We start from the raw sequence: 133,485 nt of genomic DNA on the forward strand, positions 1-133,485 counted from the left end.
AACCAACAATAATTAGTCATAATTATGAATAACAGGCAGTATACGAAAAGCTTCTATGACCACTCTGTCTTAGGTCATTACTTGAATGTTTTTGCTTTTAGCAGCGATTATTGTTAAACTTGTATGTTGTACGCACGTGTAGCAGCACGAAACGCCACCCTTACGCACTACGGCTCTTGTCAAATTGTGTACCAATCCGCTGTTTAAAGAAAATTTGCTAATATTTCGTAATTAGTTTAATATGATATCAATAATTGTATATTCTAAAAAAAAACATAATAAGTGTTTTGTCTGATTCAACGTATATCAAGAAAGTATATTTAAATAATCAGAACTATATTTTATTATTTCTTCACTATTATTCTTCCGCACATAGCGTACTCAGTTACCGCGTGGATTCAACAGAAATATAGTGGTATTAGTTCGAGAGTAAGTAGAAAAGAGATTCTTATAGACATTAAATGGAACACAATGTAGTGAGAAAGGAAATTCCTAAAAAAAAAGTTTATTTTTTATTTTTAAATATTTTATAACAAAGATTTGGTTCTGTATCATGTGTTTACAAAATGGTAGTCATTGATGGCCTTAGACACAGACCTCGTGACGAATCTCCAAGAAGTTTTCGATGTGTGTGACGAGGAAAACCTTGGATATCTCAGCCTGAGAAAACTGACAGAACTCGGATACAAATATTTTGGAGGTAGCGAGGAGGTACGTTAAACAAAAGCTAAATTAATTCAGATATTAAAACTGTATCATCAATTTAAATTTGTTTCCTAATATATTTTTCACCTACGGCAGAACAAATAAAACAGCGACACTAGGTTCTCGAGAGAGGCACGACAAGCGTTGGTAAAATTTGTTCATAAAATATAACTTGTAAAGGTCAGAAGTGTAAAACTGTATTGCTATTGAATGTGAACGTCTATGTTTTGAAACTACAGTTCACTCCACTAATATATTTAAATTGAGATTAATATGTTGTGGAACTTAATTAACTTGATAAATATTATTAATCGAATTATATGTATTATAATAATTACTATTGTTCACACTGAGAATGAAAAATAGTTTATTTGAGAGAGTGGGGGTGATGGTTCTCATTTTCTTTGGTATATGTTTCTATCTTTTTGTGTTTGATCTAATTTATATAAATATGCAGTTCTGCTGTCATGTGAAAATACAATATAAATATGACTTTATACATATTTTTGTAAGTACATGAATATACTTTATTATAATTATTACAAGTAAATTTTATTAAAAGAATAATATTCTATGTGAATATCATGAGTTAAAATATGTTTTGAAAATCGTCGGTGATTATAGTTTGTAAAATAACCGAATATTATTGTAGGTGATTTTTCAGTTCTTCGAAAGTTAAAGCTATTATTTTATCCTAGTTATTGTCACAAATATTCAAATGTGGATCTTCCAATATCGACCTCTCAATGAAATGGAATGTAACTTAGCAACGTGTATCAAAATGTGAGTCTTTCAACATCGACCTCACAGTAAATTAGGACGTATCTTGGCAACATATACACTTAAAATTAAAATGACACACATTTTCCTTTTCATGCCCATTAGGTGTTGAGGACGTTGCTCCTTCGTAGTTTGTAATTTCCTAACATAAAACAAATTATTTATACGGAAAGCTATCACTATATGAAGGTGACGTAAACTAAACACATTCGCAGTGTTGAAACTCCAGTTTCGGTTATTCTATAATTGACGTCGATCAAAATTTCTCATAACAATAAGAACAACTTACCATTTTTGTGTCTGAATATTTTAGTTTACCTGACATCTTTCGGTCATGCGTGTTTACGTCCATTAACATTGTTCTGTTTTTTATTACTATTAGTTATTTACAGAGAGATAAGCTTGGCTTCGGGAGAAACAGTCTCTTCCCACCACCTGTGGGAAAGGAAGTAGGTCTTCCGGTAATGAAAATACTAACCCCAGAAGAGAAAGCGAGTAAGGGGTGGGAACGGATGGGGTAAATTGCTGGGAGGAAAAAAGCTCTAACTTAGTTGTTCAGATTTTACACATGTTTAAAGTACCGAAGTGAAATATAACATTATCTGGTATACTTCGTTATCAAATGTCGTAAACACGTAGAATTTCCAGAAATTTATACGCTACAACAATAAAAATGAGCTTGAATTTTATAGATGTAAACAAACCGACAAAACCCCTTTATCTTATAAACAGGAAATAGAACATGAGCTGATATAATTAACATTTGAATTCCGAAGTTAAAACTTCATGAGCTAAGTTGTTGACTGGTGACTAACGTTGATCATTTTACTATTGGCTTGTTTATTAAGTTTAAAAAATGACATTTCAGAGGTGTTAATACACGTCTGTGGTTGCAATACCTTATTGCATCTCTATTCTCTAACATACAGACAAACACAAATTTAGGAAGACGGGGAAAAACATATGTATCAAGTGAAAACTGTGACATGCCGAAAACAATACGAAGTTGCGAATGCTACAGCGACATCTTGTTGTGAGTGGTTTAGTATTTCAGAGTTACAGTAACAGTACATTAACCACTTTGAGAAGCAGTAAAATATAATATACATATCAGTGATACTTACAGTAATCATTTGCCGTGAACACTGTGGTATATTACATTTAACAATGATGTTTATGGTAATCACTTTCAAGGAACAATATGATATAATTTTAGGTTTTAGTGGTTTTATGGAAAACCACTTGATGTAATGTTAGTATTTGACTTTAAGGTTATTTATTTACTGGTAAGAACAGTAGACACTAATACAACAGTTTCACTTACTTGCTAATTATCTTTCATCTCTGTTCTACATAGCAAACGCAACTCTTTGGTGACTTAAAATTTTGACCATTAGCTAATGTTCTCTCAGGAATCCACCGAATCGACGTAATTTACTGTATGTTTTCTTATAGCAAAGCCACATAAGGACTATGTGGACTCAGCTATCTGCTGAGCCCACCGAGGGGAAGCGAACCCCTGATTTTAGCGTTGCAAATCCGTAAACATACTCCTGTACTAGCGGGGTGCTGTAATTTACTAACAGACTCAAACATCAGTTGTAATATACTCTACGTAACTGTGTTTTACATTACCTAAACTGTTCTAAAACTTTGCAGACATTTAGCTGCATAATCTGAAATGAAATTTCCATCTAGCTGACCTTCATTAGTTAATATTGTATAACGCACTACGAAACGTAGATAACCTTTCACCATGGCGATATGGCATATTATAGTTTACAATGACTGTTCTGTGAAAAATATAATACACTAAATGTTCCGGCGACATTTACAGTAACCACTAGTCGAAAACAATATGACATACGCTAGAGTGTCGTTTGTTGTGATTAATATGGTGTGATATGTCATATAATTTTATGCTATGAACACAATGATGTAATAGAAGTCCATATATTACATCTTATTTGATACAAAGAACTGACCTAAAGTCTGAGTGAAAACACTTATTACCTACGTAAAATACATAGGGGAATCCTAACAGTAATTTTCAGAATTAAGTACAATGTTGATGGCCTTTTAGATTGTTTTTTTTACGTGACTTGTTTATTATTGGGTGAACTGTAATCAAGTATACGTCATGGAATCACAGTCATCTTGGTGTATAAACAAATTGATGGATATTGACCATATTGATAACTTGAGGGTTAAACAATATGAAGTGTTATATATTACGATAGCATTTATAGTCTGATCACTTGCGTGACGAGTATGGTATGATATGTGTAACAGTGAAACGTACAGTAACTGTTCGTTATTAGTATGGTCTAAATAATATGTTATTATATACTATAGTAAATCATACATTAACTTCTTGTTCTAGCTATATGGTATGATGTATGTTACAGTAAAACGTACAGTAACTATTCGTTATTAATATGGTGTGATAGAAATAACAAGCTATGACATGTTATACTAAAGCACAAAGTAACGTATTGTAACTATATGGTATGATGTATGTTACAGTAAAACGTACAGTAACTATTCGTTATTAATATGGTGTGATAGAAATAACAAGCTATGACATGTTATACTAAAGCACAAAGTAACGTATTGTAACTATATGGTATGATGTATGTTACAGTAAAACGTACAGTAACTATTCGTTATTAATATGGTGTGATAGAAATAACAAGCTATGACATGTTATACTAAAGCACAAAGTAACGTATTGTAACTATATGGTATGATGTATGTTACAGTAAAACGTACAGTAACTATTCGTTATTAATATGGTGTGATAGAAATAACAAGCTATGACATGTTATACTGAAGCACAAAGTAACGTATTGTAACTATATGGTATGATGTATGTTACAGTAAAACGTACAGTAACTATTCGTTATTAATATGGTGTGATAGAAATAACAAGCTATGACATGTTATACTGAAGCACAAAGTAACGTATTGTAACTATATGGTATGATGTATGTTGCAGTAAAACGTACAGTAACTATTCGTTATTAATATGGTGTGATAGAAATAACAAGCTATGACATGTTATACTGAAGCACAAAGTAACGTATTGTAACTATATGGTATGATGTATGCTGCAGCAAAGCGTACAGGTACTATATGGTATGATCTATGCTGCAGCAAAGCGTACAGCTACTATATGGTATGATCTATGCTGCAGCAAAGCGTACAGCTACTATATGCTGAAGGCGTTGTGGTATGTTAAATATGTTCAGTAATATGTATAACTATTACGATAATCAGGCATCTTAAAATCAGTCATGTGATCTGGATGACAAATGATTTTTCATTTACCCTATATTTCACAAACGTGTCTCAGAAAAAAACTTGTTCCAGTCGTTACTTTCAAGTGAACCACAGAGATCAAAGTGTTCCGTATTGTTCAGATACCATAGTTAGACCTCAAAGAATATATTCGGATATTTACTCAAGCGTGGAGTCATTAAACACATGGAAGCCAGCCAGTCAGAGTTGGGTGTTACGAATTAAGTCTAAATGGTTTAAACTATTTTTAGCAGAACACGGAACCATTCGAAACCAATTGTATGGTTGTTTGGTCACCCGGATATGGCAAATCATCAACCACGATTCAAGCATGTCAACCACCAATATTGATTATGGTTCGCCACGTCGTTGAATACAAACTCTGTAAGTGTGGCTGAAGTTCGCAGCCGCAACTGGACGAAGTATCAGTGTGCAGACGGTTAGAAACAGACTTTATAAGACTGACCTGTGTGCCACACATCCAATGAAGTACATTTTGCTCTTATCAAGACAAGAACCAGCTTCTCTGTGATGGTAAGAACACGTCCAGGACCAGTGGGCTAAATATATAGAGATGAAGTGTGATTCACCATACATAGATAAGGGCTTATTTTAATTTGGAATGTTCATCAAATTATATCCATTTCATTTTCATATACATATATCTATACACACACACACACACACACATGTACATATGTATCATTCCATGCCAGTACAGTAACCATTCGTTAAATTTAACTGTATATAAAGGAAAGTAAATAGTAGGGTTTTGGGAGTAAATTGTGGGAAGAAATAAGCACTGATGAACGAACTAACCTCTACATCCTGCGAAATAGTAATTAATTAATTAATGCCACACATAATAAGCATCACATTCTATAATCCTTTGAATAATTGGCCCTACATTCAACTAAGCATAATAATGAAATGCGAAACCTGTCAACACGCACATTTCTAGAAGAATAACAACGACTTTGACTTAATGAAGTGTCATTTTGCTTAGTGGACTTCTTTCTATCAAACACGTTTGATATTCTGTGTGGACATACATCATATTCCGTCACTTTACTCCAGACAGATCCCAAAGTTGTTCTGAAAATATACCTTCAAAGAAGTGGAAGTGGATAATTGAGGACCTACTTAAAACTCTGACTAAAACATGCAACATTAGTGTCAGATTGTCTTTGTTGATCGCAGTCCATAGCAAATTTAAGGGTCATAAACTGTAAAGATGTAAAAATCACATCTACTAGATGTTTATTTACGAGCGTAGGTTAAATAACCGATTATCTATTTCTTTATTCCAGTGCACATGAGTGGTAATAAGGTTCTTGAGGGAGTGACAATTATTATTTTATAACAGTAATTTTACCTTTATCTGATTATTATTATAATATCATAGATTTTCTATTATTCTTTGAGCATTTTGGGCAATGTATTTCACAATGATACTGTACATCATTGTGAATTCATAGTTTCGAAAATCGAATATCTGACTTTCTTTCCAGGGTTTCATATAGAGAATAGATTAAGCTTTTACGTTATTCACGGGTTCTTTATTTTCATTACTGATTGTTGTTTGCTTGAAATTAAATATAAAGCTACACAACGGGTTTTCTGTGCTCTGCCCACCATGGTTATCCAAACCCGGTTTGTAGCGTCGTAATTCTGCACATTACCATTGTACCACTGGGAAGCATTCTTCACTGAAATTACAAGTTTTAATGAGAAGAAGTTAATTTAATTGGCTTTATGTTCTTCTTGTTACGTGTTACCATAGAACTATTATTGCTCTATTAATTTGTTAGTCTCTCTCCATGCGAGATGTTGTCTGACCGATCGCTGCATGTTTGGTATATCAGCTTTCTTTGTATTTCTGTGTCTCTCTTCTCGTGTATGTGTGTATATATATATGTTTATATTTCCACCATAATTTTAACTACTCAGTAAACAAAATAGATACATTGTGGTTACAAAATAAAAGTGCAAATTTAAAAAGCAGTAATGTTCACAATTTCACTAAATAATCTTTATCGACATGATCTAAAAAGAAAAAAAAAGTAGTCCAGGTTTTGTTCGCAAAACTTGATCTCATTTTAATTTTTCCATTTAACGATTCAATTGAACTTGAAGTTTAGTTTATGGATAAAACAAGTAATATGTTTTTATAAACCTAATTTTGTTTTTTAAAAAAGGCAAACTACGTTTTGCCAGATATTCACCTGATGATGCAAGATAAATCTAGTGAAACTTAGTGTTGTTTGGAAAATAACAAAACAGGTTCTTCATAATAATTACTTATAATGTAATTCAAGTTATTTCTGTAATGTCATTCAAGTTATTCCTGTAATGTAATTCAAGTAAAGTTAATTTTGTCGAAACTTTGACCTTAATTTTTTCCTTGGCCTTTTTCATATAACTTGTTAAATATTTTCTTAATTTCAGATATGAGTACATATACAAGTTTCTTTACACAAGATGGGGATTCCAAGCTATAAGCTATCTCAACTAAACTTTCTAATAATCGTTTCCTTACAGTGTATACTTTAGAATTCACAAACACCTATTAAATAAATAAACTTGTGTATAATACGTTAATATTTCTCTAACAATAATATAATTATGCTAATATTTATGTAGTGCGTAAATAAAATATTTATTCAAAGAGTCAAAAACAATCTCATGAAGTAGAAGTAAAGTATGTACTGATATTTTAATCCTTTATAAAAAAAATAATATGAAAATAGCATGTTTTATTACAGCCAGTGGAACTAATTGTACACCTCAAACACAAGATTGTTTTCGGTCTGGTTCTCATGATTAATTGCATATCTACAGCATGAAAATATATGAATTATTTTCTATTTATAAACATATTTCACTTGATAACTTTTCCAAAGGGTAGATAGCAGTCAAAATTGTCAGTTTATTTGCTTTTACAGTGACTACACAATATCTCTTGCATTAAATCTGACGAAGGCTTAATATTAACATCATTCAGGAATGGTAGAAATATAAGTTCCAAGTTTCACTGTGTCGGTATTTGGGTATTGATGTTAAATACCCAGGAGGGTCAGGTACATTTGACCTCTTCCTCCTAGAAATATAAAAAAGAATGTGTTCGTTTCATTTGAATTTCGCGCCAAGCTATACGAGAGCTATCTACGCTAGCCGTCCCTAATTTAGCAGTATAAGGGAAGGCAGTTAGTCATCACCACCTACCGCTAACTTTTGAGTTAACCATTTTTTACCAACGAATAGTGGGATTAATCGTGATATTATAACATTCCCACAGCTGAAAGGGCGAGCTTGATGGGTGTGACGGGAAATCGAATCCGCGACCCTCAAATTACAAGTCGAGTGCCTAATCACCTGGCCATGCCGGGACCGAAAATATATGTATATAATAAGTTTCTTAAGGAATAATACAGAAACATGTGTATCTATACAGAGAGACAAAATAACTTTTCCATTTCTAGTTCTTTTGTTGTTTGTTTATTTTCAAACACTCTACTAAAGTAATCAGAAGAGTAAGAAAGCATAACTTAAAAGTACACTTTCAGAAATTCAGTTATTCAAAATATTGAAACAGCCTGTACTTTTAATCGCATAATGACTATGTTTGTATGCTTTTAAGCATGGTCCAGCATGGTCAGGTGGTTAGGACGCTAGACTCCTAGTCTGAGGGTCGCGGGGTCGAATCGCCGTCACAAAGAACATGCTCGCCCTTTCAGTCGTGGGGGTATTATAATGTGACGATTAATCCCAGTATTTGGTAAAAGATTCCCAGAGCGGTCATGACTAGCTGCCTTCTCTTCAGTCTTACACTGCTAAATTCAGGACAGCTAACGCAGATAGCCCTCGTGTAGCTTTGCGCGAAGTTCAAAACAAACAAACAAACAAGCTTGTTTTCAAACGCAAATACACACACTAGGCTATCTACGCTCTGTTCACCAAAGGGAATCGAACTACATATTTGTATGTTGTTCTTTGTTGTTTGTAATTAAGCACAAAGCTATTCAAAAGGTTATCTGTGTTCTGTCCACCACGGTTATCGAAACCTGGTTTTTAGCATTGTAAATCTGCAGACATACGAGGGCTGTTCAAAAAATACGCGGACTGACGTCATAAAACAAAATGTACTTTATTTAGAAGTTACAGGTCTGGGACCCCTTCAAAGTACTCTCCTCCCCAACGCACACACTTATCCCAACGGTGTTTCCACTTGTTGAAACAGTCCTAATACGCTTCTTTTGTAATGTCCTCCAGCTCCTTCGTCGCATTTGCCTTAATCTCGGGAATCGTCTCAAATCTTTTTTCCTTTCAAGGGTCTTTTGAGTTTGGGGAACAAGAAAAAATCGCAAGGAGCAAGGTCAGGTGAGTAGGGGTGGGTGGGGAAGAACAGTGATCGAGTGTTTGGCCAAAAACTCACGAGTTCTGAGGCACAAATTTCGCAGCAACGCGGTGCATCTTCAATTTTTCGGTCAAAATCTCGTAACAAGATCCAACTGATATCCCACACTCTTCAGCAAGCTCCCTGACAGTCAGACGTCGATTTGCCCGCACCAGGGTGTTGATTTTGTCGATGTGTGGGTCGTCAGTTGACGTGGAAGGACGTCCAGGACGCTCATCATCTTCAATGGACTGTCGATCATCCTTAAAACGTACATGCCACTTGAAATATGCCGTACGCTTCATAGCAACATCACCATAAGCCGTGTTAAGCATAGCAAAAGTTTCAGTCGTAGATTTTCCAAGATTAACACAAAATTTCACAGCAAGTCGTTGCTCCTTCAAGTCATTCATTCTGAAATCCGCCAAACGAAAAAAATCGCACTTCACTTTTAACCGCGTAGCTAATACACAAATGAAGATATCTGCAATCGGGAAATGGCTTCGTAATCAGCTGATCTGTGCAAACCTAGCAACACCAAGCGGATTCCCCTGGAACCAATGGGAGCCGCGCAATTCAAACAGTCCGCGTATTTTTTGAACAGACCTCGTACTGCTGTGTCACTGGGGGGTATGTTAATGTTGTAAGCCCATACACTTACTGTCAAAGATTTAAAAATTATATGTTTGAAAGTACCTTCGTGTAGATCAGCTACGTGGGGTTTTTATTCGTCTATCCATTCGTTACAATAGGTTGTTGTTTTGAATTAAGCACAAAGCTACTTAATGGGTTATCTGTGCTCTGCCCACCACGAGTATCGAAACTCGGTTTTTAGCGTTGTAAGTCCGCAGACATACCGCTGAGCCACTGGGGGGAGGGCGTTACAATACGTCTCAGAAGAAAAGATGGACTGGTAAACTAATCTCAATATGTGAAAGTGGCAATTTATTTGTCTATGCTTTATTAAACATTGAATGGTAATGGCTTACATTCGTTGTTACATTCATTAAAATATTGTTTCTTTCTTTTTGGTTGGTTTGTTCTAGAGCAAATCTACACTTGCGCTCTGGCCACTGCAGGAAATCCAGACCCTAGATTTCAGGATTGTAAGTCTATAAAATTGACCCACTGGAGAACCTCTATGTTACTGTTTATTTGTGAACATGAGAAAAAGAAGTAAATAAATACAAGTTCAAGTAACAAAGCGTACGAACAGTTATTAGCGTGAAAAATTGAAAACATGATCACAATCTACGTCTAAGGACAAATTCACGTGTTTTCTTACTTCATCGTTACCACTAAATCCTTAACTGCCTGTAAACAGATTGGCATGTTGATAAAAAAAAATGTATTTATATTAAACATTCCAAAATGGTATTTTAACTGATATAGTATGTTTGAATAAGTTCTAAACAATTTTCATTGTTTAACGAGCATACTGTACATCAACCGAAAGTTTATTTTCTTTATACCCATATAATTTGCTGGTTGGGATGATAAGTGATTCATATTGTAGTTATAAAACAATTATGGTGCCGCACATGCAAGAACTGTGAATCCAAGTGTTCGTGATTTACGATTCGTCGCAACAAATATTCGCCCCGTATATTGGGGCTACGATTTATTCCGGCTGAGCTTCCAGTTTATTATGTTACGTATGAGAGTTTGAAATAACCTGAAACTGGGTGAAATGATAATTTAAATTTTGAAGTTAATTAAATGTTGATATCAAATTTATGAAATTTCCAAACAAGATTGAAACACACGATTTTCTTTCTTTTTTAATGCAGATATATTTTAATAAACAAACAATAATATAATTTGTAATAATGATTATTACAAATAATGATTTATATACAAAAGGTTTACAAACTTACAAACAATATTGAATCTTATATCTGACCCTTATCTTCTTTGATATCTTATCGAGTTTTCACAATGAGCGAATCAATTTCGAGCCGCCACCAGTACAATTCACTTAAAGGGAAGTTAATTAGCTCTTTGCTTACCACGCGTGATTTTTTCACAGCTGAAGTTATACAGTGTCTTGGTAAAAATATTAACGTTCGGTAATCTGAGGGTCGAGGGTTCGAATCGCCGTCGCACCAAACATGTTCGTGCTTTCAGCCTTGAGGACGTTGTAATGTGACGGTTAAAATTATTCGGTAAAAGAGTAGGCTAAGAATTGGCAATGGGTGGTACTGACTAGCTAGCTGTCTTCTCTCTAGTTTTACACTACTAAATTAAGGACGGCTAGCGCAGATAGCACTCATGTAACTTTGCGTGAAATTCAAAAATAAACAAACAAGTTAATGTTCAACATCAATCCTCTGAAGCTAAAAAGTTTTTAATGCTCGAATTCTATAAATGTTTCTGGTCAAATATCTGAAGTCCCTGATTAATAAGCATTAATCACAATTATAGCTTCTATAACAAACTAGTAATAGATATCGTATGTTACTACTTTTTGGCGCGTCACGTTAGTTACGTTTTATAAGCCTGAGGAGAACTTTTAGAACTTTCAGTGTGCACAGCAATACTGACAATACGCTAGTGTTTACATACACACATCCAGGGTTGATTCTTACACTTGAGAATATTCTACAACTGTAGTGAATAAAAGAGAATTTAGTAAAACATATTTAACAGTATAAGTTACATAAACTTCTCAATATACATATTTAACTGAAACAAACATTGATATTAAAATAAATATATAACAATAAATCCGTCACAGCTATAAGAATGACAGCCAATTCAATTATTTCCAAACAAGAGCAGTCCAAGAGTTGGCGGTGGGTACTGTTATTAACTGCCTTCACTCTAGTCTATCAATTGAAAACTAGGAATGGCTAGCACAGATGACATTTGTGTATCTTTGCTTGAAATTCTGATGCAAACACATCAATAATAGTGTTAGAGTAAAATGTGTCTTCCTTTTTACTCAAACTTTATCACATAAATTTTTAGTCGTACCATAACGGCTACAGAACAGATCTGTGTATGTGTGGGATGATTACCAATACAAACTTTTACCTCATAACTCCGTTTTATATTGATGATTTGATCTCCAATTACAGTTGTGGACTTGGGACGTAAAATCCTTTAGATTGATGTATTTGACAAAGCCCAAGGTTTCATTGATTAATTTACTCTAATCCTGACTAAAATAATTTCAATTTAAGGATAGGCTAGTAAAGATCCAAGCTTGGAAAACAGCTCATAAAAAGGGTTTGGTTTGGTTTGAATTTTGCGCAAAGCTACACGAAAGTTATCTGCACTAGCCATTTCTAATTTAGCAGTGTAAGACTAGAGGGAAGGCAGCTATTAATCACCACCCACCGCTAACTCTTGGGCTACTATTTTATCAACGAATAGTAGGATTGACCGTAATATTATTACGCATCCACAGTTGAAAGGGCGAGCATGTTTGATGTGATAGGGATTCGAATCCGCGATCCTCGGATTTCGAGTCAAGTGCCTTAACCATCTGGTCATGCCGAGACTATAAAAAGGGGTAGAAGGTCTAATGTATTAATTTACTCTAATCCTCCCCAAAATAATTTTAAGTGCCGCAGATGTTAAGAATTCTTTCGATAACGATTTTTATATATAGCGTTAGCGAAAGAAAGTGAAGTGAACACCTGAAATAAAGCGAATTTCACAAATCTTTCTATCGAATATTATTTGATTGTGTGGCTACCATGGTGACTAGGCAGTACAGCACTTTGTAGACCGATGTTCACTTATCGACGTCACTGGCACGTTTACACCTGGTAAACCAAACATACAGTTTCCACGAGTGCCTGTAATCTCACCGTGAAAAGTGGGTATTTCGCTAGAATGATAACTTGGTTGACTGAACACATAGATACATGAGTAAGTTGTAGAACTGATAATCGAATAGGAAAAATATACTTTTATTTTTTACGGATATCAAACATAATATTAATGGTTTATATCTGTTGTTACCTTCGTTTTAAAAATCCCACTGGTAATAAGAGAAGGATGTTCAATGTTGTCTTGTTGGTTTGTTTGTAAGCATGGCGAAAACAAACAACAAGGTTAACCAACTGATCATGTTGACAGTTATTGGCGTGTTTTAAACATATGATAATTTTGGAGTTTAAACAATATTGCAGTCGGCAAACAATATACATCCACGTGTTTTACCATTTCTTCTTAACCACTAGCCCCCTTCATTATCTGTAAACAGATTAATTTTCTTTTGGATTAGAGTTCACTGTCACTTACTTTACTTAAGATCACATGTAAGACGTGAGGCAGTTTAGTTCATCTGGATGATTATGATGCTATGCCATATTAATATTCATACTTGTATGTGAACCATTTCTTCACAGTTGAAACTTTAAGTTACTGTTCCAAGTCAAATTAGAAGCCAAAATCCCAATGCATTACTTGAAGAAGATAGTGTGAAGAGTTTTTGGTTGTATTCTCTGAAACCCCATCTAATAAAACCCTCGTTAAAAAAACAACAACTTTCATATGGTTCTGCTGTGAACCCAAAGGGTATGCTATAGTTTTCTCCCACTGCTTTTATGCTTGCTTGTACCCTTTCAGGGAACAAGTTGACTAACTTACTGATTCGCCAATTCTGATGAAAGATAATAAAGTTAATTCAAATAAAAATTAAATCAATGGGTTTAAAAATAATAAATTAATAAATAGCATTGGGTAGTTAATTCCTACGACAAAATTTGGTGTATACATGACTTGAATAAAGAGAAGTATAATAATTACAGTTGACTGACTTAATAGGCCCAGCATAGCAAGAAGACTAGAGCGTTGGACTCGCAATCTGAGAGTCGCGAGTTCGAATCTCCATCCCAGTGATCATGCTCTTTCTTTCAACCGTAGAGGCGTTAGAGTGTTATGGTCAATCCCGCTGTTCATTGATAGAAGAGTAGCCCAAGAGTTGGCAGTGGGTGGTGATGACTCGCTGCTTTCCCTCTAATCTTCCACTGCTATATTAGGGACAGTTAGCACAGATAGCCCTCGTGTAGTTTGGGGCAAATTCAAAACGAACAATAAAACTGAATTTAATTTAGTTCACACCATAAAAAATAGTTGTTCAATATACTTGTTGATATAAAGCAGCACCTAGATCACTACTGTTTCTGCCCTATTTACTTCAGATTAATAAACCCTCGTTAGCGCTGCATATGGAATATACAGTGCGGTTGATATATTATAACCTAATATTATTTGTTTTAATTTGTCAGCTATTATAATTAATTCAGGTTATAGCATAAATTAGTTCACTTGTTTGAAAGTATTAGAATTGTGTTGTTTATTTTTGTTTTTATTTTGAACTTTAAGCAAAGTTACATAAGGGTAGTTAAGCTTTGGAGGTTAATCTGCATCCGAGTTAAAATATATAAAAAACGTATTTATCTTCACTGGAACTCTATTTTAACTATAAGTTCAGTCCTGTAGCCAAAAACGATATTCATTGAGAATCCACTTTGTAAAATAGCCCATAAACATATAGCGATATCTGTTGGGAAAAACATTATTTAAACGTCCAGAAGGTAAAAATGATTGGTTTTCTTATTCAAGAGAATTCACTACATACAACTATACAAAACTGAGAACGATATTTATTGAGAACTCGACATAAAAACAGTCTAGTAGCTGACAACAATATTTTTTGTGAATCCGATCCAAACAAACGTCTACTAGCTGATAACGATATTCATTAAGAATCCGGTCCACACATGTCTAGTAGTTGACAACGATATTCATTTAGAATCCAGTCCACAAAAAAAGGTCTAGTAGCTGACAATAATATTTTTTTGTGAATCCGATCCACACAAAATTCTAGTAGCTGAAAACAGTATTCACTGAGAATCCGGTACACACAAAAGTCTAGTAACTAAAAGCCATATTTATTGAGAATTCGGTCCACACAAAAGTCTAGTAGCTGACAACAATACTTATTGTGGTTCCGATTCACAAAAAAGTCCAGTAGCTGAAAAACGGCATTCATTCTACACAGAAGTCTAGTAGACAAATTTAGTATTCCTTTGAAATACGTATGTGCTCTACGCAAGAGTCCAGTATACTATAATGATATTTATTAAGAATTCAATCTTCACCTATATGTTAAGTATTGAAAAAAATAACATTTATGGGAAATCCAATCGATACTTTTTCAGTTTCAACTTTTTTTTTCCTTTTTTGGAGTGAAGAACCTAATGCTACTCGGAATCATCACCAGATGTAAAGTATACATAGATGAACCATCACAAGATGTAAGGTATACACAGATGAACCGTTACAAGATGTAAGGCATGCACAGATGAGCCATCATAAGACTGGTGCGAAAGTTTATAAAGACAAAATACGTAGCTGACTGTTGAACTACAAGGGAGCCACAAACATCAATGGCAATGCTACAGGGTTGCTGCTCCACAGAAGTCATTTCTTATAATAACCATCTATTAAATATCCTGGAACCTGGTATGTTGGAATGGTTTAATTTAGTGAACTGTAAGGAAAGGTTGCGCATTATTCTCCAAGTGTTCTTCTGAACCAACAGTTGTGTTTAAAAGTTAAATAGAACTCGATCATATTGTACGGAGTGCGGCATGTTGAGCACTCTTCATGGGCACGTGCATACTTGATGGACATTGTTGTAAAAATTGTGAATTATATTAGAAGTGGAAGCTCTCTCATCCATTAGCCCCCTGCTAGTACAGCGGTAAATCTAAGGATTTACAATGCTAAAATCAGGGGTTCGATTCCCCTCGGTGGGCACATCAGATAGCCTGATGTGGCTTTGCTATAAGAAAAAACACAAACACAAACTCTCATCCATCAACAGTTTGTTGAGTCTTTGAAGAAAAGTAGTGATTGCACTGTTGATGATCTTACATATTTTGCAGATGTAAGATGGTTAAATAGAAGAAAAGTCTTGGATCGATTTGCTTCCTTATTTCCTCAAATAAAAGAGTATCTTATTTAAAATGGTAAGATTGAAAATATCCCTGAAATTGAAACTTTGCCATGGCAGTGTGATTTGCACTTTCTGTGCAACATGATAGCTCACTTAAATACGATGCTTTAGGGAAGGGGTAAAATAATTAGCGAACAATCACAGTCTATTCATGAATTTCAATTTAAGCTAAACTTCCTTGCAGAACAATAACAAAAGAATGATTTCACACATTTTGTAAAGTTGTATAGTTTTCTAGAAAATAGTAAGGACTATGATTTCTCTGATGCTAAAGATTATCTCTGTGTAAACTGGATAAAAAGTATATCTCAAACTTTGAATCACGTTTCTCCGAATTTAAAAATTTGAAATTGATATTTGAATTTTTGCATGATCCATTTCAATTTGACTTAGGAAATTTCAGTAAGAAAATTACATCTTTTTTTTTTTTTTTTGAATAAGTGTGGATTTGAAGACGAGATGCTTTCCCTGTAAAATGTAGAACACATAAAAGGTAAACAAAAATGTTCTATCAGAGAGATGTGGCTCACTATTCTGGTAAATGAGAGTCTTCCAAATTTAAAGATAGCAATTTGAAAATTATTTTCCATGTTTGGATCCACCTGGGTGTGTGAGTCAACATTTACTAAGCTAGATTTTCTCAAGTCTAGATACAGATTTTGGCTTACCGGCATAAATTTAGAGGTAGAGCTAAGATGATCATTGAGCATAGATATTAAGCAAAATTTCACGAAACGTGTTGAATAAAACCCACATCAATTTTCACATTGAAAGTTAGTTGAAACGCAGTTATTTTGATTAAACTAACATATTTCTTTTTTTTTTAATAGTGTGGTCAACGTTGTTTTCGTTAGCCACAGCTGTGATCACTATGAAAAATAAGTTGCCCATTCCTGTTCTAGACCCTAAGCAATGTTTAAATGTTTAATGTATACAATGATAGGTAATTCTATATCTTGAGAAAGGTTTAACGTACACGGTGATAGGTTATTCTGGGTCCCAAGCAAGGTTTAATGCATATAATGACGGATTACTTTTGATCCTAAGAAAAGTTTAATATATGCAATGCCAGTTTATTCTAGACTCTAAACAATGTTTAGTGTATACAACAACAGGTTATTTTAGACCCTAAGAGAGGGTAATGCATACAACGACAGGTTATTTTAGGCTCTAAGCAAGGTTTAATGTATACAATGACAAATTATTTTAGAACCCCAGTTAAATGTATAATATCTACGTTATCATTTTGACTAACACCAACTAATTTTATCTGTTTGTTAAAAAAATATAGCATATAATGTTTCACACCTTTATCAAAGGCCTAATACTGCAAAGTAACAAGTAAACACTTGTTTTTACGGATAAACATTTATTTTCCATTGATCTCAAACGCTCGCCAATTTGAACCGAAATTCTGAACATTTCTATAGTTTAAGTTATCATGGCTAGTTACATTTTCTAATTTGATATATTTCAAATTAAATAATGTTATACTTTTAAAATATAAACCAGTTATGCAAATTTAGAGAAAAGTTGAAATTATTAGACACATACAAAACAGTAAGAAACAAGAGATAGACCATTTATAAATAAAAACAAACGATGAACAGCTTGCCCAGTTAAAATGACTTATTAATTTGCTATTGTTAGCACTAATGTACCACTGAAGTGTTTATCCTTGATAATAATACCTGCCATTTCAGATAGACGTATAAAAATGACAATTTATGGATTTTTCTACGGTGCAGTAGCAAAGGGGTGAAACTTATTTCTAATTCTGCGCACCTGGAAAATGTAAATGTTGTACATTAATGTCATGAAGGCTGTTAATTATAGCCATCGTATATAAGAACAAAAAGCTTTTCTCTCTTGTTTGCCTCAAATATTTGCTCTCATCGAACTAATTTGTTTGCTTCCATTTATAGATGTAATATGTTTTGTAGCTCAGTGATTTAAACATAAAAAGTGCAATATTTTTTTTCTGGTTGTCTAACAAATTAGAAATATCTGTTTGTTTAAAACTTTGTGTTAAATATTGAAAATCATATACGTTTTATAAAATATATCGTTACTGTGCTTTGTTTAAAATTCGGGTAACATCAAATTCGTTTTTAACCTAGAAATACAACAGATATTTTTCTCAAAGAACGTAATCCAGTAAAACATTACAAACACACTTCCACGAATTCAGCTGTAAGTGAAAGCTGTGTTTCCATGATTGATTTGGAACTGTTTGCTTTTGAATTTCGCGCAAAACTACTCGAGGGCTATCTGCGCTAGCTGCCCCTAATTTAGCAGTGTAAGACTAGAGGGAAAGCAGCTAGTCATCACCACCCACCGCCAACTGTTGGGCTACTCTTTTAACAACGAATAGTGAGATTTACCGTGACATTATAACGCCCCCACCGCTGAAAAGGCGATCATGTTTGGTGCGACGGGCATGCGAACCTGCGACCCTCAGATAACGAGTCGCACGCCTTAACTTACCTGGCCATGCCGGGCCTGATTGTTTTGGACAAAACCATAATAAACTATCTGCTGTGTCCACCGCAGAGAATCAAACTCAATATTTTTAACATAACAAACCATGCATATTTTTCCTTTATTAATCCACCCTCATAGTGGATGTATAAACAAAAACGCATTAAAGATCCAAGACACTTTATGAGAGTGACTTTAGCTTAACGCTGTCTCACCAGATGTGAGCTAAATCAAACAAAGAAGAGTTTCTTAACAACTATTTATTAATGTTTTAGTGTCTGTTAGGTAAGCAGTATAGAACATTGCTACTTGGTACAAACATATTAGGTTGTTTCTTAATCGTACGTTTTGATCTTATCAAACAGCCGTTTTACAAACACTTGTTTATTTCGCTCTTTTTTTACCTGATTGTTTCCATTAATTTACTTTCTGTGTGTAGGTTTATATTTATTTTGTTTCTCCTGAAGAACAAGAAATTCCATAAGATATCTTTTAAACTCGTAGGACGGCTAAAATATGGTATTTAGAATTAATCAGGGAATAAAAACACGTACGTGTCGTTCGTTTACATAGGTTATGGTTCAAATTTAGGTTGCAAACTGATGTACGAGATAATTATATCAAAAATTTGGTTAGTTGAAAACAAATATTTTTTTGCACATTATTTGAATTTCTATTTCTAATTTTGTTTGAAGGTTGGTAGTGGTAACTATGTGCGTGTTTGTGATTCTGTCTGTCTACTTGACCACTCTATGAGTTTACAGAACCAGATGCTTAGGGCTATGATAAGAGTCCCCAAGAGAGCGTTGTTTGTGTAATTTGGTGCCAAAGTACACTAGTAAATCTTCATTGATACAAGGCCGATTAGGGAGAAATTCACGTGACATTTTTTAATGAAAAACACTCCACGTACTACACGTGATCTTTGAGCTTTTGAGTACTGTCAGGGTAATTAATCCCTCCAAGTTGATATGTAGCTTTCTTCTCTAACGTCACTACATTTTACAGAGATTTCCACATTATTTAAGTAGTTTAGAACATGATTTATTAGTAACTGAACTTGTACGTGATCCTTGTTGCAAATTACCAGCCAGTAAAAAATATATATCTTAAAAACGAAAAATTTTCAACCATCTATCCCCATCTGTTTCCGCAAGGAGGAATCATACACAAGAATTAGTTCTCATTATCCTGTGCAGAAGTGACGTAATAGCTACTTCACGTTTACCATCCAAAGACAATGAGGTACATGTGGAAGTTTATGAGTAATTATGTACATGTGCATGTTAACTATATATGATTCTACACATAGTACGCAGACCCTTGGCGACAGGTCGATGGCTTCCAGGCGAAGATTGTCGAAGCGAGACATGCAAACGTATCACATTATAAAAAAAAAAAAAAAAAAATACATGTAAGAGCTTAAAAAACTAAAAGCGAAACTTGCACCGATATGTTCTGTTTGTCTCTCTACGTTTCTTTTTCTATCATGTTATTTTCTATAAATACGTTTTTGATCCTTTTCTCTCTATCTTTCTCTATAGTCCCCGATGGATTAGCAGTAAGTCTACGGATTTACGGCGCTAGAATCGAGGGTCCGTTTTCCAACAACGAAGAGTGTGCAGATGACCCATTATGTAGCTTTACACTACAATACAATAATTATCTCTATAATTTAGCTTCGTGTTACGTATTATAATTTATCTCGGATGAGTCTCCAATTCATTATATTACATTGGTTATGTACTACTACTTGAAATAACCTGAATTTTAGTTTGGACTTAGTAATTAATTAAATGTTAATATGTATTAAATTTATGCAATTTACCAACAAGATTACACACACAATTTACTTTTTTAACACAAATATATTTTAATATACAAAATAATAAAATAAAACAATACAATTTATAATAACTGCTGTTACTAATAGTTAATACAAATGATGGTTTGTATACAACAGTTTTACAAACTTAAAAATTTTACTGAGTCTTATATCCGATCTAGATCTGAATATTTTATCGATGGTCTAGGTCCACGACGAGCAGATTAATTCTGAGTTGATATTGTTACACCTTGCCTAAGCCAACGCTGTCTTTTCTTGGCTGATTTAGCACGGGGTACAAGCTGACTTTTCTCCAGCGAAGATGTTTAATGTCCTCGTAGAAATTATAGCATCCGAAGTAATTTACTGAAGTTGAACAGTTTCTAACATTCGATCTCTATAACGTTCCAGGTAAAATTCTGTAGTTTTCCGATTATTAAACGTTAATCATAATTATAGTTTCCTTAGCCTATTCCACACTGACAGTAGCTATTTATTAATATATTCTCTTCCGTCTCTTGGCTAGCCACTTTTTATAGGAATCACGCCATGTTCTCGACGCTTCAATAATATTCTAGCGCGTTTTCGTAAACAAATATTGTTGATTCTCACTTTCAAAAACGTTCTACAAATTTGGAAAACAGGCGGGACTTGCGCAATGCATAGCCAAGAATATACGTCACATGCAAAGAAACAAACGTAGGCACTAAAATAAAATGTACAACGGTAAATCTGTACACCCGGCATGGCCAAATGGTTAGGGCGTTCGACTCACAATCTAAGGGTCGGGGGATTGAATCCCCGTCCCACCAAAACATACTCGCCCTTTCAGCTGTGAGGGCGTTATAATGTTATGATCAATGCTACTATTTGGTGGTTAAAGTGTAGCCCAAACGTTGCTGGTGGGTGGTGATGACTAGCTGTCTTCCCTTTAATCTTACACAACTATATTAATGACATCTAGCTTTGCGCGGAATTCAAAACAAACCAAAACTTGAAAAGTCACTAGAAGGTACGTCATAGCACTGAAAATAAGTAAGCTGTTGGTTATCATCGAAAGAGTATTCTCACGTAACTTATGTTGTATTCCCGTTTCACGTATATTGGGGCACTGTAACAGGAATCTATTTCCACTCTATGTATGCTAGAACATAATATTAGGAATGTATTCCCGCTACACATACCTTAAAGCAGGATTGTATTCCACTACACGTATATTAGTTATACGTTTATCTAGACACTTAATCACGTTTTCTCGTCACCAAAGAAAACATGCGTTTTTTACACCTAAACCGAATTTGATATATATACATATAATTACCAAATCGCTCTACATTTCTGTGTAATCTCATAAGATAAAAACGTGTAAAAAATCTAAAAGAGATAAGTCCCGATGTAACAAACTTGAATGTAGTAAGCCTATTACTTTATTTAGGAACAAAACCTAAAAGGGTAAATTTTGACTCATCACTTTTGTCTGGATGTAAAATTGTAAATGTTGTTTCAATTGCTCATAAAACTCTCACTCAGCACATTTGTTTGAAAGTAATCTTATGAAATTATTGCATCTGCGCATACAAAGCTAAAGAAATAAATCCTGATGCAACTGATGGACCTGAGCGCAATTTTTGGATCCGATAGTTTTGGATCTGACATGTTGTGTTACCAAACATGTTTCACACTATTAACTGTTTGTGTGATATAACAGTGATAGTCAGTCCTGCTATTTGGTTCAAGTGTAACCGCGTCGAGTAGCAGGTGCTGCCGATTGGTTATTTTCACTCTGATCCGCACTTCAAAGCTATGGACAACTATAAGTGAACTATACAAGGATATCGTTCTCTGAACTAGGGACAACTATATGTCAACTATACAAAAATATCTCTCTCTGAACTAAGGACAACTATATGTGAACTATAAAAGGATCTCTTTCTGAACTAGGGACAACTATATGTGAACTATACAAGGATCTCTCTCTCTCTGACTTGGCTATTTGGCCCATCGTGAGTATTAAATGTGCCTTTCAGGCGAAGAAACAACGAGAAATCTGACACTAAACATTTTTCTGGAAGCAAACCGATAAAGTTATCATGTTATTTGTGGATGATAAAGTAAAAAGATCAACCCTTACCTAACACATTATTTGGTTTGAACCTATAAAACTGGTTACCTCGTTTGAGGCAAAGTAAAGAAACATATTCTTATTCAATACACTTCACTGTAAGCAAACCTTTAAATTATTATTTCATTTATTTGTACAATACTAGAGACAGATTATGAGCCAATACCTTGTTTAAAAGAGAGTCTATAAAACTGTTACTTAACTTAATCATAAAAAGCCACTAAGGACATAAGCCCGGTCTAAACAGGATTGTGTATGATTAATGCAAGTAGAAAGCTGTAACGACAGATATATAATTCTTACGTTTGTCTAAAGAGAAACAAAAATATATAATTTTTAGTAGAATTTATAGCTACATTTAAAACCAATAAAAATATATTTATATAATGATTGATAATAGCAAAATAAAACCTGTGAAGCTCGTGTATTAACATAATAAAACGTAACTCATCCATTAGTTAACTGTTTTGTCATCATATTCAACATATGTTGATGACTTCGCTTTTCGAAGGAGCTATTTGTTTAGTTGGTTTGTTATTTTGTGAAGCGCCAAGGGCATCGGAACCCGAATTTCAGTGTTATAAGTCTTCAGACTTGTCGTTGTGCCACAGGGAGCTTTATTTGTTAAAAAACAACAACGTTGAAATGATTAAATATCTGAGATTGTTTCTATCGCTTGAATAGTAGTCTTATCTCGTCTTCTGTAACACCAAACATGATCGCCTTTTCAGCTGTGCGGGCGTTATAAAGTGACCGTCAATCCCACTATTCGTCGTTGATAAAAGAGCAGTCCAAAAGTTGGTGGTAAATGGTGATGACTGGCTGCCTTCCATCTGGTCTTACACTGCTAAATTAGGGACGGCTAGCACAGATAGCCCTTGAGTAGCATTGCGCGTAATTCAAAACAAACCTTATCTCGTCTTTAAGTTTTGTTTCGTGAAATGGTGAGAATTTTTCAAATAAAATTTATAACAAGCCCTTTATTTAACATTTTAATGTAATTTTGGGTTCATTTATGAATTACGCCTTAGTATTTTCCTGTTTGCGTGATGTTGACACATCGTCCTATGAAGTCGGAACTTTTCTAAATACATGAAAATTGAGATCTTGTGAGGTCAGTTCTGGGACTTTTTAAACAAGTTAAATGTATAGCCAACTCTCAAACTGCCTCAAGTCTCAGATTTCATTGCATAGACTGATTCGAACTTATTACAGCACGTGCTGTTTCATGTCAAATTATGTGAATTATTTGAATATCTCCTGGTACTGTTTTCTTTGTGTTGTTTATTGGGGTTTGTGACCTTGTGCATTCTGTCATTCTCCCTTCCCCACTGATTTCAGTTGTAGCATTTCTACATACAGATGTTTAGATTATTTTTGTTTGCCTTAAAGGGGATGAAAAATTTTAAAAAGTTTGAAGATCAAATCCTACCAGCTTATTTTAAAATACATCATTCAGTTTTAAAAATCATTTGGTTTCAATAAACACGATCACAGATACTTACTACAAGATGGCATTAATGGAAGTAAACATGCCCAGCATAAAATATGTTAGTTAAAAACTGTAAAGAGCCAATTGAATCATGATTTTGTAAATAGAGATATTTAAACTTTTTTTGATGTAATTACAGAATGTTTCATGAAAATATTAACAGTTCCTAAACTTACTAAGAAAAAAGACGATAAACATAACCCTCGCGGGTACGTTTCAGGTTAATGTGGAGACATTTTCAGATAGTAAATACCGTCTGAGATTCTTATCTAAAGACACAGCGGTGACCCCAATCAAGTTATAAGGATAAAATGACTATATACAAGACCAGGCTTCTAGATAAATCTTGATACTGTTACAGCTGTTTCAAATGCTCAAATATCACTGTTCTTATTTGTCTGAATAGATCTGTATTTATAGTTTTTACTTATGGCAAAGCTATTATGGCTATCTGCTAAGTCCCTAATTTTGGACTAGGAAAGGCAACCAGTTAGCAGCAACCTATTATTCACAATGAGGGATGACTTTTATTCTCATAAATTTCACAAAACTTGAAATGCAAGGAGTATTTTATGGTATTGTACCCAGCTCGGCAACTTCGAAATCCAGAGCCCTACTACAGGTCCAATTCGCATCGCTTGAAAAGATCTGAACATTATTAAAACAAATCAGAAACAGCAGCGAAAATTGAAAGCCAAAAATGGTAAAATTATTTTTTCTCCTATAATAAACTCAGGAAGATCGGTACGATACATAATTATAGAGATTGGGAGGATCGGTACGATACATAATTATAGAGATATATGCTGTAGTAAACTGTGATTTGACAATTCTAGCAAATATATGTACATGATATTTTTAATTTTGATTTTTATCTCAACCGTTAGGTTAAAATGACTCCAAGCCCTAAGGGCAGTTAGGAAATCTGAATTAACGAAATATCGTATATTAAAGGGATCAGCCATGTAATGATGTGGCATTTAAGACAAATGTAAAACATTATGTAAAAAGACAGACCACTCGAATAAGTAATGTAAAAGTAGGTAAGTTAGTCAAGATAAAATTACCCTTATGTGGCTGCTTGTTCCAGTTCCAATAAGAAAATGGGAGAGAGCCCAGTTTTTTCAGTTTTATTTTCCATGTTTAATTTAATTACCCTCTTTATATTACATATTTTAAGGATTTATTCCTTTGTTTAATTTGACTTTTAAATATAATATCTATATGATCGACCCCTTTATTCTAACTTACTATATTGTGGTTCACGTAAACAACCTGTTTGTTTATAATTTGAAGTCACCATGGCAATGCAAAACATACAGGTACCATTAAGTATCACTGACACACATTCAAAAAACACATATAGGAATACTTAATCATATGTTTTTATGGAAAAAAATTAGAACTACATTTAATAATGTACACGAGATAGAATATCTATCAGTTTAGTTGGAACTTGGATATCAACTAATGGTCCAAAGTCATTGTTTCGTACCATGTTGTTTTTTTATTTATTTTTTATTTGTTGCTTTTTCCGTTAGAATTAATTAAATGAAAAATTATATCAATTAATTCTACTAAATTCGCGAATTTTTGCGATAAGCTGCCACAAGTATGAAACTTCAAGTACTAAAGTCTTCAGAAGAAATGACATGTTGATTGTCGTGAAATATGAGTGTTTTGTTACATAGCTACGTAAACTTCACAATGCTTACACACCTGCTTCCTTGACGTACATGTGCTGATTTCGTAGATTTACTTCTACTTCAAAGTATAGGTTTCTTTTTTAACAGTTGACGTCAGTACCTTTCCTGGAACAATGCATGTTATATGTGAAACATATAAAATCTGTAAATTCTTGAACTCTTTAATGTTTCGCGTAATTTAAAATTGTATCAATATTGTTAGTTGTGAGTCGTACATCTGTGTCACTGAAGTTCTTATGAAACCACGTTCGGCTTTCTGAATTACACCTTCAAGTATGAAGTTTTTATTAATTGTAACCATAAATTTTGTTAACGTTTTACTAAGGTGAATCTGTTCGTACGTTTTGTGATTTTTTTATTTAAACCGTATCAATGATTGCAATATGTTGACCTTTTAAAACGAAAGTCAGAAAAGATTTACTTAATTAGTTACTGTGCATGACTATGGCTGTACGATGAATTTGTAAATTAAACTATTAAATAAAGTTTTCTGCTCATTAAAAACAGTTATTACATCACTCAGCTCTCTGATGTCCTGAGAGAGTTTACTACACACAAAGCTGCATAATGGCTTCCCCGTGCTGTAACCATCACGAGTATCGAAACTCAAATTTTAATCTTATAAGCTCTTAAACTTACCGCTGAACCAGCGGGGGTAGGGGAGGAAAGAGTACAATAATAATTTCTGCCTCTGAAATTATTCACTTTGTTCTGAATTACGTTTTTTTTTTATCGGTTTGGAGGTGTTAAAACGTCACTAAAATATGTTCCATGTGGTTTCTTCTTTCTAACAACTATACTAGTTTATTTTGAATCGCAAGTAAGAGTTACAAAACCAAGCAGACTTTAGTTGATTTTAAGTAAAGAATTAAAGGCTTATTGCGTATGCTTGGTAGCCGGATTTGCGAAAAGATAATTATGTCACTTATGTTTCAAAATTGACAGATTTTCGAGATTTATGTCATCCAGTGGAAGGCACTTCAATTGGATCACGTGAGTCAGGTCATGATCAAATTTAAAAAAAATATATTTTGGGATGAATTGATATTTGAAAATATCTAACCAATTTTTTATTTTTATCATCCAAAAAGTATGAAGACAATATGGTTGTAAAGTGAATTGATTACTTATGAGGATAATATTAAGGAGTTCAAAGTATTTATCTATTTTATTTTTGTACCTATTCTATTCCACTTGCAATAGATGGCAGCACTAAGACTAAACCTTTTCAAAAAATTACATCAAGATAGAAAAATTAAAGTACATAACCGAAACTTTAGGCCGTCTTATCTACTAAACTAAATTAAAGACTCGGGTACGGCACAAAGGGGTATACTTAAATCATTTAGTAAATAAAGAAAATTTAGTCATTGCTTATAGTAAGTCAAACATAAGAAGTTAGATAGTCAATATATATATCGGTTACGATTAGCCGCAAATAAAGAACGAGTATAAGAAATTATATTAACATGACTTCGAAAACTCGATTATTTACTCACATCTGTTAACAATTTTCAGCAAAACTGAATTTATTCAGTGTTTCAGTGGTTTTTCACCTGAAGATAAGTTTTATTTTCTCCTTATTTTTTTAAAATTTTGGTTATTAGTTTTTCTTCATGAAACTTTTACAATCTATTTTAGGACATGGTACAGTTAATCCAGTGCCTTGATCCCAGAGGGCAGGGTTTTGTCAGTTTTCCAGACTTTTGCAAGGGAGTTACTTCAGTCCTGAGACACCAAAGTAATTTTATTTTTTACTGTCTAAGCATATTGTATATGAATAATCAGATTTTTGATCATATAAAGCTTTTGAGCGAAAAAAATTGGTTAAAGACTTAATTTTATGTATCAAAGAACGTCATTTTATATAACATTGTTTTTCGAACACTGAAAGTTTTTTACAATTTTAGCAAATAGTTTTGCCTTTGTAAAATTGCAGCTTCTGAATTTGAAGTTTTTCCTTTATAATTATGTAGATAAATTATAAATCGTTAATTTTCACTGAAGCAATCACAATGTTGTTATCAAGCCGTTTTAGCTGTTTTGTGTGTGTTCTTTTGTATGATGACATGTCCATTTTGAGATAATTATAATTCAAACGGAATAAAATTGTTGGTCTCGTAAAATGTTTCCTCTTAAAACTCCAACCTACAATAAAACAGTAATATATATATATATTGATTATATTATATTCGAGCAGCTACATATTAATATTAAATTAATGGAAACTGCATTTCACTGAAACGTTGTATTACGAAAATTGGAAACAAAAACGTCATTGTGGCGCAGTTACCAAAATGAAACGTCATCGTTTGTCTACGTCAACCCATGACGTTGCTCGCATAATTTGGGATTCACTGTTTGATATTTGTTAATAGGAGATCTGCAGTTGAGTTCAGTATATCTGTAAACGTGCATGGCTTCATATCATCACTTTAAACTTATTATAATCTTCATATTTGTCTAATTTATGTAAATTTTCAACGCCTATGATCTTCAAACTTCTACTTTTTTATAGTTGTAGGTAGGAAACCTGTTACGACTTATCGTTACTGATTTATTTTATACTCACTAGATGGCTACAATGAACTCGCTGATGTAGGTGATAATTCCTGGTACGACAAAAACACGTACTCACTAAAACCGGTAAGTCTCTTTCACATTGAACTTTATATAACTATGTATAATTGGAATAGATGTATATTTACAAAAGAAAATATTGGAAAAAATGATCATAATATGTATCTTCAAAATTTGTCATGTTTCATTTAAAGTAGAATGTACAGAAAAAAAATATATAATTTTTTGAATGATATAGTTTTTCATTTACTTGTTAAATATATTGAATGACACTTTTCTTAATCTTAGAATCTATAATAAATTTAAGATTTCCTAAGAACAGGTCTAAAAAAGTCTTAATAAATGTCAACTTCTAGAATTACTTTTTCGGTTTCTTAGTTTTATAGTTTACATTTCTCACTTTCAACATTCAAGACAATATTTAAAGAACTCAAACTGTATTATGAATTTTGAAATTAAACAAAAACATCAATTATTTGAAATACTTGCCAAGATTACCAGTAAATAAATTTGAGATATTGGACACCTAATTAGAACGTTAGAACTTTATATACTTAATTTTTTCCATCGAATCACAAAATAATAAACATCTTGTAATGATAAGGGATGAACAATTAGTTATATTAAATAACATGAAGTGGAATAATTATTTATTTCGGAACATTCTGTTAATGTTTTTTTTTTCTATAATTACTCAAAATATGTTTTGAATGATATGGAAAAGAAGGCTTTAGCTCATGGTTTGAAATTTAGCCTTCCTAAAAGCTTACTGTCACATCAACCCTTGTAAATCTATTCAGTCCTAGAGCAATATTAGAATTCAGAGAAATGGTATTTATTATAATAGGTTTAAAAACTAAAGTTATGAGTATACAAATTTTATGAAGTTAAGTCCTGAAGAATAAAAAGCTTTAAAGAATTTACGTAAAAATGAGAGGATTTTGATATATATAAATCTTATAAGGAAAAGAGCACTGTAATTCTAGTTAAAATTATTATTTAAAGGGAAGTGAGGATATTTAAAGTGACTCCGCTACATTTGTGAAATTGCATGGCGATTCTACTGCTAAAATAAAACCTTATTGCATATGTATTTACTGGTATTGAAGAAATATAACATTCTTAAGGTAAGACAACATTGAAATATTAGATTTTCAGTCGTCACCCATGAATGTTCTAAGTTTTACCTAAACGTTAAATAGAAATAGTTCCATTACGACCTATTATTTCCAACATTAGACTTACAACTTAGATGAGTTTCTAAAAAGACGTTCACCATCAACAAATACATTTTAAAGGACAGTTTTTGAACTATCCCGAGAAATTCAACAGTCGAAGTTTGGCAGTAATGCCCACTGTGTTGTTGTTGATGATAAATCATTATATATAAATATATCATCAGAAATATTATATAGCTAAATACCATTTTGAATTATTATATATAAATATATCATTGGAAAAACTATGTACCTAAGTGCCAACTTTATTCACAACGATGTTTCGATCAATGTCACTATTCTCAAAGCAATTTTTCTGAACTTAATTAATTTTGTACTTAACGAATACCACTTTCTTCTAAGTCAAAGACGTTATTATCAGATTAATGATATTGTAATAGGATGGAGATTGACGCCATCTTTCGCCAATATTTTTAGTGTTTTTATGAAAAACAGTCATTGGTTAGAAAACCGGCTGTAACTGTCTAAACCTCTTTACTATCGTAGATATGTTGCTGGTTTGGTTGTTTTGAATATCGCGCAAAGCTACTCGAGGGCTATCTGCTCTAGCCATCCCTAATTTAGCAGTGTAAGACTAGAGGAAAAGCACCTAGTCATCACCACCCACCACCAACTCTTGGACTATTCTTTTACCAACGAATAGTGGGATTGACCGTCACATTATGATGTCCCCACGGCTGAAAGGGCGAGCATGTTTGGTGTGAAGGGGATTCGAACCTGCGACCCTCGGATTACGAGTCGAGTGCCTTAACTACCTGGCCATGCTAGGCCATGTTGGTGGCACTTTTATTATCTTTGAGAATTTTGGTCAGGTTTCACAGTTTCTTAAATCTGTGAACAGTAAACGAAGAAGTATAGAACTTACAATAAAACACAAAGAAGAACATAAATTTTCTTTCTTGGACGCTTTAATCAGCAGTAATGATGGTAACTTTGAATGTGAAGTTTTGTGAAGTGCATCACAAAAAAGACATTTACAAGTCTGTGTTTTATTTCATCTTTATAAAATATCTGTCATATATGAAGTGTTATGTCAATAATCCAATAACATCAAAGAGTTTTTACGTAAGTATGACTTCTCTATTCTTGTTATTGACAATATATCTTGTATTTATTTAAACAAACGAACATAAATTCATAAGATATATTTAAAGTATCCTGTAATTATCAGTTTGCCCTATAAGTGTAAATATTCTTTAATTATTAAAAATCAATTTAAGGTTTGATAGTTTGATGTTGTTAAGCACAAAGTAATACAAATGTCTATCTCTGCTTTGCCTCGCACGGGTATCAAAAGCAGTCTTAAGTCTACATAAAAACCGCTGTGCCAACAGAAAGCAATCAGTTAAATAATATTATTAAAGAGTTATCATCAAGTACAGTTAACATCTGCATTTAAACCTAATTATCATCTACAGTCGTTTTTTTTTAACTTAAGAACCAAATTTCTGCTTTCAATTATTATTTAGATATTATTATTTGATTTGTGCATTTCCTTGTTGTCAGCAAAGCTACATCATTACTGGTAACAGAAGACTGATGACGCTAGTGAACGAACGAACTAATCTAAGACTACTTTTTAAATCTAGTATATTTGAACGTGAAGTAAAAGAACGTAATGTCGTCGCTCAACCATGTTTGTTTTAGATCATCGCAATGGTAAACGGTCTTCGTGTAAAAGAGAGTTTACACCTTTTCAAACTGAGGCGTGAAATCTACGTTGAAGGAAAGTATAATAAACTATTAATACTTTTAATTTTATAACGGAAAAAATGTTTTCACTTGGAATATAAATTCAGTCTGTGATGACCCAACAACATCAGATCAGTCTGCAATAATCTTGTTTTGGTGGCCTAGTAATATCAAGCCAGTTTGTTATCACCCAGCAATATCAGGTCAGTCTGTAATCTCCATCCAATATCAGATCAATCTGTGATAACACAGCAACATCGATGGTCTGTTATGATCCAGAAGTATAGGGCTAATCTGTGATTTCCGAGCAACATGAGACTAATCAGTGATCATTGAGTAATATCGGATAAACCTGTCAGTCTGTGAACACCCAAAATACCAATTATTTTATAAACCACTAATATCAGTTGATCTATGGTCAACCGGTAACATCGGTCGGTCTATCAAGTTGATTTGTGATAATTCAGCAACATCAAGTTGGCTTGTGATGACCAGAAACATCATACTAGTCTTTAATAACACAGTGCCATCAGATCAGTTGATGTTAATAACTTAAGTGTCAAAATAATGACGAATGAGTAACATTATATGAAAACCTGGGGATATTAACTGGCCACTTTTGAACTTCAGGTGGATTTGAACAATCATAATTAATACGCAAAATATACAATAGTTCAGTTTTTATCTGAGTAACTCCCGAAGTGATATACATAATTATCATTAGGCGAGATTCACCAACGTTCTCTAGGATTATCACGAAATATCTGTTGAGGTTTAAAAATAAATTATTGGCATTACCAGACACGCTAACTATTATAATTGTTGCAACAGTATAGGTAGAATGTTTGCTTTTTGATGGAAAATGAATACCTCATACAAAAAGTAACAAATCGAAGAAGAAATAGAATATTAGCTAAAGAAGGAAGAATGTACAAAGTTTTTCGTTCTTTCCGCGTAGTTGATGCAAAAGCAAAAATATCAAAGTGGTTAAAGCATTCGACTTGTATTCTGAGGATCGCGGGTTCGAATCCCCGTCGCACCAAACAAGCTTGCCCTTTCAGCCGTGGGGGTGTTATAATGTGATATTCAATCACACTATTCGTTGGTAATAGAGTAGCCCAAGAACAAACAAACAAACTATGTAGCACAGGATATAGACAGATATAAAGAACAAACAAACAAATTATATAGCACAGGATATAGACAGATATATAAAGCCCTTTATGCAACTTTGAGTACTTAAAACTTCTCTTGTAGTTTCTGTTCACGAGTCACAGGGTAATACAAATAAACAACAGGTCACGCGATGTCATTGGGATCCATAATTTTTTATGGCCACATTCATTCATGACCAAGCGCATTTACAGCTGTATATAAGAAAAACGAATGTATGGTCAACATGGACACAAAAGAGACTATAATACAGATATTCCTTAGTTGAAATGCTTACTACTACCTGAAATAATAGGTAAAACCAAACAATAACGAACATCTCCTATACACAGGATATAAATGAAATTCGAGTTATATCGAAAACTAACTGTATGTATCGATTATGAGGCATTTTCAGACCAGTTCTGCGTATTTGCTAAACGAGCAGTAAACGCTGGCAGCAACACAGACACATGCAAGGTTTTGCAAAGTCATCAGGTGGAACCGCTGATGTGATTGTGGGTTCATTATGGATTTTGTAACCGCATTGTTCAGGGTAGAGTACAAGTCGGTTAACCAAAATTATGATCCATGTCGGACATTGTAGAGATACTTGTTTTATGTTTAATTCTATGCTAGATGATGTTGGTGTAAGCCTATTATAGTTAGAACCGGTTAGCATTTGTTCAAAGTGCTTGATATGAGAACTCTGGGAATTTTCATTTGTTACTGTTCACCAAACAACTCAATATTTTTCTTTTTTCCATATACATATGTATGACTATCAATGAAGTTACGGATCAACATATGACCAATTTCTTTTTTTTTTAGCTTATGACTCCCAACAAAAACCATAAAATATATTTCGTGTACTCAGAGTTTTCCACAGAACTTATGTTTTGCTCCGTTTCCCAAACTGAAGACATTAGCGACATTAAGGAAAAGATAAAGGACTTATTTATATTTCAGTAACGCACACCGCTAGGAATTGAGTATCGATACCCGTGGTGAGCAGAGCACAGATAGCTCTTTGTGTTTAATTCCAAACAATCAATCAACTGATCTAGTAATCTGGAAAGCAACGGGTACAAAAAGTAAAGAGAGTTGAAAATAGCGACTGTTAAACAGAAAAACTCACGTCATTACTTAATGAAATTGTCTCCAGCAACCCACTACCCTCAGGATATATATATTTTCGAAAACTGTGATAGACCATAGTCTGTCCTGAACCACCCTTTCTAAGAAAAAGAAAGAACAGATAGCACAGTACCTGGTGGGGTTGCCATTAACGTGGGTGTGGTGACAAAATTGCATGCTTTGTGTCACGTAATAATTCTATTGATAGAAAAAATCCAGCTGGCAAATGTCCTGTACATTGAAATAAATTTTTGTTTTGTTATTTCCCACGAGATTTGTCTTCCTAAAAAGCAAATGTTGAACTGACAAGTTCAGAGTTTGTTTATTTATTTTTGAATTTCGCGGAAAGCTACACGAGTGCTATTTGCGATATCCGTCCCTAACTTAGCAGTGTAAGACTAGAAGGAAGTGCAGGTAGTCATCACCACCCACCACCAACTTTTGGGCTATTCTTTTATCAACAAATAGTGTGATTAAGCATCACATTAAAACACCCCCACGACTGAAAGTACGAGCATGTTTGGTGTAACGGGGATTCGAACCCGCGACCCTGTTTGTTTGTGTTTTGAATTTCGCGCAAAGCTACACGAGGGCTATCTGCGCTAGCCATCCCTAACTTAGCAGTGTAAGACTAGAGGGAAGGTAGCAAGTCATCACCCCCCCCCAAATCTTGGGCTACTCTTTTACGAACGAATAGTGGCATTGATCGTAACATTATAACGCTCCCACGGTTGAAAGGGCGAGCACGTTTGGTACAACGGGGATTCGAACCCGCGATCCTCAAATTACGAGTACAGCGCCTTAACCCACGTCGCCATACAGGGCCACAAGAGAACGGAATAATCGTTCTTATCATTCATTTACTGACTTTCACGTGATAAGTGGTCGTAGAGTTTCCATGGGTCACTTGTGCTGTTGGTTGTTGTTAAATGCTAAACAATCAAGTGCTTCCGATTTGATTTGTTTTAGTAAAAATGGCGCGAGAATATGTTGACGACAACAGCACATTTAGACGTTTCTCAAAAAACAGTGTAATTGTTGCTTCATTTTATCTGCAAGCGTTTTCAAATTTTATATGATATTGAATAGAAGGTATTAAGTGCACAATGGAAGAATCGTTTATCCACAAAATAGTGTGATTTTAGTTCCTTGAAAATGTTGACTCGCCTTTTTTTGTCACATTGTGATCTTACACATGGAAATGAAAATACATTAAAAGAATCATTGTTCTCCTAATTTTTATTAATATATATTTTTAGTGCTAAGATCATGATGACGCAACTCTTAATTGCACTATTCAATTCAACGTATTCTTGTTCAAGGCAGTACAGTTGCTTTCAACATAATATTTAATTACCATAGTGTTCCAAATAGTATTAATTTTTGACAAATTAATTATTCAAGCATGACATTTTCATATACATTGTTTAGGTTGTACCATAGTTTTGATCAACTTTTGGTGGTACCAACAAAGATGAAGAAAAACCATACAATTAAATATCTCATTAATCCTCAGCTTCCCGCCGAGTGGCCCCCCAGTGGCTCAGCGGTATGTCTGCGGACTTACAACGCTAAAAACCGGGTTTCGATACCCGTGGTGGACAGAGCTCAGATAGCCCATTATGTAGCTTTGTGCTCAATTCAAAACAGCAACAAAAACAATCCCGCCCAGTAGCACAATAGTGTGTTTGCGGACTTATGACGTAAGAAACCTGGCTTCGGTACCAGTGATGAGCAGATACCCTATTGTTTAGCTTTGTGCTTAACAACATAATTCCAAAAAGAAACCTAATTCTTAAAAATACATACAGTATACAAAGGAAATAAACTCGATGTATTCAGTGTACAGTTTAACATTTAAAACTAATACCTCGTATGACTCTATCTTTCTCACGTGAGACCTAACATGTAAACTGTGAAATAACAAAGAATGTTGATTTCTAAATATAATATCGTCACTGATACGCTGCAGTGGTAACAAAGTAGGTCAGTTACAAAGATGTTTTTATGAATATCGTCAAAATGCTGTATTAAAAAATCCAGCATCTAAGCTTACGTTTTGTAACGGTCTAATTTTATCTAGTTTCTTCCAAATGGTTACTTCAGCTAGAGGTGAGCAGGAGATTGGTATCAAAGATCTGTTATCAACAAAAACGATTAATGTAAAGGAACTTCTAAAGTATCAACTATTTGGGCTACTTTTTTTGATTGTGTTAAGTGTATGGTAACTAGTGAAGATGTAATTCCATATGAGGTTATGCAACATATTATTAATTTAGTTAATGAACCAAATAATTCGTATTAATCACAACAAGAATTTACAAAGTGTTTGAACTTATTACTGAACAATATAATTTTTTGTTTAAATTAGTCCAACAATGCGCACACATTAGTGTGTAAAATACGGGTTGTATAATGTTATATTGAACTTTAAAGAAGAGAAGCAAAACATGCTTAACATGACATTTCGCATGATATGGTAAATGTTGTAACCAGTGTTTTTAGCGCAGTGGTTTACAATTGGATATCCACTTTCTATGTACTGCAGGGAACAAGGTTCGTTCTTTTAGTATTGTACGTCTGTGAACTTACAGCTAAGAACAAAACTACACAATGGACTATCCGTGCTCTGCCTACCGTTGTATAACTTTATTTTTGACTTCAAACAAACACCCAAAACCAAACTTAATCCTCAGAAGTGTGTACAGGATATGTTCAGTATACAGTTTAACATTTAAGACTGAATAACCCGTATGGCTTCATCTTATCAATGTGCGGCCTAACATGGAAACTGTGAAATAAAGAAATCACGTTGCGTTGATCAGGGGCTACCAAAGATAATAGATCTCAGAAAATACTTCAAGTGTTTCACTTGAAGCCAGTGCATGGAAATATTTTCATCATGAATTGCACAATATATTATAAGGATACACTTCAACATTTTTTTTTTTTCAGTTGGAGGCTCTCTCGGAGTAGCTATTCATCATGAGATATTACTCAGTAAGAGGTTAATAAAAGCTACACCTTCAGGAACAAGCAATTTTTCTTTTACAATGAACTCAGACATATAAATTATTCGTGAAACATTTCACTAGAGTTATATAACAAAGGGCAACTTCAAATGTCAAGAATACTTATCACAGAGAAGAAATTTCATTGTGTGTCTTATTATTTTATTTTATTGAGAAGAAATTTTGTACTTGGAGTATGAATTATACAGAAAGTAATTCCATGTGTTGCTGTTTGTTTTTTTTCAAACAACTATCAATGAGACCAATTTGTGTATTTTAGGAGTACTCATCAGAGAGAACCGTTTATTTTGTGTCTTTCTAAGAGCTGTTACTGAGAATATTTTGAAGCACTTTCTTTGTGTGTTTTTAAGAACTATTACTGAAAATAATTTGTGAACTTTAGGAGTATTTATCATAAAACAATCACTCCATTGTATCTTTTTTTTAACTATTACTAAGATTTTGAAGCACTTCTGTATCTTTTTAAGAGCTATTAGTAAGAAGAATTTGTGTATTTTAGGAGCAACTATCACAGAGTATAGGCACTTTGCCGTGTGTTATCAATGCGAACCAACAGAATGAATGGGTAATACATAAACCACCTTTTCATATATTCTACGTTATAGGAACATTAAGACTTAGTTTATCTTGTACGACTCTGTGTCCTTTCATGTTCTATGTGTTATAACAGAAAATAATATTCAATCTGTAAGTCTAAATTTGTTTGAATTTTCCTGCTGTCAGATTATTTTTCATCCCAAACCTAGTATTTTTCAGGTCAATGGAGGATGTTATCTTGTCTGGTGACACTACTTCTGTTTACCAGTCTGTTGATACGTTAAACTTTTATCTTCTAACTATCGAAAACAACAAACATGTTGAGAGAGTAACGAAAATGTCGTTGGCCAAATCTTACTGCCCCCTTCTGGTCATTTATCGACTTTTCATTTCGGAAATATTAAATTTATAGCATTAATGATGGAAAACAATTTATTTAAAAATTCCACTATCGACTTTAGAATCAGTTAGACGTTATAATACTATGGATCTACTCCGCACTTGACGTATACGTATTAATACGAAACATACTATAGATGCACGCCTGAAACAATGGTTCAGCCAAAGTGGTAGAAAGGCATTTCTTTCCGTGCCTTTCGGGCCAAGGTAATCTCCCGTGTAGTACGTCTGTGCGAACAGGTTAGCTAGAAGGCGTTGTGTAAACTCAGGTCATACGAGACTTGAATTCTCTGAGCCAAGTCAACGGTAGAGGAAACTTGGGTTTACTGCTGCTCTTGTGTGGCTTATATGGCGACGTTTTCAAAAGTTTAAACATTAATCAAGCTAAATCTAGGTGTTAATGTATTTGGTGGTGTACAAATGTTCTTTGTTTTTTTTCGATCCGAAGAATGGAAAGTTCAATGTCAACAGTAGAAGCTACCATTCCATAACTCCCAGGATGTAGGAAAAAGTAACATATGTATAGGTAGGTTGAGATACGTTAACGTGTAATTGAACTAAACCAAAAAAACAACAACAACAACAAAACATGATATGATATATATAACTGCTACGTGGTCACGTAATTAGTACAAAGAGAAATATTATACAAACTACAATAATAAACTCTTAAATTCTTAACATATGTATATAATAGGAAGTACTACTCTCTCACACACGTCTATCAATTTACACGAATCGTTTATTGTTAAATAAATCATACAAAACCGCTAACATTGAACTGATCAACTCCTGTTTTTCGAATCGTAACTTGCAGTCATTCGCTTTTTTTTATTGCTTTTAACACCGTTTTAAATAGACTTGGGTAAAGTTAGTACCTCTTGCTATGAAATGCAATGTTCCCTGCCACTGCTGACATAACAAATACAATGTTTAACTACTGTAAGTAAATTATAGCAAGGAATTTTATAAAGATTTATCTGCAATTATGAAGTGGCTAAAAATTAGTATGAAGCCTAACCTGTTGTTCAATTCATCGTTTGTCACTGAGTTACACCTGTTTCGATAATTCTGCCCATCATCAGTAACTATGGACAGGGGTAAATCGAAAGAATAAGACTGGGCTTGATATAGTGTGAAATATATATATATCTATATGTGTGTGATGTTTTGAAACGTCTTTTACTAAACAGTAGCGAACCTATGCTCACTTATTTTAATCTGTTATGAGCAAAAGATATGTCAAAATACCATACATACAAAATGCAAATACTTTTTAGTAACAGTTTACTCATAAAACAAGTTATTGTAAGAGGTTAATAAGTGAAGATGACATAATCCAGCAATAAGTACACTGAGATAAATAAGGAAAACTTCATTGTGCCTTACGGAAATCTTTGGGAAATAGATTCACCTTCTAAACATTGAGGCTTTGCAGCTTACATTGAACTTACGAATTAAACTAAGATAACCGACCAATGTGATATGTGAAATTGACTCAAGCTTATTATATTAATTGAGATGTAATGTAATGGATACAAGTTACGTAACTATTTGGGCATGTCTGCCTCGTTGTAACTCTTTCAGCTGTTAAATAGCTTCAAACAGCATTCTTCATTGAGTGGTATTGTAAATGATATCACTGTTTATTCAATCCACATTTGATTTGTAGCAGCTTCTGTTATACCTTGAAATTTACCCATGCCATTTCACATATACGTGGCTTTTTGTTTCTTCTGATAAAATCAGGTAAGTGGCGAGTACTGTTCCTGATTGTTAGACTGAAGAGTGTTATTACCTAAAAAAAACTGTTACAAACCGGGATAATTTCCTGTTGGCTGCTCAGTTTTTGTTTTTCATTTTGGGAATACTTGTTGCTGGTTTTGCAGAAATATTTGTTGTGTGCCTAAAACTGCGCATTGAACTCTCAGCGTTATGCTCACTACTGGTTTTCAGCTCCAAGCTTAACGTTGAGCCAGTGGAGGAGAAGACACAAAAACACACGTGTTTCAATGGTTGTATATGATTAGAACCATTTACACTACTTTAACAGGCTTATCCGACCAGTTTCTCGGATGTAGCAGTGTTGTTTTATTTGTCGATTATACAGTAATGTCAAAACTCAAACGTCTTGAATAAAAGTAAAAAACAAATATCTCGTTATGTATACTTTATTTAAGTTCGCGTGGAAACAAAAATATGCTTATTAAACTGCTGTTTACACTTGTACTCACCTAGTTCCTTTAACCTGTTGTGTTTTGTTTGCGCTAGATACGTCAGCTGTTACTATTTTTGAATTAATAGACTAGACTGGCTCTGAAACATTTTTTCGTCCGTACAGTGAAACCTATACACTGTACTTCTGCTTCATCACTATAAAGTATGCAACCTTTCTATTGACGACCAATGGTGCGAAGGCAACAAAATGAGAATCGCAGTTAGTCAATACCTGTTTAATCGAATAGTGGTGTTTGACTGCCCCCTTGTAGTGAACCCACAACATTAAGGTATAGAGAAGGCCAGGCATGGCCTGGTGGTTAAGGTATTCGACTCATAATTCGAGGGTCGCGGGTTTGAATCCCCGTCACTCCATACATGCTTACCCTTTTAGCCGTTGGGACGTTATAATGTGACGGTCAATCTCACTATTAGTTGGTAAAAGAGTAGTCCAAGAGTTGGCGGTGGGTGGTGATGACTAGTTGCCTTTCCTCTAGTCTTACACTGTTAAATTAGGGACGGCTAGCGCAGATAGCCCTCATGTAGCTTTGCTCGAAATTACAGAATTACAAACAAACAGGTATAGAGCGCATTTCTTTCTCTTTCCATTGTCTCCTGGTAACGGTACATGGGACACGAACGTAAGATAAAAAGATATGCAGTCAGACACACTAATCACTGGGCCACGCTTGGACCCCTTTAAACTGATTCAAGATAAATAGTACAACAAAAACTTAATGTTCGCCGTGTATACTGGATGATTCAGAAGCCCATTGACAGACAAGTTATTAAAAAATGATGCAATATAAAAGTTAAATGTTGTATGTCAACCCATGACAATATCTTTGAGGCATTCATAGGTCAGCTTACAGATCTTGTTATTCGAAACTCCTATTAATATTCGTCACTCCCTGAAAATATCACTTGAAAAGTTTTGGTTTGGTTACATGAGTGCTATCTGCGCTAGCCATCACTAATTTAGCAGTGTAAGACTAGAGAGAAGGCAGCTTGTCATCACCACCCATCGCCAACTCTTGGGCTATTCTTTTACCAACAAATAGTAGGATTGACCGTCACAATATAACATTATATGAAAAGATGTAGCCCACAAAAAATGAAACATTTTGAAGCAAATATTACCAAAGTCGCTCCACACCAACAACAGTTATAGGCATAGAAGTAGATGTGATAAAAATCATAAGAGTAGAACGGAATTGTGGCACTCTCCTTACAGTAGTGTCATATTAACTGTTCTTTAACAGAAAAATGTGCCAATATTTAGATTATATGGGATAAGACGCAGCACAAGTCTTGTATGCTACGTTATACATGGCTTTCATTTTAATACTTTTTAATCTTTTCTTCGACCATTTAAGGTTTAATAATCTGCTTATGCAAAATTCTGGTCTTTTGTATAAAGACCTTTGCTATGGTTGGATCTAGGTTCTTCTTTGGCACTTTTAAGTATGCATGGATGTGGCACATTTATGAATACAACTGTTGTCCTTGAAAAATAATTCTGGTAATTATGATTTAAAATGTTTTATCTATTTTTGTCTAAGCCTTTCCTATTGGCATTTTGGGCATACGTTTTATATTAACAAAATGTCCTATACCTTTACATTTATGAAATATTTACCTGTCAAAGAGGTTACGAATAACCTTGAATATCAGCAAATGCTAGCTTCCTCTCGTTCATATTATATTACCTATTATTGCAATATTACGACCGTACTGCAAAACACAGCTAATGACGCCGTCTGTGTGAAAAAATGACCATTAAAGGAAATCAGTGGGTCCAGCGAGCCTACACCGGCCGCCATGCTGAAAATATTGTAAAATGACCTTTTGTTTCAATTAATTTGTACAAGAGTGTAGGAACCGTTTGAGTAGTTACAATTTTATGTGTCTTTTAAGAACACTTTATCTTCTTCAAACAATAAGTTAAAATATAATTCATTTACATTAACGAAATACATGACAAAAGTTGTTTGAGCAGTCAGTCATTTATTACCTATTACATTCAGGGGTTCCCAACATTTTGGCACTCGCGACCCCTTACCTAAAAGTTTGAAACCCATGTGACCCCCTACTTAGGGCTTACTATCAGCAGCTTAATTTTTCTTTTATTTTCTGTGAAGGAGAGGGAAAGAAACATCTAAAAAAATATTTAAAAATTCTGTATTTATTTGTTAGCAAATTAAATCACATTGTTCCAACCTGAATTCACAAAAAGAACATATATTTCTTAAAATAATATTAACATAGGTTTGAACAGCTATCCAACCCAGCTAGTGAAATGCCTGATGTTGCATTTCAGCAGCAAGCTTTGAAATTCGTGGCCGAGCGTTTGTTAGAGCCAGTCTCATGTCACCTCCAACATCCAATCTGTTCCTATTCTTTGTTTTTATATTGACAAGAGTGGAAAATCCTGCCTCACACAAGTAGGTAGAAGCAAATGGAACAAGGACACGTAAAGCTATCATGCTGACTTTGGAGTATGACTGATACATAGCACACCAGAACTGAGTCACGGATTTCACCTTGAAGAGATCACGAGCTGAAGAGTTGTTCCTTAGATCCAGCAATTCATCTTGGATATCATCTGGAATGCTGGATACATCAAGTTCAGTACAAAATGGGTTCCTTACCAGGGCCTCCTGTTCCTGTGATAGCTCAGGGAAGTAACGCTCGACTTCCTTTTTCTAGAGACTGAAGATGTTCGGTAATCTCATCCTTGAGGAACTGATCCAGTTGGATCTGAGACTGATGCGTCACCCACAAAGTTTTTCAAACATAGCGATGTTTCCAAGATTGGTTTTCCGACGCCAGTTCTGCAGTTTGGAAACAAAGGCCCGAAGACTATCTTGAAAAAGGAGAACATGTGCAGTTGCAGACACATACACATTCACACAGGCACATTCACTCACAGGCACGCATACATACACCCATAATATCACCTAATGACATTGAACTAACGTAGCACACGTTTTGCTTTGCACCGAAACAAAAAAAATGTAAGAGCATGAAAATGTAATTGATGAAATAAAATTAATGTTATCCCAAGCTACTTCTAACAAAGCTACGCGATTCCCCTGCCAAGGCTTCGCGGCTCCCCTGCCAAGGCTTTGCGACCCCCCTGCCAAGGCTTCGCGACCCCCAGGGGGTCGCGACCCACCGGTTGGGAACCCCTGTATTACAACATCTTTATTCATGAAATTTTAAAAGTTTTGATACACTAAACTTAACTATTTCTGGATTAAAATATGCAAAAAAGGCTTCTTTAAACACGAAGCAATACAATGGGCTATATATGCTCTACCCAATCAAATTTTAGGGTTATGTGCCCTCACTGTGTGGAAACGTTTAAAACGTTCTCTAGTATTTTAAAAATCTATTTTAAGTCATCTGGGAAATGGAATTTAGTTTGTTTTGAATTTCGCGAAGAGCTACACGAGGGCTATCTGCGCTAACCGTCCCTAATTTAGAAGTCAATGACTGGAGGGAAGGCAGCTGGTCATTACCACAGCCAATTCTTGGCCTACTAGTTTGCCAACGAATAGTGGGATTAATTGTAGATTATAGCACTCCCACGGTTAAAATGCGAGCATGTTTAATAGAAAGGGTATTCGAACCGGCGATCCTCAAATTGCGAGTCATGCTGGGCCGTAACTGCAGAAAGATTGGTCGAAAAGTAGTGTTAATACTATTATTTCAGAATAACAATTTGATGTTGCAAGCCAATACAACGGTGAAAGTCAACTTTAAATACATAACTCATGAGCTAACAGTTTATTTTTCTAAAAAATCAATCAGTGAAAATTAAATAAATTACACTGTTTGAAAAGAGAATGTGATAAATTATGATTTCCTTATGTGCGCATGAGTTACTTCAAGCAAAAAATGGCATATTTGAATATTGGTTTAAAACAGAGCTGTTCCCTATTTTTGTCTCGATGAATGTAAATAATCAAATTTATTAGGAATATATAGCCCCTACTAGGCTTAAATTATTTTATTCAGAAACCAGTAAGATATAATATTGAAGTAGAAACCTAATTTTGTAATATTGATGTATGACATCAACCGGTCATACAACATGTAGAATAATTACGTAAAATAGAAACAAGTTTAACATCCTGTGTTCACTTCTTCTATATTTTGTCTTTTGAAATACTCCCACCATTGAACCAGTTTAACCAGAAGGTGATGAACAACTAACACCTTCGAAACACCTACAAAATTTCAATACATAAGAAAATTGTACCAATTTGACCGCAAAACGCTTGGAGAATATCCATATATAGATATCAAAAAGTGTTGTTTAAGCTCAGATAATATATCAAACAGGTCATCACCAGATGTTGTTGTAGTTATAAGAACGGTAATTAGTGGTAAAAACCACTACACCAAGGTTTAATTATATGCACACATCGATTATTGTAAGGTGAAATGTGTGCGGTTTAATTACGTCAGTTCGATATTCCTAGGCCTACTGAATCCTAGTTTATTAGCGGTCTCATTGAGTTAGGCTAAGGGTAAGTCTTGATTAGCTTTGAGGTTTCACTTCCACTGTATTATACTCTACGAACTGCTTCACGTCTGCTGTGTTTAATGTAATATTATAGAACTAACTTTATAGTTTTATCTTTCCGAGCTTCGTTCGACTTCTTGTGTTTGAACCTGCACAAGTACATCTTGGAATTTTTAATATACATTATATCACTGAGTAAATACAATGTTGCATATTGCAATATCGAAAACATAATCATAAAACATTGTTTAAAAATAACATCGAATTCTCAGTTTTATTTAATTACTGTAATGCATATTAGTGTATAAAGAACATTTTGATACTAGTAATAAACGAATTTATTGCACCAGATTTGTTATTTATCTTTAACTATTTTACTATTCATTTTGAGTTAACAAACCACTTCAGTATGTTACAAGATTCGATAAGAACACCCAGTAAAGAAATTTATTCAAATCTAATGTTTATGTTTAAGCCTGTTCAGATTTTTGTCAATACTGAACATATGAAGCAGTAACATTTTTCCAGCTTTATTAAGCACAATTGTGTGTGTAATATTCATGTTATTTTCGTTTTATTTGTATACTTCTTTAGAATTCCGTCCAAGCGACTTTAGTACCCGCAACCAATGACTGTGTCATGTCACAGGATGAACTCACTCCAACGTCAACTTCAACGCTGGTGACTGATACAAAAAGCACTGTAGCATCGTCTAACGATATTACTGGCAGACTTCTGGGTTTTGAAGACAAAAGAAGCAGGTGCTTGTTCTTTTCGTAGTTTCATTCGTATTGAAGTGAAACAATAATTTCAATAATACTAAGCCCTACCACCATTTATTTTTTATTCTTAGTATTCAAAGTTTCACTACCTCTACTTGTATAAATCATAATATAAAACAAATATTTAGAAATAACATACCAAAGTTAGTTTAAGGAATCACACGACTCGATTAACACGAATGCTATGATATATATTATTTTTGGATCATTAGAGCAAGATGTGATTTGTTTGTTTCTTCTTGAATTACGCGCAAAGCTATACGAGGGCTATCAACGCTAATTGCCCCTAATTTTGCAGTGTAAGACTAGAGCAGGTATGGGCAACTCTATAACCATTGGCCATATGTGGCCAGTGGATAGCACATTTGTGGCCAGCTCGAGTTTAGCAATCAACTTTTTTCCATCATTTATTTTTTTATATAGCATATTTGGTAATTACAACTGCACTGTCTCACATCATCGCTAATGTTGCGCGCTTCATCACTGCCACAGATTCCGCCCATTTTGTAACGTCAGTCTGGTTTAGATGTGTATTATCGAGTGTGTGTTGTTTTGCATGCGTTTGTAAACATATTTTTATCATGCAACCTTCAAATGTTTAAATATATTTTGTTTTTAATCCCATAATATGGATAAGTTAATAATTCGAAAACGAAAGAATCCAGATGATGAACACTCAGAAAATAAAAACACTTTAATTAGTTCTGGCATTACTGCCGAAAAGAGAATGGTGCGTGACTGGAAAAACGTGAAACGAGAATTTAATGAAAGTTGGAGGTTGAAATTTGCAATGATTGAAGCAAATAATAAGTCAGTGTGTCTTTTGTGTACCAACGTTTTTAAGAATAATAAAGTATACAACCTCAAGCAACACTTTAACAATTTTTACAACGAGTTTGATATAAAATTTCCACTTGATAGCAAAAAGTTGTATGAATAAACTTAGCCGTCTGAAAGTTCACATTTCGTAAACAAAAGGGAGGCCTAAAAAGATTTTTATCATTGATAGAACTAGTTAAAGTAGTTTGGATTCTAGCTCAAAAAAATCATTTTATGATGCTAAACTAGTAAAAGAAATATTGATTGTGATCATTGAAACTCTGTTGGAGAATTATGATTCAGAAATAAAAAATGATATTCTTAAAAAGGTAAATAATTTGCAATTAAGTTGAAGAACAATTGTTTGCAGAATGTTAGGGTTAGCGAAAGACAGAAAATCAGTTACTTGAACAACTCTTTAGCAGTAAATAAATCAACAGATGTTAGTGACACTGCACAATTGATATTTTGGGTTCAATATGTAACTTCAGATCTTCAAATGAGGGGAGAAATGCTTGGCCTTCATGGATTACGAGATCGATGATGTGGAAAAAAACATCTTTGAAAATTTTCTTGAAATGTCAAGAATTTAAAGATTTTAAAGAACTGGTTTCTGTCACAACAGACGGTGCTCCTGCCATTACTGGGGCAAAATTAAGATTTGTTTCTGTTTTGAAGCAGAATTTAATTGAAAATAATGTGAAGTCCACGCTACCAGCTTTCCATTGCATTTTGCATCAAGAAAATTTATGTGATAAAAGTGATGAATTGAAAATTTTGATGGACATGGTTGTAAAAATTGTGAACTATATTAGAAGTGGAAGCTCTCTCATCCATTAGCCCCTGCTAGTACAGCGGCAAGTCTACGAATTTACAATGCTAAAATCAGGGGTTCGATTTCCCTCGGTGGGCACAGCAGATAGCCTGATGTGGCTTTGCTATAAGAAAAAAACACAAACACAAACTCTCATCCATCAACAGTTTCTTGAGTCTTTGAAGAAAAGTAGTGATTGCACTGTTGATGATCTTACATATTTTGCAGATGTAAGATGGTTAAATAGAAGAAAAGTCTTGGATCGATTTACTTCCTTATTTCCTCAAATAAAAGAGTATCTTATTTAAAAGGTAAGATTGAAAATATCCTTGAAATTGAAACTTTGCCATGGCAGTGTGATTTGCACTTTCTATGCGACACGATGGTTCACTTGAATACGATACTTTAGGGAAGGGATAAAATGATAAGTGAGCAATTACAGTCTATTCATAAATTTCAATTAAAGCTAAACTTCCTTGCGGAACAATAACAAAAGAATGATTTGACACATTTTGCAAAATTGTATAGTTTTCTAGAAAAATAACAAGGACTATGATTTCTCTGATGCTAAAGATGATTTCTATGTAAACTGGATAAAAAATATATCTCAAACTTTGAATCACGTTTCTCCGAATTTAAAAATTTGAAATTGATATTTGAATTTTTGCATGATCCATTTCAATTTGACTTAGGAAATTTCAGTAAGGAAATTACATCATTTTTTAATTTTGGATAAGTGTGGATTTGAAGACGAGATGCTTTCCCTGTAAAATGTAGAACACATAAAAGGTAAACAAAAATTATCTATCAGAGAGATGTGGCTCACTATTCTGATAAATGAGAGTCTTCCAAATTTAAAGATAGCAATTTGAAAATTATTTTCCATGTTTGGATCCACATGGGTGTGTGAGTCAACATTTTTTAAGCTAGATTTCCTCAAGTGTAGATACAGATTTCGGCTTACTGGCATAAATTTAGAGGCAGAGCTAAAATGCTCATTGAGCATAGATATTAAGCCAAATTTCACGAAACTTGTTGAAGAAAACCTTCATCAATTTGCGCATTGAAGGTTAGTTGAAACGCAATTATTTTGATTAAACTAACATCTTTTTTTTTTTTTTAATAGTATGGTCAACGTTGTTTTCATTAGCCACAGTTGTGGCCACTATGAAAAATACGTTGCCCACCTTTGGACTAGAGGGAAGGCTCCTAGTCATCACTATCCACCGCCAACTCTTGGGCCACTCTTTTACCAATGAATAGTGGGATTGACCGTCACATTATAGCACGCCACGGCTGAAAGGGCGAGCATGTTTGGTGCAACAGAGATTCAAACCCGTGACTCTCAGATTACGAGTCAAGCACATTAATCATCCAATCATGCTAGGCCTTAAGGCAAGAGATTAGCAATAGGAAGAAATTACATGGGTCGCAAACAATACCTTTTAAGATGAGAGCGACTTCTATATTCTGAGAAGTAACATATAGGAAATGATGTACCGTTTTAAGTTTAGTTTAATAACTACGTTCCTTTCCATATAGTTTTTTTATGCATGTGACTTATGTTGTTGAATGCACAAGTCCCATCTGTTCCCTAAATGTATAGAAGATTCTTGACATTAAGAATCAACAATATTTGTTTTACAAAAACTTTAGCGTGTTTTCGAAACTTGTTGAACGTTCTAGGATCATGCTTTATACTATATAAACCAACGCGCAAAGAAATCTTATTATTGTTATTAGTCAGCTACAGTCAGTGTATTATAAGCATCAAAAGCTATAATTGTGATTAACACTTATTAATCGGAAAACTACAGAATTTGACCAGGAACATTTATATATTTCAAACTCGTTTAGCTTCAGTGAATTAACTTCAGACGTTAGTATATACAAACATACAAATATATTTGTAGTTAGAAAGAAATTGTGACAATCAGTTTTATTGGCAAGTATCATAAATTTAATACATATTGACATTTAATTAATTTCTAAACTGAAATTTCCGGTTATTTGAAATCGTAATACGTAACGTACGTAACATAACAAATCAGAAACTTGTTACTTGCTAGAAATAAATCATAATATATATATATATATATATATATAGATAAATGTTAAACTTGGTTATTTTGTAAAAAATACAAACTAGAACCTCCTTTCATCAAACCCGCCTTGGGTTGTTATGGCTTAAGTCACAGCTTTTCCATTTTGACTAGAAGCAATGGGTGTTATCGGTTATCTACTAAATATTTGTTTTTTTTTACTCATTACAAGTATTATGGCTTTTGTTGGTTATGCAAGAGCTTAACCGAAACTTAGCGGTTAATTAATTTCTGTCAGATAGTCATTGTATCTCTTTTGTTTTGTAAAGTTTTTAAATTGAACGTGTACAATGTTTGTCAAATTTTACTCGACGGTTTGCGTGTTGTAAAATACAATAATTCATTGTCTTTTTTTTTAGTCCTACTTTCAGTTTCAGTGACGGAGAGGAACGGTATGAATGTTATGGAGAAGGAGACGATCCCGAAAACGAGATCAACGAATCTGGAATATATCTGGAAGTAAACGGATCCTACAAACCGTCGTTAAGGTATGTCTGAAGCTTATCTTTTGATAGGTAATATACGAAATAATTCCTTTGATAAAGGTAAAGAGATGTATTTTTCTATAAGCCAACGGTGAATCTGAAGTTTGAGCACCTACTTATAATAGTGTTAATTGTAAGTAGGTGCTCATACGCCTATCAACAACTAACTTAACAATAAAACAAATTAGTATCCCTATTTTATGTTGGTCTTGATTTCTGTAGGTATTGTAAAAGCCAGGATAAATTTATATTGTTCGTCCTTCATGGTACGTTTTTCTTGGCCTCATGTTTTTAGTTTACATAACTATGTAAGTATATGTGTTTTTCTTATAGCAGAGCCACATTGGGCTATCTGCTGAGTCCACCGAGGTGAGTCGAGCCCCTGATTTTAGCGTTGTAAATCAGTAGACTTACCGCCGTACCAGCGGTGTACATATATGTGCAAAAAAACGTCATTGATTATGTATATTTTCCATACGTTTATAGGTAAGACTTTATGAAAGAACCTAGCGATTATTTACGAATTTATTGGCTTGTTACTCGTAAGGTAATTTTAGAGCTTATCTTAACCACTTGAAACCAATAATTGAACATTCAGTCCACATGACGAACCTCGACCTTTCGGTTAAAGTATATGCAACGGCAGCAACCATAGGATTCATCCAAAAAAGAAAAAAAAAGAATAAGATAACATCGTAAGTACTGATAATGGTGTAATTTTTAGAGACTGTCAGTGTGTGGCTTTTTCTGAATGGATATTTCACGTGCTCTGCATTTACTTTTTTAAACTTTTTAAATAGTCATGTACTTTATTAACATTGTGTTCGAGATGGCAGTAGCTGTTGGTGCTAAAGTATTGGATCAAATGTTGTACTGGAAAGAATATTTGGTGTAAGTAAATCTAAGTTAATGTGGGAAGTTGTGTAGTGAAAAAGTTCAAAGAAACGAGGTGAGCTTCTTTGCCTGCTAACGTTGAGAGTGGTAACGTATCACAAAACAATAGCAACAACAACAAGAAAACTGATTCATGGACAGACGTATATAATTAAGCCTAAAACTAAGTGATTATGTAAGAGGCTAGCTAAATTTATCTTTAAATCAGATAATAGATTATGTTAAAGTTGTTATAGCTTTGTTTGGTATAATAAGTGTACTTCAGAGACTCAGTATATCCAAACAACAGTAATGTCACGCTTTTTATTTAGATATTTGTTGGTTTGGGATTTCTTTCGTTAGAAGAATTATAGGAAGGCGATTACTGTTGGGGATGAATTCTAATCAAAAGAAGGCCTAGTAGAATCAGATGCTAAAATGATCAACAATAGAGAGTTAATCGTTTAACACTAATGCATCTAAATTAATGCAACACAAAAGAACACTTAGTGTTCAAAATTATACTTCACTATTATGTATTTGTACAAATAGGTTTTACATAATAATAGTTTATGCATAAATTAACATGAAGGAAATGGCTTATGCTTGGAGGACGTTTTACTAAGTTATTCTTTAGTGTGTATACTAAAAATACTGAAATGCTGTGAACCACAATGATAATGTTCACGTTATCTTAATATACATTTCAGTTGTACGTTTGAAAAAGAAAAAGAAGCCACGAAATATTTTTATTTAATAACAACGAAGAAATAAACGTTATAAAATACTTGAAAACTACTAATAAAATATTTTAGTCATTTGATTAACATAGAATTTCTCGAAATGTTTATAATGCACATCACTGTAAATCCTGTGAATCTTCGTGTAACCTTATATTCCAGTTAGAACAATATATAGAAGATTGACTACATAAATTAAGAGGTAAAAATAAATATATCTTCCAAATTGAACGAATAAAAGTCCAACAGATGAAGTTCAATAACTAGGTTTTTGTTACTCCATGTTAGTTATTATTGATTAAAAGTTATACATTTATCCGTTTATTTAGTCTCTGTTCTTGTATACCAGTGTATAGCCAGTTAAAAACAACAGGGCAGTTTCTACCATTCTCACTTCACACTACACCCTGACATCACATTTCTTAGCTTGTTGGAATAAATATAGCAAAATCAAGCTTTACCAACAAAAAACAGATAGCCTAGTGTAAGTCACTTTGTCATACTTTATTTCTTAAAATAGGAAGTCATAAAAGCTCAAATGCATTTATCCAGATTGAACAGCTCCATTGCATCTCAGGACAGTTGGTATGGGTATTAACACTTTTACTAATAAAGCAGAAAGCAATGTTTTCTTTGTTAACCTGAATATGATCTAAGAAGGTCGAAACGTTGTTTTCTGCTTTATTGGTAAAAGTGTTAATACCAACCGTCCCGAGATAAATTTTTACTTCGAGTGCGTTTCTCGTCATTACTGTCTGTTCATTACGAGTTTAGTGACTGGCGTAAAAGAGGACCGTGAAATATTATAAGTTTAGTGAGTGTTGGTTTAATAAGCCTAAAGTAAAGACATAGTGTGAAGTTGCCTAACCTAGAGCCAAGCGTATAAAATTTATCATGAAACTAAAAATACCTAAATCATCGATATTTTTAATAAAAGTAAACATCTTTAATCTACGGAGACTACTTTAAGAAATCAATGAGTATTTTTCCAGTTTTGTTTGTTATACATTTCATTTTATACTTTCAGTACATGGAATAAAAACAAAAATAGATTATACTTTTGTTGCTAAGCAACATGAGAAAAACTCTTACTTTTCTGTATGTTAGAAGGTGTTAATCGTATTGAATTTTTACCAATAATCATTCAATAAAGAACGCGAGGAATTCATTTTATGAATGATCTCAATTTTGATTAGCTCACCAAAGAATTTAACGACATTTGACTAGTTTGACTGCACTTTTCTGCCTTTTTATTGGTCAGATTTGGTTTTGCAAAATTTATTTATTTCTATTAGCTGTGAACTGTGAGGTTAGTGTATACTGTGGGGTAGTAGTACTTGCCCCGTCATTTTTGATGTGACACATACACTTTTATATAGGTTAGATTCGTCTATACTTGTTTGTGATTCAGTAATCGCTTCATTCAAACCATCACATTCACAAACACATCTAGAAATTTCAACCATATTACATTGCAACATCGTTTTACTTTTACATTTACTAGTTAAAATCTCCATGTTGGCTTTCATGGTCTCGAGTCAGATCACTGGTCTGCTTACCCGACCTAGAGCCTAGATGTAGTTCTAAACGTTTTATTTTTCATCTAATCAAAACACTCCAGAATATTCCAAAATAACTTTAATTTTTGATCCATGTCAAGATGCCAGGCTGACTGGAGTGGCAGGTGTTGAATTAAGGATTGCATGTAATCAACTACAGAAACATCACTTTGGCAAAATATAAGAATAGGAAACTCTACAACCATTCAATTTCTAGCTACATTTTTCTTTATACGGATCACTGAGGTGATTCACAGCGTCAGATAACACGATATTGTAACAGACATTTGTCATTTTTTTCACTTAAGACTAACATAAGCACTTTGCACTCAATATAGCAGAGTAAACTACAGATCACTGATATTTTGACGTCAACACAAGACCTACTGAAAAAACAGGTCATTATTTTTTAATGAGACTGTTTGTTACTGTAAAAGTTGTTGAAGAAAAATTAGAATAAAAGCGATAAGTCAAAGGGCACTAAGAGAGGAATTATTACAAATGTATTCACTTTGTCACCAACATGGGTACATTTTAGCATGTATCATGACCAAACTTCCAAGTGCGTAGTTTCATCAATAAATACGTTTTACAGTTTCTTGTAAAATAAGAATTCACTTACCCTCCACACAAGTTCTGTGGATAACAAATGTAAACTTGTATACCGTGTTGACGTATGTGTGTGTTTAATACTTTAATAATTGGCGTGAATCTCTTCACAGGGTTTTTCAAACTTTGTTTACATTTCTCTTTTAATGCACCGAAAGTTTAAAATATGTGACCATGTAATACATAGGAAACACAATATTGCATTCATCAACTGTCTGCGAATCAAAATTATCAAAATAAAACTTGAAATAGTATCATGACATATAATCAAGTTGATTCGTAACCGATAGAACTGTAAAAACTGATGACAGGTAAAAGTTTTACCCAACATTTAGTCACTAGGATCCATGACGTAATTTAAGTTTCAGAAAAGCTTATGTTGCGTAATACCAACCAGATAGTGTTTGTTGTTTTATCAACAATTTCTTTGTTTTGTTCGTATCGTAAAACATGTGTGTGAAGATGATATGTTTCTACGTATTCGCTATTGGCTTTATTTTAATTCATTTCTAGTCAAAATGTTTGAGAAAAAGAAACGATATACGTATTAAAACAATTTATAGCTCTAAATCCTGAGTTATTAGGTAATCCTAAACATTCATGGCTATGTCATCTGATGCTTCGTAATTATAAAATTAAAGTTTAGTGACTGTGTATGTTTTTATTAAAATATGTGTTTTGTACTTATTCATATATACCTGTGTGTTGTTCAGCTCTGACAGTTTCCGTAGTACAAGTAGTGCCGGCAGCACCGGAAGTGGCGGACGAACACGTTCTCATCACAGCTCAAATTTTCAACATAATACGTGGCTACGTTCTAGCTTGCGAAGAGCCTCAGGGTATGAATGCTTTATCTGACATTACATTTCACTATAACTATTTTACTGAAATAACTGTGTTTTAAATAATTTACAAAACAAACATTTACAATGTTTTTCATCACTGTATTTGTATTGTTTTATTCAAGAACTAGAAACTCTTGACACTTGTCTCAACTTGATTATTGCAGTGATACCTCAAATGTTTTTCGCCTTCTGTGCCATCAGATCACATTCATGTAAGGATCTTCAAAAATTAAGTAAATTTAAGATAAAAAAGTTATTCATTTAATAAAAATAGCCTGTAAATTAGGACTGTCTGTAAGTCTTGAAATAGTCATATTGAATGGATATCAAAATTTCATTTCAAGTGCTCATGTTAGTGAAATATTTGGGGCATACACAAGTACCCTTATCTCCATACGTATTTAAAGTAGCTATTGTTTGAGTTCGTGGGCAGGTAAATATATATATAAGAATCGTGTTTTAGTAAATGTGTTGAACAGGCTGTTTAATTAGGTCATTCATGCACGCCAAAAACGTTGGTATTCAGAACGAATCTATAGTTTTAACGAATTTAACAGTACAGTAATGCGTGATAAACAGGTTAGACAAAATAGTACATTTATTACAAAACACGTGATCTATAAAATTTTAACCCTTAAACGGCGGCCATCTTCAGTTGATTCTGCTGCCTACAACATTCCTACTGTTTAAGGGTTAAATTACGAGGAATAAACACCACCTAGGATTTTATATATTTGTAATTTACTGAAATTGGTGGCGTTAACTGTTTGTTATAAAGATCAAATTAATTTGTTAGAATGATACTCAACTGAAAAAATACGATGTACTTGTTTGTTTTGAATTAAGCACAAAGCTACACAATGGGCTATCTGTGCTCTGCCCACCACGGCTATGGAAACCCGGTTTTTAGTGTGTAACTCTGCAGATATACCACTGTGCTACTGGGGGGCAATACGATGTAAGTTGGTAAAATCTATTCACAAGTAATTTTATACAACGAGGTGTGTGAAAACTTTCTATCACAGCTAATAATTGTCCTATAATTAGAATTACTCGTGAAAAATCAGCCGTTATCATGTGTTGCAATTTCATGATTTTATAAATGTACAACAAGTAACAAATGTATATTAATTAATAATCTATTATATAGAGAAGTTCACACAAAAATAGTGTTGCTTCAGTTTCTGCTGAATCAGAAAAATAATTCAGTTTATAGCCGTATGTTTTAAAGTGGTTAAAAGCTAGCACACAATTTAGTCATGACTTCATTACATTTATATGCAATTTTTAAACACTTGGAACTGTTATTTTAAATCTAGATAAATGCAAACAACAATTATTTTCTAGATTTTTTTTAATTTTGCGCAAAGCCACACGAAGACAACCTGCTCCAACCATCTGGTCATGCGCTGTATGTGTGTTTTCTTATAACAAAACCAAATTGGGCTATCTGCTGAGGCCACCAAGGGGAATCGAACCCCTGATCTTAACGTTGTAAATCCGTAGACTTACCGTTGTATCAGCGAGGGGACCCTAGGTAAAGAGCACCGCATGTATATTGTCACAGCAGTTAGTATAATCATTACCTGTCCCCTTTTTCATGATTACAAAGTCAAATGTAATGTAACAGTTTTCTATTTATGCACGAATCTGTGGCAAATCAGAAGTAGATTTGTTATTTCTCGGACTATTTTTTATTTCTATTGGAATAAGAAATGTGAAATCAGTGAAACTTAATTCACAATTTATTTAAAAAGTAGAACTTTAACTGAAACATTTATCAGAATAAAACTGTCTGCTTGCACTAGCCGTTAAAAATATGTGAAAAATTTCATATCAAAAATATACTATATATATACAAATGACTGTGTAATTATTAACCTAATCACTTTAGTACTGTTTTAATTGGAAGCCTAAATCAAAATTCGTTACTTGTTCAAATATATATGTGTATGTATAGGAAGAACTGCTGTTAAATTCTTTCCCGATATGTTGCTCCAGTAATAGTTTGATATTTTTTGTTCAGGTGCGAGATCGTTGTTCAATACTATATAGTACTTGCATTAGAATAGCGGACAGTTTCTGGTACAAAACTGTATTTAACAATGATCTCGGAGTGATAACATATAATGGCGTACGTTTACGTGACAAGAACAATTTTTGAAGATGACTGTAATGACGCCACCACACTATTCAAAGTAAAACTGTTGAATATTAGAAGTTTATGTAATAAAAATAGAGATAATTATATTCAAAAAAGTTCTTGGAAAAAAGTTTCAGTTTCCATTACGTATGTGGATACATACGTATATACGTACAAACAGCTTTTCGGCGTAGCTGTTTTTACCGTCAGTAATAAACTCAGCGTACCCGTCTCGTACTTGGCTGACTGTTAAATGTAGGCATTCGCGGAACGGAAGAATTCAGTGACCCATACGGTTTCATGCTATTTGGTTGTTTAGCAGATAAGATATACACATATATGTATATCAATAATGGCTTTTGCATATTACATACATATATATACATGTTTGTAACTTTTTAAATCAGTGTATAAACTATATGTATATCAATAATGGCTTTTGCATATTACATACATATATATACATGTTTGTAACTTTATAAATCAGTGTATAAACTAACAGAAAATATGTTTCTAACCGATGTTATAGAAACATTTAATAAACATATATATATATACATATATAGTACTTATAAAAAATATACGTATGCATTTAATACAGAAACATTTAATAAACAGTGTATATATATATATATACATATACACCTATGTACATACATATATACATAGTACTCAGTTGAAGCAGACATATACACTAAACTACATTGAAACATTTTTTTGTAAATAAGAGAGATAAAAGCCTTATGAACAAATATCGTTAAATTAACGTGATTCATTTGAGTTAAAGCACACTTATAATCTGACCTTTATTCATCTTTTACACTCTCTTCTAGTTTAAGTTTTATAACCCAATAAATGAACGTGACTAAGCTAATCAATAGATTAATTAATTGGTTATTTTGATGCTTTTGCATATATTTTGTTCACCCACACGTTGGTTTTCACGTTATCATATTTCTAGGAACCAGTACTAAGAATACGTTGTATAATATCATAAATCTTTGAGTTACATCAAATACACCAAGTGAACGACACTACTGTGTAACAGGTTTCTTTAGATTAACTTACGCGAACAAGTTTGTTTGTGACATATTTATTGACCTGCATACTGGACTGTTTCTACCATTATGACCTGTGTTTAATCTCATTTCACAGAAATATGTTTATTTGAAGCTTCATTGCTATCGACACAAAGTAATCCTAAAAGTTGATGTTATTGTATAAACACTATAGTTATTTCAATTATTGTAATAAAATGTAATGTATATAACATATAATAATTAAACCTTTTTTTATTTCTTGTTTGTTTGATATAAGGGGCATGTTCTCTTTTGTTTTTAGGTCAAGCAAGAGGTTGTCCTCAAACGCCTTAGCTAGGTAAGGTCCTGTACAAAAAATTGTTCATGTTAATGCCTTGTACGAATACGCACAATGGGAAGAAAAAACAAAAACATTATACTAATTTAGAATCTGTAGATAAAGAGAAACAAAACCCGACTGTGACTCATCATTTGATGTAACGTACCAGGAATATTTTCATTTGCTCTTAAATTTACAATTATTATTAACGCTAGGAATGTGTACCTTTCCTGATAATAGAAAATCTAAGCCTATAACACGGTGGCTTGAAATCGATAATGCACTTATCTTGTTTTTTGTTTTTTTTAGCCTCTTGCTTGTAATTAAGCACAAAGCTATGCACTGGGATAAATGTGCTCTGCCTACCACGGGTATCGAAGCCCTGGTTCTAACGTTATAAGTCCGCAGACATACTGCTGTGCCATAGGGGCTACCGATAACATAAGAGAGCAGGACAATATTTTTTGGAAGTCAATGTTTCATGATGATGTAGGAAAAATAATCCTTAAAAGCAGAAGTTATTGGAGTTACGTCACGATGATTGTTCCAAAATAGATAGGATTTCTACATCCCTTAGAGTAAGATTTATGGTAAACTAGTAAATGACTGATGTTTTAATGTGTTTTGTGAATTATATCTTATTTTGTATAAAGCTAGTTTTATTATATTTTACTAGCTCTAACGTTTAGATTTATTTTTGGATATTGTTTATAATTATAAATGCATCTATGAAGAATATTTGACATTGTTAGTTTAATATGTGGATTTAGGACTAGCTTAAATCCCCTAAGTTGATCGAATTTCGCGTGGCTTATTGAGATTATAGATGAAAACGTCGTAAACAGGTGGTTTAATAAGGTGCAATCATTACAGGGCTGAGTTTCTTCTGTTACTAAAGTACTAACAGACGTACATAGTCAAAATGATTATTCTGGGTAGTATAGCTCAGATGCGATGAAAAAAACTATTAATATTTAATTAATTATAATCATACGCTCAACGAATATGTGATCTGACGCAAGTATTCGTGTAATTACAAGGTTATATTGTTTTATTTCAGTTGGTTTATTTGTGCAAATAAATATATTAATGTGAAATATAGTGTGGTAAAAGAAGAAATACTGTTTTCATACTATTTGTCAACGTGTATTCTCGGTAAAGAGATATGATTAATTATTTATTCGTTGGAATTTTTTTTTCTCGAAAATATTTTAACTGAAGAGAAAACCTTTATTTGGATTGCCAAAATAAATAAACAATAGATAATATGAACCATGAGTACTGAATAAAAGGACAAAAGGCTCATTTAGATAATGACCACATGACTCATTTCATTAATCTAAATTATACAATCATGAAATATTGTTAACACTGACAAAATAATTTTCAAATTTTCTTTCACCAGTCACAAATATTAACCATTATTTTATTTACCATTCATACACAGGATGTTTGTTGGTTAATCATTTATGTTATTATGTTAAACAAATATGCAAAACAGTCAGCGTATCATTTTTTTTTACAAGACGTGAATAGTTGTATGTTTTCACTTAAATGTAATACGAAATGTAAATGGGAAAAAATAAAATATTCAGATCAAAAGAAATTTTAAAAGAATTCACTTGTCATCAAAGCAACATACAAAGCCTAGTTTGTTGGTTTGACAAAACGCTAAGAGTGGAGCTTCAAAATAACAGTTATTACGATAAAATCGTAATAATGATAACAATTTATCGTAATAATGATAACAAACACGTAGTATATCTTGAAATAATGAGTACGTTAAAAACCAAAACAACAACAACAACAAAAAATGGTTGGTTAAGCTTGGAAATTTCTATAACATTACTAAGTAATAAATAGGCCTAACATAATTTAATCATTTTTGGACTTCTTGCCTTGTTCTCTTCGTTATTTTTTCGAAAACCAGCATGTGATAAATCTTTATATAAATAGATGAATTATATTAATATCAGAAGGTCCGATGCTATTGTCGGTTATTTTATTTGTATAACGTTTTGGTCTTCTTTATGGCCATTATAAAATAAAGATGAATACTATCTACACAGGTAACGTTAACTCAGTGAAAACAGAACATCCTATCCTCAGTGTCTATGTTCGAATGACCCTTAGAGATTGGTTATCACGAAGCATTATATGTATCCTCTTTGTCTTGCAGCATTTCGCAAAGCATCTACTATTACTGGCACAGCCTAAGATTAACGTCTTAATGGTTTATTTAGAGCCATGAGTACAAACGTAATAAAATAAATAATGAGCTTCAAAACTTTATCGGTGCCCCTTTATTCTCCAAAACTTGATTTTACTTGTACTTCAATTAAATATGGCTACATTAGTATGTAATCTGGTGGTTGGTGAGGATCGTAATGTTTATGGATTCGTGTTACTGTGATTTGTTCAGTTTGGCTTGCCTAAATCATGTTGGGATATTTCCACTTAAAAACATGTATATACAGTTTTGGAAGTATGATGATTTAAACACAACAGGCCTAGTAGATGGTACTGCATATTTTAGAACATGCGCTGTAGTAATGTTCTTTTCCGTCTTATATAACAGTAAATTTTTGTCGCATAAGAAATACTGGCTGCATAACAAAAGCTCGGAAGAAAAAATATTCATTTTCATCCGTCATAAATAATGTAACTTATTTAACCCTGAATGAAAAACAACTGTTTGGAAAATGCTTTCTGTGTATGACGTAGATAATGAAAATGTATACTTATGATTCGAAATAAATTTGTATTGATTTATCTAGCCAGCTTTTTCGAAGTGGCACTCCAAACAGTCATGCTCAACCATCCAATAGTAGGAGAAGCTCCATTAGCTGTGACTCTACAGAAGATATGTATACAGATATGTCACTGGAAGATGACGTCATGGACCTCAATCAGAAGGTATGCCATAAAATATGGTATCTGTTTTCAACAAGAGAAAGTACATATACGTTTTGATCTTTATCTGGGTGAGTACCTAGTACATACAGCTGAATGACTAAAATAGAACTGCATGTACACAAGTAAGCCCTGAATGTTTGTACACAAGTAGGTATAATTACGATTGAAATGTTTGAACATGACTCATTCCCTTCCCTCCTGCTGGACTAAAATAGATATTTTGTAAGACTAGGACTACTAAGCGTTTTATTCGCAGAATGAAAACGATACAAAGTTCTACATTCCTTTTTAATTCAAACGTTGATGTTTATCTAGATTATATTTTACGTAATAAATGTTGCTATTAACAATTTCATTGAAACATCGTTTAAATGAAAATATAAATGAAGCTAGTTTTAAAATAATAAATACTTAAAAAGACTAATTATGTACCTTTTTAAGAATATCAAAATTTTGGCTAATGATCTGATAAATGTTGGAGAGTGGGGATCAAGATGTAACAAAAAGCATAATTTGTTTCTTTACAATTACTCCACTGTATTTCGGCCGAAAATTGGTAAATTGGTAGTACAAAGTTGTTTTTCTACAGGCTCCATACAAATACGTATAAAGACATGAGATATGCCCATTTTTGGTCATTTTAGGTTGTTCAAAGTAAATCCATAATTTTAAGGGTTTTTGTCAATTACTTAGCCTTGTTTCAATCAATTTACATAAAATTTTGTACAAAGATACTTTTCTACAGGCAACACACATTAAGAAACAAAATTTTTTAAAAATTATACGGGATTCAAGATACCGTTTTGCAGATCCCAAGCAGTAGTGATATAGACAGTTTTTTTATTTTTATGGTGTTAAAATTGACCATGTTAGGTTTGCGTCGTGAAGGCATGTTGCATTTGCCCGTGAATGTTTGCCTTTTCTAATTAATTTGAACATCTCTCCTGCTAGAAGAAAAAAAAGAAGAGTTCTACACCCATGCGTATCTACAAATATATTAGTTATAAAAAATGAGTTGGCAGTTTATTACACCAGACTGCCAGTTAAACACCGGTTTTTGGTGCTCATAGTAGGCACAGCATAGATAGCCCATTGTGTAGCTTTGCACTTAACCACAAACGAAAAAAACAAAAATATTACACCAGTACTAAAAGTAATGAGTGGTAATATTGGTCGATGACATAACGCTAACCCTGTAAGAAATGTTAGCTGTATTGTGTAGTAACTAACGTTGTGCATGACTTGCGATCAGACCCGCCTGAAGGCGCTAAACCGTTTGAGATAAATAGTAATTCTCTTACTGATTGATAATATCGCACCTCAAATTTCGACCTTTAAGAAAGTTTCTCCTGTGAACATTCCATCAGTTCAAAACAATATATTCACAATGCGTGAAGGGTAATCTAACTTGAAGTCTGCAGATTCTTTCTCTTATTCATTGCGTATTTAGCGACCAGCATAGCCAGGTGGTTACGGCGCTCGACTCGTAATCTGAGGGTCGCGGGTTCAAATCCCCGTCGCACCAAACATGTTCGCCCTTTCAGCCGTAGAAGCGTTATAATATGACGGTCAAACCCACTATTTGTTTGTGAAAGAGTAACCTAAGAGTTGGTGTTGGATGGTGATGATTAGCTGCTTTCCCTCTTATCTTACATTGCTAAGTTAGGGACAGCTAAAGCAGATAGCCCTCCTGTAGCTTTGCGCGAAATTCAAAAACAAACAAACAGGTTATCAACCAATACCAATAGTGGACTTCATCTTTTGATATCAGGAATACTCTGTTCTCAAGAGATGTGACAAACAGTTTGAATACATTTTAATATTCTTGTTTTAGTATAGAATGTGGGGCAGAGAGATTTAAGTTCCTTATGGGGTGAATATTAGAGACATATGTGACCGTATTAAATCACAGAATTTTTGGTATGTCAAACATCGTTTAGTTTTAGAAAATTGAATATTTCTAATTTAAAAAAAATGTCGCATATACACGCTTTGGCGCATATGTTAAACCTGTAGGCTTTTGACTGCATTGGTCTTATTATTATATTAGTCACACATTGTCAAAGGTAAATTTTTTTGGTATTTTTGGATTTTCCTGTGAATCGTGTCGCTGGAGAAATCCTTAGGCTTGTACAAATGGTTTCATTAGTCATACCAATCGTACAGGTATTAAGATGTACCTGAATACTGGTCTTACATAACTTTGCTAATGGTATGGCTAGATTTTATGGTTGACAGATTCACTTTGAGATATTTGCCTTATTAAAAGAAGTTTATAGTGAGTGATTCTTCTAGTTTTATCCTGATATTCACTCATTATTAACCTCTCATGTACTTAAAGAGTAGTGTGCCTGTTTCATCTTATGAACATACCCCTTAGGATGTTGTAATTGTTTACTTCGTGTTTGTTAATAAATAAATAAAGGGTTTTGTTCGCTGTGAAACTTATGATTAAGCTTTCCCTCAATTCATTCAAGTCATAATTCATAATTTATTTTCTGCCGATCCTCACGGAAGAAAGGTTACCATTCTTCTTTTTTAAGAAATCAGTGTTCCTGAAAATACCAAGGAAAGAAAAAGAAATAAAAGAAATAGAGCAATTGACGAGCAGCTGCTGACAATACACAACTGTTAAACTGAATTAGCATACAAAATTACTAACTTTTAAAGCTTTTAAAAAATTCGATATATTAGTTCAAATTTGTTATCTGTCACGAAATCGCTTCATAATTAAGTCGCTAAACCATCGCTATTACATCATTTTTATTTTGATCAGACAGATGAAGTAAACTCATTAATGCTGTACAAGTTAAAGATTTGAAAAACGAGTATACGGCATTTGAATCAGAGTATTTAGGCCAACTTTATCAGTCGAGATTCTTTAATGGTACCTTAATGTTCAGTAGTATTTGTAATTTACATTTTTCCTATATTCTGTAAATGTAAGTTTTTATTAAAAAGTAGGTTTAAATACACATTAAAAATGTGAAATAACACATACATACTTTGGCCTGAAATATTCATCCAGATAATATGAATTGTTTTTCCTCATGAAATTTGTCTGTAGGTTTTTACGGTGCATCTTTTTGGTGATTGTGCAACTATAGTTATAACATTTTTTCTATGAAAGAGACGTATTCTGTGTGATCTTTGTAATTAACATTATGATGCTATATTCAATTCAGGTTTCCTTGCTCCTCCCTCAGTGAATCGTATTCTATATTTTTTTTCTCGCGTTCTTTCCTACAGGTCCAAATGTTGCAGCATCAAGTTACTGTCTTAACAGAGAACCAGACTACCAACGACGATCGTTACTCGAAAGTTAAACAGGAAAACGCCGCTCTTTTAAACAGGTAACTCCAGTTTGATGTCTTATCTTTCCATCCTACTGATAATTTATTTCGAACTTTATGCAAGGTAACGCCTTTTGTTAAAAAAATATGTTCAATTTTTACTCACGTTAAAAATGAACCTTCGAAACAATTAATTCAAAAGTAAATTAAGTTGCTATAAATTCTAACGGGTATAATTTCTTGTCACCATTGTTTTTTGTGTCATTATGTTTATTTTCTAGACCGCGAATACCTGTAAATGACCTAATTGAAATATTACACGGTGCCACTTCCTGGTTTTGTTTGTTTTTTCTTTCATGAAAGCAACAGAAGTGCAGCTATTATAACATTATTGATTTCCCGCTTTCCTGAGACGTAAAGTATAAAGTCATGTATCGAGAAAATTGTTTATATAGAGGAGCGAGCAACGTTTCGATCTTCTGCAGCTATCGTCAGGTTCACAAAAAACCTGACAATGACTGAAGAAGGTCGAAATGTTGCTTGCTCCTCTACATAAACAATTTTCTCAACCCAAACCAGCCGTTTTTACATATATATTTCTCTACAAGTGGGTTTTCTCGTCATCACTGAAATTCATGTATCGTTGTTCAATGTTTTCCATTAGCTCAGCAATAAGCTTCAAGGCTTATAACGCTAAAAATCGAAATTTCATCTCAGCCCCTGACACAGCAGATAACCCGATGTGCAAGCTTACGACAGAACAAACATCAACTGAAGTGTGAACATTTATTAATAATGTGGGTTAGTTTTAAAAGTATTACGTGTATCAGCTAATTTGCAACTATGTCGCAACAACAGGAGCACCATTGTTGGAAAATAGGTAAAATAGCCACTGTTCAAAACTTGAGAATGACCCAATTTTTGAGACTTTTTCTGACACATAAGCATTTATCTCTTGTTACTAAAAAACTTATGTTTTCGCACAATTTCCTTATGGTGCTGTGATAACACTTATTGGATGTTTTAGATTTAACGGTGATTGTTTCTGGTGTTATGTCAAACTGGGTCAGCGTTAAGTTTAAAGGCTTATGACGCAAAATTTGGAATTCACTTTTGCAAGCAGTTTGACATGGTGTGATACATTATTACACTTATAAGGAAGATACCGAACTTTATTTATTGTATAAGTGTAGATGGAAAAAGTGCAGGGTTTAAATATTTTTAAAAATTAAAGTTTAAAAAACTTTTAACCAAAACTAAGCTATTGTCGTTGCTTGTTACAAATGCTAAAATGTTTCTGAACAGATTTAAACATTCTTACGTCATATGAAAAACGACAGGCTCATATATGTTTTAAATTATGAGCAATGGAAAAGCCTTGTTTGTTTTTTGTTTTTGGAATTTCGCACAAAGCTACTCGAGGGCTATCTGTGCTAGCCGTCCCTAATTTAGCAGTGTAAGACTAGAGGGAAGGCAGCTAGTCATCACCACCCACCGCCAACTCTTGGGCTACTCTTTTACTAACGAATAGTGGGATTGACCGTCACATTATAACGCCCCCACGGCTGAAAGGGCGAGCATGTTTGGCGCGACCGGGATGCGAACCAGCGACCCTCAGATTACGAGACGCACGCCTTAACACGCTTGGCCATGCCGAGCCATGGAAAAGCCTTAACATTATTGTTCATCTTATTGTTGAAGAAACAAAACATAATAAGTAAACGATGACTGGCACAAAAAATTCTGCTGGTAGGTATTAAATTGAACAAGAGATAATTGACAACTGTAGCGTCAATATTAATATTTTTTAGATAATTTTAGTGGTGAATTATTCTCAATAATCATTTGTTTAAAACTTGTGAATTAGAAATTTAAGTTTAGATGGAAAACCTGAAATGAGGAAATGGAATGATTTATGATACTGTGTCATTGTTGATAGCTTCAGTTGAAATCTGGGATTTTAATCCTGCTTTAGATGGAACCTTATTTTTAATTAATTTTAATGCAATATATTAAACTGTATTATATTTGTTACAGATCAAGATAAACTTTCAAAGAGTGTTAAATTATTGTTTTGTTTTAAGGAACAGTTATATTAAATAAACATGTGTATTAAAACAATTCTAACAATGTTGTGTGAAAAGCAATTAATATTTTAAAATTTAGAAAAAAATTATTGCAGTTTGTCTCCATGAACAGATATATAGAGATACTGCCCAGTCAGGTTATTACTAGTGTTAGTGTGCACACAGGGACAGACGTTTGGATAAATCTGTGGTGTTGACTCAGCTCTTCCTAATGTCTTCATTCTTATGTTTCTGAATATAGCTAGATACACTTACTTTACATTAAAAGTAGCAACTTTATATCCATTTTAGATTAATGGAAATGAATCATCAGTATGTGGTGCAGTTATTGTTTCTTTCTTTAGTTGTTCTTCTCCTTGTTGTAGTAATAAAACATCTACAAATGTTACACAAACAATCATACAGGTAGGTGTTGAATTGTTACTACTAGGAAATCCATCCACATTGACATCTTTATCAGGTGTTGTTGTTAAAAAAACAAACTAATTTTATACATATCTAATGATTAATACATCACACAGTCACTTGGGGCATAAATGTGGTTCATACAAATTAAAAATGAATGGATGGAAAAGCTAAAGTGAAATGGTGATCTGGTGGGCAAAGCTTAAGTAGTCATGTTGAAGAGTCACCTAAAGTTCAGGCTCATATTTCACTTTAGTTTGGATTCTTTTTACTTTAGCACATTTCATTTTACAATAAAAGATTAATAAAGTTTCATCAGTTTAAAGATTTTTGTTAAAAATTACAATCAAAACAAAAAATAGTGGCATGTAATCAAGCATTTCACATGTATAAAAATAATCAAATCAGAATAAAGGGATCAGCCATATAAATTTTGTGATGTTGATTTGTTTGAAGTTAAGCACAAAGCAGTACAATTAGCTGTCTGTGCTTGTCCATAGACTTACGCTGTGCCACTGGGGTAGAATCATATAGAAATGAGATATCAAGTAGTGAGCCAAATTATTAAAGAAAGCAAAGCCTGTTAAAATGTAATTAAAATTAAACAAGTAAACATTGGAGAATACTTGACACCATTTTTCACTGCAACATGATTAGTATACAAAGGGCAGAATTTTCAACAATTTATTTTTATTGAAATTACTTTCATGTTAGATTTTTTATGGACTTTGACTCTTTTTTGATATAACATCTTTATATGTTTACTTCTTTATTGAAACTTGGTTGTTTTTTGCATATAAAATGCTTTAATCAGATTATGGTATGCTGAAGCATTTCAGATAAAATGCACCAAGATGTGACTAATTTAAAGGACTAGTTTGAAAATTTATCATATCCTTTCTGTTGTTTCTCTTTGGGCAAGTGAATTTGTAAGGTGATGAGCAATGAGATTACTTAGATATAGCCAGTTGTCTGAGCTGACATTGCAAAATGAGCATGCTATGTGTTTGATTGAAAGAAAGGCTTTTAGAAGGTAAAAGAAGGTTCTTGTTTGACCATGTGCATCTTCTTTGTGCTGTTATATATATAGTTTTTTTCAAATGCCTTAATGGAGCAGAAAAGTATATTGTATAATATAACACAAAGTGTTTCAAGGTTTTGAGATTTTTAATTTGCATTTACTTGCCCAAGAATGAAATAAATAACAAGTTGAAAGGTTTTATTGGATTTTGGTGGAATCTGTGTTGTAAAGAACAGTTTTCAAGGTATTAATGTTTTTTCTTTACATGTATTCATTTCTTTCACTTCTTGCTAGTTTTGCAGAATATCATTTAGTCTACTGTATCCACAGATATCTATATCAATAAATCATATAATACTTTTTGAACTCGTTGATGGCAGTACTAAAACTGTATATTTGACTCACAAACTTCTGGATATAGAAAACCAGAAATTAAGCGTTATTCATTTTGCAAGTATTGTTACTGTTCTGCAAAGATATTCAAGAGTTTTCAGTATAATACATCCTCTGCTGCTACAGTGGTAAGTCTACAGATTTGCAACGTTAAAATAAGGGGTTCGATTCCCCTCAGTGGACTCAGTAGCTAGCCCAAAGTGGTTTTGCTATGAGAAAACACATACACACTAAGTGTAATACAAGAAATTTCAACTTGTTCGTGTATACTTATTATTGTATTCAAGGTTTTATCATGGTTTCTTGATAAAATGTTATATTAGAATATGAGTAACTTCATTTTTGACAAGCTTGTGCTTCATATTTAGATTTGTCAAAGATAATTTTGAAGCATACCAGAGATTTATCTTTGTCATTCGATTTTGTAGGCCCAGAATTCCATATGCTATAATAATAAAGAATCATTACTGTGAGGTAGAAAACTATCTCAGGCAAAATGAACGTTTATTAATTTCACAAAAATGCATGTAAATGTAACTTTCAATGCTAATTTAAAAGCTTTTTTTTGTAGCAAATACACAAAATTAACAAACTTAACCATCTGGGTATGCTTCACCCACATAAAAAGTAAGACAGATTTGGCTTTTTTTTTGCCTTTATTGCGTTTTTTCAGTGATTAAAACTTGAAATATTTTCCAGACTTAAATTTATCGAGTCTATATGACAACCTCACAGACTAAAAATCACATTAACTGATAATTTTGATATATTTTTAATTATTCAACGTTTAATTAAATATATAGTTTATATTAATTTATATTTAATTTAAATAATATTTATATATTATATATATTTATATATATAGTCATTATATTTATATAATGACTATAAATGATAGTCATTATTTGGAATAACCAAACACTTATAATTTAATGTTTTTTTTGTACTTTAAAGAAGTAACCAAATTTTGAATATCGTTACCACTAAACTTAGTGAACAGTTTGATAGAAAATTACAGAATACAAGCTATTTACAATTTTATTTCGACGAACTTAAGCTGAAGACAAAATAATTTTGTTTGTTTGGAATTAATATACAAAGCTAAACAATGGGCTATCTGTGCTTTGCCCATCACGAATATCGAAACTCATTTTCTAGCGTTGTAAGTCCACAGACATATCATTGTGCCACTGGGGGGACAATAGTTTTGATATGGATCTTAATTTGTCAATTTCTTATATGGTGATTGTTTTATGGCACATTTTGTCCCAGATTTCTGGAAATAAATTAATTATTAAATTAAAATGGCGTGAATTTCGCATGTTCCTGTGTTATACTTTTAAGTGTTAACACCTGCAGAACGCATCTCATCCAAAATTCGAGAAAATGATCGGTTAGTCATGTAATAGGCTTACTAAGACACATTTAACTCGCCCTAGTAGACAAGTTCCATGAATATATTACAAATTTCATGCTTCTCGCACATTTTGCACATTTTTTATGCGCAAACTAAAATGTGTTGCAGACTTTGTTGAAAAAATCAAATTTTAAAATACTTGCATAAAGTTAATGCTAAATTTTTAAAGGAACAGCTAGTGCACGTGTGAGAAAACTATTTCTTAAGTAAACTATGAGACAGTTTCAACAATATGACACCTTTCAGATATTTGACAGAAACCAAGAATTGGTGAATATGAATGCATTGTGTGAACACATCATTTCTTTTTATAAGACATATAATGCTAGTACATGGTTTTCAATATGCAGTAAAGAAGAAATATTCATTATAAAAGGAATAGACTATTGGTTTTAATCCTGTGATACCTGTACTGAAAGGACAAACCATGTAAGTATAATGTAAAGTTTCTAGACCACTGTTAAACGTAACTCGGTGATATAAGGAGATATAAGCCAGCTAAGTACAAGTGAGGGGTATTTGAAATATAAAGGTGTTAGCTAATTATGTGTAACATAGAGTAATGTAAAATTAACGGATAAATTATTTATGTTTAACACTAGGGTATTTAAATTTAAGGAATTAGCCAATTAAGTGTAGCAGAGAGTTATTTTAAAAGGGGGGATTAGCTAATTATATATAATTCGGAACGTAAAATGGCAGAACAAGTAGTTCAGAGGCCACGGGGCATTGCCATGTGTGTCCTGCCCTGGTTCCGCCTCTAGAATGAACAAGGAAAGTTATTTATGTATATCACTACGACATTTAAACTAAGAGGTTTAGTCAATTAAGTATAATAGAGGGATATTAGAAATGAAGGTATTAGCTACTTAGATACAATACAGAGGTATTTGTACTGAAGGAATAAACTGCCAAGAATGACCTTGAGATATATCGGAGGTGAAGTATAATTCTGAGATATTTGAAACGACTAACTCCCAGTCATTTAGGCTAGAACATAAAATATTTGAACTATTTTTAAGTGATTATCTAGTTAAGAGAAAACTCAAGGAATAGTACTTGTTTAAGAAAATAATGACTCTTCTATCATGTATTACTTACTTGAGTAAGAACTCGTAATTTCTCGGTAGAGCAGCAGTATGTCTACTGTTTACAACGCTAAAGTCCGAAGCTCAATTCCTTCCAGTGGACGTAGCAAATAACCTCATGTGGCTTTACTCTTAAACTAGCTGTTACAGGTTATTCCAAAAGGAATGCCTTTTTGTAGTATCTTAAAAGTGATGACGCCCTATATATAACATATAGTCAAAATTAAGCATCGAATCCTTCAATATGATTTGGTCCGGCATGGCCAGATTTGTTAGGGCACTTGATTCGTAATCTGAGGGTGACGGGTTCCAATCTTTTTCATACGAAACATGCTCGCCATTTCATCTGTTGGGATGTTATTATTGGCTAATCCCACTTCATTGATAAAAGAGTATTCTAAGAGTGATGATGACTAGCTGCTAAAGTAGGGACGGCTATCGCAGATAGTCCTGGTGTAGCTTTGCGCGAAATTCAAAATAAACAAACCAAAAACAGAATGCTTTACCCTCCTTTATGTATGTTACAACTAATGCAAGCATAAAACATTCCTGAATAATATAAGCATTAAGCGTAGTCTAAGAAAACATGATAAATATACACTTGTTTGTTGTAGTTATTCTACTAAAGTAATTGACAGTTTTGATTTTAAAATTAAATTAACTCCATAAGCATGCTCAATAAGTTGAAAGATACGACAGTACCCCTGGTAGTTTTGGAATAGGTTAACCATGTTAATAATTTAATAGCATTGGAGTTTAAGAAGTAAACAATGGATGTTTATCAAATAGTATTTTTGTATACAAAAGTCGAAAAGGCCCTAATAGAACGTTGTAATTTTCAGCCTTTTTTGTTATTTGTTCTTCTTAAACTCTGTATATGTTCTCTCAGTTACAGATAAATATTTACCAGAAATTGGTTTCTAAAACTGTAGCACATTTTGTTACCGAAATACGTTTTTTGAATTGTTTAAAAAATGAAAGGGCACGAAACGAACATAACCAAGATATGTATTTACATGTAAAGTTCGTTTACAACAAGTTGTGTATGTGTGTTTTTCCATTTAGCAAAAAGTCACCTCGGGTTATCTGCTGACTTCACCGAGAGGAATTGAATCCCTGATTTTAGCGTAGACTTACTGCTGTACTAGCAGAGAACAAATAAGTTGTGTGACACCGAACATACTATACATGCGTAGCAGACCAAAACAGTTTTGGTGTTAAAAGCAACAACATCCATTACTGCAATAACTTCGTAAAGTGTTGGTTAGAATTTCAGTTTAGTAATAATTAGCAGATAAAGAAGTTCATTCTTATCTATGAATAGCTTCCAGTAAAATATCGCAAGTTTATTTTATTCCAAGGATGCTATACTTAGCAAAGTTGTTGGTATAACGAAGTGAGGTAATTAATAATGACAGGAATGTTATGAATATAGATCTTAAAGATTGATGAATTATGTAAAGATCTGTAGAGAGAAAGGTTAAACGACGTTGTACAACAACAAACACTTTTCTTAAATCTCTCACAGTTATTTACGTTTCTAGATTTGATGAAACTCGCATAAATTATATGACACGAATGAAGTTATTATTTATTATTTAAAAACCGAACTTTTACTGGTAGTTGAGAGTTTTTTTATGGTTTCCACTTTTGAAGTTAATTGGAACTTTATGAAACTTTGTTTCTTATCTGTCAAACGTGTTACACTGTTTTTATTTTATTTTCTGCCGGTTGTTTTATGTTTTAGATGGCTGCTTTTGCATACAACTTACAACTTCAAACGCAACACAGCCATTGGTTGTCGATCGTTATGGAATCGTGAGTAAACTAGCGCATTCTGTTGCTACGGTTCACAAAGCTGACATCTATTTTATCATAGCGTTTCAGTTGAAAAACGTAATGGCAGAGTGCTGGCTTCGTTATTATTAATTTTCTTCCTTATGTTGGGGTCTGTGGCCAAATTCACTGCTACACTAAATCTTACTTATGTTGTTGTTTCGTGAGGTATTGTAGAAATTTAAAGTTTTGTTCTTATGTTATTGAATAGTTCTCAGAATTTACTGATCTGTGTATTGGATTTCAAAACATACGAGTGGTCGATTCAAATTATCTTTTCACCGCAGTCAGTAAGTATCATTTCTATTAAATTATGAAGAACAGAATCAGTGTGTTTTATCTTTCTTTTTTGTTATGTGAGTCACTACCCAAAGAAAAATGTGAATGCAAAGTTAGTTAACCACAACAAGAGGAAATGCAGGTGGCTTCCCCGGTGTTATTCAAATATTTTGGTAGTGTGTTAAGTGGTATATGCAAATTGTTCTCAATTGGGGACACAAAATTACTTCCAGGTGATACAGGGCGGCGGTTCGGCAAAGTAGCTATTCATCAGTGCACCTAAAAAAAAACGTTGATGGTGCCACTGTAGGGGTATATGATAATATTGATAATTAGCTGAAGGTACATTATTGAAAAATGTTGAGAACTACTGGCTTATATAATATATTACATAAGTAGTGTGAATCGATAAGTACCGAAATATAAGACAAGGGAGTACTCAGAATAATAAGTGAATTAGTAGTTTACTCGTTTGGTGTGTAATGTTATATTGCAGTGTTGAATAAGGTAAAGGCGTTAGCGCCCAAGAATCTTAAATAACAGAATAACAAATGAGTGATACTAACCAGAATTAAACAATAGCGCTCGCAAGAATAGAATGTTTGTTCATCTTAAGATGACGAAAACAGGTAGAAACGGTAAAACTATTTGGTGGTTGATATTTTAAAAGCTTTCCGCTTAATTCTAATAAAACTGTTATAACCGTATTTCATGGCATTTTCGTTCATTAAGAAATTTATTTAATCTTAAAGGATAGTGGATGACGTGCAACTTAAATGGAAATTTGATTCAGCGTATTTTAGTGAAACATGAGCATTAGCCATAAAAAAATTTTTTTAAATTATTTTTATATCAAGAACTTAAGTGGTACTCATTGGCAGTTGAAGCAATACTGTATCTATTCAGGTTATTTTTTTTATTATTTGTTTAACTGATACGTTGATGATTTAGGTTTGTGTATCTTTTGTTTAACACTAAATAGGGTACAGGCTGGTTTGTTTGCTAAGGCTACGTACTAACTCAGCTATAAGGGGACGTTTTTGGATATTTTAAACTAGGACTAGACAGTGGTGAGGGCTAGGAAAAATTTAAATGCAAACAGAATAAAAGGTAGAGAAACATTTAGCATGGGAATAAGTATAAAAGTAGTTATAAGGAAAGGCTTAATTGCTGCTATTGTTATGTATAAGAAATAAAATAGATGACTAGAATATTAATTACTATTAGTAGAAATGGAGGAGTTTGATATAATGGGAATAACTGAAATATGTTTAAACAAATGATTTTTGAGGACAGCAATTTCTCTGAAATACAGGGAAATAGTATTAAAAAGGGGAGGAAGAGTGGCTTTACACGTGTCACATGAGTTACATCTTGTTAAAGTTGAGGATGTGAAAGATAATAGTAAGGAGATTGAATCCATTTGTGTTTCTATTAGTGGATATAAATGAAATTGTTATAGACCATCAAATGATTGTGATGAAAGTATTGAGAAACTTTAGAATGGGATTAAGATTTCAGCTGTTTAATGATGTCATAATTATGGGTGAGTTTAGTTTCAGACATAGAGATAGGGAAATGTTCGATTCAAACCATGAGGGGGGGAGGTTTTTTTCAAATTGGAATGATGGCTTTCTTTACCAAATAGTCAAGAAACCCACTAGAAACATTGCTATTCTAGATTTGTTTTTAACTTAAAATATAGAAATGATTAAGATAATGGAAATTGAGTGCAAATGATGATTGTTCTATTAGTTTCAATATTTTGCTGCATATGGAGATAAGGAATAATCATATTTTGGTTACAAATTTCTAAAAAGTAAGGTTTGAAGGGATGTGACAAGATTTGTCTATTATGAATTGGGCAGCTGAGTTATTTGGAGAAACTGATCAGATATGTAAAACTTTTAAATGTAAAAACCACATTGGCTCAAAAATAGTATAAGAGATAAAATTAAAAAAGCATAATAAATTTAAGAAATATTAATTTGATTGGTATGACAGGAGGCTTAGAATATTATAAAATACCAAGAAAGTTTGTGAAACAGGAAATTAGGGCATCAGAAAAGATGTATGAGAAGAGGTTAGCTGAAATTGTGAATACTAACAATAAGTATTTCTTTAAATACATTAAAAGCAAACAAAATGTTGGATTATCAGTAGGGCCCTTGAGGGATAATAAAGGAAGGCAAATATCTAAAGAAATAGTTGTGTTATTAAATTTTGCTTTATATTTAGTTTTTACTAACGAAGATTTAAGCACTTGACAATTAGAAAATGAGATCAAACAGAATGACTGCATTAATTCTAAGCTGGTTAAGGAAAATTTAGAAAGTTTTAAAAAACAATAAGGCTCTTGGTCCAAATAATATTTCCGAAAGAATTTTGAAGCAGATTAAAGAATAGACATGTGAGCCACTTACTACTATTTTTGTCAGTCCTTGAATAGTGGGCAGATACCAGAGGATTAGAAGTTAGCTAATGTAACGTCTCTTTTCAAGGAAGGTGATTAAAAGTTGTCCCAGTTATTACAGACCCTTTAGCCTGACATCAACACTGGGAAAAATTTAGTAAATACTTAAAAATGCTTTGCAAAGTCATTTAACAAAGTTTAGAATTTTTATTGGATAGTCAAAGTGATTTCACTAAGGGAAAATTGTACTTTACAAATTTTTTGACATTCATTAAAAAGGTTACTTCATATATAGATGAGGATAAGGGTGTAGATTTGGTGTGTCAGGATTTTGATAAAGTATTTTACAAGGTGCCACATAAAAGACTTGTAAAAATAATTGTTTGTAGGTGTTGTGGGTTAAGTTAGGAAATTGGATAGAAAAGAGGATGGATGGAAGAAAGCAGAAGGTTGTTACAAATATAGTTTAGTCAAACTGGATTAATGTCACAAATGGGGTACCTCAGGGTTCAGTCTAAGGACCTTTGCTCTTTTCAATTTACACTAATGACATAGGTGAAGCAATTGTTAATAAATTTCCTACATTTGGAGATAATATTAAGGTCTTGGGTGTTGCTAGCTGTGAAGAGGATGCTGCTTCTTTACAAAAGGATTTAGATCATTTATTGAGTTAGACAAATAAATGGCAGATGGGTTTTAACTATAAGTATGATTTGGATGGGAAAAACTTTAACAGTGTCATGAAAGAAATGGATCTTGGTATAGTAATTGATCATTCTATAAAGTCATCCATGCAGTGTGCTATTGCTAGTTGTAGGGCAAATAGAATTTTAGATTGTATCTACAGAAATATTGAATACAACTCTAAACAGGTTGCAATTTCATTGTACATATTGCTGGTTAGGCCACATTTAGAATACTGTATTCAGTCTTAGGCTACTTACCTTAGGTAAGACATTGAATTGTTGGAAAAGGCTCAGAGAAGTGTACTAGAATGGTGCCTAAGATGGAAACATTAAATGAGGAGAGGCTGATATATCTCAAATTATTTTCACTTGATAAAAGAAGAGTTAGTTGGGATCTTATTGAGGTGTCTAAGATTATAAAGGGAATTGATAGTGTTCATGCATCATCTTTTTTTCCTATTTAACAGTGATAATAGTAGGACTAGGGGACACAAATTTTGGTAAAGTAGGAGTCATCTTCAGCTAAAACAGTTTCATCTTTCTAACAGGGCTGTTGGCCTTTGCAATGGGTTTCCTTCAGATATTGTAGAGGCAATATGCTGAAATGAATTTACAAGTATATGTATGATAAGGGCTGGCTGTAATTTTTTTAAGTTAATTTAATGTGTGGAATAGCTGAGAGGAACAAATAGTTTGCATGCTGTTCCCAAACATTATGTTACATGTTATACAGCTTAGTTTATAAACATTTTCTTTCCAAGATCTTTTGAATGTAGAGGATGTTATAAACTGTCCATGATCCATGTGTTATTCTAGCTCACATAATAAAAATTTGATCTATCAGTTGGTATTGTTTACCTGAAAGTTGCCTGGAGGGATTATCTGATTTAACAACTTGTGCCAGCATATAGTAGTGTGTTGTCAGTTAGTCAGTTGGTGGACACTAAAATGACATTACATAAGAGACACTTAATATTGAAATTTGTAACGTCTCGACATCAGTAAAATGTACACATGCCATGAATCACAAGAAGAATTATGCACTCTGCAGGCTGCAACATAGCATGACATGAATTTGAAAAGCAAGAAATAAAACTGTTATATAATTTTGGTTTCATATATATATGTACATAAATCATAAGGAAACAGTTACTGGCTTAAATAATTTTCATTGGCATAATATGGGTTTAGAAAAATTAAGAGTATAATAGCAATTTAACTAGATGTGGTGTTTGTACACCATTGTTGATAAGGTGTTTAGCTGGACTAAAACATACAATTACTTGTGTAAATGCTATTTATATCAGTTGTTCATGAGTCAGGTATGAGTTTAAAAGGCTTTAGGTATATCAGTTGGCAGAACATGATATATAGTAGTTGTATCATGCTGTGCTAGCTATGTCATTATACAAACTATGAATGAATCAGCTCTTGTTAAAATTAGTCTCCACCTTACTTTAAATATTTTATACAAACTATTGAAACTGAAAGCTGGTAAGATTCTTGTTCATAATAATAGAATAATGATGTTTCACTTGAATCTCTCAACCTCCTAACAATAAATCTTTAGAGTAAATTTTATATGATTGTAAACTGTGTAGGAAGTGTGAAAAAAAAAAAAAGACAGAAGTTAATTATTTTTTCCCTGCAATTTGACTGATGTTAACCACATCATATTTGTTCTGTGAAGCATAAAAGAGGACAGTCCAATTTCCTGTTATTTACAAATTGATGAATAACCGAACTGGTATTTTAAGATTGGTAAAACAAGTATCATTTCAGGAAGTGTTGCAAATTTTGAAAAAAAAAAAAGTATTTGTTTTGCAGGTAGCCTTTAGTGAATGTGGAAACCTATGTTTTTATTGTAGTTCTTGTGGACACTGACATTTTGGTCAACAACAAGAATTATCTTTTTTGAATGATAAATAGCTGTTATTATTATCATATAATTAGATAATCCAGAATTAAGATGCCAAACCTGTTGCCCAAAGGCACTTTATTGTGTATATTCTTCTTCATTGTTGTTAGTGTTTCAGGAACGATTCATGAAATCCTTTGTTGGCATGATAAAATTACTTTTTTTTGTTCAGGTACCATGCCTAACCATTTTTTCCTTTGATGGACATTTGCCATTTATGTGTTTATCAAATATCAAATATATGAAGAGCAATAGTTATTTCAAGGCTTCATTATGTCTATATAGGTTTGACTACTTGAAAGAATGTAGCAGTTTGTAGTTATCAGGTGTAAAAGAATTGCTCATTTTGTTTTTCTTCAGGCTCATTATTTATTGGTGAATCAGGCAGAAATATTTTAAGCAGTGAAATAAATGTTATATTATTGTTTAACGTTGTTACATCATAAAGGATTTATTTGGTGGGTAGAAAAATTGTAATTACTTAATTCACCTGATTAGAACAATCAAATCAGTATTTCAGGTTGGGTATTGAAAGGCCAAAATGCTTTAAATGATTAATTTAGCATGAGTTTTGAACTACTGATTTTTCTGGAATTTCAATTTCGGATTTCAAAGATTTTTTTGAGCTCGTACAAATTGTTCTTAACTATAGAACTGAATGTAGAATTAGTGTAAAATACTTATGCATTTTAAAGGTTTTTCATATGTTTCAGTGTATAATTTGAAGTACTGAATTCAAAACTTAATTTAGACATTATTGTTTTGCTATATTTGCTTGGCAAATCCCATTTACTGTTATTGTGCTTGATATTCTGTTATGAGTGTTGCTTTCACATAGGTATGCAGTCATCAACAGTAAAATATTGTATATGGATTGTGCAACATTGTAGGGGGCATGAGCAAATTGTATGGATCAATTTATTTTTAATTCTTTGCCAGAAAAACAAAAGTTGTAGATCAATGATAATGATTACTTCTAAATCAAATTTTGTGTATGACTTTCTGTAGTTATCAGCTAAAGAAAAAAAAAAAAAACTTCTTTTAAATGAGTGATATAGCTCAATTAAACAGACTGGAGAAATGTTTTTCTATGAATATTTTTATGACAAATCAGTAAATTCTCTTGCTTTGTGTTTATTCGTTTTTTAAACCTTAAGCAATCCTCTCTATGTACAGTGATATGAAACTTTATCAAGGGTCTCCTATCTTGTAATCTAAAGTTTTATTAGTTTAAATTAAACTTTATAACTGTGAAATGGAACAACATCAGTAATATTATGGAAATATTAAAATATAAATCCTAATATCTTCATTTTTTAAGGATTCATTCTTTAGAAGAACTCATAAGGGAACTAGAAATTAGATCAGAAGAAAGGATAAAAGAAGAAGAAAGACATTTAAAAGAAAGTTTGGTAAGATTTTAGCATTTGGAATGGTAACATATTCATGTTTATAAATTATTGTAAAAAGGATTTTTCTCTGCACAGCTGCTTACCTTTTTTTTATGTTTATGAATATTTGGGAAAGCTACATAGGGGTTATCTGTGTTAGCCATCTTCAATTTTGAACTAATAGGCTACTCTCAGCTATAATAAACAGTTACTGGGATTTGCTCATCACTTTTATAATGTATACAAAATGGAATTAAAATCAGAGACCCTTAAATCCACAATTCTGTACTAGTGGCATAGTGCTAAATAATATAATGCCCAGGGTTCTGCCAAATTTTGTCAGACATGTGACATAACTGTAGGGTAATGGTTTCATACTGAAAAGCTAATTTCTATTTTTGAGTCCATTTTATTGTCCAAAAATATAAGCAGCACTAATCATATGAGACTACATATATTTGTAATAAACTGAATGCACATATTACTGAAGGAAAACACAGAAATTGAATTAATAAATTAGTCAGAATAAAATTAACAACTGGGAACCATATATACAAATCTTTTGTCTTCTTCAGCTTGGGGTTTAGCAACAATTACGAATAGTGTTATAACGTTATTTTTGTTACAAACATGAATAACTAAAAATATAAATCAACCTGCATTATATATTATCTAAATAATAAGCTTTTTAAGAAATGTGTACATTGTAAATAAACAGCATAATTTTAAAATAAATTTAAGTGTTTTAATACCATTGTCATATATCTTAATAATTAATAACTATGTGATGAATTACAAAAATTTCACTGTTTTTTAATGCTCGTTCCTGCTCATGAACAAGAAAGGTCACATAGTGTCTGACATTAATTCCAAGAGAGTAACAGTGTGTGTGTGCTGAACAATCTGAGAGAGCTCTAGCAATATACACCAGGTTCACACATAGCTAGCTTGTTCTCTGACACTGTGAGTTTAGATGTGAAAAGAATTTCATTTTGGATGTATATTAATAATTTACTTTTTATATACAGTACATATTTTTAGTTTCTGAAATGTCTGGACTTCAGCTTCGATTTCAGGTTCTGCAGTTTCTGTGTTCTTTGGGAGCACTACACCCACTCACCCTCATCAGCATATTAACCACTAGTTAGTGCTTAACCAAGTTAAATATTCATCTGTAGTTTTCAAAGTTATTAGAAAATGGGAAAAGTAATTGATTATTATAACTGATACAGTTGCGTCTTTGTAATTTCAAATGGCATTGTTGTGTTTTCTCTCCAAGAAGTACTCTTCATATAAGTGCTAGAGCACACAAGCAGAATAATGATTTAATGTGATCTTAGTAGTGTATTTTTTTACAGTTATTTTAATAATAATTGGATCTGTGATCTTTATTGACTATTTCTTATCCTCCTGTGTTTAAATCTTCCAGTCATGTTTTATTTTATTTATCACAGAATAAACAGGAGAGAGATAAAGCCATGGAAATAGAACTGTACTCCAACAGGTATAACATTCATCTATTATAGAAAAAAAATTGTTTTTTAATAAGTAATTAACTTCTAATTTGTATTTTTTCAAGTTATGAATATATAGGCATGTTTTATTAGATACTACACTCGTAAGTTTATCAGAATAATTAAGTTTTAACTTTTTGATATAAATAGGTGTAGTATGAAACATTAGCAAGTGCATTACTATATTTAGTGAATTTTAAAATACATTATTATGATACTATTCTCAAAACCTGTAATGATAGAACAAATTTGAATGTGATGGGGTATTAGTAATTAGGGGCACCTTGTTTGTTTTATTAAATGTGACCATTGAATTCAAAATTGAGACATTGATTTTCTTTGATAATTGTACACTCATATTTCCCATTAAGGACAACATTGTTACCATGTTTAAAGCTTGAGTATGTGTTTCTTTATTGCCCCCTTTTCTCCTCTGGTTCCACTGTCTTTGACTAGAACAACTGTATTTTCAGTGATTACTGTCTATATAAATCTTTCAATCAACTCATAGTTTCTTAAGTTTTAAATCTATGAGATTTTTTTCAACCAGTAATTTTAAAATTATTTCATTTTTCAAGTAACATTAAAGAAAATATTTTCACAATTTCAAGATTTGGTTATTTAAATCCTGTTTACTAACTTGTATTGTGCATTCAAAATACTACTTTTTGAGCATTGCTATAATATTAGAAAGTACAGACCTTACGGTAATAAGTTATCTCTTTAAAACAAACAAAACATAAACAATTTATTCTGAAAGATATGTAACAAATTCCAATTTTATTTTAATGCACAAACCATTGTAAATATCATACATAACATGAGGAAAACTGACTGTAAAGTTTATTAGAGTCTAAATTAAATACATAGTAGCTTGATTTATTCTTTGAATTAAATTATTTTGTAATTTTAAATTTTATTATATACTTTGCTCTTTTATTTAATGAAAATTTAACCTAGATTTGTATGTCTGTGTGTGTCGTGTAGCAAGACTTTCAAATAACACTATGAATATGTGCTGTTTGAAAATTCTTAACACTTAAACATTTTGGTTTCCATGTTTTTAAAGTAAGAAATTTAGATATGAAGATATGTGTAAAAGCTTTTTTTAATCAAAAAATATATACATAGTGTGGCATATTTAAATTGACAGAATTAAATAAAGGTTTTTAAGCTGATAACTTCTAACATATTATACTTTCAGGTTGTATTGCTTACAACAGGAACACTTTGAGATTAAGGAAGAAGTTTTTAAGTTCAAGCAACAAGTGGAAAAGTTAAAACATGTGAGAAAACCTTACTTTTAATTCATTTCCTATATCATAAGTTATTGTTGGAGTGAGGTAGGCAAGCATGGAGCATAAACATGAGAAACTGTTTAGAGCACAGAACTGCAGATAAAGAATGAAAAACTATATTCTCTAACCTTGAAATCACAATACATGTATCCTCTTCTTATCTTTCATTCCAATGAGTCTATAATTATGATTTATTCTAATGTGTTTAGGGCAAATTTTAACATACATGTTTGATATCTAATTCTGTTATTACAGGAAAAAACAAATCTACAAGAGCAGCTGGCAGACACTTCCTCAGAACTATGTAGTCTACAGGAAGAACAACACAAATTACAGGAGTTATCCCGAAGAGAACGGGAGGAATTTGCAAATGAGAGAAAAGCTAATGCCCAGGTTAAAAAAACAATGTTTTTATTTATTTTTTTAGCCTAAAAACGAAGTGTGAAGAACATGAAATACTACAATGCTTCGTTAATAAATTTGATACTTGGCATCATGTCAGGATTTTGTAACCAAAAAATTTAAACAACACTAACATTGTAACATTTTGGGGAGATTTTGTAAAACATACAACATATACTGTGATGATGATAATAATAATAGTAATAAATAGATATTTAGGATTAATATTAAAAGTAAATAAGTAATTTTATTGTTAATTCTTAGCATAATTCTAATTTGTAAATTACTTAAATAAAATTGATAATTACACTTCATATACTTTATCTAGTTCAGATTATAACAGTTGTTTATGCAGTTGATGACAATTAAATCGTAGACCATAGACCATTACTATGTTTGTTGTATCTTAACCAACAAGGAGAACTTTATTTTGTGGTGAAAGGCCTCATTGGCAGTGGATATGGTTAACACAGTGTGGTTCATATATTTGAACATATTTTTCTTTATTTTCACAATTATAAGTTCTCAAGAGTTAGCAGTAAAAGGTTTAAACAAGGTTGTAACTTCTACTTTTTAACAAGTATTTTTGATGATTTTCTTAAATTTCTGTATTGTTATTAAAGTTTTTAGATTTGATGAAACATTCTTAAATTATGTATTATTTTAGTGTAGTTCTTTATTATGTAACAAGGGAATTTTGAGTGGTAGTTGCGAGTTCTTTAAGGTTTCTACTTCTGAAGTTTTACTTATTAAAACTATTTCAACCATGTTGGATAATTTTGTTTTTGCAGTTGATTTGGTAGGCTGCTTTTGGCCTTCTATTTAACAGTTCAAATGTGATGCAGACTTGTTATAGAAATTTTATTGTAACATAATCTGGTTCTGTTAAAATTTAATTACTTTTCCCATTTGTAAGCTATATTCAACAAAAATAATTTTTCCAGGAGAGTTCAAACACAAAGAAAAGATTTTGTTGTATTTAGTAAAGATAATATGCTTTATTTCAGTTGCTTAAAGACCTCAATCAAGAGTTGGATGATTTAAGGAGATACCACCAGGAAACTGAAAATATTAGACGATCTTGTAGTCCTAGTATGCTAGATCTTCCAGCTCGGTATCAAGAGCTTGAGTGTCAAGTGCATAACTTGCGTGAGGTAAGAAAAATACATTTTTTCTTATTGAATAAGAATTTAATTAAAACAATTCTTGGTCAAAAACTATGTATATGTATTCTTTATTACAGTCAACAATAAATGTGTTTGAGTTGTACAGAACAAAAAAAAAAGGAGAATAAAAATGTATGCAAATTGCAGAACATTTGTAAAAGATTTAAATATGGAAAGTATAAGTGTGGAAACAGAACTGAAAAAGCATAGGGAATCTCTTCAATACACTTGCAACTCTCATGTGAAAAGTGCAATATACTGAAGAACAGTAATAATTAAAAGGATGGAGAAAATTGTTTAAAAACACATCATCTTAATCTAATTTATCATTCACCATCTGTAGTACATTGTGGGTATTGTAGCACCTCCCTCCTCGCATAGATACGTTCGTTTAAAAACACCCAAGAGAAAATGATGTCACATTCAATATTTTATGTACTATTTCTGCAATTTTTTTTCTTTAACTTGTACCTCTTGCAGCTGTTGTGCAAATGATATATTTTATTCTGCTACAAACTCTGAATACACTTGTGGTTGACTATAATACATTAGTCTTCACTGGTTTATATTGCTGATATTTCACCCAGTACCAGCTGATGCTTGTGTTTCTCTATGTTTGTATGTCTTGTAGTCATTTGTGTACATGTGTACTATGAGAGAAAATGTATACAGTTTTCCCACGTACTGGGAGTAGCAGCATGTCTATGTAATTGTACATTTCTCATTCTTTTCATGTGATTGATAAATTATTAGATATATACATTTTAATCCTTCTCGGAAGTTTAACAAATGATCTCACGTTTCTACAAATTGCTCACAAGATGTTTACATATTCTGTGTTATTATGGTATAGTCAACACAGCCTCTGATATCACCTTAAATAATCATCTTATAACCTTGTAGATTTTAGTTATTCTGGAACTTTCTATGAATAGGATTATTAATATTTTTTACCCATTAAATTTAATGAATTCCATAATATTTGTCTTTCTATAAGTAGCTGTCAGTTGCTACTTTCAGCAGTTGCATCTTCACCACTTAATATATTTTATTTTAACCACTTTTAATGCATATGATTCTGCTCTTAAGGTGTGTTTAATCATTTATTTCTCTCAGAGTGTCACAGTAATTTTTATTTTCCTGTTAATTTAAAATTTTTTTTCTGTACAATTTTGAAGATGTCTGTTTTAACAGTACATGTTTCTCTTGCTATAACATGGCAACTTCATGCCTATACGTGGTGACGGGACCTCCCAGAGAAGGTTCTGTCTTTTCAGTTTACCTCCTCTGGGATCTGGATGTTCACCCACGTGTTTACCTTGCATGGCAACCTGTGAAGAGGAAGAGAGGATTCTGGTGGTTGAAGTGTTCAACCCAGACACACCATTTTGGCCTCGAATTCTTGTACATGGATGGCCTTAAGGTGTTCTCCAGGATCAATCAACTGGGCTAGGGTAAATTGAGTACCACTTTTGGGCATTGTCAACAGGTGTTGTGGACATTATGTCTGATGCTGGTGTTTGGTTATAGTACTCATAAAACTCTGGCATTGCCACAGTGGCTTTGTTTGGCATTGTAGGATTACATGGTGATGGGGTTGGTGGGTACTGAATCTTTCATTATATACTCCTCAAATCCAAATAAAATGAAAACAAAACACATATCACTGGTAATTACTATGTCTTGAAGACTCAGGATAGCAGACTCCACCTTCTTCTACACCTGTACTTCATATTACATTTTATGTCAGACAAACCTTTAAGGCAAATGTCTCCCTTTTTTTTTTTTTTCAGAAGGGACTAGAAGATCTTACTGGCTCTCCAAAGTCAGTCAAGAAGCTACATTCTGGGGTCGTTTTGGTGGAAACACCTACCACAAAACACAGTGAGCTCCTGTTGAATTTGAAAGTCACTGGAGATATAACCATTGATATTACTGCCCATGCTACTTTGAATTTCTCATGCAAAATTATTGTTGAGAAGGATTTTGGGAAATTCCTGAGTCAGAAATATTTGCTGGTTTTTTCAAAGAATTTCTGCAGTGAAGTGTATCTCCACTTGCAAGGATGGAATTATGTTGCCTACCATCATTATTTTTTTACGTTTATATCTCCACATTTATATCCACTGTTGTTGTGGTGGGTTATCTGAACTGTAATATAAGGCTATATATTTCCAACCCTCTTAGTGGTTTGGTCATTTAAATGTTTCATGCCATGGCTCTTTGATGTGTTTGTGGCAAATACCACAATGCCCCCAATGCAAATTGGACCCTCTCTGTGTTAATTGTAGTAGCTCTCACTCCATTTACTTTCGTTCTTGATCTAGGTGAGTGAGTTGGAAGTTATTTGTCCCTAACTTCATCCTGAGCATATGCTGCTGTACTATATTATACTTTTACCATGGGAGTACAGGCAGATCTTTCCATGCTTCCAGTGAAGTTGTTTGCAAACTATGTGAGGCAACTTTTACCCTCTATGGATAAACCTTGTTGACAAATTAGTGTCTACTCCTGTGTCCATTTTCCTTGGCCCCTAGCTTCTAGCATCTGCTTGGAAGATCTGCCTACTTGACCAAGAGGAGAATCCATGGAGGTCAACAGTCCTTCTAATAAAGACAAATGTTGTAATTTGTAAATCAAAGGGTTCTCTGCCAGTTCTCTTCCATTCAAATAAAAATGGCCACTTTGATAAAGAGGAACTGTTGAGGTTTTCATTATAATCTAGATGACATTAAGGTATTGATTGATTCTTATCATACTGTGTGTCTTTCCTTGCAGGAAGCATTTCTGAAACCTGCTGATACAGTCAGTCATATTTTGGCAGGTTTTTTTATACTAGAATGACAGGTTGTGTGATGGGTGAGTGTACAGATAAGTGATACTGCTGGTCAACCAGCATGTACACACCCTGTCTTTGCATCTCTATACACCCTTAGAAGCTGTCAGAATGTTCTTCTTTTCTTGGGTTGTACCATCACTGTTTCTTTTCTCTAACTGTATCCTGGAGAGACTTATCATCACTCATTGTAAAGCTGCCATCTCTTTTTGATACTTGGGGATTTTAATGGATACAATCTCCTCTGAGATGGTGATTATAGTGATTTGGAGGGAACATTCTGTAGAGTGTATGTTCTTGGATCACAACCTTTCTCTCATCATTACTGATTCATATACTTATTTTCATGCACCTAGTCAACCCTCTACTGCCTTTGATCTCTCTATCTGCTCCATTTCAATTTTTCTTGCTTTTCTTGGAGGGTTGACAGTGACCTATGGAGCATTGATCAATTTTCTATCATTTTGATGGAGAGTTGGTTTAGTGGATGCTACCCATGTGTCTTGGTGGAAGTTGGACCAAGGTAACTGGTCCTCCTTCACCACTCTCTCAAAACTTGATTCTACTGCTGTCTGTTTGCTATTGATAGATAACTGCATGGTAGCAGTGACTGTATTGTCCAGGCTTCTGCTCATTCTCTTCATATGACATTTCAACATTTTCCATTTCCATGATATTTGCATCCATGGTTGAGTCATGCCTGCCAGGGAGGCACAGAAGGCTCCAAAACAGGGCTTGGATACCTTTCACAGGTATTCCTCTCTTTTGAACTTCATTGCTTTCTGAAATATCCTAGATGTTAAAGCCAAAAGGAATCTTGGATTAAGTTAACAACTAGCATCTCTTCTAACAACAGTTTCAAAATCCTGTGGGATAAGATTTGGAGCTTCAGTGGGAAGTATACTTCCCAGCCTCCTTCCATTTTGCTCTTCAATAGCCAGGAAGCTGTTGATGTCCAGATCATTGCTAACACTCTTGGTGAGAGGTTTCCTTGTGAATCTAGCACTTTTTTTCTTTCCCCTCTTTCTTGACCATCAATATCATTCAGAGTGATCGACTCCTTTTTTTTTTTTTTTGAGCCAAATGTCTCTATAAATATAATCACCCCTTTACACTGATGGAATTCAAGCCTGCTCTTCATCGGTCTGGTAGTACATCTGTTGGAACTGATGATGTTTCACTCTAAAATGCTGCACCATCTATCTTCTGCATCTCTTGCTACTCTATTCTTCTGATTGTGTTTGATCAGATCTCACAGGATAATATTTTTTTTGATACTTGGTGCCAAGCTGTTATCCTCCTTTTCTGTAAGTCTGGGAAAGGGACCATAAGATTTCTTCTAACTATTGTCCAATTGCTTTGACTAGCTGTCTCTGTAAGATCTTAGAAAATGGTTAATGCTCATCTTGTTTGGTTCCTCAAGTCAGACAGCCTACTCTTGTCCAGTTGGTCTGTAGACCATCTGATTCGACTTGAAATATTGGCCAGGGAAGTCTCTTTCTCAAAAGGAAACATCTTGTTTTCATTTTCTTTTATCTTAATAAGGCTTACAACACTACATGGAAGTATGGGTTGCATGGCCATTTACCCATTTTTATGCAGAACTTTTAACTGGACAGACAATTTCAAGTCCATATGGGTTTTACATTTTCCCATTCTTTTCCACAGGAATTTGGAGTCCCTTAGGACTGTGTCTTGAGTGTTACACTTTTCACTATCAGACCACCCTGAATCATCTGTGGAAGTGGATCACAACAAACAGTTTTACCTTTTCTTCCTTTAAAACTGTTTCCATGCACTTTTGCCACTAGCAGAGTATGCACTTAGTTCTTAGCTCTGTGTTGGTGGTTCTTCCCATGGTCCTTAAGGCAAAGGTCTTGGGGCTTATCTTTGACAGTACACTGACTTTTATTCATTGCATCAGTCAGCTATGTATCTAGTGTACAAGAGCACTGAACATTTTCTGTGTCTTCTCTTCCACCTCCTGGGAAGCAGATTGATGTTTTATGCTGAGGATCTATCATGCATTTATTTGCTCCAAAGTGGACTATGAGTCTAATGGTTTATGATTCTACAAGGACTTTGACATGAAGATGCTGGACCCCATTCACCATCTGGGGCTTTAGCTCTGCAAGGGTGATTTTTGCACTTTTTTAGTCTAGAGTTTATACACTGAGTTTCACAAACCCATTTTCACTTCTGCTGTTTGTAACTTTCTTAGCAATATGCAGTAAACTTTAATCCTTACCACAGCATCCCACCTAGATTGTGTTTTCCTTCCTTAGAGGCTTATGCTCTTTCAGAATAGGTAGGCTGTCTTTTTTTCTTTCTTTTGGCCTTTGTATCCAGACACAGCTGGATGAGTTGGGTGTGTCACTGGATGACATTGCTGTCTCAACTGATTAGCCCATCCTGCTATATATTATTACAGTCCCCATCTGTGACCTTTCTTTGAATCTTCCGAGGTAGGTGGATACACCTGATTGGAAGTACTGTCAACTCTTTGCCAAACATTTTTTGAACCATTCAAATTAATGTGACTTTGTGGGACCTGTTATGGTTTACTGTGGTTTGGTGGTTACTCACAGGATCCCTTTTACAATTTCTATGTTCACTACCAGGAGGTATGCCATTTATTTTGCTCTGAATCACATAGAAGCTATTCACTATGCAGGTTGTACTCTTTACACTGACTTTCTTAGCTCTCTTCTGACCCTGGAATTGCTTAACGTTAGTTCTTACCTTGTTCTTGTCAATATTCAAAAACAACTGACCATTTCTTTTTATTTCTTCTATCCATATCCAATTTTTCTGGATACCAGGCCACATAGGTATTTGAGGGGACATGCTCGCTGACATCGTGGCTAAGTCTATCTGCTGTGGTGCCATCAAAGCTGTGCCTGTCCTGTATGTGACTATAGCCCAGTATTCAAGGCTTGACTATGTGCCATTTGTCAGTCAATTTGGAGTGAGTAAAGTGGTAATAAGCTTTACTGGATCAAACCTTCTGTTGCTCTTTGACTGTCTTGTTTCCATAATGATTGGAGGGAGGAAGTTGTCCCAACTAGGCTATGCATTGGCTACAGTTGTTTAACTCATCATTTCCTTTTATCTGATAATGATCCACATAGTATGGTCTTTGTGACATTCAAGTCACAACTGTTTACATTTTACTGCCATCGTTAGGATTGAGCAATGGCACCATTTCAGACATGGTTTTTTTACTGGTTCAACCCTGGCATTGGATAGTCTCACTGGTGATGGTGACACTATCCAACTTGCTTGTGTTTTTAGCATTTTACGAGAAATTGGCCTTTTTAATTAATTCTTTTTAACTCTTTTATCTGAACTTTGGACACTGTTTGGTTTTAACTCTCTTTGGTTTTTACAGTAAGTTTACTTTTACGTTTTTTACCAGTTGTTTGGCACAAATAGCCTAGTTGAACCAATGAGTGCCAAACAACCAACCAGTAATGTGGCAAAATACAAGATGAAGATGAAGTATTTTAAAATTAGTTTTTGCCTTATTCTACTATTTGTTTTTTTTTTTTTATATTTCTTCATACAAGTATGTTTCAAAAATAAGCATTATTTAAGGTAAGTTTTTTTTCTATCAGTCACAGTATACTTTTACATCAAATAAAATATTTTATTTTGTAATAAATCAGTCTTCAGTTAGTCAGTGTTGATACTGAAGAACCAGTATGTAATTTGATGGCTTCTTTGTTTGGTACTGTTATGTGGTTCCTCTGTTTTTTCCAGGAAAATAGATGTTTAAGAGAAGCCAATGAAGAGCTTCAAGCTCAGTTGCTAAATAATGGTGTTCTTGAAGGTCGGAGCCTTTTAAACCAAAAAACAACATCACTAGCAGAAGAGTTTGAAAATCTTTCCAAAGATCAGGTAATCTGTTTAATAAGTCACTTTTCTGCTACTTTTTGTTTAATATTTACCACCTCTAAAGAAAAGCAGTAAAGTTCAGGTAATACATTATTATTTTTCATAGGTTAAGATATTTTTATTAAAAACCTGGAACAGATTTTAGAGAGAGCAAATACACTACCATTTTTATACAGTAGTGGCAGTATCTTATTGTTCATATAGTTACTGAATGTTTTTTTTTTATCTTTTCTCAAATATTGTAGTGATTCTGGAGTATATCTCAAGTGTAAAATTCACAGAAACTATTGAATATCTGAATGCTGTTTTATATAAAGTTAATGTACACATTATTTTAACTGCAGTTACTATATTTCATTTATATCTGTAGTAACTCTTCAGTGTGGGTGTAATAAGTTTTTATAGGATTTTGAAAAGTAGGATATGTATAAATGGTACAATTAAAAGATTGCAACTAGTGGTCTCTGGTGAGTTCTGTGAACATCAACATCAATAAAGTTTTATTAATCCAATGAATATGAAGACTGTAGAAAAGTACACTCTATACAAAACACTGGTTTATATACTGTTATTTATGCAAAGGTAAATATGGTTTCATTAAAAAATAAGTATAACTTTTTTATTTCTACCAATATAGGTCATGGAAGCATTAAAGGAACAGCAAGAAGTGAATGCAAAGCTGCGAAATTACATTGATGGAATACTGTTAAATATTGTAGAAAATTATCCTCAGCTTCTAGAAGTAAAGTCCTCTAGAACAGGCAAATAAAATATTAAGAATTAGGCCTTCCTACAAGCTCCTGGCTATAAGTAATAATAAGTGAGTGATGTTTACCATTTGGCTAGTACAAACAAAAAGATAAAGACTTAGGACATGGAAGAACAACACCAGTTCAAAGATCTGACATAAAGAAGTAAAATACTTCTAGTTGAAACTTTTATTAACAGTGTGACTATAGTGTAGGACATCTAAACTATCTAATCTGCTTCATCAACTACTGGCACTTGAAGGTCTGAAATTGCTACAGAAACGCTATAAATTACAAAGTCATTTAGTAGTTCTGATTGCCTTCTGTAAATTTTGAAAACTTTTCGTACACAACCTTTTGGAATAATGTCAGAAACTGTACAGCAGAGAAGGCTAAACATTTTGACAAAGGAAAAAAAAAGATTCTCCATATCAACCTTTTTATCAAAAGTAAATAGTTCAAGCTATTTAATTTCCTTTTAAAGTTTGATGTATGTTTAACAAAATTTACCTGTAAAATGACAAAAGAAAACCAGTCTTATAATGAAATGCTTTATTTATGTGTTTTAAATAACACATATGCCTTTTCATTCCAGACTTTTGAAACTGATTATAAAACATAATGTTTTTGTAGTAGACTCAAGATAGTTTTGTAAATACTAGCCAAGTTCATCAAGAGTAAGAGTTAATAAAATTATTCTAAATGTGCAGTGTTTTCATCTAGTTTGTTTTTCTTACTTATTTATCAATAAATGTAATATCATAGAAACTATTTTGAAACTTGTATCACCAAACTAATTCATTTCTGTTTACAACTTTGCATTGACTGTATTCCAAAAGTTAACATTTTTATTCTAGCCAACTTTAATCCCATGATTATTACAAATCTAAGACAAATCTATTAATCAAAGGTTTACTCATAAAGTAATAATTTAAGACAATAGGTCTATTGTGGTAAAAACATGTAAAATATTCCTGCATTGGTCTCTTATTGTAACGTTTCTGTTTTATGTTTTACTAACAATGACCATGAAGTAGAAATATTCTAAACTTAAGTTAAATGCCGTTAATGGTGGCATATTAAATATTTCCTCTTCCGACAGTCATAATGTATGTATCAAAAGATTAAGAGGTTGTTTTTTTTTCATGGTAAGTTTATAAGTTATTTAACTTTCATTAAGTAATATACAAATGTATCATAATCTGTGAAAGAAAATGACTTGTTTCATGGTAACTTTTACGTTTGATTAATTTTGAAAATTCTGTATTTGATGTTAAAAAACTGAAGAACTTTAGCAGGCAGTTTATTGTGATTGGTCTATGATACTTTATATACAGTAGTTAATTTTTTTTAATTAGCATACAGATCTGAAACCTGCAAAAAAGAGCCAAATATTCAACTTTTTTATGCATTTTTGCCTTGAGTTATGTTAATCAAACTGTAGTCTGTCCATATTTTGTTTGTTAAAAAAATAACACCTTTTAATTATTTTCTGTTGTGACTTAAATTAAAACAAAACGTTTGTAACAATTCAATATTATGTGTAAAATTTAGTTTTGCCATTATTTATGAGGTTTCTTAAAAATAATGCATAGAATGTTTGATACTATAGATTGTTATTTATAAAACCATTACTTATTTTCTTTTCCAACCAAAAAATGTATCTTTTGTTTTTTGGTTTTGTAATTAGTTAACTTTTTTCATGCAGTAAAACAAAATATTTTGGGACTAGTTATTTTGGGGATTGAGTAGAATCTATGCATACTAACTGCAGTTTTAAAATTACTTGAATATGAGGACTTGGTTTCTAACAAAGTATTAGAATTAGCCATGGTGTTTTGTAAGTGTTTGATTTATGAAGATACAATCTGTAGGTGTTTAAGCATGGATCTGGTGAGTGTTATTACTTGGTTACATATCTATAGTACAAGAAAAACTGGTTATGATGGACTGATAGAACTAATTATTTTACTGAAATGCAATAAAGACCCTGTAGTGAATTATTTGAGCTTGTACAGATGTATATTACAGGTAAACTGTGCTATGAGAAGTGAATGATGTATTGTTAATCACAGCTGAAGTAAAGTTAAATAAATCAGACTCTTAGAACTGTTTCAGAGTTATCTCAAGTAGTATGGTGATAACAATAAATACAGCATTTGTCTTTTTAACATACCAATTTGTGAATTTTGAACTGAAAATAGCCCTGGCCAATTGATGATAAGAACTTGAGGTATATAACTGTTATTTGTATATTGCAAACAAAATAGGTTTATCAGTATCCTGTGACAATGATGAAGAACTCCGTTGTTGGGATCGAATATAGCCAATAATTAGTCTGTTGGGCTCCAAATCCAAATGTCTGTTGTTCATAACCCATTGCCACAAAATTGTACTTCTCATTTGAATGACTGTAAAATCTTGCTAATTGATTAAAGGAGCCTAAGAGTTTGTGTTGAATCCTGTTGACTTGCTGCATTTACTCTAGTCTACTAGTTCAGAATCAGAGATGACTAGGGTAGGTATCCCTTGCATAGCTTTGTGCAAATTTTAGATACACTAGAACCTATTAATAGATAGGGTTGGGACAAAATTTACTGAATCATTTGCTGTATAACTAAGTCAATGAAACGTACTTACGCGAATTGTGATGGTGAATTTACCATAACAGAAAATTTAAATTTATCCATTACACTTAGGGCTATGGTTAAAAAGAAAGTTGCTTTAATGCACTATTTCCTTAAATTTCAGAACAGCATAACTGTAATCTGGTTGTAAGTTTTTCATAGTATAGTTTTATATCTTTCCTTGTATTAAGTACGAAGGTTCATGATGGGCTATCTGAGCTGTGCTTGTGTTTGGTGTTAAATAACTGTATCATTACAAGCCGGTAATACAGTCAGTACGAGTGTAGGTGGGTAAATATATATGTTAGCCTTCCCACTATGAAGAATGGAGGTGACTTGTCCCTTCACCCACTTCCTGGTCTAAGCGCCTTTGAACTACGGTATTGTTACCTTGTAACAAGCACGCTACAAACCTAGAACGTTCCACTGATATTTAAGCAACAAAGAAAGGAATAAACGTCTATCTGAATGACATTCAATACTATCATGTTTTTCCCCTAATAATTTTTCCTTTTGTAATTTATTCATATGGATATTCTAAATGATAAAAAAGAAAAAGTATGCTTATACGTAGAATTAAATAAAAATGATAAACCGAATGTTAGAAAAACATCGTCGAACTGGAGTGTTTATTTCATAATATCACGCAAATGTACCCATATGTTATTTGCTCATTAACTATGTTTAATTTTAAACTGATAGACCAAAGGTAAGGTAGATGATCAACAGTGCTCACCGTCAATACTGTTTACTTCTGTAAAAACGAATAGCTTGGTTTGAATGCTACTCTTACAGCGCACACGCAACCCCAATGTGTGGAGCGCGTTTATAGGGGCATGAGTCGCGAATTCTCAGATTGATAGTCCATGCAGGTTAACCATTAATTCACGACCAGCCTTAAAAATGAAGTAACTTTACGTTGAGAGACATCTTCGAAAGAAACTTGAAATTTTCGTTTAAAATGTTTTTCCTTTACCAAGAGTTGGCGGTGGGTGGTGATGACTAGCTGCCTTCCCTCTAGTCTGACACTGCTAAATTAGGGACGGCTAGCACAGATAGCCCTCGAGTAGCTTTGTGCGAAATTCCAAAAAAAAAAAAATTATCAAATCCAAATTTAACAAACTTTTTTTTCATGCTGTAAGAACTCGCAATCTGCGAAATATGTTCACCTTTTCAGCCGAGGGACGTTATACAGTGACGTTTGTAAAGAATGGTCCAAGAACAAACAGTAGATGTTGTTGACGAGTTAACCACTTCCAGCTGAGGAACGATTAATGCAGATAGCGTTCGAATAGTTTTGTTCAAATGTTTAACAAATAAACGTCTTATAAACACGATTCAAGCCCAAAATTATTTAAGTACCGAACAAGATCAGAAGAAGGATTTGCGAAAGAAACTTAAAATATAGAAACTAATAGGTATAATTGGGTTTCTTTAGTTTTTGTTTTTTTTTACCCTTTAATAATGTTTTTATTTTTTAAATGCCACATAATTTTGTGATATTTATTAATAACACGAGTTTGAATTGTAAAAACAAATTGGGTTCCAATTAATTTTATAGTTACCATCAATTTATAAAAGTTATAAACTCATAACAGCTAAGATTAAATGGGAGAATTCAACATCAATTACGACGCCAGGAAAATTACAAACAACGCATAAGAATCGAAAAATATCTATATCGCTTTGTACCAAATCTCATGTAAGTTGGTTGACATACGGATGAATAGTTCATGAAAATCCTAAATTGTGCTTTTATTGCTCAAATATTGAACAAAAGACCTGTTTTGACCTGCAAAGAGTGTCTTTAGACTAAATAAATTGGTCGAAATACTGGAGACAAACCGTCAAAAAGAAAAACCCTAAAATTGTTTTTCGTAGGATCCTGACCCCATCTCTTTATATACTGAGCGGCCTTAAAAAACGCAACAAGTAATAAGATAACTTATTTCATAGAGGTTGAGCAATAACGGTGCATACACACCTGGATTTTAATCATGAATATTTTCTGAAAACAATTCGGTAGTTCAAATCATTTTAATCAGCGTGATCACGTGTCAGTATTTAAACCGTCAAAACTTACCCATCCCTTGCTGTTGTACATAATGTGAGAGTATGGGAAAAAACCTAGTATATGCACGACACACTGTTTCTATAGCCTATAAAATGCCGGGTTTTAAAAGTTTAATTTCACCACAAAGAAAGATGCCACGGCTGACGCAAGAAAGCAGAGATCAGGCGGTGACAGAGATGACACCAGTCAGGGTCGCGGCACACTTTGGAGTGCACCTTCATGCACGTCCACACACGGCAAGGGTGTGGACAAATTGTTTGTATGAGAACAATGTGAATATTTTGGACTGGCTTCCATATTCGCCCGATATGAATCCCACTAAGCATTTCTGGATTTGCACATCCGTCATCGGGATCCTGCCCTCAGCTCTCGCGCTGAACTACTTGAAGCACTTCTGGCTGAATGGGACATCATCCCCCCAGAGGCAGATTGACAATCTGGTGACATCTATGCCTCGCAGGATCCAGGCTCTTCTGGCGGCGAATGAAGGACATACCCATTATTAGTGTTCTGGACGTTGAAATCCTGGTTAAACTGTTCATGTGCAGTTTCTAATCAAATTTGAATATTGTGTAGTGCAAAGACATGATGATTTCATGATATGTACTTTCAAAACGTATGTTTACCTCAACGTATTAAAATTGTTTAACTGTATATACGTTGTTGTGTTTTTAATGCCTCTCAGTATAAATACTAAAAATGGACAAGTCTAACATTTATGTTTGTCAATGTGTGATACCTGAAAAGTATCTTTGTACTAAATTCTGTGTAAATTGGTCGAATCAAATTTAAATAATTGAGTAAAAGTATTAAAATTGTAAATTTGAGTAATCTTATTACTGCCCTCTTCCTAAAGTGGCAAAAAAGTGTGATATTTCACATTTTATATATATGTATCTATTGGACTTAAAAAGTATTTTGGAACCAAATCTCATGTAAATTAAGTAAACTATGGCAGAGTAATAGTATATAAAAAAAAACCCTAAAATTTTGCTGCTTATTCATCTTGACCTCCTCCCCTATAATTACTAAAATTAGCGAGCCCACCATTTTTGTTTATCACTGTGTGGGAACTGCAAAAAATATTTTTATGCCAAATCCCATCTAATTTGGTTAAAGTACGGCTGAGTAATTGGCCAAAATTTTGTAAGCTTTGATCCTCTCAAAAGAATCATAATGAGCAAATCCAACTTCTTTTGTACGCCAGTGTGTTAAGCACATGAAAATTTATATTTGCAATAATTTTTATTTCGATCACTGTAAATATGAAAGTAAAGGAGCGTGAAATATAAATTTCCGGTTTTTGGCTCTTTTTATCCTATAAAATCTTTAAACAAGTATTGGGCATAGTGGAGCAACCCTCACAATTTTCAAGTTAAACCGCTTAGAAATGAAGGAATGGTGGTTATTGAAAAGTATTTGGAAAAGGAGACAATGTAAAAACAAAGGCCTCTCTATGGAGACTTAAAGGTTTTGGTTTGATTTTCGCGTAAAGCTACATGAGAGCTGTCTGCGCTAGTCATTCCTAATTTAGCACTGAAAGACTAGAAGGAAGGCAGCTAGTTATCACCACCCACTTTTGGGCTATTCTTTTATCAACGAATAGTGGGATTGATCTTCACATTACAAGGCTCCTAGAGCTAAAAGGAGGAGCAGTCGTGTGCCATCACCACTTGGACAAACCGGGTCAACATAAAAAGAGAGATTTGGGTTTATTGCAATTTACAATGATTAAAGCTTAATATGTTTTCCAGGGTTATATGTACTGAGTCTATGTATCAATCCCACAGACTAAAAACACATACGTGTGCATTGTGCCTTATATTTAGTTGTACAGCGATCCATGCAAGGTTAACAAAAAATCCATAATGTATGTAATAGGAAGCTCTAAAGCGAGAGACATTTATTGCACAGTGAAAATTATGAGAGGTTGTTTTGTTAATGTTTTGATTCACAGTACGTGTAGTTGAATATACCATATTGAAGAGCATGATTTGTTTATTTGCTTTATACGTGTAACGCATGTTGGTTAGTGTTTATATCTGTCTGTGTATATATATATATGGTATATGTGCACACATATAGGCTTTATAGTCGTAAGACCATACATATTCAACGCAAATATAAGACAGTGTATCATAATATAATAGGTATACAAATAAGTATTGTAAATATTTTTATAGATACTCTATTCTCCCTTCTTCCTCCACAGTATGGTCGGTCACAGTTTTGCTGCAGCTGACAAGATTTTCTCTGAGAATAACATTCTGCATATATTATCCAGTCTGAAACGTGTTAATTAACTATTATGAATTGATTATATTAATATGCTTTCTCCCCTACATTTCTGATGGAATTTGGGTCGTGACACCTTTAACACTCTTCTGCTGGGACGATCCTAAACACTAGTGGGCTGTCACTTTACCTAAAAGTAAATGAAATACATAGGTACATACTTTCAAAGGTAGATATTATAAACATATAGCTCACAAAAAACGAGAAGTGGGAAAGAGGATTTATGTACCGCAAATCACTAAACAATTCACGAAACATCTTGGTAAGATCGATGGAAGTGCTGCCACCTTATTCTAATGTTTATCTTTTTTATCAAAATTTAGCTAATCAAAATGGGGTGCGTCTTCAACGCCGGGAAATATGGTACGTACTTTTCCATTCCATGTTGAATTCATTTTTTTCTGTCTCAAAAATAAAAGAAATGCTCAAAATTCAAAACTTTTATTACAAATGTTCTGCTGAGTGTCATGAATATTTATATAAATATATTGAGAGAGAGTTAAGTTACAAAACTTACGTCACATTTTCTCTTAGAAAATCTTTTAGCAACAGACCTCACTTTGTTATAACGCAAATATAGATAAAAAAGCAATAACCTACAGATTAGAGTTGTTGTGACTTGTCTTGAATTGAACCCGCTTACATCTGACTTATTCAATAAAAGATTTGAAAGCCATTTTTACATAGGACATCCAAAAATTACTTCGCCACCAAGTTGATGAACGAAAGTATTAAAAACATTAAGTTTAATAAAAATAATTTTTATAAAAGTCAAATTCTCATCATAGAGATGGTTAATGAATGTAATCTGTTAGATTCCTTGCTCAATGTTTGTGCAACAGACTACTACATTCTTGATAAATCGCCCCCACAGAAAATATTTAACAGAATTTTAACAATCGACTCATAACGATTGCACAATTATAATCATGTATGGACTTGATCTTGTTTGTTTCTAGGATTCTGATGTCTTTAGGATAAGTAACTTAATGCAATTTATCCAATAAAAAACGGATATATTGTACATAACAATAACCCGGAAGTCATTATTAGGACACAATTAATTGTGAGATTTACATGTAAAACACGTGAAATATATAAGTTTCACACGTTAAAATGTAATAGGAAAAGAGGACTATTACATTTAGTATACTATAAAAAATGGTAAATTACATATTCGAAAATGTATACAAAAAGTATTGTACGTATTGAACGAGTTATCATGTTATACAATCAATAACAAATTTATTTATCAAAAACGAAATTTTAACAGACTATTCTGATATAAATTTATAGTATGTGAAATAAAGATAATGCAGGTGTTAAATTTGTGTTTTGTAATAAAAGTGATGAGTATACAACAGACAACTATTTGTTAAAATAAGTGAAGAGAGTAATAATAATAATAGTGTTAGCCTGACTCATTCAGTATGTGATATTATGAAGAAAACAATAATTAGGAAGAGTTGTACAACATATAAAAATATATTAAAGAATTCGGAAATAGCAGTGTGTAAATTTGTTCATGTAAAGTCAAAATTGAAAAATACAGTTATTTTTAAATACTAAAAGCAAATAAGATAAAATTACTCTCTTTATGATGGCGTGTTTCATATATATGCTCCAGTTTAGCACCCAATTATTGTCGCACATATCAACTAGGAAGAAAGAAAGGATTAGCGGGAAGTTATGACATCATACTGCTTTAAGTCACCTGCTACAAGTATTAATAGTAGGTGACGATACTACAGTGAGCTATCTTATATACAAATAATAGAATATAGCCGCTGGTGATAATAGTCAAATCAACAGGAGCTGGAACACTGCTGATTTGTACTCTTCCGTATAAGTACGCTACATATATAATATAATATACTTGAAACAAGTTGTCTTTATATTTATTTGCAGTGTATGAATTCCTTTTGTATTCAATTTATTCCATGTACGCAAATAACAACGTCATCATCATGACTCAGCAAAATAGAACACAGATTTCTTAAGACTTTCAGTAACTGGTTTCATCATGTTACAACGAACTTTCCGCAGGAAGTTTCATCATAACATATTGCGTAGCAATGTAGAAACAAAAATATACATAAATCTGTCGCGATACATAATCAGTTGGCTCTAGTGAACAAGACTGGCAAATGAAATATATATATACATATATATATGTATATATCTAATACATTTTTGTATTTAAGTCTAGTTCTAATTTTCTGTCTCAATCGGTCTTAGTTGTGATGTTTGGTATAATTATTCTCCTTATTTTAGGCGATTAGTTAAAAAATGTAAAAGCACGTGGAGGAAATATAAAAAAAAAAATCAAAACCAAACGATGTATAACGAATATAATGATAATTCTTCAGGAATACAAGTCATAAAAGTTGCATATAAAAGTTATTTCCATATATTATAATGTTAGCATTTAGCGAAAGACCTACAACAAATTAAGCTTAATGTAAATATTATAAAATTTCTGTGGTAATGAAGAAAATTTTATTTCAAACTGACTCAACAAGTTCGTTCATAAGTTTTTCTGTACGTGAAAAACGCTTTAAAATGGTGGAATTATTAATTATTTTTCAATATCAAATTATGCTTGAAACATACTGGTTATCAAGCCAATTAACAGTTTGGGCTTCAAATAGTGTCTGTCAAGTTTTGCTGTTTTAGATCTAACTAAAATTTCAAAATAATGTTTTTGAAGAATCCCTAAATTTTATTTGAAGTCGAACGAATAAATGACTTTATACTGAATTAATTTATCAGACGTTGTACAATTATAAAAATATAGAGAGAAAAAAGTTAAGTGTTTATATTTTTATATAATTAGTTTTTGATACTTTTCTTGGTATGGGTGAATATTCGAAATAAACTAACTGAGAAATTCATAAGAGGCGTTTATTATGTTTTATTATATGCGTAACATACCTGCAAAAATTGCAATATTTGCTTATTGTTAGTCGGGTCAGTTATGAAAGAAAATCATTTATACGTTGACCAAGGACTGTTTTCTAGTTGGCCCGGCATGGCCAGGTGGTTAAGGTGCTCGACTCATAATCCGAGAGTTGCGGGTTCAAATCTCCGTAACAACAAACATGCTCACCCTTTCAGCCGTGGGGACGTTAATAGGTACGGTCAATCCCACTATTCATTGGTAAAGAGTAGCCCAAGAGTTGGCGATGGGTGGTGACGACTATCCTTCCCTCTAGTCTTACATTGCTAAATTAGGGACGGCTAGCGCAGATAGCCCTCGTGTAGCTTTGTGTGAAATTAAAAAAACAAAACAAATCATTTTATAGTTGATACACCTTCATCTGTTATTCAGTGCAATTACGACGATGCAAAGCCGATTCAAGGACATTTAATTTGCACATTGTAGAATCCCGTGATAAAAAGAAGTAAAAAAATATACGTTTTGAGTAACACACTGGTAACAACTTGTTTTCTTCCTTGAAATACATGAAGACGATGCTATACATTGTAGTACCTGACGATGACATGTCATACATAGAATTATATATTACATGCCTTGTAAAATCAGAAGTAACCTAACAACAGAGGGTGAACAAAAAGTACCCCTTAAAATGTTGTTAATCTGTTATATATTTAATTAGATAAAAGAAAAATATGTAAAACTATATGTTTTAAGAACACACTCTACGAGATCTGTTAAAATATTGTAGCAAATCCTGATTTTAACACTGGCTTTCATAAATATCTGAACTTTTCATGATTTTGTTACACTTTTTCACAAACAAATGCTGTGCACATGCTACAGTTTTTTATATCTTCTTATTCCAGTTAGCGTACAAAATTATCCTTGTATTTTGATTTTCGAAAAATAATCCATTTCCCTAGGTTCAGATGGACAATTGTTTTTTTTTTATCCATCAGATGTTGCGGGGCCTATTTGGTCTGATGATTAGGGCTGTCGACTCACAATCGGTTCACTCATTTTGATGTATGGACGTTATAATGTTGCTATCAACTCCACTACTCGTTGTTTAAGAGCAGCTCAAAAACTGGCTCTGAATGGTGTTGACTAGCTGCTTTTCCTCTGGTTTATTATTTATAAATTAGAAATGGGTAGTACATATAGTCCCCGAGTAGTTTTGCGCAAATATTCAAGAAACAATTACCTGATGACAAATAACCAGTTCACACAGAATGCTAATGAGTTGGAAAAGCTACCAAGAATACTATAAATACATGACCAAAAGTATGTAGACACTCCTTCTAATTAGTGGATTCAGTTAGTTCAACCACACCTATTACAAATAGGTGCATAAAATTAAGCATACAGCCATGAATTCTCCATAGACAAACATTGGCAGTAGAATGGGTCATACTGAAGAGTTCAATGACTTTCAACGTAGCACTGTCATAGGATGCCATCTTTTCAACAAGTCAGCTCGTCAAATTTCTGCCCTGCTAGAGCCGCTCCAGTCAACTGTAGGGGCTGTTATTGTGAAGTGGAAACGTCTAGTAGCAACAACAGCTCAGCCACGAAGCGGTATGCCACACAAACTCACAGAAAGGGACCGCCGTTTGATGAAGCGCGTAGCGCGTAAAAATCGTCTGTCCACAGTTGCAACACTTACAAACTGCCTCTGGAAGCAACGTCAGCACAAGAACTGTTCGTTTGAATCTTCATGAAACGGGTTTCCATGGCCGAGCAGCTGCACACAAGCCCAAGATCACCATGCGCAATGCCAAGATTTGGCTGCAGTGGTGTAAAACACACTGCCGTTGGACTCTTGAGGAGTGGAAATGCGTTCTCTGGAATGATGAATCACGCTTCACTATCTAGCAGCCTGATGGATGAATTTGGGTTTGGTGAATGCCAGAAGAACGTTACCTGTCTGAATACATAGTGTCAACTGTAAAGTTTTGTGAAGGAGGAATAACAGTCTGCAGCTATTTTTCATGGTTTGGGCTAGGCTCTTTAGTTCTAGTGAAGGGAAATCTTAATGTTACAGCATACAGTGACATTCTAGAGAATAGTGTGCTTCCAACTTTATGGCAACAGTTTGAGGAAGAACCTTTTTTGTTTCAACATGATAACGACCCCGTGCACAAATCAAGGTCCATATAAACGTGGTTTCCCGAGGTTGGTGTGGAAGAACTTGGATGACCTGCACAGACTCCTGATCTCAACCCCATCGAACATCTTTGGGATAAATTGGAACGTCGACTGCGAGCCAGACCTTCTCGCCCGATCTCCCTAATGCTCTCGTGGCTGAATAGGAGCGAATCCCCGCAGCCATGTTGTGAAAATCCTATACAGAAAATTGTAGGCTGTTATAACAGCAAAGGGAGAACCAACTCCATATTAATGCTCATGGTTTTGGAATATGTTTAACAAGCACATATGGGTGTCTACATACTTTTGGTCATGTGGTGTATTTCAGCTTTCATGAAGAAAGAAAAGACTCCATTAATATAGCCTACATTTATTTTGGAAAAGTAAAGTGTTGTTCATGTGTTTCTATTGATATGATGTCATTTGGTGATATAGGAGTTGATTACAATATTCTGTAAAAACATACAAGTACACAAGGCAGTATGGTAAAGGTTCAAGTTACTCCTCCTATCAAACGGCTCTCCAGTGACACAGTGGTATGTTTGCGTATTTACATTCTAGAAATGGCATTTAGATAGTCCGTAGTGGGCAGAGCACAGATATCCCAGTGTGTAACTTTGTGCTTATTAAACAAACAACAAAAACCTGTTAAAAGAAATTGTTTAAGTTAATTTTAAGAACCAATACCACAATGCACAAGTCTGTTTTGTCTTTTGTGTCTCCCCGTATCTCTGTTGTCACTATACGGAGCAACTTACTAAACTTGGATTAATGCGCGATTAAAATTTTAATGTTTAAAAAACATGTGCAAAAACTTTATTAGTTTTGATTATTTTTGTAATTTGTTAGAAGCTACACTAAGCGTAGAAACGTTTGATGTTTATACCTAAGAGATGTAAAATATCAAGAATTTTAGTTTAGAATTTGGAATGTTCAAGAAAAAAATTAAAACTCCTGTTAATGCAGGCATATTGTTGAAAGTAATTTGTAAACTGTAGCGGCAGATTACGTTTAAAGTATGTTTTCAATAAATGTATATTTTTATGCATGCATAATATTATCTATAAACTTTTATATAAAAAAAATTAATATTAAATGTAAAATTAAATAACTTAGGATCAGTGATAAGTTTATGGATTTATAACACTAAAATCCGGGGTTTATTTTCCAACAGCTTTATGCTAAGAAAACAAGAGATAAGTTTAAAAAAAAAAAAAACAACTTTAGTAAATATGCTTTGTTTTACTTGAAAGTACTCTGTTTTAAATTTTATGAAATGAAAATTTTGTGATTAACATGAGAGGAAGCATTTCACTCGGCGTGATAATAACAGAGCAGTTTTCTAAAGTTTCAGATTTCATTCTTATATTCTTTCATGCCTTGCTTTAATTTTTCTAATAGGGTCAAAAAGTATTGCACATCTGGTCAGAACTTGTTTGTGTTGAGTTTAGACACATATTAGGTCAGTAACATAAGCAATATTCACACTGGATTCGTTTCGCACGGCTTTAGTTTAATTTGTTTACTTTGACAAATGTGATAGTTGTTCACGTTGGTTTTTGTGTGTGCGTGTGTTTAAACGTGCCGAGTTTGTTCGAAAATGAACTAGAGTTCGTTTTCATAGTTGACTTCAGTGTTTTGTCAACGCTCACAAGACCTTCCAGTTTCTACAGTACAGTTTTCCAAGCGAAATAAAATCAGTTCTTTAACTCAAATTAGTTTTGTTTAGTTCGTTTACCAATAGATTTTCGTTGTTCATACAGGTCTCCAAATGAACTGACCAGTAATGTGTTCGAAGAAAGCTCAAGAGCGAGCAAGCCATTACTGTCCAGGTAATATTAATTCAGAAGAGATACCATTAACAACCTGACGATGACCGAAGAAGGTCAAAACGTTGTTCGCTCTTCTATGTAAAATATTTTCTCAACCCAAACGAGCCGTTTTTGCATATATATTTCTATACAATGGAATCCTGTCCTATAACATAAGTCGAAGAACATGAAACAGAAGAAACACTATGAACAACCTTACTGACACTACGAATAAATTACGCGTGGTTAAAGTTCCAAAAAATACAACACGGAGAATGGTGCAGAAATGTGGATAGACGAGTCTACATTTTAGTTCTTTGGTTAGAATCAGCTTGTATATATTCGTCGAAAAATCAGTGAAAATTTGCAAAAGGAGTACATTTTGCCAAACGTTGGGGAAACAGGAGGCGCTGTGATGGTTTGGACAGCAATATCTATGAACGATATTGACCATGTTCATAAAATAGATGGAAAAACAGATCAGCATAAATGCCATAATATGTTGGTCTGTTATGAGAGTATCCTCTGGAAAGTAGGTGATTGGGCAAAATTTAATATTTTCAAGAACATAAAGGCCTTAAACGCATTTATAAAAAAGTCGGTCTTATCAGGTAACAAAAAATCTTAGGAAATCGCAAAGGAATGCAATGGACCTCACAGAGTTCAGAATCTAATTCTACAGATTAAATTTTGGAACCATGTTTGACAAAAATACCAGTTGTACAAAAAAAAAGCCTTTAGAAACAGCTTTCAGAAAAGTTGAATCCAATTACAACTGAAACTTTGTTAAAACATAAACACAATGCCATAGAAATGCCAAGCTGTTATTGATGCTTAAGATAGCTCCACTGAATACTAGCAAAAAATATAGACATTATACGTGTACATATTTTGTACTACTTTTCTGTATGATTAATTTATTATACTTTTAAAATAGTTTTTTAGTAAATCAATGACCATTTTGTGTGTAAATATTAAAAAATGCCAAGTGTTGAGTTTTGTTTAATGATTCAAGTGCAAGTTTTTTCTACTCTTACATACTGGCTTGCATTCATTTTATAGCATTGAAGTATTTGATTATAGCAAGCATCAGTTGTATATAAGTGAAAGTAAGATATCAATCAGAAGTGTTTGAAAGTTGTATATGAAATCTCGTGATTTTACACACATAAACAAACACATGTATGTAGGATCTAAAAGGATTTATAGTAAGATAGAATTAATGAGATACAAAAATAATTTAGAACGATTACACAAGTGTGGTAGTCTTTCAAAAAAGAGGTATCCTGGTTACTCAGCTGTTACCTTTAGGTCTTACGATCCTAAAAAGGGGCATTCGATTCCCGCAACGGATATAGTACACACAGCCAATTATTATGTTATGTGATAAACAGATGTAAAATCAAACAAAGATAAAATGAGAGACAAAACTCCAGGTAATTCATAGCAGGAAGTAACAAAAGACTCGTCTGGAACAGGTTTGCAGTGGGTTGTCTAAACATGAATGATAAATGTCGAAATTACTTCGTTGTGGAAATAAAGGTATGTCGGGGATAAAGTTAGGGAGATGAAAACCAAAGTGAATTCTGAAATACAAAGACAAATAATGAAAAACCGTAAATTACAAAGTTTCTACATGTCAGTTACTAGACAATAAAAGTTCAAGTAGGGTTTTCTAGGTGGGGAGAGGGATTCCGGGGTTTTTATCTTAAAAATGGCCGCTCCAAAGCTGTGACATGAAAAAAACATAGCTTCAAAGGTTTCACTTACTATGATCAGATTCCCCTGCGTTACATGAAAATTACGCCATGGAACCGGCATGGCCAGTTAGTTAGGGCGCTCGATTTATTCGTTGGTAAAAGTATCCCAAGAGTTGGCGGTAGGTGATAATGGCTAGCTGCCTTCCCTCTAATCTTACACTGCTAAGTTATGAACGGCTAGTCTTCGTGTAGCTTTGCGCTAAAAGTAAGAAAACAAGCAAACAAACAAACAAACCATATGTTGGAGTTCCAGTATTAATCTATTACGCATTATTAAGAGAAACAAAGCAATATGACTCTCCGATTTTTGATAGCCCTACGTAATTTCATTTGATTGACTTAAAGTTGATTCAAGGTGAATAACTTTATTTGGTTTATAGGGTGCCTGATTTCCATGACATATTTCATATGATAAAGCTGGTGAGAAACAACGTTTTGGATTCTGTATTGATTCTTTTTGTAGTATAGTTATCACAAAGAGACTGAAAATTGATGTTTTAAAACAAGATAAAATAAAATGTCTGTATGAAACAGCTAAATGTATGTTTGTCGCGCTCTGTAGAAGAAAAGGTTTGTCAGTATACTTTTTTTCAAGAGTACATAATAGGAAAATGAATAATTTCTTGCAATTCTTAAAAGTTCACATCGATATCAACGTCGATCCGTTAGTTCTCGTACGGTTAATTTGAGTAGAATTTATTTAAAACAAAATGTTGTTTTTTGTGAAGAAATTTCACGAAAAAGAAAACAAAACAGAACTTCATTCCTTAACTGATTGCAAACTATAAATTAATTATAAATTAAAATGTTTCGAAAATGGGAGCATGAACGAAAAAATCGTGTTTGAATATATATTTGTTCAGTTTATATTTTTCATGCATATTTTTGTGTGTGCATAACTTTACTGTGCCATGCCGAACATATAGATATGAATTCAATTGAATATCTTCCCTTTGACACTTTTTATAGAAATGACAAATGTCAAAATGTGCTCATTTTGATAGCGGCTATTTTCTTCAACTCAGTGAAATGACAGAGAACAGTGGCATCCAGCGGGAAAAAAAAAAATCCTAACAGCCACTTAGTGAAACTTAATGCTCCGTTGTGCTGGGTGCACCCATTGCATCGAAACCCAAACATTTTTTTTACATTAGTGCATTGCAGTCAGTTTTTTTTTTTTTTTTTGCTTATAAACAAACACATTGTAACTTTCCTTATTGAAAGAATACATGGAATTACAAAATACTGTTCTAAACGGCCCGCTGGACAATCATATTGCATATACGCTATGATACAAGGCATTAGGTTAACTGTACAATTTTTACTCATTCAGCATTGGTTGCGACAGATAAAACGTTAGTACGGCAGACAGTACAGATACTTGTTCACTTTTTTTTCTTTTCTGATATAATGAGCCCTAAAGTGAAGAATGTTAATAAGTAACCTGCTAAAAGTGCTCATGGTATTTGCTTAACGATGCAAAATAAAATATTAAATAATACATATCAGATGATTTAAAATTAACAGATTGAAAATTTAGGCATTATCGTGGTCATCCTCTATGAATTGATGTTTTAAAGTCTGCCTACAACTTTTCCTGATTAAAGAACACAATGACATCCTCCACATATATACATCCTGATGAAGTAGAAGAGTATTTTATTTCAGCAAACTAAAATCTGGGATGAAAGAATTGCTTTCTTAGTCTAATTATTTTTTTATTAAGAATATGTTTTCTATATGGTACTTATGGAAAATATTGTTGAAGGTATGCAACAAGAAACCAATACAGAGACTGAGCTTGAACTTGAAGGTTTACATTTTGTCGCTGGATACTTTGACTTTAATAGCATCAAAGACACTCTGGAACTGAGAGATCTGTTAGCTGATCAGTGTAGTTAGAATGCTACATTCTTGAAAGTTGAGCTTTCTCACCTGACTCCTGAATGTGTAGAAATTGTGCATTTAATAGAAAATGATTTTCTTAAATTAAACTCTGTTTTACACAATAAATCCCTGCTTGTGATCAAAATGATAGAGATATTAAAAGGAAAGCATCTAGCATATCCATCAAGGATAGTTTGACTTAGTTGTTGTTAAACACAAAGCTACATTAAGGGCTATCTGTGTTCTCTCAACCACGGGTATTGAAACCCGATTTTTAACTTTGTAAGACTGCAGACATACCCTTAAATTACTAAAGGCCTATCAAAAGTAATAAGAGATTTTTTTCCACGTTTCTTGCTTTATTCATATTAGATATGTAAACAAAAGGCTTAAATGAATTAAGTTCTATGTTTTCTGTGTATGGGTATTAACATTTTTATTTATAAAGAGAGAACAACGTTTCGACCTCCCTGGGTCATTTATTTCAAGTGGGTTTCTTGCCATCAAGAATACTAAAACCTTTAATTTAATTACTGTATCTTTATTTTTATATACTGCTTACAGCAGTTAAAACTCTAGGAAATGTGTAATTACTTCATACTAGTTTCATTAATTTATCTAATTTTAATTTCATTTTCTCCCTACACACATTAGTTTGTCCAGGTCAATATTTACACGTCCATATGACTTAATATCTGGAATTAGTAACGTCTCGTACATGATAGGGCTTTAAACTAGTTCCCTCTTTTGCCTTTATCCTAGGAATTTAATTTACCCTTGGCAATGATTTAGGTTCTAGGAAACAGGGGCGCCAGAAAAAGATTCTTCTTCGTCTGATATGTGACGTCTTATTAGAGTGGCTGACCTTATACAGCGTTGTACCTATCTCTACCTGAATTGAGTCAACAGTGAGGGAATCGAAAACTAAATTTTAGTATTGTAAGTTCGGAAACCTGTTGGTTTACAAATTAACAACCTACTAGGTGACAGGACAGGAAGCTGGTTCATGGTGTTCCTCTCTTATTCCTTGTAAAACAAACAAGAGAGGTAACATGAAAATTCAAAACCAGATTTCTAAACAGACTTTCCGCTATATCATTACTAACTTATAACTAGCTTATTGTAGCAAGTATGTCGTTAAATAAATTAAGGAAAGAATCTGTCGTTCTAGCTAAATAGACACATAATGTCAACAATGAAAAAATTGCTCAAAATCAGTAAACACAAGTTCATTATTTTTCCACGTCTTGCAGTCTTCTCTACTGTGTGTGACCCCCCGCTAGTACAGCGGTATATCTACGGATTTACAACGCTAAAATCAGGGGTTAGATTCCCCTCGTTGGGCTCTGCAGATAGCCCGATGTGGCTTTGCTATAAGAAAAAACACAATTCATTACATTGATTCGGTGGATTCCTGCTTGCGACTGGAAACTTATTTGTACGTTAATTGCGTTGTTTTTTAACATAGCTTGTCTGCACTGTCAATAAGAACAACTGTTGTAAAAACATTGGGCTATGGATGCGTTATAGAAGCTACAATCAAGTCTTTGATAAGCCTAATGAGTACTATTCATTAGCTACTGTATTCTCTTTATCCTGTAGTTGGAATAGGCATAAATAGTCTTTATGTGGATTTAGAATTGTAAAATTTATAACATTTATTTTAATCTTGCATGCTCTAGTTGAATTTTTTATTCCGGTTATTATTGTAAAATCATCCTAAAATTGTTTGAAAATGTATTATTTTGAAAAGAAGCTGGGCAGTCAGTGACAGCTCTGTCGGTTTATAAAATATTATTTATATGATACGCACCGCGAATGTGAAAAAAACGTATATAGAATTCGACATTATGTTTTTAGGGTGCTAATCTTGAAGAAATTATTTCAAGAAAAGTAACACTATAAAATATATATAAATATATTTTTTCACCTCACAGTCTTAACTCAAGTCTCTGTGCTGATCAGTTTTAGTCGTCACCAGCTACCTAACCACTTCTATTGTTTTATTGGATTGTGATTGGTCAAGTTTTGCTAATATTTGTATTGTAAGATTTGTTTATTTATTAGTTTGTATTGCTAAGCGCTTTTTTCACACTACTTGTTTCTTTGGTCCGGTGTGACGAGGATTCGAACCCGCGACCCTCAGATTACGAGTTAAAATCTCTGTCACACCAAACATGCTTGCCCCTTCAGCCGTGGGGGTGCCATAATGTGACGGTCAGTCCCACTATTCGTTGGTAAAAGAGTATCCCAAGAGTTGGCGGTAGGTATTTATGACTATCTGCCTTTCCTCTAGATTTTAATGCTAAATTAGGTACGACTAGCGCAGATAGCCCTTGTGAAGCTTTGCACGAAATTCAAACTTGTTTCTTTTCTGTTTAAAATGTTATATTTTGTATTTGTACTCAGTATTAGTAGATCAGTTTTCCGCTTGCATACTTTACACTAAAATGTAGTGTTCGATCCCTGTGTTTGGGCGGCACAGATAACCATTTTCCCTGCTTTGTGTTTCAAAAGTACTTTGTTGATCAACAAGTGCTTTCACACAGTTCACAAGATGTATTGTCACTACATTTGTTGATCAAGTATTGTCACACAGTTTACATGACGTATTGTCACTAGTTATATTGATCAACAAAGACTTTCACACGATTAACTCATATTGTTGTGGCTAGCTCTGGTGATCATTTTGTTACCTGCGATATGTAACTGTGAACCAGTTATCCACATTTTTCTTGGCTGCAGAAGTTTTCACTCACATACTTCTGAATCAGTCCCATTACGGATTTCACATAATTATATCTATGTCACAACGCAATCAAAAACATTTCATTAGTTGTTTCAAAGAGAATGAAATAACAGAACTGTTACGTGACGTCAAGAGTTTGGAGACCAATCCTTACATAGCACAGGTTATACGCTTATAAAACTTTGGGTGCGCACTTCTTCAGCTGTTTATTGAGTTTATGCGTCAACGCTAGAGTATCCAGATAACGTCACAGACTCGTTGCTGATAACGTAGAAAGCACGTCCTGGAAACCACCTGCAATCAAGAAACTTTGTATATTGTACAGATACAATTACATCTGTAAAGGTAAATAGTTTGAAGGAACTCACATCCTAAAATTTTCAGCTATACGTTTTTAAATATCCAAAAAATGGGAGGCCTCGTAAGCTATTTTTGGCAAGGAGAAAGTCCAGATATTGACATACCAGATGAAGGAACGGGTCTAACTCTTAGAGACAAACAACATATTCGAAAGACGTGGTCCATCATTCAGAAAGATTTGAAAGGAAATGGCATCGAATTATTTATAAGGTCAGTGAAACGTTGTTTATATAATAACATTTGCGGGATTTGCGTTTTTAAAGTTTATTTATAGAAATTAAATTATCAATTATGTAATACTAAAACAGCAGTTTTTTGCGTTAGTTATCAGAACGAGATTTGTTTATGCTGAAAATAAATTTATGACAGTTTCAATCATTTTATGCAACATGATTATACACACACATGTGTTCATAGTGTTCTGGCTGATCCCATTAGTTGTAACATAGTGTCATTTGCAGTGAGTACGTGTATACTTTTCCACAGGTATGGATATTTTCGCGAGGATCACCTTAACGATGCTAGCATATATATATTCCTATGCGTTATGGAAACATTTGCAGAGAGTCCAGTAATGTATGATACATCGACAAAGTAAACTTTTATTATTTAATGTTTTTAATGCTTTACAACTTAGAATCTTCTATTTATTGTTTCGAGATTTACGCCATCAAAAGCCACTCGAGTTCCATAGATACCCACTCTCCTGTATAGTATCCTTAAACAATGTTCCTTCTCAGTCAAATTCTGTATGTAAATGATCTACCAAGTTTAATCAAATAATAGTGTTTAAAAGATAAAATATTTCATTATTCATATACATAATTTATCAAGTTTTGTAGGTCATTATGTGGTGTCTCTCGCCTTGCTTTTAATTCAAATAAAACAGTAGTTTTTTATTTAAAATACATGAGGAAAAGAAGAAACAGAAGTGTCCTTGTCTTTTATTTTTACACAGTTTTATCGTTACGTATAAAACATTCATTTCTGTTCTTCTTCTCCAAGCCTTAAAATGGTAAACGGTTTGCTTTATCGTGAACATTATGTATTTATAGAACAGGTCTGCAATATTGCATTATCAAGCTTTACCTATTTTTGTTTCTAGATATATTGGATTATTTCCAGAAAATTTGAAAATCTTCTCTACTACTACTCTTAGTTCAAAAATAAAAGGAATTGGTACAAGTTTGTTTTCTTAATGGAAAGTTCAGTGTGCACATTTTTGCAAAGTTCGATTCTCAGACAAGTAAAATTTGCTTCCAAATAACTTTCAAAATAACCTGTGTTCCGATATTATTCGCTGCAAGAGGAAGCAGTTTCACAAAGTAATAATCACGCCAAGTGCAGTAGGAAACACTGGATTGAGCGCTTACAACATGAGAGCCTGGAGACCACAGCCAGCAGATTGATACCTTGTGTTTCGCAGCTTTTACAATACATGTTAATCTTAGCATTAGAGAAACAAAAAAAAAAAAAATGAATAAAGTCGACTTCTAGTTAGCTGAAGGAGTTAGCTACTTGTCTGTAGCTGTAAATAAATATTTATTTTTGAAACTATGCCACACCAGGATGAGAGAAATATCAGTTAATTAATATAAATAATCCTCTTCCCCTTCATCCCGTCATTCTAATTCCCAAACTTCATTTCGCATAGCTCAGGTCAGAACGATTGTCCTTCAGTACCACTTACTCTTCCGTCTCTTTTTCACACATTGTTATCATTAAAGTTAACACACCTCCCAATTCCACATAATATGTTTTTTAATTAACATACGTGTGTCACTACCAATATCCTGATCTGTACGTTTCTTTGCTACATGAATTTTTTCCCTTTAAATGTATAGTTAAACAGTAAGTGTGTGTGTGTGCTATCTGCTGAGTCCACCGAGGGGAATCGAACCCCTGATTTTAGCCTTGTAAATCCGTTAACTTACTGCTATACTAACGGGTAGCTAATCGTTAAGTATCGTGACATTACTCAAGTTGCATTTTTATTGATGTGCTGTAAAATCTAACTCCTAATTCACCTAAAAATCATCATTGAGTTGCACCGAACAAAATGTGACATGGCAAAGCTGAATCTGAACTCCTTTTACAGTACATGAATCAAATGATGCAGTATGAGTAATATCATGAGATATCTTCTACTGTTTCAGCTAAAGAATAATTGCTTTTTTTTTTCCACAAGCGTTTTTGGTTGGCTTTGTCTTTCTAATAACAGGCGGCTTTATTTTGTTTATATACAAGATTGGTTTCTTGAAGAATCACGATTATAACAACACGCCCTAAAGGGCACAGTAATCTTCAGTTGCATCATACTGCTCCAATGTGGCTATTAGGAAACAATCGGGTTAGGCATTCGTGTTGTACATGTCTCGTCTTGTCACTTCCTGCTCAAGACACGTAAAGAAAAGAAGGAAAAGACACTTTACCAGCATGCACAGATTACAATATATATGCAATATGCAGCAATTATATATGTGTGTATATACAATTTGCATTAATGTTTGTAATTATGTTTTTTACTCTGTACATTAATGAAAGTTAAAAAGTGTGTAGTTTTCGTGACTTATAATCTTTAGATTTAATCCACATTACATTTAAATACCCTCGGTGGAGTAAGTTTGGGTTAATGATCAACACAGTTGTTAATGGGAGTAATTAATGGAGTAAAACGATTGCTTGAGTCGGACTAACATAAGTAATATACTTCAACTAATTAAATGTTTCAATATATAGAGAGAATATGAATGCATTGGCTTAAAGGCAAACATTATAAAAAGGTGTATATTATTAAAATATGAGAAGTTTGGGGAAGTCAAATATCTTTTGCAGCTATTTAGATATAAACTGAACGTCACCAGAGGGTGCCAGAGAAATGTGTGTGTGTTTTTTTTTTACAGAAAGCCATACTGGGCTATCTGCTGAATCCACCGAGGGGAATCGAACCCCTGATTTCAGCGTTGTAAATCCATAGACTTACCGCTCTACCAGCGGGGAACGATGCTTAAGGAAAGTTGTTCCTTAAAAATATATGTTGGTATTTTTCTTCTTTTTTCAAGAATCTCGACACATACATATATATATGTATTTGCATGATCTTATAAATCTAGATGTATTCTTGTTTAATGAAGTCTTATTATCTTGAAGCCCCCGCTAGTACAGCGGTATGTCTACGGATTTACAACGCTAAAATCAAGGGTTTGATTCCCCTCGGTGGGCTCAGGAAGTAGCCCGATGTGGCCTTACTATAAAAAAACACACGCACTTATTATCTTGCTGCTAAACAGAGGAGAAAAGGTCAAAAGTTTTAAAGAGTGCCGTAACTTATTATTTAGAGATTCAAAGCAATCAAATGGGTTAAATTAATATATAATAAATTCAAAGAAATACTTTATGTGATATCAAGGCGGTATATAATACAAGGAAAGAAACCTTTAAACGGATAAAATTTATATGTGATACAATCAATGAATGTTTAAAAATAATAACATTTGGAGATATTTCGGTAAATTTCTTCATATCAATGTAACTGTTTTCAGTATATTATCTATCTTGTACTTTTAAGTGATCCGGAGATATGGGCTCAATCCAACAATTTTAGAAAATTTCGTGATAAATGAAGTTCAGAAGTAGGCACTGAAAGGAGTACCAGAGGGGAAATTTCAAATGTCTAACTCCTTTGAGCATGTGTAAGAAGCCCTGAATGTTTAATGTTCATCAGAAATTAGAAAGTTGGAAAATGTTCGACAGGGGTAGACAAACATATAGACACGATCTACATTATAACAAATGTTTCTTTTTCTGTAGTGATACAATGAACTCTGTAGTTTGACGTGCTTGAACTTATTGGTAATAAATACGTGTCAGATGATCATTATATCAGGCTGTGTTGGGAATGGAACTCAAAATCAAAAGTAACTTCTTATAAAGATTATAACGCATTATTTTACTAATATCAGCAGCATTAGCCACAGGTAAATATTTTTGTGGAAACTTACTCTCTCTAACACCACATGCTCGTTTACAAAGAAACTGAGTACAATAACTCTCCATATAAATAATGTTTTATGTCATATGTTTTAATTTATAATGTTACACCACGACACAAATAAAAAACGAATGTCTATGAAGATACGAAACAATAAATGAAGATAATATAATACATGATTTGACCGTTATAATATAACAATGTTATTATATATAATAAAAAAGTAAACAACAGGCCAAATTTAAAAAGCAGTTTGTCTAGACACTTTTATCACAAATCTTTACATATTATCCCTTATCTCCGCTCGCGGATTCTTTGAATTAATTAGCTGTATTTTGTACTAAACACTTACAGGCGGAGAAAGAAGTCATAAATAATATTATTTTTTTTTTTTTTTTTTATAAATCTAAAAAGAAACGCGACAATCCTTTATAATAATGTGTACAAATAAACGATGCGCGATATGACAATGAAAGTACGTAAAAAAATAAACCAAACTAGTCTTAATAAATTAATGATGCATCTCTCTTTTTTACTTATTGTTTTTAGGCTTTTCACAGAATATCCGGACTATAAACAATTGTTTAAATCTGTAGCTAACGTTCCCTGGGAGCAATTACGCGACTCTAAAAAACTAGAAGCACATGCGTTGTCTGTAATGTACACTATTAACTCATGGGTGGATAACTTGGATGATGTGGGTTGCATACTTGAACTTCTTACGAAAACTGCTGAAAATCACAGACGTCGTCAAATAACAGCGGAACAATTTGAGGTAGGTCACCCAACTCTTATTAACTGAAAAGTATAAACTTTAAAATGAAATTGAATCTATTAAGTACCTGACATACATAGAGTAGGAGATTTTATAGCATACATTTCCCAATTTCATCGAATCAAGTTTTTTTATCTCAACACATTAAAAACATAATAGAAAAAATGAAGTTTCCAGTGTTAAGAACCATTATAAAAGACGTCGGTATGTAAATCTCCAAGCTAGAAACCTAATTATATCAAAAACAATTTGAACTTGTAAACAAATCAACTTCTGAGGATTAGAATAAATGTTAACTTCACCATCTGGTGAGTGACCAACTACAACAAAAAAGTTGAAAGAAGAGATGAGCAATTTCCAATCTGTAACTTTATATGTCTTAAATCTTTCGACTGAGCCATGAAATGATGATTAGCTATCTATTTTAAACCAAAGTTTAAATTTTGCTGTGAAATCTAGTTTTGTACCAATATAATTTTGCTGTGAAACCTAAAAAAATAGAACAAATAATTGCTACTTTTGAATTTTACCTCAACGAAATAAATTTGAACCCCAGTGAAGATAAAAAAGTCAAAATCGACATATATATACCATTGACTTTTAACTTAATAGGCTAAAAGTGATAAAATCTAACTTGAAAAACGAGCAACTTTATATAAGATACGACAGAGATTATCCATTATGTGTGTGCATGTGTTAGCATTCTTCACACAGAGTTGGTTGGCTCGATTATCGTAGTTCTTTGTATCGGAACTGGAAACTATCTGACGGTGTACAATGGTTATTTGCTTCAAGACTTTGCCCAGAAAAGAAACATTTCTATTTCTCCATAAGCTTTTGGCTTGCATCACCAAGAATTTGTTGGCTCGATTACCATATATGTTTGTAATTGTAACTAAAATTATCCAGCGGTGTACATTAGATGTTTTGTTTTAAGATTTTTGCTCGAAAAGGAGGATAAAAAAAAACATGATGTATGGTACACCTTTATTTCTTCATAGACTTTCAACTTTGAACTTAAAAACACAAGTACTAAATCAGTTAAACAGTTACTTATTACCTTTCACAAAACAGGATACACAATTAGCATCTAATGAGACAATTAGGGATTTGATAATAAAAGAAAGAAGATATATTATCTTATTTGGTAATTATACAATTTTTGCTTCCTAAATTTACCGTAGCATTTCATTAGTTCGAATCTGCTCATAAAATATTTTGGGATGAAATTTCTCACGTAAGTCAAACTAAAAAAGAAAAGCTTGTTCACAAACTAATGAAACTAAGAAGATAGGCGATTTATCCCTAAATTATGAGTGATCCTTAAAATATTAATAAGTTTTAGCTGGTATCCTTAACCACACTTGGCCAGTCTTTACAATTTCTTTAACTTATAAACCTTACCAGTAAAATTTGCACGCTTTCATGTAATAACTGAAACAATATTTGCATGCCTTGTAATATTTTTAATTCTTAAGAGGATTAAAGAAACAATTAATTATTTATTGTTATTTTCGACAGTATAAAGCAAGAACATTTAAACAAAAGCTTTCATTATTGTTCCCTAAACATAAAAAGGAACTAAGAAATATTTAAAACGTAGCTAATTAATTACACATATCCAGATTAACAAATTACTCTTGTTTTCAGAATCTTGCTTTGGTGATGGTGAATTTACTACAGGATGTCTTAGGAAGCCACATTACGCCCTCTGCAGTCGAGTCCTGGAAGAAAGCTCTTAATGTCATAAATAATATTATAAACAAAGGCTTACAGAATCCCGAAAATGATAATTAGCAAAGCGTCTTTGTGCCTTGTAGCAAATTTTGGTTGTTCATTATAAGTAACACTTCAACGAGTATTCCTCTAGTGACAAGAGTTAAGTTCAGTGATCCAATCATCGCAGAACTTGGGGCGTTTTCGAAGGTGAAACGATCGCATTTCAAAACATATTTCTATTATACGCTGGGATTACTTTTCCACATTATTTTTTGTTGAAAAATTTAGCATTTCACACGAAAAGAGCAACCGAAACGCTTTCAGTAAACAAGAGTAATTCATGAACACAAGTTATGATGTGCCGATAGTGCTTTACGATGGCAAACCTTGGTTGGTTTAAATAAATAGAAAAAGTTTTAAAAATAAGATGTTATTACTGCTTGCTGGTGTTCATCCTAGTTGATATTTGAGAAATGGAAAACAGACCCGAGTAATGTTTTATTGTATTTATTAGATAGTTGCTTTTTTTTCTAAAATAATATTTACATCGCCAATAGATTATGGTGATTTCTGTGCGAGGCTGGTTAAATGGCGTGTTGTCAATACATTTGCAACCTACCAGTTGTAGCTAAAGTCTAAAAACGTAAATTCATAAACAATTGTATTCTATGTATTAGGCCCTCCAATGGCTCAGCGGTATGTCTGCAGACTTACAACGCTAAAAACCGGGTTTCGATACCCGTGGTGGGCAGAGCACAAATAGCCCATTGTGTAGCTTTGTGCTTAATTCAAAACAACAACCTATGTATTAGAACAAATGAGATCAAGAAAACTGCTACTGCCTCTAGGGTGATGTTAGAATGCATACATAATTTGTATGTATATATACATGTGTGTGTATATATATATATAATGTTGTTTTTAAAATGTCTATATAATAATGGTCAATTGTATTGAATATTTCTCCTTCTGAAATTTTTGAAGAATAATGGATTGAGATGTTGCAATTAAGCTGTTAACCTCTTCCCCATTGAATAGATATGAAAACGTTTCGCCAGAACCAAGATGAAACCCTAACTGTGAGGGAATCATGAGGTTTGAAGATTCTCCGGTTTTACTTACTTGATTTACTTGAAAATCAATATTAATGGGTAATGGGAGCTTTTAGGACTGGGCCTATGGATTTATATGAAAATTGTGATGAATATGTATGAACCTAATATGGGAATAAGGATTTTTTTTGCGATGGGGAGGTGTCTCAGGATTGGCTAGACAGATTTAAAATGACCGAATCACATAAATTTAAATTATTTAAAAGAAGACGAGAAGAATGTATTTGTAATATTTGTGTTAATACTGAAATCTGATACGCGAGAGAAATTTTTAGGCTTGGGAATAGGATTTTTTATAGTCATATAAAATTCAATATAATGGCATGTGATTCAGTTATAGTGTATACATAGTTTAAATCTGAATCAGTACTTTAAAACATTATTTTTCTCTTTGAATTCAGTTTAATTCATCGTACGTATCCAAACGAATAGCAGCATTTGTATATATGTATGTTTGCAAACAATTTAAGTTTTTGACACAGTTCGAACAAACGCACCACAGAACGTTTGGTACAAACTTATGTTTAACTGAAACGTAATAATATTGCAGAACAATTTAAATCAACATTTTGAGATGACCTACACAAACTTCGTTCTCCTACTTTAATTGTACCGCTCACAGTTTTACTTGTTTGAACATGCTCAACACGTGTTTCACCCGTTAACGCCAAACCTGAATTCTGCTCAACTCATCAAACACCCATTTACACTAGTTTTTCTTTGTTTTTGTTTAACTATGTAGCATATATTTTTCTGCTTGTTACATCACACTTAGTTTCTTCTTAACAAAATAAGCAACGCATATTTTGCAGAAGTCCACAATAGACACTTCTTTCCAACACAATGCAATACATATTTTCTACTTGTTTTTAGTATATAACACACGAACACCACTCTTTATTATTTTCAAAATACTACAACCCTTGCTACACAAACGCACTATCTTTTAAAGTTTCGTGTTCTTATATACCTAAAGACATCTAGTCGTTATCATGCCGGACGGTGGATGTAACGGTCCCTGATTCGTGACCCGTTGCCGCACATACATATACGTAAGAACAACTGCTGCTTTATAAAAGTGACAGTCAAATATCCCTATTTGATTACGGTATTCTGGGGGTTGACTTGCATGATGTTTAGTATTTGCTTTCCCTCTCATAACTTACAAGTTCGAAATTGGGCGTAATTAATGCAAATAATGCTTGCGAAGCTTTGAGCTAAGTATCCTAAAATAAACAAACACACTGTAATATACATATATCTCTGTATATCTGCGTATAACACACTTTCTTTCTTTTTAATCACGTCGAAAACGCACAGTTAAACGCTTCTTTAAAATATGTCATACACATTTATTTTGCGGGGTCGGCATGGCCAAGTGGTTAGGGCGTTTGACTCGCAATCTGGAGAGTCGTGGAATCGAATCCCTGTCACACCAAAAATACTCGCCCTTTCAGCCATGGGGGCGTTATAATCTAATGTGACGATCAATTCAACTATTTGTTAGTAAAAGAGTAACTGAAGAGTTGTCGGTGGGTAGTGATGAAAATAAAATTGTTTTGCTTTAAAATCCTTAAATTCCATTAGTTTTCTTTACTTAGCTTAAATTGAGTAAATTGTTTAATAAATATGTAACAAACGTAGAGCATATACATTCATATATATACGAAACGTCACCTATCAGTTTATTTATTTACTTTTTAAACTTACCTTACATACCTACTTAGTTTTAATCATAAAATGCCCTGATACTTTATATAAACTGTATATAAAAATATTCTGTGGATCATTATTGTATTTTTATATAATTTATATAAAATGTGAATTGTGATGTATGTTTATTCAGAAGTTTAATGATGAAACCATTACATAAAATATAATTTTGTCATTAAATATATATAAAACTAATAACAATAAATTTACATGCATAGTTACTCAATGATGCTGGCCCTTAAGTAACTAACAGAACAAAGACGCAGGATAATTGCATAAACACTGAATATGAAATAATATTTCTAAGCCTATCAGTACAAAAAAGGTGGCATAGTTATATAAGCACTTAATATCAAATAACATTGCCACGACTACCAATTAAAAAAAAGAAGAAAAAGTAGAATAAATATGTAAACATTCAGCATGAACTAATATTTCCAAGGTAAGCAGAACAAATATAAAAAAGGGTCCCCGCTGGTACAACGGTATGTCTACGAATTCACAACGCTAAAATTAGCCGTTCGATTTCCATCGGGAGGCTCACCATATAGCCCGATGTTGCTTTCCTGTAAGAAAATAGGAAGGGTAATTATATAAACATTTATTATGAAATAACATTTTCACGTCTGGCCTTCTGAAAGATGACATGTTAATTATACAAACAATAAATATAAAACGAAATTTCCAAATTTGGCTTTACAAAAATAAAACAATATGAACATACAATATGTAATAACATTTACATGTTTCTTTCAAAAGTTTAAATCCACTATACTCTTATAAAATTTGTATATAAAAGAATTAGTGTTTTATTGGATATTTTATTCAGCTTTATAATTTTTAATGATGTTTTAAGTTATCTCAGAAATTTTCCCCAATGAATCAATAGGAAAGAAAAATCAGAATTTATTCAAACGAATTACAATATCTTTCATAAATCAAATTAAAAATACATTTTAATAAAATGTGATTAACACCCCAGCTCATAAAACCTAGCGGTATAAAATAACCATTTATATGAAGGCTCCTTCCTAATACCATCAATACGAAGACGTCGTTTTGTCAAAAGCAAGAACAAAACGTTTTTAAGAATAAAGTTCAGTATAATGTTGTTAAAATTCCTTGAAAAGCAACTAGTCTGGCAAACGCAGATATCTTAAAGAACAAATAATCGTAAGCAAATTAACCTTCACTAAACTGTCAAATATAAAACAAAGCATTACATGTATCTTCTGTTTTGTTTTCAAGATATTAGGTAGAGACGTGATATGTTGATGTGGTGGTTAGCATCTCATACGATCATCTAATTCTCATTAAAATTAATTTATAACTTTAGTATTATTAAATATAAGTTATCAGTTAGTTTCTATCTTACTTCGACTGCTTATTTTCTTCAATTTGCAAGAAAGTATTGAAGAAGACCCAATGTGGCGGAAGCAGCCAAAGCAGAAGGATCAGGAACTGCATTCAGCTTACTGGGAATTCAAACCATTAGCATTGTGGATCTTCCGGTTGGTATATCCAAGTGACTCACAAGAGGAAGTGCCACCTCTTTCAACATCCCAATCTAATTACTGATAAGGCCAGTATTCTATTCTGGGCTTTCTTTTTAGAATGGCAAGTGTGCACTCATTCATACTCTCACCACTTATTTCATTATCATATTCGTCTTTCTTACGACAACTGATCTTCAAAACGAGCCTCAGAAGCTAAATGTCGTTAGACTGTATTTAAATAAGAAAGTATAACAATTATATTCTAGACACTTTAGCACATATACATAAAAACTTAGCCAAACCAAAACGAATGAAGTTCGAACATGTTCTTCATGGTTTCGTTTTTAAATAAATTGTTTCCATTGAATTCAGAAACAAATCGCTTCTTAATTTCAATATATGTTTAAGAACAAAATCAAATAGTTCTCTGTGCTGGAAGAGTGTTGGCAGTCTGAAATTTAGCGAATAGTATCTTCGTGAATACAGAACCGTCTTGCAAAACGAAAGGAAAAAAAAACTTGTACATATTTTCTTCTATTAGAAACCTTGAACTTTCAGGGTTTACTGTTTCATGTGCTTAAAAAGTTAAAAATCCACCATTCAAAAATTACGAAATTGAACGGACTCAATCACTATAGTGGATTTATTGTAGAGAAGTGACATTAATCTAATTTAAAGATACAGTGTCTGTTTGTTGTTTAGCGCAAAGCAACACAATTGGCCCTCTGTGCTCTAGGCGTCATAAGCATTCAGGCTTACCGCTGAGCCACCAAAGGTTTGGGCAAAGTGATAGATTTACATTGATATATTCATATTCTGGAGTAGACACAAATTAAATTAGAAAATGAAACACTTTCGTATTTGCTCGTTGTGAGGTTTCATTTCTTACCAATATCTGTGCAATCGATTCGAACAAGAAGTAGAACGCAAAATATGACTGTTTATTAAGTTAAAAAGTTGTAACATGTGATACAAAAAGAATCATATTTTATTATTTAAAATAATTAAAATTTTCTTAAATAATGCTGTTAATTTTTTTATACACTAAAACTATCAAAAATCTGATATAATAGTCATTGATGGAGTACGTTGTCTTAACTTCCAAAAACAGAATAAGGTAACGCCATCTGTTAACTTTGTATGACATATTTAAACATTTCTAATAAAAAAAGATGTTTGGGTTTGTGTAATAGGTTGTATACGTGTAATATTATCTCCCATTCCAACTGTGTTGCCAGGATACTTTAAAACAATTGGAATCATTATAATGAGATACTTTCTGATTCCCTTGCGTCCACAGTTACTCATCCGGTCGTCTTCGTGGGTTAACTTGGACGATTGCTAGAAGGAACGTAGCTAGTCAATACCACCCACTGCCAACATTTGAGCTCCTTTTATTGCCAACGAATAGTGAGACTGAACGAGATATTATAACACTTTCACAGCTGAAAGGACAAGCAAGTTCATTAATGGGACTTTGAATTACTCTCAGATTACGAGTATAGCGCCCTAACCACCTGCCATGCCGGGCCAAGGCAGGAGTTAAAACTTTAGTATTTTAACAACTTATGTAAAATGTTACCACACGATTCATGATAATAACTCAAAAATATTTGTAATCTTTTTAACGGCTAATATAAAATGTTACCACACGATCCACAATAAGAACTCAAAAATATTTATAGAATTTTGAACGGCTACAGTGGCCCGAAGACTTTACTGAAATTCCCATGAAAAAGCAAGGAAGGTAAGCTTTTACGAATAACACCAAAAATATTTACATGTCGAAATAAAAATATAATATTTAAAAACAACAACAACTAGTACTGCACTTTAGATAAATGTCTAATAAACAATTTCAAAGTTGTTTATAAATATGCCAATTTCAATATTTCTTTCTCTTGAACGAGTGTGGTTCTCACGAAAAATAGCCTCTTGTCAATTATGTGAAATTGTTGATGGTGCTTTAAAGAGAAGAAATTTTAATATAAGGCTAGCAGCCCATAAAAAGGATGTTAAAATGGTCAAACAACAAATGCTATTAATATTTTACCCATGAGGAATCTTGACTATCAAATCAACTGGATATCAGTCAAACTAATACATAAAACTAGACATTGTGTAGAAGAATTATGGGGACATCACTAATAAAATAACTACCAAAATTTTAAAATCATGTAAGCTGAAATGCTTTTCGATGTCTTACCTTCTGAAGCAATCTGGAGCTTCTAATATAAAATAAGCTGTATATATGTTTCGTTCACACATTAATATTGGACAGAAGAAGACGTGTGAAGGTAATCAACATGTTGATTATTAATAGTGCATCTTAACTTTATTTTAAAGTACACGTTATTATGTATTTGCTCACTAATGTAAGACTATTGTTCTAGTTTTTCGGCATAGCGCTTTATCGAACAGGAAAAGTCAACTATAATATTGCCTAAAAGCCCCCTATACGAATATGAATGTTATACGCTTTTGCTCTAAAATATTAAAGTATTTGTACGAAGGTAAGAGTTTTGTTTTTCTTTGAAGTATTTAAATGAAATTTAAGTATTTTCACATGTTCAAATATGTTCAAGGCTTTATATTTCAGAAAAAACAACGTATTATTCCGCAAAATTTTCGTTATGCAATTGACTGCAGTCTCTGTAGTGCTGATTTATAAGCATGAAAAATCCTAAAAACGTTTAATTTATTTTTCGTAATGTAAAATACAGGAAGAACACTTACTGAAACCAAACATTTTCTAAAGCTAGTTGACATGTCATGTTAAATCTATTAATAACAACAAAGTGTTATGGAATCAGTTTATTTGTTATTAAAAACAAAGGTACACAATAATTTGTCTGTGCTCTTCCCACCGTAGGTATCAAAACTTAAATTTTTAACTTTGTAAGCTGTGAGACTTACCGTTTAGCCATCAGATGGCGCGTCATAAAAATAGCTAATGTTTTGTATTTTATTACCTCTTCTCTGGTCAGAGCGATGTTAATCTCGATAATAATTAATTAATTTTTGAGGTAATACTTCCGTCATTAAACACATGAAACACTTAACAAGACTAATTATATATTTCATCGCCAGACATCAACAGGGAACACGACGAAAACAATATGTAAATTACTGGTGTCAGCATTTAACAATAGCAATAACTCCAAACACTATTCCTCCCCCTACTAAAGATCTGGTTTCAATATCCCTGATAGAGGTTTACTCTTATCAACAATACAGTAAGTTTTGTATTTATTTAAACACATTATTAATATGTAGAAAATTAACATTAAACATTTAAGCTTTTTTTCACAATTCATATGATAAATTCTTTAACAATATTTAACATTCTATAGTTTATAGAATAATAGACCAGATCTCAAAACGATTAGATTACTTACACCATTGTATATTCCTAACACTGCTAGGCACACAGTTTTTAGTTATACGATTTGCTTTTAAATATTTGTTACTGTTTATTATATCAGGTTTCTGTGCTCATATAACAATAGATTTTAGCTTGGAAAAAATTAAAGCACCTAGTTTATTTTGTTCTACTGATTTCATGTAGTGTATTTTAACATTTAATGCTACATATTATTGAAAACAAAATGTTATACCCAGAGTATGTTGTTGTTCTTCGGAATATTCTGTCTATAAACTTTTATTTTATTTTTGCAGAGTAACAGTAAAATGTATTTAGTAAACGCTCCAAATGCAAGGCTGAGTTTAGTTTAATTACACAGTTAATGTTTTTATCTGAATACATTGGCAAGTGTAATAGGTGTATGCTTGTAATATCATCTTCCATTACAACAGTGTTTTAGGATACTCTCAAAGGATTGGAAGTATTTTAAGGAAGATATAGTTCCTTGTGCTTTTGTCTCTCTAATTGCTCTTTCTTTCTTACAACAGTGTTGTTAGGATACTATCAAAGGATTAAAAGTATTTTAAGGAAGATATAGTTCCTTGTGACTTTGTCTCTCTAATTGCTCTTTCTTTCTTCTTTGTGGGTTACTTGGGGAGCTTGTTAGGAAACTTTTTTTGCTGTTTTTTTCTTTCAGTTTAATCTACATTGTATTACTCTCATAAAACCTTAAGAAGTGCTATTTAGCCCGAAAAGAGTCTACGAAAAATGTCTGTTTTTGTTTAAGAGGTACGAAACAATCTTGACACATTCTAATCTTAATTGGACTTCTGCCAAATGGTCCACAAAGCTGATTTTATGTCTTTCTAGCAACAGTTCACAACACGATGCTCCTGTCTTTGGATGTGTAAAGTACAGAAACTGTGGTTATTACCAGAACTATAAATGAGATAGAAAAAAACAACAGCAAAGTGAGACGTAGGCACGTCTTTCTTTTTGTGTATATGTTTGCAAACTTAGCGAGTTGCGAGTAAAGGATATCCTAGTTTTTCCTGGAATAATATCAGTGACAGAGAACGTTTGTATCATAAGATGTTGGATTGTAGATATAAATATTTGAATTAATAACTTCAGGTAAAAACGTATATTCGAAGAAGTTATTATTTAGAAAATAATTTCTTATGTTATCTTTCAAGATTCAAAGAACCTTGAGGAAAATATTCGAACAGGCAAATTCACGTAAGTAATTACATTACAAGAGCAACACTAGCCACCAATGAAAAACAGTAATATAAGTGAATAAATTACAGGAGGAACACCAGTAAGATAAGTGATTGAATTACAGGAATATCATTGGCCTCCAATGTAAAAATTAAGATAAGTTATTAAATTGCAGGAAGGACACTATCTATCAGTGTGAAAATAGCAAGATATGTGATCAGAGAAAAATATTATCCATTATTGTTAAGGCCTTCGATGGGACAACAATAAGTCTATGGACTTACAAAGCCAAAATCTGGTGTTCGATTTCTCGTGATGGCCACAGCAAATAACCCAAGATGTCTTTGTTCTAGGAAAAATAAGCAAAATTATTGTAGAAATTAAGACAACCATGTCTTAGTTTTAAATAATACATGATAACAAGTGTTGACACTTGTAAAAAATAAAATAAGAATTGCTTAGTTGTTGAAAATATCTTTAAAATACAAAAAAACAACAAAAATCATAATATAGAAACACCAGAATTTCATTAAGAAATTATTGTTGAAAAGGTCAAAAAGTTCCAAAATCGAAAGGTCAAAGTTGATTCCCGAGACTATGGATGGTTTATTTTTACACTCTTCTCCCCTCCAGACAAATTAGATGAATAAAAGGTTGAACAATAAATCTAGATCTCACAAATTCAGAAAAAAAAGAGAAACAGTTGATTAATTCTAACTAATTGCCGTTCATTAAAATTTTCTATCTACATAAGTATTCAAAATAAAGGTTTCTTATAATCTTCTGGAGAAATGTAAAACTAATATCCAAAGTTTTGGTGCGAAAGCTTGATAATAAAATGATTAAAAAACAAATATTTACACTACAGATAATTATAAGATAACTTTTAATTCTACTGACTTTTTCTTACGCTTTACTGCTTCTTTAGAGCTAATAGAGAAATAAAAATGCAACTGTGTCAATGGAAATATTCTTATAACTCCTCCTGCCTATCCTCATATACGTACATAAAGGATAATCTTGTATTATTCGTTTATAGATGTATATGTCTATCAAAAAATAAACAATCCATACCAACAAAGTAACCCATTTTTGTTTACGTTGTTAAGCGCAAAGTTACACAATGGGTTTTCTGTGTTGTGCTTATTGCAGGGATCGAATCCAAATGTTTAGCGTTATAAGTCTTTAACATTTACCACTCAGTGAATTTTATACACATTTTCTAACTATTTACACAGATTTATATACGTGAATTAAACAACTAGTGTACTACTCTGTGGATCTAGAAACAGCTGTAAGGAGGTAAAACGCCTTTACAAATCTCAGAATTATACTTCAAATCCTCCACAAGTCCACTCTATCATCTTAACAGAGGGTTAATCCCTAGCTACTGTTAGTAAAACACTTTTTAAAATTCTGCTCAAAGTACTTTTGTTTACTATCATATAAAATTGTTAGTGCTTCAAAACACTGTAACGATCAATGAAAATAATAAATATGTTGACCAAAACACTTTCTTTATTTTAATTAAAAATTTATCATGCTAAAGTTTGTAAACATATTATTCTATTTCTATGCTATTAGCATTTTTGAAATTGTTTACTTTTAAAAACCTACAAGTTTAATAATAATTAAAGATCTACTGTATTAGATTTATAGAAAAGCAAGAAGTTATTAGAAATATATGAAATTTTGAACCTTGACAAAAGGTTAAAAATACAAAGGGTTATGCAAGCTACATCACTGTCATGTGAACACATATCAATTTCACAGTGTATCCGTGCAACCATCCCATACTTCAAGAAGGTGTAGAACAAAACAGATATTAATGATATTTTGTACCAAAACAAATCAACCAATTTGCAGCGCAGATGCAGAGCCTATGAGTTTCATTGTAATAAGACTGTTCAAAATGACGCTGGAAATCATCATCATCCTAAATTAGAAGGATTATGGACAGCAAAAACAGGTTGAGTGGCGTGTTTTAACATGCCAGCTTTGCAACGGGTCACTATCAAAATATGCGGTCTTTAGACAGAGCATAACCAAACAAAAATATAGGCTGTAATGACGTTATAAGTCTCTAAATTGTTTTAATAAAGTGTACTTTTCGTATTTTACATCAAGGATGGTTAGTGTCAAAACTACGAGAAGAATCGACCCTCTTAGTTGAGCGTTGTGAATCTGAAGACTTACCTCTGTCCCAGCGGAGTACTAGAAAAGAAGCAATATATATATATATACAGTAATGTGAAAAAGTTAGGACACCCTATGAAAGCTTGTGTATTTTTGTAACATTTTTGGATATATAGATATTTAATTTCAATTTTAACAATACTGAGAGATTATAGGAATATGACTAAACAATTAAAACTAAAGAAAAGACTTTTCAAGATCTTCTGGAAATGTAATTCTACAAAAATGCATATTCTAGCTGAGGAAAAAGTTAGGACACCCTACCCCCTAATAGCTAGTGTTACCCCCTATGGCTGAAATAACTGCAGTGAGGCGCTTCTTGTAACCATCTACCAGTATCTGACATCGGTCTGAAGAAAGTTTGCCCCACTCCTCAATGCAGAATTCTGTCAGCTGTGAGATGTTTGAGGGTTTTTTTTTTTGCATGTACAGCCTGTTTCAAGTCACCCCACAGCATCTCAATGGGATTAAGATCTGGGCTTTGACTCGGCCATTTCAGGACTCTCCATTTCTTAGTTTTCATCCAGTCCTTGGTGGATTTACTGGTATGTTTTGGGTCATTGTCATGTTGCAGAGTCCAGTTCCGCTTCAGCTTTAATTTTCTTATAGATGGTCCCACATGATCCTCAAGCACTCTCTGATACACAGTAGAATTCATGGTGGATTCTATGATTGTGAGCTGTCCAGGTCCTGCTGCAGCAAAGCAGCCCCAAACCATGACACTTCCACCTCCATGCTTCACAGTTGATATGAGGTTCTTTTCCTGGAATGCTATATTTGGTTTACCCAAACATGTCCTCTGTTCTGGTGTTTAAATAATTCGATTTTGGACTCAACTGTCTAAAGAACATTTTTCCAGAAGTCCTGTCCTTTGTCTACATTCTCTCTGGCAAACTTCAGTATGGCCTTAATGTTTCTCTTACAGAGCAAAGGTTTCCTCCTTGCACATCTCCCATGCAACTTAAACTTGTGCAGTCTCTTTCTGATTGTAGAGGTATGCACTTTCACATCAACAGTAGCCAGAGCCTGCTGTAGGTCCCGTCATGACATGTTAGGGTGTTTGGAGACCTCTTTTTATCATCTTGCGGTCTGCTCTCGGGGTGAACTTGCTTGGACGACCAGACCTGCGCATGTTGGCAGTTGTTTTGAAAGCCCTCCACTTGTTGACTATTTTTCGGACAGTGGAATGACTGATTTCAAAATCTTTTGGGATTTTTTTAAATCCCTTACTAGTCTTATAAGCTGCTACAATTTTCTTTCTGAAGGCCTCAGACAGCTCTTTTGCTCTCATCATGGTGCTCACTCTCATTTCAACAGTCAGGAGCACACCAAACTAAATGTATGAGGTTTAAATAGGGCAAGCCTCATTCAAAATGCTGAGTAACGATCTTCTAATCATATGCACCTGGTGTGATACACCTGTGTGTGAGTTGAGCCATTTTAAGCGGGAATAAATGTGGGGGTGTCCTAACTTTTTCCTCAGTTAGAATATGCATTTTTGTAGAATTACATTTACAAAAGATCTTGAAAAGTCTTTTCTTCAGTTTTAATCGTTTAGTTATATTCCTATAATCTCTCAGTATTGTTAACATTGAGATTAAATATCTATATATCCAAAAATGTTACAAAAATACATAGGCTTTCATAGGGTGCCCTAACTTTTTCACATGACTGTATATATGTAATAGTAACAATAGTTTGCATGATTGAAATATTCACATCTATATGCTGTCTTTCGTATCTATAATTTTTATTCAATATGCAAGAATGAATAAAACCACCACTTATTTTTTTACTTTTAATAGATAACCTTTTGAGCACTTTTCAAACGTGGGGAGAAAAACATCAGATAATTATCTCCATAAAGATCTCGGGTAAATATTTTGTAATAACACTTTATTCTATTTCGAAGTTCTTTTGTCATATTGAAATAGATAACATCGGTATCACAGGTTTAAATCGTCGTTGTATAATATTGTTGTTTTTTTTTAACTATCTTTATCAAACATTTAACGTCAAATGTTGTTTCTTTGTTTGTTAACACACAGCAACGCGACGGTTTATCTGTGTCGTGTTCTTCATCGGTATTGAAACTGCATTTTTAACATTATAAGTGTTCAAACCTGCCGCTGAGTCACTGTCGGGGAGTGAGGAGTCTCGAATTTTATAACAGGCAAGTTTCCTTAATATTTTTTCTTTGGCTGTGATAAAATCACTGTTTCATGTTGGAAAAGAAACATCCACGAAATTCTCATTTATTACTATCACGAGGACGTTTGTTTAAAAAGAACAATGAAATGTTTTAGTAAGGTTATAGAAGAACTACGAAAAAAAGTACAATATATTATGATTTGCTTAACAAAGCCTCGAAGAGAAATGAATGACCTTAAGAGGTTTTAAGCCTTTAGCCTATTTCAATGTTAACAGTTATTGAACAAATTACCATCCTACTCGATAGTTAATTACTTTATGAACGTAATTATGCTTCATCATTTCTCTCATCTAGTACAAAGTCTTGTGCTAGAAAAGCATGATATATTGATCAATAATTATGTGACATTGTATCACAATAAGACTGATAGTAATCATTTATTAACTTTACTTTTAGAGGCTACTCTTTTATAAACAAAGAATGGGATTAATTGTTGCATTATAACACCCCCAAGGCTAAACGGGTGATAATGTTCAATAACAAGCTTCGAACCCACGTCCCACAGATTGCAAGTGAAGTGCCCTTAAGTACACACCATACTCCACAAACTGTCAATCTTGAACTATACAACTTTTTCAAACTGCGTTTAATTCCCCGAAAACGCAGACGATATGTAGATAATTACGTTGGTGTTTCCTCTTGGAAAGTTTCACATGATAATGTTTTTAATTATTTTTCAATAACCCAATAATAATGATATATTTGGTCTGTCAAGAGGAAAATTTCATCTAACGTTAACACATATTCACACACGTAAAGGTAAAAATTTTATTTGTAAGTATTTTATAACTAAATTATAAACTATTATATGTATTTAGATTTTACTTTCAAAGGTATAGCTTGTAAACTTAACAGTCAGACAAATGGTTAAAGTTTAACTAGCAGAAAAAGAAGTTTGTTTTGTTTTTGAATTTCGCACAAAGCTACTCGAGGGCTATCTGTGCTAGCCGTCCCTAATTTAGTAGTGTAAGACTAGAGGGAAGGCAGCTAGTCATCACCACCCACCGCCAACTCTTGGGCTACTCTTTTACCAACAAATAGTGGGATTGACCGTCACATTTTAACGCCCCCACGCCTGGGAGGGCGAGCATGTTTGGCGCGACGCGGGCGTGAACCCGCGACCTTTGGATTACGAGTCGCACGGCTTACGCGCTAGGCCATAGCAAAAAAAGAAACAAACATAAATTCAGGTAGTAGCTACACTTAAGCCTAAAATTATGAACATTAAGCAGCGACGAAAGCTCAATAAGCTCAATGCGGTAAGCTTCTTCACGCTCAAACAACCCTTCGAAAAACGTAAACAAAATAAATTTATTTTTTTACACTCATATATTATTTAGTTCAACAAAATTTTAAATTAATTTAGCCTAACATTGCATACCGCATAACCAACTATTTTATAAGATTATAACACCAATGAAAAAAGAGATGTAATTAGGTTAATAAATAATTCAGCAAATGAGATTTCCAGGCAACATGCATAATTTTCAGTGGATTATTTAGTGATGAAAAATGTAATTCATATTTATCCAAAAATCAACAGTATTATTTTTTGTGCTATGAAAAACTAAGTTATTTGTTCAACAAGCGTTTGATTCGCTTAGTTTGGTAAGTCATTTTTGTTAATTTGACTGAAATCACTTTACAGAAAATGCTTACTCTAGTCCATCAACTTAAATACGAAAAGCAAAATTATCACTTCCTTAGTTCATAAGAGTAAGTAAACTTATTAAACTGAACCTTTCACTTTCTTATGAAAATATTTTTTGATTACTATTAAAATCGGCTATTCATCCATCATTAATTCTCAACTGCGAATTCCCACGTGAATAAAATCCCTAACTACAAAACAGATACCGTTATTCGGAAACGTATTATGAGGCGGTTTATTTCGATTTTATTTTTGGGCAAATATTACTGAGTGTTAGTTATAATAGTCTATCCGTGCAATTTCACACGTAACAGGTCAATTAGACGTAGGGTTATTGAATGCTTAAAAATACGTGAAACTTGAAGAATGTGTTATTTAAAGTAACACACTGTTAATCTAATAAAAGTAAAGTTTAAGATGTTTCAAACAATATAATCATTCAGGATTATTTCACATGTTTATGGTGCCTCAAACAATATGATGTCCAACAGTATTTCACGTATTTATGGTGCCTCAAGCAATATGATCATTCAGGATTATTTCACGAGTTTCAAGAAAACAAAATAAAACAAAAAATCTACTGGTCTTTCTTTGTGTGATGAATATCAGAGTATTAGAACAATAAATATTAAATATTAATTAAATATTAAATATTTATCAAAGAAAACAAATAATTAATTAAAGACTTTAAAGTTACAAGAATATCATCAGAACTTTGAAAAACCCTGAACTGATAATAATGAGTATGATTTTTGTATTAATTGAAGTAGTAGATTATAAGTTTATTGTATTAATTGAAGTAGTAGATTATAAGTTTATTGTATTAATTGAAGTAGTAGATTATAAGTTTAGTATTAGTTATGTATTGAGCTGTGGACATTATCAGTACTTATGTGGAGAACCTGTACCTTTTTTGTCTAATTAATGCTTGTAATTATAAAATA

General features: G+C 33.0%; 2 protein-coding genes and 1 long non-coding RNA gene across 7 annotated transcripts; 2 read left to right on the top strand and 1 right to left on the bottom strand.

Moving 5' to 3' along the window:
- The first annotated feature begins 359 nt into the window (after positions 1 to 359).
- LOC143225876 (rab11 family-interacting protein 4B-like) lies at positions 360 to 92,899 on the top strand. 5 transcript variants are annotated; one of them, XM_076456029.1, is made up of 17 exons: positions 374 to 711; positions 27,428 to 27,527; positions 28,362 to 28,432; positions 44,899 to 45,065; positions 49,181 to 49,309; positions 53,801 to 53,926; positions 54,097 to 54,144; positions 57,417 to 57,452; positions 60,212 to 60,350; positions 63,600 to 63,703; positions 78,508 to 78,598; positions 80,032 to 80,081; positions 81,296 to 81,377; positions 81,645 to 81,782; positions 82,799 to 82,945; positions 89,556 to 89,693; positions 90,328 to 92,899. In XM_076456029.1, exons 1-17 carry the CDS (start codon positions 580 to 582, stop codon positions 90,457 to 90,459), a joined length of 1,830 nt encoding a protein of 609 aa, XP_076312144.1. In that variant the 5' UTR covers positions 374 to 579; the 3' UTR covers positions 90,460 to 92,899. The 5 variants fall into 5 exon arrangements, with proteins under 5 accessions (XP_076312145.1, XP_076312144.1, XP_076312146.1 ...); XM_076456031.1 differs by lacking the exon at positions 374 to 711 and adding an exon at positions 24,469 to 24,783; XM_076456030.1 differs by lacking the exon at positions 54,097 to 54,144 and having other exon boundaries at positions 360 to 711.
- A 17,631-nt stretch (positions 92,900 to 110,530) lies between these two features.
- glob1 (globin 1) lies at positions 110,531 to 120,520 on the top strand. Its single transcript, XM_076456035.1, has 3 exons — positions 110,531 to 111,301; positions 115,632 to 115,857; positions 117,508 to 120,520. The coding sequence occupies exons 1-3, from the start codon at positions 111,141 to 111,143 to the stop codon at positions 117,652 to 117,654; spliced, it is 534 nt and encodes a 177-aa protein (XP_076312150.1). The 5' UTR covers positions 110,531 to 111,140; the 3' UTR covers positions 117,655 to 120,520.
- Positions 118,799 to 122,251, bottom strand: LOC143225880 (uncharacterized). The gene is made up of 2 exons (XR_013014162.1): positions 121,625 to 122,251; positions 118,799 to 120,967 (listed from the first exon to the last, which is right to left on the bottom strand). It is a non-coding gene; the product is annotated as an uncharacterized LOC143225880 (long non-coding RNA).
- Between the last annotated feature and the right edge of the window lie 11,234 nt (positions 122,252 to 133,485).

The sequence above is a fragment of the Tachypleus tridentatus genome, chromosome 9 (assembly GCF_004210375.1).
Source record: "Tachypleus tridentatus isolate NWPU-2018 chromosome 9, ASM421037v1, whole genome shotgun sequence".
Classification (NCBI taxonomy): domain Eukaryota; kingdom Metazoa; phylum Arthropoda; class Merostomata; order Xiphosura; family Limulidae; genus Tachypleus; species Tachypleus tridentatus.

Bases quoted from the DNA above. Each gene is read 5' to 3' on its own strand.
- glob1 (XM_076456035.1), top strand. From the start codon at position 111,141: ATGGGAGGCCTCGTAAGCTATTTTTGGCAAGGAGAAAGTCCAGATATT. The intron at 111,302-115,631 runs GTCAGTGAAACG...TATTGTTTTTAG, and splicing joins GGCATCGAATTATTTATAAG to GCTTTTCACAGAATATCCGG. The intron at 115,858-117,507 runs GTAGGTCACCCA...TCTTGTTTTCAG, and splicing joins TAACAGCGGAACAATTTGAG to AATCTTGCTTTGGTGATGGT.
- LOC143225876 (XM_076456029.1), top strand. From the start codon at position 580: ATGGCCTTAGACACAGACCTCGTGACGAATCTCCAAGAAGTTTTCGAT. The intron at 53,927-54,096 runs GTATGAATGCTT...TGATTATTGCAG, and splicing joins AGCTTGCGAAGAGCCTCAGG to TGATACCTCAAATGTTTTTC. The intron at 81,378-81,644 runs GTGAGAAAACCT...CTGTTATTACAG, and splicing joins AAGTGGAAAAGTTAAAACAT to GAAAAAACAAATCTACAAGA.